The following is a 144,179-nucleotide window of genomic DNA, read 5'->3' as shown; positions in this document are numbered from 1 at the left end:
GATGATGATAAAACAAGGTAAACACAAGCACTAACAACTCTTTTTTTAATTTTTGCTAGTTAACACCTTAAAACTAGTCGTATTACATCCCAAGGTTTATTATTCAGTAGCTACACACTACAATGAAAGTTAGCTTCATATTTAGTTAGTTATGTTTGGATCTGCCAGCAGCTCCTGGACATTTAAGGGATTAATACATTTGTCTGTGTTTATAAATGTAATGTGTCACCAAATTAAAAATTAAGCTGAAGCTACTTCTCAAGGTTGTGCTCCGTTCCATTCTTAAGTTCTTCAGTTAAAGCAGGCTTCATTCATTGTGGTGAAGCTAACCGTTTTGAAACTCAACAGCCAATCCAATAAAGCCTTTCCCTTTAGTATTCCACCCAAAGCCTCAACCCAAAAACACATGCAGCAGCCTAGGCTGCAATGACTGAATGCCAGTTCCAGATTAGTTATTGTGTTTTGCTGGTTTAGATGTGATTTGCAAAACAATTACCTGTCTAGCAGATATAGATCCCTTGTATATAGCAGATCCTTTAACTCTCTCCAGTGCTGGAAAGCCACATGTATGTTCACTTTTTTTCTAGAGGGGTGTTATTTTATTCTTGGTTTTATTGACAGTGTAAAGCATCGTAGGTGTTGACAGAATTGGCAATGTGACCATTTCTTTTCAGAAGAATTAACTAGCTGTTGCAGTGGGTCTTACCAGAACTTAGCTTTGTACTTTGCTGTCTTGCTAGGTTACATTACAGGTCCCTGCTGTGTCCTGTGCAGTGCTAGACAAAAGACAGAACTTCTGTACTGGATCACAAATGGATATTGTAAAATAATATTCATCTATTTGTACTTCTACTTGAGTCTACAATAGTACTTGCTTTTTAGGAAAAAGACCTTCTGTGAGTTATTGTAGCTTTTTATAGTTATTTTTTCAATGTTTCAGTATTTAGAGGAGGGGTTTAGTGTATGGCATCATTATTGGTCTGCTCCAGTTTGAATGAATGAATGAATGAATGAATAAATAAATAAATAAATAAATAAATAAAGGATATTTTTAAAAATCCACTGTTCTCTTACTTCAGAGTAATGGAGAACAACACATTTGTGCCTAAAATAGTGGAGAAAAAGTTGAGATATTTTACTGAAATGTAGTGGAGTGAAAGTAAAAGTATCTTTAATAAAGATACAGATAAGAAGTATTTAATTAAAATTCACCACCGGTGCTGTGGATGGACAACAGGCAGGGAGATATGCATCCTTGTGTGGCATATCTGATTGGTTGACATGCCCTCTTTGCTGATTGTTTAGATGTTGGGTGGTCCACTTCTTTAGTTTTTTTTTTCCAGTTTACAAAGGCACCACAGAGACTGGATGTTTTCATATGAGCAAATATTCTATTGATCTCCAACAATCATAAGTGTCATGGGCTAACCATTCCCCCTGTTACATGGTTTAACAATGACAGAACAAATAAATTAGCAGAACTCTATCCCAAAAGCATCATCATGGCACAAGAATGACCAAAAAAGCTATGTCATGGTATATGAATATCTATTGTGTAACCCGCATTCTCACCAGCTCAGATATTGCTTCAGCGTGCTTCAATAAACATAGAACTATGGTTTCTTTTAAATAACAATAAAAAGTCTCTAGTGTGCACAGAATTTAACACATAAAAACTCAAAGGACTAGAATCAAGGGTCAAATCTGTATGGGATCATGCACCTGTTTCAAAGACTAATCATTCTTAAATGCATTCCTCATGTGACCAATATCATTGTTTAATTGTGTGTTTACCCAGAGCTTGAGGTCATGCAGCGGCGTTTGTCTGGCCAGGACACTGCTCAATGTACTCTGAGGTAAATACTGAATGAGTGTGTGTTGCTCTGATTGGTCTCAGCTGTGGAGTGTCGACCCTTGAAAACTCTGAGTGCTGGACGATCTGGATGGGATCCATCATTTATTTGAGAGATCACAGCTTGAGAGCAGCATGCTAAAGCATTAAATAGACTACTTTTAAAGCAAAAGTGAAAACAGCTGGCAAGCATGGATGTCAACAGATGTATTGTTGATGAAAGGTCTGCCTGAGGCACTGCCTTTTATGCAAGAGGAAAAAGTTTCTCATAGTTAGAGAGCTGGTCATTTCACTTCTTCCGTATATAAAATCTTTCCTGCAGAACTGATTACTTGGCTGATTTTTCAACTCTACCTTAGCAGTCTTTTCTGCTTCTGGGTTAAATGTCCATCATCATCCCTATCACCCTGTCTTTGAATATACAAATGACATTTTGACATACACTATATGGACAAAAGTATGTGGACACCTGACCATCATGCCTAAATGAGCTTGTGAGACATCCCATTCTAAAACATTACTATGGAGTTGTGCCCATTCAGTCAAATGAGCATTTGTGAGGCCAGATACTGATGTTGGATGAGAGGACCTGGTTCACAACTGATGTTCCATATCATCTCAAAGGTCTTCAGTGGGGTTGAGGTCAGGGCTCTCTGCCGACCACAGGAGTTCTTCATCAAACTGTGTCTTCATGGATCTCGATTTGTGCACAGAGGCACAGTCATGCTTTAAGCCTTTATTACAAAAAAGGAGGCATTAATTGTCTAAAGTGTTTTTGTATGTTGCAGCATTAACATTACCCTTTGCTGGAACTAAGGGGCCGAGCCCAAACCCTGAAAAACAGCCCCAGACCATTATCCCTCCTCCACCAAACTTACTGTTGGCACTATGCATTCCAGTAAGTAGCGTTTTCCTGACATCCGCCAAACCTAGATTCGTTCATCAGACTGCCAGACAGTAAAGCATGATTCATTACTCCAGAGAACACATTTCCACTGCTCCCAGAGTCCAGCAGTGACGTGATTTTCACCACTCCAGCTGATGCTTGGCATTGTGCATGGTGATCTTAGGCTTGTGTGTAGCTGCTCGACCACGGAGACTTATTTCATGATGTTGCTTCCAGACGTAGTTTGGAAGTCTGTAGTGAGTGATGCAACTGAAGACAGGCTATTTTTACACACTGCGTGTTTTATTATCCAGCAGCATTGCTCTCTGCATGGTCTGCAGTTTCGTGGCTGAGCTGTTTTTGCTTCTAGATGCTTCCATTTCACAATAATAGTTAATCACTTACAGTTGACCGTAGCAGATGCAGCAGGGCAGAAATTTTATGATGTGACTTGTGGCAAAGGTGGCGTTCTATGACAGTGTCATGTTTAAAGTCACTGAGCACTATACTATGAGCCACTCTACTGCCAGTGTTTGTTTATGAAGATTGCATGGCTATCTGCTAGATTTTATACACCTGTTTGCAAAGACCTTAATAGGTAGGATGGGTGTCCATACTTTTGGCGTTAGTGTGTACATACAAAAAGATTACATTATGTTGATTCAGTGACTATTTATATTGTACATTCAATGACATTAAAGGGCTCATATCCATGTATTTCCTCCACTTTATTATTTTTTTCCCTTGAGGTCCTCTTTTGACATTTGTGTGGGTTTATATAGCCAAACAGATCTAATTCATTTATACATGACTATTTCCCAGCCTCTCTTTATCCCGTAGAATTAAACAGGCTATTTTGTGACTGTGTCTTTCAGATTGATGTCTGATGGCTGTCCTGCATTGTGCTTCATTCAAAAAGCAGTATGGACTGAAACACTCCTTATAATGTCAACATGAATGGGCAGGGCTAAACTGCAATAGGCTGCATAGGTGGATACGTGTAAGTGCATCCGTGTTTGTGACATCACAAAAACAATTCATTGAAAACGGTCATTTTACAACTTAGTTTCTGTTGTGGACTGTACGGACTTGGCAGTGAGTGGTACAGTTTGAAAGTTTAACAGTGTTTACATACTTCATCAATCTTCTTCATTTAAAAAATGTTAGGAAATTCTGATTTTCCATGATATAGTTCCTTTATGTTGTTGCGGTTGACATTAAACAATGAGCAATCTGTTTGAGCTAGCTGTTTAGAGCTTACTACCTCAGATATTTAAGAGGGTATTTTGCCTGTTTCCATGCCAGAACACTTTTCACAGCTCTCAAACACAAGACCACCCTTATGAACAGGTGTTTGCTCTTACCTTTTAAACTGCTCTTGGTTCTTTCTCACTGCTTTTGGCTCCGGTGAAAGCAGGGGCCACACGTGAGGCCTGTATTATTTCTTTGTTGCCCAAAATATGTCAGTCACAGCAGACAGAATGGAACACTGTTTTGACAGGGTTTGACAGCGGCAGAGACACTGTGGCTGTGGGTCATGCTCCATCTATTAATAATAGCACAGTGAGGTCTGAAATGACGTGAAAAACAATGTGGGCATGTTTTGCTACCCAAGAAATTGCACTCAAGACCAAAATATCTTTCTATAACAACAGCACTAATGTGTATGCATGGGAGCGAGAAATTTATTTTGCATGATTCTTTTCGGAACAGTGTACACACTTCCTTTTTCGTGAGGTTGTCAACAACAGGTTTCTTTTTTTCTTAGACTGTACGAAGCAGATCCCTTCTTTTGTATTACATATTTTGAACAGGTACTAAGGAGCCTTTATCATTGGTCAAATTACTGAAATACTGAATATTTTGAAAATATTAACTGGGAATTGTTCATCAACAGCATGCTTTTAAGATGAAGTATTGTAATGCACAAAAAGTAAAAGGTCTGCTGCATCAAATATTTGTTCCACATAGTCTCACTTATTCCTTAAGCAATATCCGCATGTGGCATTCACCTGTGAAGGAATTTGAAAGCCTACAGTAACAGATCAAGGCAAGAAAACGATCAGGTTTAGTAAAGTTATTGCTCCTGCGCCCTGCCAGTCTGACACCTGCATTAAGCTCTAATGTTACAGCATTTATGCGCAAACACATCTGCCTCTCACTGAACTCAGCAGTCTATCTCACATGCAGGGCAGATGTGAGCTGGAGTAATGGTTTTACAGGAGATATAGAATGTTTGGATTAAAGCTGAGGGTTTTTATGAGACAGAGCACTGGATCTCTGGCCCGTCCTGGTGTAAACTTGTCCTCTGCTCTCTCAGACACCTGTGGAAAGAAGGAAGTGAGTGCAGGTGAGACTTCAAAGCGAGACTGTGTGGAACCTGCATGCTCTGAGGCAGTAGCCTCTGCACCACTCAGGAGAGCTCTTTTTCTATTTTTTATGTATGTTTAAAATGTGAGTCTGAAACAATGAACACATGCCATATTTTAACATACATATGAAAAGGTGTAAGGCATAAGTGTGCAAATTTTCCTTAGGCTCAGCTGAAACTTAGACCATTATAAAAACGTGCTCTTGTGGTAGCCTGTTCACAGGACTCACAGTGGAACCCAGCATCTTTAATCTCTTTAAAACAACACATTTTGCAATAATACTTAACCTAAAAGGACAGATTTACTAATGTTTTGCAGCACCACAAATTCCAATTTGGCATTAAAAATCACTGTTACAATTACTAAATAGGCACAAAATAGCCACAATGGTCGTTTAGCATCCATAATAAAATCAAATGTGTGGTCACTTGCCCTTTTGCGTGTGCATTTATTGAAGCTTCCCTTTCAAAGCACAAAATAAGAGGAGATTACTATAATGAAGCACCTACTTCAATTTAACAAGGCTGATAGTAGACTGCTCTATTTAACTCTTATTATAATTTTGTCACGGACGTGGTGTGCTTTGAGACAGAGAGAGTTCTTTAACACATTTATTTATTTTTGGTAGAAAAAAAAACATTTTTAGGAACACATAATAGGGATTAATGAAGCACTTGTTCATCACTTGGTAACTCCCAAAATTAGATATATCTAAAGGGTTTTTTACAGTGCATTACATTTTATTCACAACTCCAATTCCAAAAAAATTGGGACGCTGTGCAAAATGTAAATAAATGTAAATAAAAACAGAATGCAATGATTTCCAGATCTCACAGACCCATATTGTATTCACAATAGAACATAGAACACATATCAGATGTTGAAAGTGAGACATTTTACCATTTCATGAAAAATATTAACTCATTTAGAACTTGATGGCAGCAACGCATCTCAAAAAAGTTGGGACAGGGCCACGTCTACCATTTTGTAGCATCCCCTCTTCTTTTAACAATAGTCTGTAAACATCTCGGAAGTGAGGAGACCAATTGCTGGAATGTTGGAATGTCTGATGTAGGATTCTAGCTGCTCAACAGTCCTGGGTCTTCTTTGCCAGATTTTTTGTTGAGGATGTGCCAAATGTTTTCTATTGGTGAAAGGTCTGGACTGCAGGCAGGCCAGTTCAACACCCGGACTCTTCTTATGCGAAGCCATGCTGTTGTGATGGATGCAGTATGTGGTTTAGCAGTGAATATTAGCATGAAATATGCATGGCCTTCCCTGAAAGAGACGTTGTCTGGATGGGAGCATATGTTGCTCTAAAACCTCTATATACTGTTCAGCTGTGATTTTGTCTTTCCAGATGTGTAAGCTGCCCATGTCATAGGCACTGATGCAACCCCATACCATCAGAGATGCAGGCTTTTGAACTGTGCACTGATAATAAGCTGGATGGTCCCTCTCCTCTTGAGTCCGCAGGATAAGGTGTCCGTGGTTTCCAAAAAGAATTTCAAATTTTGATTCATCTGACAGAACAGTTTTCCATTTTGCCTCAGTCCATTTTAAATGAGCTTTGGCCCAGAGAAGATGGTGGCATTTCTGGATCGTGTTGACATATGGCTTCTTCTTTGCATGATACAGCTTTAACTTGCATTTGTGGATTGCACAGCAAACTGTGTTCACAGACAATGATTTCTGGAAGTGTTCTTGAGCCCATGCAATGATTTCCAGTAAAGAATCATGCCTGTTTTTTTAATGCAGTGCCACCTGAGGGCCTGAAGATCATGAGCATCCAATATTGACTGTCGGCCTTGTCCCTTGCATACAGGGGTTTCTCCAGATTCTCTGAATCTTTTGATGAATTATGTACTGTAGATAGTGGTATATTGAAAGTCTTGACAATTTTATGTTGAGGAACATTTTTCTGTAATTGTTCCCCAATTTTTAGACTCAGTTTTTCGCAGATTGGTGAACCTCTGCCTATCTTTGCTTCGGAGAGACTCTGCCTCTCTAAAATGCTCTTTTTATACCCAATCGTGTGAGTTAGTTGCAAATTGCTCCTCCAGCTGTTTTCTATTAGTACCACTTACTTTTTGAGCCTTTTGTTGCCCCGTCCCAACTTTCTTGAGATGCGTTGCTGCCATCAAGTTCTAAATAAGTTAATATTTTTCATGAAATGGTAAAATGTCTCACTTTCAACATCTGATATGTGTTCTATGTTCTATTGTGAATACAATATGGGTCTATGAGATTTGCAAATCATTGCATTCTGTTTTTATTTACATTTATTTTTCTTTTACACAGTGTCCCAACTTTTTTGGAATTGGGGTTGTATTATGACCTATATTAGTATGTCAGCAAGTGCTTATTTTTTGTTAGTCTTCATTCTGAGAGTCAAAATCCTGAGAAAATAAGTAATTATTTAATGAAAAGTGATTATTATTGTAATGAGTCACAATTTTAAGGTTAAGAAAACCTACCTGGCAGAAACAGGCTTTCATATAAAAAGCATGTGAGAATGTGATCATACTGCACTGATCATATGAAATTGCACCTGAGATTATGTGTATAGAAGTTCCTAGTAGATAATCCATTAAACTGTCTACCCCCAGCAGCGCAAACTGCTGGCAGACTGTCATAATTAGTGCCTCTTTTAATAAATTTGCTTCAGTGTCTCTCCTGATAAAATTTGCCATTTAAAGAGGTAGGAGAGATCACAAATGAACATCAGTAATTAAGAAAAATTATGGCGGTTGGGTTCAATAAATAGACCTGTATAGCCTATGTTATTTTTTGCTTAGTCCTATATTTGTATGAAATGTCAGTGCATCTGGTTTTGGTTGGTTGTATAAATCTTATAGGAAAAGTCAGCTGTAAATCTTTAATTTTCCTCCTACTAAAGCCTCTGTTAGAATAGACTAAGCCATTTTTGAAACATTTTTGTACACACCGATGAGGTTCTGAACTGTAAGCACTGGATGTAATTTAATTAGTGCATTATTTAAGTACAATTTAACTATAGATTTGTATTAATTTCAGACATTTCACAGTTTCACAAGATTTTTGTTTTTTTCTTAGACTGTCAGTCAAATGTCAGTCTCACTACTCTGGGAAAATTAAGGCCCCAAAAAGTTCTCTCTGATGCATTAGGTTACATCACATCTCTTTCAGCTATTGGCCATTGATTATTTTTGGGTTCCGTGTTCTGCTACACAGTCCAGCAGATATCTAACTGACCTGTGTATTGTTAAATGGAGATGAGGAGATGGACACTGCCATCATATCTCTCAGGAACAAAGCAGCACATTGCTTTCCAAAGACCCCACAAGAGAAAAGTGGGACTTCTGCAATGTATGTTATTTAGCAGCCCAAAACAGCATTTTTTTCTATTTTAATATAAACTGAATTGAATTAAAGTAAAACAACCCATAACAAATTTACCAGAGCTAAACTGAACGAATCTAAATTAAGTCTAACTTGAAAACTTGTCTTTTGCCTCGTCAGGCACAACTGCAAAATTGCAATTATGATGACAACTATTACAGTTTATGAATCTGATTTAGTGTATTATTAAGAAAACAATTGGAGGACTTAAGGAACATTCAAACAAGTTCAGACAGAAGCGTTTTTTCCTGAAAGCCAATCACAGCCCTACAGCAGGACTAGAACACAGCAAGAAGATGCAGGAAATCTGCTTGAATTTCAAAAAGAAGAGCCTGAGTCTTCTATCATTCCTCTGCTGTAACAAAGAAAAATGTTACAGCATGTGCAATTCATTTTTCATTTTAAAGGAGCAAATGGGTGGTATATGATGGATGAAAGCCTTAACAATGAATCAATGGACTCTATATGTAAGAACTGTTGTAGCCTATTTTGACGTGCCTGCCTTAACTGAAATGAAATCAATCATGCTAAAGAACTGTGATTTAGCATTAGCATCCATTTGAAAATAGACTTCCTTTGTCCGTCATGGCAGATTTTCATACTCAGTAGTGATTTGACTTGACCGTGATGATTTTGTGTCAACGTCTTAAGCACAACAGAGCCCTCAGCCATTAATCACCTGTGCTCTAAGGCAATAAAGCTAAGTAAATAGTCTTGTTCTAGAGTGAAGGGCAAGGAGGATGAAGGCCCTCAAAATTTCTCACAGCACTAAATCTCACAGTCCTAAGGCAGACCCTGGGGCAGCGTGGATTACCAGTCGACCTCCACACCAACGTGGATGTTCAGCAACCAGCCTGTAGGTGATTTATGGCAGGTAGCTCAAAACCCACCCACCCCCTTCTTACCTGCTGACGTTTGTTATTACAATATGATTTATTTTCTCTCGACTAGCAGAGCCTGATGGCTTTAGCAGCCACCCTGGTGCTCCAGCCCAGTATGAGGTGGGCTACTGTGGGAAGAGACACACAAGGGTGGAGATCAAGGATGGAGATTAGGGGGAAAGCGGGAACTCATTAAAAAGAGTCCTGTACTGGTGGTGAAGTGAGTCAACAGGACGAGAACTCCCTACTGTAAGCACTTCATGGCCCGCTGTGCACTAACATGAAGTAAGACATCGGATCTTTTAAACAAAAATGGTCCACATGATTCCTTTCCAGTGCTTGCTTAGTCAAATGGCAACATAATGAAAAAAGTGGTGGACTATATATTCCTGATGGATACTTTCAACTTACTTTCACTAGTTCATTTGCAAATCAAAAAGCTTTACCTACAACTCTGTGAAAAGCTTCGAAAATCTGGTGCTTATGTAGCTTTGCAACTACTGTGAGCGGCTCACTCATCGTTCCATAAAAGCTTTGTCTGCTCACTGAAGGGTCTCAGCACAAATCAGGAAACACTTGTCCAGAACGTAGACAGACAACACAAACATCCTTTTCCAAAGGGAGTGAACAACTACCCCTTTGGAGTGCTAAAACCTTGCAATTGATAGTTCCCAGGCATATAGGAATACTAAGCCTATAGCTGAACCAAGCCCTAAAGATAGACATGGGCCCACTTTTATGCCATTCACATTTACTTGCAGCCACGGTGTCAGGAAAAACTCCTCTCTGGTGAAACCATTATTGGACCTGGATAAGCAATGAGTTTCACGCACAAATAGTGTCCTTTTCATCTGACGTGCTTTTGATCTGACATGTATTCCAGCTAAAATACCAAATTAACACTGTCCGGACTGGATTGTGTCTATTAGTTTTCTTTTCTATTTTTAGCCTCATATACCAACTACATGATAACATTTATATAATATTATGTTTACGTATACACTTATATTTATGGCATTAGTCTGACGATCTTATTCAGAGTGACTTATAATTTTGTTATAGAGGTGGGAGAATGTAGCATTAAGAGTCTTGCCCAAGGAATAGTATTGGCATAGGTGTGATTTCCTGAGGAGGCTGGGCAAGTTACAATTATTCATTTTAACAATACTTATTTGGCATTAAAACATAATAAAATGCATTGGTTTAACTGATAAAACAAATGTTCCTGTAAATATATTTACTACTAACACTGAAATAATAAATTTCTATTAAATCATTTTTGTTGCCCCCTCCCAGTTCTAAAAAACTTAGTTGCACCCAGAGTTCTCCTTTACCCTTGTTTCACTGCAGTTATACAGTGTTCAAAAGTCACATACATAGCAAGTTCCATAACTTTTCAGTAAATGTGATATTCAGAAAAAGAAAACATCATGAGCTTCTATGCTGTTCTGAGTTGTAAAAACATCTAAAAATCAAGATTTCTTTTAGTAATTTATGCATTATATCACTGTCAAACCCATTAAACATAATTGGCCATGGTTACACTTACCAATGCAGGATAATATACCTTGTTATATCAGCCAGACCAACCAGTAAAACTAAAAAAAAAGATAAAGACAAAGAAAAAAAGAAAAAGAAAGTAAGATTATAACAGGAGTTAAATAGAGCAGTCTATGTTTACTATCAGCCTCGTTAGACTGGAGTAGGTGCTTCATTATAATACTCTCCTCTTATTTTGTGCTTTGAAAGGGAAGCTTCAATAAATGCACATGCAATCTCTTTACATTAACATACAGTAGGAGTAAATCTTATCTTGAACCACTCCTTCCTGGTATTTTTGGACAGCAATGATACTTCGGTAGAAAATCCTGTGGCAAGATTATATTGTTATGTTTTTGTATATTTCCAAAAGGTTTTTAATAGCTTTTGCTATTTCTGTATGCCCCCAAATCAACCATGAAGGTTCTGTACAACCCCTCTAAAATTTAGGCCAAAGTTGCACTCTTGAAAATTGGTATAGCATTTCACAATTACCTAGATGGGGAACTGAACTCAGGTCTGCCACATGAAGGGCAGCACTATGTTATATGAATGGTGTGGGCTGTGCTATGAACGTTTTCCCTTGTACTTCGGCATAAGAAAACTCAATCTTTTACTATTTCTATGGGTCTGTACAGATCTGACATCCTGACTTCTGCTGTTATTACAAAGGCGTTTGTGGGCATGAGGCACTGCCCAGGGACACCAGATAATCTTAATCTGTTCCTGACTATTTCCTGTTTTTTTCCATCTGCCAATTACCTTGCATTACAAATAATTCATACATGTTCATACAATAACATGAATTTATACAAAACAAGATTAAAAATGAGGTCAAATTCATGGCACACTTAGCTCAGCTGCTCTCAGTCACTATTCTAAATGGACCATTTCAGGGAGAAAAAGCCAAGATGAAATTTTACAAACTGATTATGTTAAAATAAGACTTTTTAAGGAGAATATGATTATCCCGTTTTAGAAAGAAAGCTTATCTTCTGGTCTTCACTGACTCAAACTCACTGACCGTGTCTTTGGCTTACCTGCCGAGAAACCATTACAACACATCTGCCACAGTACTTATGATCCATATTTTCCACTATTTCCCCCCATTACCCAACTTCAAATGAACCAGCCAAATTCAGCTAATGAACTTTCATTGCTCTCTGAGTGAAAAACATGAAGAGAGGCCCAAACCTTTTTCAAAAGCCACAGAATTCTCGGTGGGGTTAATTTGACACGAACAGAAGTTAATCATGAGTATGTGCTATAAACGTTATAAATATTTTTAGGTCAAGGATGTGGAATCTGATTCCGGGGGGCTTAGTCGTCACTTTCATGAGTGTGTAGCTGTAAAACTTGCAGTGGAGCATTCCTGTAGAAGCATTCAGGTTCTCTCAAATATGCCACTGTAAGACAATCATGATCACTAAATCTAAACTGGATAGGTTTCACATTTGCTTGCTCATCAAGATCACTGTAAGCAAATGCATAACTTTTATTTATTTATGTATATTAAACTTTGACTTAGTTTCAGAGGCCAAATAAGCAGCACTATTTTCATATGTTTACATTTTATTTAAGTCACAATTTGAAGCCTATATTCTTTAGTGCTTTCCTCCCTTGGTTCAAACAAATGTATGGTGCCAACATGTCAGAACACTCCACCAGATCCATTTCAAATATGTGGCAAGGGATTATGGTGCATGTAGGTTTGAGAACAGTTACATAAACAGGAAGTGGACCACTGCACCCCCCCTGTACAGGTTATTGTGATTGCAGTTTTGTGGGCTAAAGTCTATATGAATTGAATGAGCTTGATGAGTCAAACATGTATTTCCAATCTCTTCATCGGTAGAGCTATTCACACCTTCTGCAACGACTTGTCTCCAATGTTCGGCATGTGAGATACGAGGAGTCTTCAAAGTGCTGGGCCCCAGAGCTACATGTTCCGCCGGCGTCCAATAGAGGGTCATCAGCCAAGCAAGCTCTCCATACCATTGATCAGTCCATGCAGGTTTTAACTTACACACTCATTGCTACAGGACGATTCTACATTATTTAAAACCTGCACACAGCGTCTTCTTTGTTGATGTTTATCTGTTTCGCATAGCTTTCTGTAGCACATCTTAAAATTCTGTCTGGGATTCTCATTTCTTTATTTAACACATGTTCAGTCTGAAGTCACCTGATACTATCAAGTTTTAAAACATTCCGAACAGTTTGGTCTTAAAGCAGGTATCACGCTCCTTGTAACAGATTAGCATCAATATTAGTGCAGTGAAATCTATTTTCTGTTATTTTACACCATTTGAAGACACCATATCATAGCAAACTGAACGTTTTGTGGTATGTGGTATGTAAACACAGTTAAAGTTTCAAAACTTCCATTCATTCCACAGTCCAATATAAAAACTAATCTGCAAAAGCAGCTCCTTTTTGAATTCATTGTTTTTGTGATGTCACAAAACCCAACACATTTACACCAATCAGCCATAATATTAAAACCAACTCCTTGTATCTACACTCTTTGTCCATTTTATCAGCTCCACTTACTATATAGGTGCACTTTGTAGTTCTACAATTTCAGACTGTAGTCCATCTGTTTCTCTGCATTCTTTGTTAGCCCCATTTACCCTGCTCTTCAATGGTGAGGACCCCTGCAGGACCACCACAGAGCAGGTATTATTTGGGTGGTGGATAATTCTCAGCACTGCAGTGACACTGATGTGGTGGTGGCATGGTAGTGTGTGTTGCGCTGGTACAAGTGGATCAGATACAGCAGTGCTGCTAGAGTTTTTAAACACCTCAGTGTCACTGCTGGACTGAGAATAGTCCACCAACCAAAAATATCCAGCCAACAGCATCCTGTGGGCAGCATCCTGTGACCACTGATGAAGGACTAGAGGATGACTAATCCAAACTGTGCAACCACAGAAGAACTATCATCTCTGACTTGACATCTTCATGGTTTTATATTTGACATCTTCATGGTGTTTAATAGAGTGGACAGTGAGTGGGCACAGTGCTAAAAAACTCCAGCAGCACTGCTGTGTCTGATCCACTCGTACCAGCACCACAGTCAGTGTCACTGCAGTGCTGAGAATGATCCACCACCAGAATAATACCTGCTCAGTGGTGGTCTTGTGGGGGTCCTGACCACTGAACGACAGGGTAAATGGGGGCTAACAAAGTATGCAGAGCAACAGAAGGACTACAGAACTGCAAAGTGCACCTATACGATAAGTGGAGCTGATAAAATGGACAAAGAGTGTAGAAACAAGAGGTGGTTTTAATGTTATGGCTGATCAGTGTACATATATCTGCTTACAGCAACTTAGCCCTACCCGTTCATGCTGAAGGAGTGTTCCATAAGAAGTGTGCTGGTTTTCGAATGAGGTTCATTTGTATAAATGCCAACACTTTCTATACAGTTATTAGCACCATAGCACACAAGCAAACATGATGCTGTTTGCTCTGTCCCTGATTTAGATAGATAAAGTCTTGTTAACTCGCATCTTGGTCAAGCTCTAGTGACGTCACACTCTCTCTGTGGTCAGGATGCATCTCTGACAGAGAGCCTTTCTTGGCACGGACCTTTCATCTCCCTCTTAGTTCTGAGGGCCACAGGACAGGCAGTATATCATTTCAAAAAGAAACAGAAAAGCTTTCAAGTGAGCACGTCCCTTGAAACGTTACCCAGGCCGTAATTATAGCGCAGGGGAGCTGGGAGGCTTTGAGCTTTACAGCAGAGCACTGCGGTGGCCGGGTACTCTAGAGACCGAATGAAGAGACTGGGGAAAAGCACAGAGGAACATAAGGAAAAGGCACTGACGTCGCCACAGATGAGCCTGCTGTGAAAACTATATACACAGAGCATGTGAATATAATGGACTGAATGCACATCATCTGTGAATGAAATGAGTATAATGCAGGTTGGGTAGAGATCCATGCAGCTCAAATGCTATGACAGGCAGGTAGAAGAGAGACTGAATAGACAGAATGTGCTCCAGAAACTGAACACATACATAAGGATTGGAAATGTGCTATTAACTGCTACGTGTAGCCAAACATTATCACAAACATAAATACATTTGCTAGTTTCAGATCTGTACAGTAGTCAAAGTAAGGCTTGAAAATTCCACCCTTATTTGTGAGCAGTGGGTTAAATTAGTCATGCACAACTTCCATCCAAAAACCGTTTTAACATCTGTGTGTGGCCACCATACTGTTTTTCAGAGGATATACCTCTTCCAGATTCCACGTGTCTGTCTTAGTCATTTTGGAGGAGGAGGAACACCAAAGTGAAACAAATAAATGTGATGTAGACCAGACAGACAGATGGACAGGGCAATCAGGTCAGATCTTTAAGCCATAACTATGAACTCACTCCTCTCTGTTTTTTGACAACTTCTCAAATTAAATTAGTTCAGTAATTTTGCTGCATATGCAGTAATTTGACCACACTAGAATGCAGTTATAGATTAAGGAATACCTACAGCTACAGCTGCTGTTGCATCTGACATTGAACTACAGAGCATTCGTTTCCTTTTTATGGTAAATAAAACCACAGGATGTGCTCCAGATGGGTAGGCCGAGGATTATATGTAACAAAAACAAAGGTCCTGGCAAAGAAATCCAACTGGCTGAGTACAATATATCTTCACAACATTTAATAAATGTGCTGGGACTGGAACAGTGGACCTAACTGATCTTACTATACACAGGATGCTTTTGCTGTGGTTATGGCTTGAGCTTAGAGGAACTAAACAGAATTAGACAGGTTCCGTGACGTTCATAACTTAGCAAGTGAATGCAGGAGCTTTAACCCTTCCAAGTCGAGACATATTGCTTTTGTTTAGTCATGCTAAACAACTTACTTACACAATCAATTTACATTCAATTTACATTCTGAAACAAGACTAAATACCTTTTAAAAAAAATTAAAATATTAAAATATTTCCTCTTCAACAACACATGTGGAATCAGTTGGAAGTTTAGAACCTGCACTTTCAGTATAATCTCTCCACTTGTTTAAATGAGTTGCACATGAGAAATAGTTAACATAGGATTACATAATGCTTTTGCTATCACCCTGTAAAAAATTGTAAAGGTTAAAGCATTTGCATGCTTTCATACATTCATCTACATGGTTTTCATGCATCAAGTCACCAGAGCAAAGTGTAGTTTTTCAAAATGAAGCATTTCTAGTCATAAAGAGTGCTATTCGGTGTATGAAGGCTGGAACAAATGATAAAAAATGTCTTTTGAGCCCAGAAAATGGATCATGTGTTGAGGTAGAGTCGCTTCTGCTGTCAGATCTATAACCTAGATGTGTGAAGACTGCAGAGGCACTCTGGGACTTATCATTTATGCAGTATTGCTGTTTGCTTAAAGATAGAAATGCTACAGAAAGTAATGTATTAGAACAACGCATTAAACAACCACTAATGCCAAACTGGTTTATTAGACAAAGCATAGCCAAGACTCTTAATAAGTAAAAACCAAACTGTTAGCGTGTGTCACTCTTTCATTGAGTACAGCACAGAGGTTCAGAATAGACCAGACTGAAGAACTGACGGGGCCTGTCCATAAGGCACATACCTTTTGACCTCAGCAAGGCCTGTGGGGTGAAATTCCTGCCCAGGTTAGCATGGGGTCTCTCAGTGTGGGAATGGTTGCTGATGGAGGACAGCACAGGTGTCTCTGCCACTAATGCACAGCTGTATTCATAAATCAATGCTTGCAAGGCTTTACAGTGGCCAGAAGCTTCACTGCTTCTCTGCTGTAGATGTTTAGCTGCAAGGATCATCTGATGTAAAGTGTTACACAACAATATGCAAAACACAGGTTTTTTCTCTCTGTCTCCCCCTAGCTAAAATTACCTTCAGCAGCAGACAGCACTGCAAGACCCAAACTGTGATACCTCTTGTTATACATAAACTCATACCACTTTCATAAGAAAACATCTGAAAAGTGGCAGCTTTATATGAGAAGGAAAAATGTTTTTAAATTTCATGTACTTTGATGAAACAACACTTTCCAAATGGACACACAATGGAAAGTGATGCCTTCAAAAAAAGAAGATTATGACATATGACAGCGATGATAAGCAGTGCATAGAAAATGATACACACTATATGAAAAGATTTAATAAAAATACAGACAGTACTGTGTCAACGTCAATGTTCATTAAATTAATTCTCACTCAAAACATTATTACAAGTTTGTTTTTTTTTCGGCATCAGGAAAATGTAAAAAACATGTATTTAACGGAATGTTACACAGAAGCTTTAACAACTATTTATACATGTATTTTTTCAGTTTTTTAGAGAAATCTGCCAGGTTATTTTTCCAGAACTCTGAAGTTCAGTCTTTGAGGTTGGTTGCATTTTCTGTTTCTCGCAATCCAAGTAATCCCAAACACATTCAGTGACGTTGAGGTCTGGACTCTGGAGTGGTCAGTCCATTGTTCTGAGAACACCAGCAGCTTCTTTGTTTGGCAAATGTTCTGGAAAGAAATTGCACAGGATGGACAGAAACACTTGTGGGTTCTTTTTAGATCTGAAGCAAGAGTGGAGCTTAATTTTCTCCTCTTTCTCAAAGGTGAAAGCTTTAAGTACTGTTTACCTGATGGCAGCAGTGTTGTTGGTCTACCAGGCCTTGCACGGTTATTCGGAGTCCCATTTTCTCTGTATTTGTAAACTCTAGTTTTGGAATTTCCCATTTTTTTTACTTATTGTCCCTCAAACCTTCCCTTTCTTATACAAGTGAATTATCTTATATCTAATCATCACAGAAGTAGCTCCTGACAAACAAGTAACTTGTATTAAATATGTGCTTTGCCTGGAAATTAAATAAACGAAGGGTGGTATCTGACTTCTGCACAGGTCTGTGTGTATTTTAAGTATAACACATAACTATGTATCATGACCTTATCTGTTTAAAGACTATCCAAATAATCTAATGATCGAAATCAATCAGAGTGTATATGACATTGTAATTTTTCTGTCTGTTTCTTAATTTTGTTATATGGTAATGAAACATCATTGTGTCCCACTTTGAGAAAGCTCTGTATTTACTTGGCAAGCACAACAAAGCTGTGGTGAGGGCAGTTTCTCTGAAAAATGCCCATCAGAGGAGGCATTGCACCCTACACTGAAGAGAAGTTTATGTAACAAACCCTTTTTGGGGTAGCTGAGCGACAGGTGCATCATTTCCAGGTTTTTTCTCCTCCTCAGGCTGAATTAAAATGCCACAGCAGGCCTGCTTTGCACTCGTTCAGAGCCTTTAAAGGAATTGGGGTGATGCATACCTGATGGCCACAGCGGGGACTGCTGGAACCATCTTCCTGGAGCCCAGGTCAGTGCATATATAAACACTTCCTCCCCTGGGGGTCAAGGACTTCTCTTGGATTACACGGCCAGCGAGTCACCCCCTCCATTCTCGGTGTGGCTCCCGAGGTCACTGAGACTGGTTTGAATGTGGCGTGGGGGTGGCCATGTCTAAAAAAAGGGGTAGAAACAGTAAGTGGAGCTTATGTCCCTGTCTTTTTGTGTGTGTGGGTAGGCCTTGGGGCCAGTGCTCTCATATTAGAATGTCCCCTGCTGGGTCAGGAACAATGACATCAGTGTTTATGGTGATATACGCAGAACTGGCTAAGCTACCGCTCAGCTTGAAACGTCCACACATTGTGCTAAAAGAAGAGGTGGCAGAATCTAGGTAATAATAAACAAGGAACACATGGTAAGTGGCAGGTTACTGAATAATATATCATCACTATTGGAACAAACCCATATATCTCAAAAATGGTAACTTTACAAGAAAAGGAAAAAAAAAACAACCTTGTGATGTAAGTTAACATAATCATAATTTTATACCAGTCCAATTAAATCATTTCCATGGGTCCACTCATCATTGAATTTTCATATAATGTAAAAGGCAACTGGCCTTTTCAAATCATATTTTTAAAAGTCCTGCTGAAAGGTTTTCATATGACAGCTTCCAATATAAGGAATAAAGTCATTAATAACAAAAAAATGTCAAAAGTTTTTTTTATTTTTTTTTACAAATTTTTTAGTTTTTCTCTTCAACCTCTAACCATGTGACCTCTCTTTTTTCTGGACTTCTTGTTGAGGATTGTTCAGGCTGCTGAACAGTCTCCACCCTTTAATGTGGAGAGACATAAAACCTGCTCTGAGGTTATGCGTAATACCTGATGCTAAAGCCTCTATATTTACCAAGTATTGTTTGGATCGGATACTAGACATGAGCTTCAAAGGGATGCACACATGAGAAGCCAGCGTGCCGCCATGCCTTTGAAATCTAACACTGTTATGTGATGTTGTTGGGGTGACTGTCCATCAAAAGTGCTCAGCCAATAAATAAAAGACCTAAATACCAGCAAACGAACGTGTCGAGAGACTTGTTAGTAAACCTGACATTATTTGTCTTATACAGTCTCGCAATGTGAAACAAAATAAAATGGCAGCTGATTATGTTTGAGGTAAACAGTTATTAATGCAGGGCCTATTTGTTTTAATGGATGTGTTGTAAAAGACTATTCCAATGCTTGCTTTGTCCAGACATCACAAGTCAAAGATACCCCATTTCTTATGTTAGAACCTTCATCAATTTTTATCTTATATCTGTTTCATTGCTGTACTATGCTCAAAGTCATATTGCTGGGGTAGGTAGAAAAGGTAAGCGTTAAAACAGATGCCATTGCTGGGAAAGGAGCTCCACTTCCAGAAACATCTGCATTTGTGAGGGCAATTCTATATGTCACTGCTCAATAACTTTTCACTTTTTTTCACCATGAACCCCCGTTTCTGCGGCAAAAGTTCCTTTGCCAGCCAATGGTAGTGTATCTCGCTGGATCCTCTGATTTATGGGTTAGAATCCTTTTCCAGATGCATGCAGCGCTGCGGCAGGAAGCGAGCCAGCTCCACAACCCAAAATCCTGCTCCGACACACGCCGAGTGACACACGTTCCTCCAGGCTCAGAGCAAGCTCTAGGCCAAAGAGTCCAACTTTTCATGTTCTGCAACAGAGGTCCTAAATGAGCACTGGCAGGCTGAACTCTGTGATAATTTAGATGGATTATGAGTGTTAGAGCGCGTTTTCATGTCAAAGGCAGATGTGTCTACAAACATAAACACAGGTGGAACTGAATGAAAGATCTGTGGTAGGCCTGCAAGAATTTCGTTGCAAAACAATTCACTCTGTTGATCACAGACCAGCTGTATTTGTGTTTTCTTAATTAATAAACATAAACCCCTGATGTATGAATTGCAACACATTTAGTGCTAAAGTTTAATAATATGACTTGGTTGTAATTGTGAGGCAATGGAAAAGACATCCGTACAAATCTGAATGCGAATGACGTATTTATGTCTAAGGAGTCAAGTTGTGATTTAACATGCTGTTTTTATTGAAGGGGGGAGGAACATTCCATGACTTTGTCCCAAGGTTATAAAATCGGAAACCCTTTTCCATGTTCGCCCTTTCATTGCTAATTAGACTTTGTCATAGAGGACTCTATATTTCAGAATTGTGCTGTCAACACAATTTCAGGCGTGTTAAAGCATCAGTATAAACAGTTTCAGGATCACTAGCCTTGTTAACAGGGAATGTGTCTTATGCATTTCACACTCTGCCAGTGATGTATCTCCCTGTAGTATAGATAGCATGGAAAGATACAGGAGTATTCTTCTAATGCAGAACAGCCATTAGATGAAAGCCATTAGATGAAATTGACAAGCTACCAGTGGATAGATATGGAATGGAAATAGATCATATCCAGTCTCCCTCAGAATAGCAGGTTAGTCCTGCACAGGTCAGTGTGTCTCTACAACACCATAGAGGGGACTGTTTTGACTTTATGGGTTGTTTTAGTCTGTATGTTATGTAGACTTCATGAAGTAATACAGTACTAACATGAAGTAATAAAGTACTATCTAATCTCTACTAGAATTCTGGATACAAATTAGACACAGAAGTTGAGTAGAGTTTTCATCAGAGCCTGAAGAAATCCATAATATGCACTCTGTAACTTTAATATAGGTCTAAGTAGTTTAGACGTCTTTTAATATTCCACCTGTTTAGCTCATATTTGCCCCAAACTGGCAGTTTTGCATGGACAGAATTGAAGGATGCTGTCAGACAAAGCTAAATTTATGATTTTTGGCTCAAGAGTTCTCTGTGTGAACCACGGGTGAGTGAATCAGAAAAACTCTGCCTGAAATTGTTGGAGAGCTGGGTAAACTTTATACAGCTTTAAAAATAAAGAAATGCTTTCATGTTGATTTTCCTATGCAGATAGCCAGCAAAACCTCTGTGTACTCATATTGGGGACTCATATAACATTCAGTATGGGCTTTTCAAGTCAGAGCATGACTGGTGCATTCTTTTGGGAAATAAATATAAATATGAATTTTCTTGCAAGTTACATGCTTGCTGCTTGTTCTACTCATTAGAGGAACTTGACTTTATGACATGACTTTTTCTTCATAATTCAGGTGTTGTAGCTGTTGAGTGGTTTGATATGAATGTTCCATTCTATAGAAGCTTACAGGGTCAGAATTGTTCACAGTGGTGGTGATAGAGACTAAGCGTCTGTTTAATGCCGCTAGAAGTTACCTCATAGAAAGTAATTACATGCAATGGTTACAAATATGCTGCCTGATGCCTGAGACATTGTTTTATCATAGTTGTGAGAAACAATACAAGAGATACAAGAAAGACATTATAAGGAATAGAAAACATCCCCCAAAGAATACATATAAAACTCATCAGACACATGTAGGAGCACTGGTTGTTTTCGATAGTGAATAAAATGACTACATTTGTGTTGTAGACATCATGACCCCTGATTTTTTATCACCACTGTTGTAAAGAAATCAGAGAAGTTTCTCTACAATGAACCATTTCACTTCAAACCACTCTTTATGACCGTATTTACATCTCATCTCTTGAATTATGCGGGAAATTTGAAAAAATCCACTTTAATTTCCACTTTAATCATTATAGGAGTTTATGTTTGTGGGTGTGTGCATTAAACGTGTGTCAGTGCTCTTCCATCTTGTGTATTACTTGTCCCTCTAAGTTTAAAGAGCAGGATCAGATCACAAGCATGCTATAGTGAGTCCTAGAGTCTAGTTTGAATGCAACATGGTTGAAAAGCAGTTGATCATCGAAGTATTTAGCCTTCCATTTTGAAGTGAAGTTGGTGTTGAACCGGGTTTCAGAAAGAGAACACAGAGTAAAATAAAAAGCAGTTGAGAACTCTTTATTTTTAGCAAGGCTGTGTTCTCTGTGGGTGTTTGTGTCCCAGACCACCATCTTCAACAGGAACAGGAAATACTGCAGAAGTCTAGAAGTTGATGCACTGCCAACTTTAAATGCCATCTCTAAAAATACCCGCCAGGAATTCAGGGCTTGGCAAAGGGGCAAGGTCGGTGGCCTGGGCCTTGTCGCCACTATGAGGGCCTATTTTGACACTGTCTGAGTGTAATCCAACCCCGTCTCTCTCTCGGCCTCTTTCGCTACCTCTGCATAATCCCCTCTGCTGCTCTCCGACTCTCTTGAGTTGCCTTTTGCTCAGCCAGGGGGGAGGTTTTGAATAGAGGGGGGCTCTCTGCGCACAGTCCTCTGGGATAGTCACTTGCTTGTTGGTCTTGGAGAACATGAAAATATGTCACCCACCCGTCTGCCGCTTGAAGCCTAAAAATACCTGGCCAAGGTGACCACGCTGAGGCTGCATGATGGGGCTGGTTTTGCAATGATGTTTTACCATGACTCTGGCAGAACAGTATGTAGCCCAAAGATGACCCCTCCAAAACAACATTCATATTGAATTAGGTGACTGAGGCTTAAATATTCATACCCTTATCGGTTTCTTTAGTAAAGCTATTTGAAGGCTCAAATGGTTCTTTTTATAGTCAAATGGTTCTTCTCTATGGTGGAAAACCAGTTGTTTATGGTTCTTTAAAGAAACATTTTAAAAATTATTCTATACAGCACCAAAAAGGATTTCAAAGAACTCTTTTTCAAAACTTTATAGAACCCTTTTTGCTGAGAGTGTAGGTCTAAAATATTTAGCTTTACAGTCCTTGCCAACAATTCTGGAATATCTTCATTCAGAATAATGCATGAATAATTATTACTTTAGTAACTGAGCAATATACTATTATTTTGATAATTAATTGAGTAACAAGAGTTTTAAAAAAGGCCAAGCAATAGAAATTGACTTAACAATAACAAACTTAACAGTAACAAACCATGTAGGCTTTACCGGAAAAAGACAAACGAGAAAAGTTCAAATTAACTTGAAAACACTGTATGGGAAAAAAGCATACAAACTGGTGTGTAAATCAGTCTCTGTTTCTTCTCTGAGACCAAAAGAAGAATTTAAAATATACAATACTACTATGCAAACTGTCATATAATCATTGCCATTTCACTGAGTAAATAAATTATATTTTCATTCTATGTTATGTATTTTGTCTGAGTAATTTGGTTTAATTGTCTAATTATAACAGCCCTAACATAAATGTGTTCAGAACATGAACACAAAGCTCTGTCACTATGATGGATGGTTCAAAAAACAGTACGTCTGTGGTACAACACATTTCCAGGGACCTCGGATTAGATTCACCAGTCGCTCCTTTACATCATTTTGATATAATATATTGATGGACTGTCTCAGAGCCACAGTATCTATATTACTGCATGTATTTATGTGAAACAAAATATAAAAACCTAAAACACCAACAAAAGAAAAAACAAAACTCCTTAAATACTCTGCAGAAAGAAAATAGATGCAGGAGATTTAACACAAACAAACAGTAATGACCTCCAGCTGCCTTTCCACCATGCCAGCTGAGTGCGGTTTTGGGGCTCTTGCAAAGAACTTGAGCCCAGTGCATGTGCTGCAGGGCTGAATCGCCTGAAACTGAAGAGTAAAACGGGATCGCAGCTTAGTCTTAATCATAGTACTATAACCACACATAATGCACTTTTTTTACTCAGCAAAAACATTTTATTGCTAGGTTTGCGAGCTTTTCTCTTAGCGTGATGAATGCAGTGAACTAATATGTATGTGACTCTTACAATATCAGAAGAGGAAATGCAAGATAAGAAAAACAGCAAGATGTGCAAGTAACATTTCTGCATCCTCATGGTCCCACTAAGACACACAGCTGGCATAGAAACAAGAATATCTGTTAAGTCTTTTTAATGCATTTCAGGAACATCGTTGAAGGCTTATATCAACTGGCAGACAGTATATACTTCTGTCTGGTGTGCAAAAACAAATGACAGAATTATTCCAACTCTCAAAACATTGTTTCCCTATTGTCAGGCTTTTTTTCAGTTGTGGTTTTTGAATAGTACAACTGGGCATAACATCACTTCACAGAATATTGATTAATTAATTATTTACATAATATATATAAGCTACCAATATAGTTTTGTAATACCAATCTGAGATGCTCAGATATTTTTTGTTAAATTTTTTCTGAAATCTGGTGATTTGAGATGGTTTAACCCTGTTAAAATTGTCTCTGAATGAATGAAGTTCTAAACGTTTATCATTCGATTACAGTTTTTAAAAGATTTGAAAAAGACTGGACAAAAACATAAACAATAGTTTTACTGTTCATGCTAGGCATTGGTGCAAATCAGCACTGAGGGGACATGTTCTCCCCACTTTTTGAAATTGTGCAAGCTAATTTTTGTCAAAGGGGAGGATGGTTGTTGAAAAGTACATAGCTTATGTTACTAATAATATTTTCTTTGAAAGCTCCCACAACAATTACAACCCTACTGCCAAAAAAGTTGACTAAAAATAGAATGCAATGATATGCAAATCATATAAACCATATTTCAAAGGAAAATACTACAAAGACAACATATCAAATGTTGAAACTGAGAAATTGTATTGTTTTTGTTTTTTTTTTAAATATATACCCATTTTGAATTTGATGCCAACAACATGTTCCAAAAAAGCTGGGATTGGGGCATGTTTTACCACTGTGTTTCACCACCTCTTCTTTTAACAACACTCTGAAAGTGTTTGGGAACTGAGGAGACCAACTGCTGTAGTTTTGAAAGTGAAATGTTTTCCATTCTTGTTTGATATAGGATTTTAGCTGCTCATCAGTTCGGGGTCTCCTTTCTCATATTTTTCATTTCATAATATGCCAAATGTAATCAGTCGGTGACAGGTCTGGACTGCAGGCAGGTCAATTTAGCACCCAGACTCTTTTAATAAGGAGCAATGCTGTTGTAATACATGCAGAATGTGGTTTGGCATTGTCTTGCTGAAATATGCAAGGCCTTCCCTGAAAAAGACGTTGTCTGGGTGGCAGCATATGTTGCCAAAAAATGTATATATGATTCATCATTAATGCCATGTGCATTAATGCACCCCTATACAATCATGAATACTGGTTTTTGAACTGTGCACTGATAACAAGCTGAGTGGTCTTTAGCCCAGAAGACACAGTGTCCATGTTTTCCAAAAAGAACTTCAAATTTTGATTTGATGGACCACAGAACACTTTTCCACTTCCCCTCAGTCCATTTTAAATGAGCTCGGGCCCAGAGAAAGCAGCAGCATTTCCTCTTTGAGTTTCAGAGTTTTAACTTGCATTTGTGGATGCACCAATGAACTGTTCTCACTGAAACTGGTTTTCATAAGTGTTTCTGAGCCCATGCAGTGATTTCCACTAGAGAATCATGTCTGTTTTTAATGCAGTGGTGCCTGAGGGCCCAAAGATCATGGCCAGCGAATACTGGTTTTTGTCCTTGTCCCTTGCATACAGAGATTTCTCCAGATTCTCTAAATCTTTCAATGTTATTATGTACTATAGATGATGAAAAGCAGAAGTTCTTTGCTATTTTATGTTGATAAACATTATTTTTGAATTGTTGCATTATTTGATCGTGCAATCATTCACAAAGTGGTGAGCCCCTCCTCATCTTTACTTCTGAAAGACTCTCTGGGGTGCTTTTTTTTGTTTAACTTTGTCAGCTTTTTGTCGCCCTTTTCCCAACTTTTTTGGAATGTGTTGTTGGCATGAAATTCAAAATGGGTATACAATTTTCCAAAAATAATAAAATTTGTCAGTTTCAACATATCATCTGATATGTTGTCTTTAACCTATTTTCAATTAAATATAGGGTTTAAATGATTTGCACATCATTGCATGTAGTTTTTACTTACATTTTGTCCAGCGTCCCACCTTTTTTGGAAATGGGGTTGTATATTGAGTTGTCAGTACAAGCTAAAACAGATGGTGAAAGTAATTGAAAATGCAGGATGTGCACAATGACCTGTGTCAAAAAAGATTCACTGTGCAGCAACATTTAGTGAAGCAGGTAGTCTTAACAACTAACTTCACTACATTGTATTTACATCAACATCATATTATCTAATTTACAAACCACTGACATACGTAAATCTGGTTAATAACTTTGTTTTTCTGTATTAATATTGACATATACATAATTAGATATAATGAGAATACAGTAACTTGCTGTATTTTGTTTAGTTAGTTTTATGTATGAAATCTGCAGTTTTATGTGGTGCTAGTAGAGATGGCATATCAGTATTGATGGATATGAGTATCAGGCCAATATCAGCAGAAAATATAATAAACTATAGACTTCAACATTGCTATCCGAAAAAAAGGGGTACGGTGTTATGTCTTCATGCTAGCATTGGCTATGTCTTCTCGATATTGGTCTCCCCCAGTTGTCAAACCAAATTTGCATGAAACGAAAAGGATATGAGACACACTAATGCATTGTTAAAATAGTGTTTGCTCAACAGAAATGCGGTAATGTTTTTTGGCAAGAGTAATACCAGAGTGAACTTAAAAGAATAACATTCATACTTCTGCACATTAAGTGTTGGCTGTGCACTGCCTTTGTTGTCTTTTCTAACCCTGGAAGACCACCATAAATAAACCCTGAAAAGCCTTCCAGCACTCACTTCCTGAATCTTTTCGGTTATATGAAGCAGTATTAAGCAGCGTGGGTGAACAGGATCTATGCCCAGCCCTGTGTGATGGATGTGTGTAAACACACAGCGGAGGAAACACAGTGCTTCCTTTAGTTCAGTTATTCTCATAGGGAGGGAAATCCCACCCAGAGGAGCAGAGGTTAATTCCCCTTAGGACATGCTGTATCACAGATATGCATACCCTTATAAGCATTATACAAACAAGAGAATATCTAACCTTCAACAACATGAGGGGCTACAGTAAGCTATACCTAATGGCAAACAAGACAAACTAAGTTGATTTACATTTTGATGCCAACTCACATGCCTGCAACTGTGTAAAGTGGATTATCACAAATAAGCACAAAACCTACACCTAGTGCAGCTGGACAGTACACTTTACAGTCAAACATCTCAAAATAAAAACAGATAAAACATCAGAAACGTGGTAGCAGCTTGTTTGAATAGCCTCAGCTCAATGAGACTGAGGTTAGTGCTCTGTGCAATCCACTGTAGTGTCTCAACATCACATCACATCACATCAATTTACCAAATCATGTCTTTATGAACCTCACTTCATACAAAGGCCCTTCCCGAAACTGTTGCCACAAAACTGGAAGCATGCAATTGTCTAAAATGTCTTTGTATGCTGTAGCATTAACATTAATCTTCACTGGAACTAAGGGGCCTATCCCACCCCTGAAAAACAGCCCCAGACCACTATAGCTCCTCCTCCAAACTTTACTGTGGGCAATCTGCATGCTGGTAGGTAGAGTTCTCCTGGCATCTGCCAAACCCTGATTCATCAGATGAAAAGATTTTGATGCACAGTTCTTGTACCGCTGTTGTTTTCAGAGGCTGTTTGAAACCCTGTAGTGGGGGATGTGACAAAAGATAGGCAACTTGTATGCACCACATTTTTAGCGCTCAACTGCCTCAGCAGTTTTTGTGGTCTACTCCTTTGTGAGCTGTTGAGCTGTTGTTGCTCCTAGACACTTCCAGGAGCAACAATAGCACTTACGGTTGACCAGGGCAGATCTAGCATGGCAGAAGTTTCATGAAATGACTGGTGGCACAAGTGGCAGCCTTTGACAGTGCCATGTTTAAAGTCACTAAGCTCTCCACTATGACCCTTCCAGTGTTTGTCCATGGTGTTTGCATGGCTGTGTGCTTTATACACTTGTTATCACTGAGTGTGGCTGAAACACCTGACCGCAATAATTAAGAGGGGTGTCCACATCCTTTTGGCCATAAAGTGTCTATAACAGCATGGAATGTGCACGAGTCAGAGAAACAGTACAACACCAATGCTTATCATTCATGAACATGTCCACTGCTGAAGAAAATGCACTCCAAAAGATCAACTGTTGAATGAATTCAATCATGCCAGACATTTCCATTCAATCAAATTGAGTAGAGGCAGTATACACGGATTTTGTTACCTCAACACAATGATTAATCTAAATTAACACATTTCAGTGCAATTTATTTGGGTTTCATTGGAATGAAATTCTCTTTGCATCAATGTAAACATTCATTGCAATGTACTTTCAATATTTTTGTCCATTTTACATTAACCAGTTACTTGTTAAAGACAACACTTTTCATTTATTTCATGTTGACATATTTTCAGTTTGTAAGACAAACAACCCCACTGGTTCTTTTGAGTGTGTTCAGTTTGATCATCCCTCAAAAGTGCTTAGCATCACAAAGACAAATAACTGGATAATCACATTGATTTATCAGTCTTCGTACTTTAGCAGGAGCTTCATCATTTGCAAAGAAACCGTTTGGTGAGTTCCTTTTTGAGTGTGTTTGCTATGTGCTACGCACTGATCAGAGGTGGGCAGTAACGTGCTACTGCCTTCATTATCAACAACATTCACATTTAACCAAATCATAGCCATGAAGTTATTTGTGGCAATATACTTCAGAGAAGAATCATGAGGGGTTTGGTCTGTGTACACTCCATAACGTGTTGTATTGCTTAATTAGTTCCCTTTATATCAAGCTTCCAAAAGATCTTAACGTCAGACTTCTAAATGCTGTTAACTCTTAGAACCCTAGGGTAGTTTGGGGTAATTGTTTGGTATTTGGGTCAATTACAAATACAATTATAAAGCATCTAAATGAGACATTATCCGTATTTAGCTGTAAATTTCTGTCTGAGTTAATCAGAGGATTGTTCGAGGCATGAGCAGAAGTTCCAGATTCAACATGTGCAGTTGGGGATTTAAATTGGGCATATAAATGGACATAATTGTCTGACTGAATCTTCGCTGATCCCCCATAAAGTCACTCCAGACACACAGGGTAAGTGCAGTTTCGCACATGTGTAGTCCAAATCGTGTTTCCGGTTCAAATCAGGTTGTGACAGGCTTAAAAAGCAAGCTGAAAGCTCTTTTTATCAAAGGGAGGGACTTTCCCCGCAAACAGATGCCATGTTGAGCTTTACAAACCTTCCTATTCATTTTCCAACCAGTGGCTGGTCTCCTCCTTTATAATGTCTCTGACCATATTCTGCTCTAATTAAAGAAGGTTGACCAGTTCAGTGGAGAGCAAACAACAAATAATCAATGCTGAACTAGAACAGAAATGACTAGCTTGCAGTCTTTGTTCCTCTGAAGGCACAACTCCTCATCAAGTCACTTGTGACAGAACATTATTTTATGAGTAAGGAAGGAAAAAAATATATTTGAACATATTATATTTTACTTAAAATTAATAGATTTATTTTAAATTGATATATGTAGTGTTGCCATGAAAACAGACCAGATTTGAGCATGGTAAAGATCTAATGCTGATACAAGGTTTTAGTAATAAATTAATGAAAATACTAAATGTTGTGGACCCAAATGTATGGAGTCAAAAAAGGTCAAAAAGATTTTGAGCTGGTAAAACAGTATTCACAAATGTACTAAATTTGCAGTTGTGTTCAACTCCATACAAGTAAATCAAATTCACAAATGTGTAAAAATATTTTGAATATATAGAAAGGATTTTTGAATGTGTAAAAAAGATTTTTGTAAATGAAAAAAGGCATTTGTAAATGAAATGTTGTGAATGTGTGAATCAGTACTACATTGTTCCAGACCATGAAATCATATGAAAAGTTGGACGTTCCAAGTGTGACAGCGGGAGTTTTTCAGTGTGACAGTACAAATCCACGAACACGTCTCCCTTTCTGTTTGTGTGAACTTCTTTTTACAACTACGGATTTTTGACCCTGTTTTGGCAGCAAACTGATGGACCAATTGGAAAGCTTGAACTGGTCCAATCAGAAAGCAAGTTTTACTTATCCAATCACAACCCTGACTGGTTTCTGTCAGTCAAAGCTTTGGTAGGCTGTTGGTACCCGCCTCTAATGGCGTTTCAACCGAGGGCATATGTGCACATATTGGTATCTGAATCTAGCAGTATGTATATGTTAGGTAATAGAACAAAAAACTATGGGCATTTGACTTTGCAGTCGGGTCCCGCAGTGAAGCCACTTTAATTTGCCTCTCGTTCGACCCGGGCGGCCAAGCTCAGGAGTTGCTTCCCACCTCTTGTGGCCGTCATCATCATCCTCCCCTCTCTGGCGGCTGATGTCCTCCTCCCACCATCACTCGCGTCCCTTAACGGTGTTCGGGGTTTGTACGTTGTGATTTTATGTTCTGGTACAATGTAAATCATTTGAGTAGTACTGATTCACACATTCACAACATTTCGTTTACAAATGCCAATCTTTTTTACATATTCAGAAATCCGCATTTGTGAATTTGATTTAGGTGTATGTAGTTGCTCAAACACAATTGCAAACTTCAGTACGTGTGAATATCGTTTTACAAGCTCAGAATCCTTTTGACCCTTTTTTGACTCCATCCAAATGCCTCTCATGAAATGACTCAGAAAGTTGATTAAAAAGTTTTTTGTACTGAACATTTCTGTGTAATGGAATTCATGACCGGTAACAAAAACTGCATCTTAAACATAGCAAGCATCAGCAGTACTATTGTAATACTATTATGCATATACAATCAATGTGCAACTAGAACACAAAAAAACATTAAAAAATTAAAATGCTAAGAAAAAATCATGCACCACTATACATATTGCTGTTGTCAGAAGAAAACCTTGTATCTCCATTTTTGATGTTTTTCGGTTTTTGACATTATTTGAAAATACCTGTTGTCCTTTACATTGTGTGTGAATTTCATGATGAGCAGACCAAAAGAAATGACCCAAAATGACTTGGAAAAAAGTCTGGTTCCATTGACTTACATTAAAAGTAAAGTAGGTTTTTTCCCCTCTCCTGTAAAGTTACCATTTTGGAGATGCAAGGTTTTTTTCTGACAACCGTGAAATATATAGTATGTGGGAAGCCAAAAAAACTATACAATATATATTTATATACAGACAGCTGTGATATAAGCACTTTCATCCAACGATCAGATCAAACTGGTGTTTATGTACGTAAATTGAGTGTTTGTATTGTAAGTACTTCACTGCAGTGCTAATTACACTGATTTGTATGTGCCATTACGTAAAACATATATGAATATGAAATTTGTATTAAATGTTTCATCAAAAAATGTTGATGAGCACAGATGATGGACATCTATAGGTAGTGCTATCTTTGCACTGCACCAAATGAAAGCTGGTTCAGGGGCCCCTGTTGACCAAGTCCAATCATCACCAGACTTCTTTGTTTAGACTGCTTGAACCAGGTGTTTAGATAATTCAGTCTGTGGCTGCTGACTAAGAGCGTGCATGCCCCTCTTCCCAACATCCCCCTGGGCCCTTTCTTAGACAAGATGCACATTACCCCTGAAAACTGCCCCAGAAGAGCACTGGAGGGCTGGGGAAGTCATTTACAGACAATTTTTTTGTGGTAGCATTAAAAAACTGCCACACAATGCATACTGCAGATTTTACCATCTACTGCACTTGGACGTAGTATGACATTCAATTACTAAACAGGATCCAGAGTCTTCCTCTATGACTAAGGCTAATTTTAGGCCCAGGACTGTCTTTTCTTTTAAGTTGGGTCTTACAGCAGACATCTGGTCTGCTGGGACGGGTCTTCATTTTGCTGACTGATGACCTTCTGTTGTTTAGAGATCCTAACAACCCCCTCCTTTACTTTCTAGGCCTTACGAATATTCTCACCAACAGCCACCATATTTCTCTGTCTGACAAAGCATAGTGTTTTTTGGCTTCCCACATACTTGCTTCTCTTTTGGCATGTTCTTGCAATAACAGTGAACTATATTTAAAAGTTGAAATCATTTTCCTACATATTTTCTTTGCATATTCACTGTAACTGTGCTGAAGGCAACTCATTAATCTTTTCATATGCATGGGTTCCAAAGGAGAAGTAAACTGAATTCTCCATTAAAGCTCTGAACCAGGAATCACTGCAAGTAGTGTAACAAATGAGAGCTTCATATAACAGCAATACACTGTTACACTGTCTACTTTTGATCAGTATTCTCATAGCTAAACTCTTACTACTAAAACATGCTATCCACTTATACCAATGTTCTCCATTAGTAAACTCAGTGTTAGCTGTGGGATGTCCTTGACATGGCAGGGTATACTGTTTCTGACTCATTTACAAGCTTTAGTAGAGAAATTTACAATATGGATTCTTTTCTTTGGTCTACAGAGGAAGGATTATGTGTGTATTTGGTTTTTAATTATGGTGTAATTTGTACTTAGTTTTTAATTAGCAGCTCTTTTATGCTAAAATTCTACACTTGTCTATACAAATTCTATGCAATTTCCATATTTAAAGTGAACATGAATCAGAAATTATAACTTATTTGTCTTCAGTACTGTGACATATGTCAGAGTCAAACCTGTGCTGGTGGACGGCGATGTAGCCAAGAAGAACATGACGAAGGGCATGGACTAGCAAAGTAAAAAAAAATGGTCTGTTTTGATTTAAGGCTGACTTTAACCAACCCACTCCATCCTTTCCTTCTATTGTACTTAAAGCCAGTCACTGCAGCTGAAAACTCAGGGAAGAGGTTCACTAATCTCAGACCCAACAGTAGTCTTCTAGTGCCCTCTGTAGAAATGCCTAAGCTTTGCATCAAAGAACTACTTGGCCCCAATGAAAAAACATGTAGGCAACTGTGCTACAGCAAGTCAGCAATCAGTCTGACATACTGAGTGTGAAGATGTCTTAGATGTCCAAAAGCAGAAGAGAAGAATAAAGATTTAATGAATGACTGAACAAATACATAAATAAATATACATTTTAAAGTTTGATGTAACTTGAAATAAAGGGTTACTACTGCTACTACTACTTCTACCACCACCACCTCTACTATTACTATTACTACTGTGACTATTATTCCAATAAAAAAAATAAAAAAAAAAAATAATAATAATAATAATTACTATTATTATAATAATACATTATTCTGGCTTGTCTAGAATATAGGCTAAGTAAGATACATTAGATTCCAAAAATTGTCAAAAAGAGCAATAGCTAGATTCATGTTGGCATATTGTGGCAGCTACTACTTTCTCTGTTGTAGAAGGGGCTTTGGAGACATGGTATGCAGAGCTCTCCCCCACTGAAAAGCATAGCTATTGTTGTTATTGTTATTGTCCTTGTTGTTGTGTGTTAGTTTGAAATGTGTGTATGTGTTTACTGCGTTTTATTGAGTTGGCCCAAATCCAGTTTTGGCATATTCAGATTGTATCCAGATTTTTGACAGTCTGGACAGCAAAAAAACACATGAAATCTGATTTTTGCACATCGGATCCAAACCACATTTGGATCTGGCCACTCAAATCGGATTTCAAAGTGTCTTTGAATGCAAATTGACAAAAAAAAACACCGTGATGGAAGTGCTGCGATTCAAAAACAGCAAAATCATAGTTTATAAACACTTAAACATTTAATATGAGAATGTTATATTTTTAAGCGCTTTTAAAGTCAAGTTATAGGAGTTTAAAACAGCACCTCATGTATATTCATGAAGTCAGTGAGCGAATGAGCTGCTCTCCTAGCCAACCAATCACCGCTCAGCAGCAGTAATGCTAGTGTCCTTCTGCCCAAAACCAGTTAACTGTAGAAAAAAAATAGAGGTTACTTTTCTTTGTTTTTTTAGTGATGTACATCCTTCTACTTTTCAGAATTAAAGGAAGGTCCAGGACAAGTGATTAGAAACTATCTGTAACTGTAAAGAGCACTCTACGCTAAGTGTACCTGATGAAATGGACAGTGAGTGTATGCATGTAACACAGATGTTCCTATCTATAAAAGTAGCTAAATGAATGAATTATACAGATACGCATAAAACAATGCATAGGTTGCATAACGTACAACCTAAAATTATTTTTCTGTAAATGTATTAATTATCATTTACTTACAAACATAATGCCAGCACTTTTATGCACTTGCAATGCAGTAACAGATAATCTCATTTTGCGCGTATGTAATTCATGTACTGTACAGTCTCATTTTGAAATCCATGCACTGTACTGCAAAAGACTATTTGATGAGGAAGGTTAGAACTTTTAGCATGGATAAGAGTGCCTGACTTATTTTACACAGTTCAAGTGAGTCCTTTTTAACATTTCTGATGATTGCCTGGTTGTTCAGTCTAAATGTGTACTGCTACGTAATATTGTGAAACTGGGTTCTGAAATTGCAGAAGTGCACCAGTCAAGTCTTAGACTTCTGTGTGAGATGTTCTGTGTAAAGTCTTATCTATATTGGATGAGCCTTTGTCTATATTGAAGGATTTATTTTATGCACAGTATTCTTCTATTTTGTCAGCAGAACAGGGTACCCTGTTTTAAAACTGTAAGAGGGTATAATATTTATTCTAAGGACTACTGCTGCTACCAGTATTAAATTGAAAGAAAGTATTATGAATTTATGAGACCATTGTGTGCTCAATGTTTTGTTGTATGATACATATTTTGTAATGGATATTTTTTTTTGTTTACTACATGTAAGTATCTAATGTTGTTTCTGTATTGTTCACAAACTGGTATAGTGTATAAGACAACAAGTGACTATGGAATAATTTAAAAAATTTAACTTAAATTATTTGCATTTCTTTAAAACTCCAGTGGTGGGAGAAAGCCCTTATACTACCTGTCAGGAAACCCCTCTCTGATACAGGTGACAGCACATCAGGGGATTATTACCATAACTTGTTGCCCCAGGTAGCCCAGCACAAGTGAACAAAGTTCCTGCAACCCAGGTGTCTGTAACATCTCTGAGAGAGTGCTTGTTTAGAGCTTTGGTGAGCAAGTCAACACAATTTGTTTTAAGCTAAAATGTCAAACAATCCTTTTGACAAGTGTCTCATGTAATTCTTCATAAATTTGTAAGTATGTGCCATACACAGCCTGCAGCACATAAGAAAGAGGACCAAACGGTATAAGTAAAAATACACTAAATAAATTAAGTTTTTTAATGTATTTGAGTGTAATTGTCAAATTAATGGAAAAAGTCTTGGACAGCCAGCAGTATAAGAAACAATGAAAATAAAAATCACAACATGTTAATGTTTTGACATTTGTAGTTAAGATAGCTAATAATTTTGGTGAGGGTAAAGGATTATGAACGGTTTGTTACAACAAATATGCAGCAAATGGATTTCTTGAGTCGGCATGAACAGAAGGAAAAGGATGGGTTAGGAAACTGCCTTGCCCAGACAAGTAAAGGAGTTGTCTGTGTAATCACCTTGGGGTCCTCGCAACCTAGCAATTGTCCTTAAATGAGACACACCGAATAAGTTGTTAGGCCTGTTGACCATTTCTAGGTAGAGCGTGTCCTTAGCAGCAACGGTCTGCAGAGGGGCCTCCACTGCTTGTATAGCGCCAAATGGTATGACCTACCAAGAATTCAGAACTGCAGCAGCGTCATAACTCCTGACTGCCGATCAGCTGTGAGGCTGAGTTTGAGGTGTGTGAACAGTTAGTGAGAGGTGAGGAAGGCAGTTATCGAGGTAAAAGACTGTATAATCAAAGTAAATTAAAAAGAGAGAGGATTAGAAAAAAACAAACACCCGCTGAAATTAAACAAATGAAAAGAGACATTTCCTTTTCCACAGCCTTTTTTTTCTTAGCTCCTAACAACAAAATCACAACTGAGGTTGAACTATCACCACACAGATTAATTAACGTTAGTGACTTTCCCTTCTGCTGCCACCTCACACTCAGCTGTGTGACTTCAAGTTCAGATTTAGCTTTGGCCAGTAACGTTAGCCTTTAGCTAGTAACTTTACATATTTAAATTAATGCGAGTGAAGCTGACAACTTTACACATCAATGCTAAAAATACAGCTGGTCGTCCAAATAAAGGCAGAACACTAACATCCCTTATAGCCATGTGGTAAACTGGTACTAATTTTCACAAACAAATGGGGCAACATACATTTAAAAACAACTTTTTCTGAACTGGCTCTGCTGTTTTATCGTAGTAGCGTACAATGCAATGGCTCAGGAGAACTCAGGGCTATGAGTGCCTACACACTAGACACCGCAAGGACGGAGTGGTAGACGCATGCAGATCTTGTCTGTCTAGAAGGCGTGCATTCGGCTGTAGCAGAGTTTGTACAGTTCGAAATCCAGCTGGAAACAAAACATTTAGACCAGAAACAAAAAAATATGGGCCATCAAAAGATCACTTAGGCGGTGGCCCCATACAGAGCCAAGCAGAGAACAGCCACGAAGGCAAAGAAGTCATATTGAACAGGAAAAGAGTGCATAGCGTCGCTAGCGTCCTCCATCTTGGATTTTCATCTGTCTTCTGCCTGCACGTTTCTATTGGTTGACGCGTCTCCATGTCAGAATACACTGCAGCAAAGGTTGAAATGGTTCGATGCTCGACGATGCGTCTTTTCACTGCATACAGGTGCGTTTCTAACCCGACAGAGCTGATGCAGCATCCTGACTGAAATACATAGGAGGACTGCGTTTCTGATGCTGCGTCAGCTTCTAGTGTGTAGGCACCCTAAGAAGGATACCCTGGCGCATCTCAGAATTCAGCCAAAAGTTTACCGCGTTTCTCGGTCATATTTTAAGAATCCTCCACATTCTTCTGAAATGGGACAGTTCTTATAACATATGCAACCAAGAAGTGAGATCTTCGAAGATCACAGCTGCCAAAAATGAGACACAGTGGTTGTGTGTTGGGTGGCGCTGGGCCTTCTTTTAGCCTTTGCTAAGACTTGTTCTGGATCCTCGGTAGGCCGTATCATTTGACGCTATAAAAGCAGATGAGGCTCCTCCACAGGACGCTGCTGCTAAGGACACGCTTTTCCTAGCAACGGTTCTTTAAATGAGACACCTGTTGTGTATTGGTCGGCGCTGGGCCTTCTTTTAGCCTTCTTCTTTAAAAGCTTGTGTTGAGGTGCCTTTTCAAAAATAAAGAGCTTTTGCCTAAAAAGCCATGCTATGTTTGAATATTCTCCAATAAACAGCTTCACTGGCCTCAGCTTTCGCCTTGTTGGAGCATCTGGTTGGTAGGTGGAACAGAAAAATATGAACAAAAGAAACTGGCGAATAAGAAGCTGACTTGACAGCTCAGAGGTGGTACGTACAAGTACTTTGTTACTGTACTTAAGTAATTTTGTAGGTATCTTGAGTATTTCTGTCACTTAACACTTTTGACTTATTCACTACATTTCAAAAGAAAAATCTACTCTTTACTCACTGCATTATTAAAACAAGCTCGTTATTTTAGTTTTAACAATCTATTTATCTCTCTATCTACTTATTTATGTATTTAATAAAAAAAGTCAAACTCACTCCTATGCCCAGATTACTATTCACTGACTATGACCCTCTCTTGGCTCTCCATATCTACAGAGGTAGTAGCATTAGCAGCAGGCTGAACTGCATGTGGGGGTGCAGCTCATTATCATCGGAGGGGGAGTTTTCTGGTGGAGAACAGTCTTCAACTTTAAATGACCTGTCTGTGGCAAAACCCCACTGAGATTCATCACTAACGTTAGTTGCTTGATCAATGTCTTATTAACTTGAGGCTAATAAGTACAATGGCTAATAGTGATGTCCTGCCTTTATCTCCCGGTCTCTCCTCCTCCATTTCTCCCTGACACTGCCTGCCTCCAGACAAACGCTTGCGATCAAACCCCTAATGCGTATTTTTCAAAAATACAGGAAGGGCGGAGACTATGGCACATGGAAAGCCTGTTGTAGCCTAAAATGACCCCAGCGATGCAAGTTGTATTTCAGTTTTTACTAGTAAAAAACATATTCCAACTAGTCAAAATACATTTCTGACTAGTAAGAATATAAATGATACATATCTGTAATTTAATTTTAACTAGTTAAATTTGTATTTTCTCTAGTAAAAATGATATTTTTACTAGTCAAAATTTAATGACAGATCTATTTAATGTAATCACAGATATCATCATACATCTTTACATGAGTAACAATAAATATTACAGATCTCCATTATGAAAATGTTGCTTGTTGATAGATAATTACAACCAGTCAAACTGGTGTTCTGACAAATTATAAATTCAATTTTAGATATCTACAACTGGCTTACTAGTCAGAACTCATATTCAACATATGCTAATTTGTAGAAGACAACACTCCTCTTTTCTTTGTCACATCAATTCTCTCACCAACATTTACCTGCATTTGGCAGGAGGTGGGAGATAATTTGGCTTTCACGATGATCTATTAATTGATATAATAATGTATTTTTCACAGCTTGCAAAATTGTACACCTGCTAATGTATTTCAAGCTTATTTGGTTTAAATGATTGAGTTAACATTTCACTTTTTAATTCATTGGCTGCACAAGATATAGATTTTAGCCTGAACTAGGCCAGAAAAAAGCACTTTGAATAGGCCTAATTTTCACTTTAACTGGAAGAAGGAAAGCAAGCGATCTGCAATAACTGGTCTCAAAAATAACATGCTGTTTATCTACGCTGCACATTTATCAGAAACACTTAATAACAGGTCAGATTACAAGTTAACCTACTTTTAAACTATATGGTGCAGTATAACTAGATCTAAAATAAAATCTAGACAAGCAAATCACAAATTAAACTCTGATTTATTTCAAACTTTAGGGTCCAATCCACCATTAAAATGTCATGGCCAGTAAAGCTACTTCACACACCTGTTAGCTAGATAAACTATTGATAATGTTTGATAATTTAACTAATCTTCTGGTTGCTGAAATATTGTTGATGTTCCTGAAGCCCTTCAGTCTCTCCCTCACTAATGTGACCACCTTTAATACTCTGTTAAATGAGTCAGATTCTTCCTATACCTTACATTCCTCTCCTTCTCGACTGCCTTCCATCTTGTGCCTTCCACTGACCTGCTACACACATACCACACTTTTCCCGCCTAATGTTGCTCTCGTAAATATGCATGAAATGCAAATGTCATAGTTGTTTATGACAATGTCTGAAATTTAATTTGTATATATGTTTCATACATATACAGAGTAGTTATTATTAGTCAAAACTGAATCATGACTCGTTATAATTCTACATTTAAGATATCAATAATATTATTCTTACTAGTCAAAAGAGAATTCTAGACATCTACAGCTGTATTTTAGAGATACACATCTCTAATACGTGTTATAACTAGTCATAACTAAATTAAAGATATTTTTAATTAGTAATTCTATTACACACACACACACACACACACACACACACACACACACATTTTCTAAGCCGTTTATCCTTCTGGGTCACAGGGGGAGCTGGAATCTATCCCAACAGTCATGGGGCGGAAGGCAGGAAACACCCTGGACAGGTCGCCAGTCCATTGCAGGGCTAATATTTCTAATAGTCAAAATTAAAGTGTACATATCTATAATTTCTATTAGTACAAATGTACAATTACATTTGTATAAATCTATAATTTTATTTTTTATTAGTAAAAATGCAATTATAGATAAGACCGAAATGGAATTCCATGTAACTCAGTGGTAACGTATGACTAGTCAGAATGACATCACTGATGTCATCCCGGCAATATGACTAGTCAAAAAAGTCAAAATTTCATGATGAACGGACCAACAGAAATGGTCCAAAATTACCTGGAAAAAATATTTCTCCATTTACTTCCATTAAAAGTTAAGAGCGTCTTTCCTTGTCCTGTAAAGTTACCTTTTTGGAGATACAAGGTTTTGTTCCGACAGCAGCGATATATACTTGATATTTTGCATAGCAGATATCTGGAATTACAGTTTTGACTAGCAGAAACTGCATTACAGATCTCTCAAATTTGAGTTTATACTAGTAAAAACAGACTTACGACTAGTATCGCTGGTGTCATGTTAGGCTAACACGGCTCGCCGTAGGAGACCACCTCAAATCGAGGGCGAATATACTCGTTTTTAGCCGTTAAGCTCCATTCACGCCCATTAGTTTAGGACTCGCTCTCGGGCGCCCTCTGCCGTTTTCCAGTCATGTTGTTGATATAAAGGGGAAGTGGGAATTGGCCAGGCTCCCCTTAAAACGGCTCTGGTTGTAGTCTTTCTTTTTTTTCTTTTTTTAAGGAAGAAGAGGGACTCCAGCATAAGGACGTAGAATACGGACAAATAAGAGTAAGAATTCTGCGTCGTCAACATAAATATGTTCCTTTTATATGTGGCGGTAGTATGTGACAACAGGTAATGTCCACAAAAATACAACTACGATAAAACGTTTGCAGCGGAGCGGCTAGTTGCACCTCTCCATTCCCGCTCGCTCGGCTCGGATAAGCTGTATCCTAGTGTACACAGCCGAGTGGAAACAAAATGGCGGTTACTACATGGGTGGAGTGGCTTTAAACCATAGGTTACAGCCTGTCGTTCGACCTGGCGCTTTGATAAAACGGCAGCACGCCGCGTTCGTGGCCATGTAAAGCGGCGAAGTTCCAGACGAGGCCCCTTCGTGTGCTCGTCTTCTCCTCCACGTCGCCCACGTAGCCGCTGCAGCTCGGCGGTAGGCACAGCAGCAGCAGCAGCTCTCGGTGTAGAAGCGCGGAGGAGGCGGGTCTGTGTTTTCACATTTCTGTCGTGGGAGACTGCATCACTGTCCGTTTATATTTGCTTGTGGTTTGTATTTTTTAAGGATGCACGATGCCTTTAAGCGTTGCTTGGTGTGCGGGGTCGCTGCGGTGTGAAATGCTCGTAAATGCCCGTTTCTCACTCGCTGGAACCTCAGAGCCATAAGCCTCCATTCGCTTGTTGTTCCCTCAGCGACATAATGTTTGAAATTTCGAGGAGCAGCGCTGATCGTGTTACGTCAAATGCAGAAATAACGGTTAAGCGTCATGGTTCGACGATTGCAGACTCCTATGCTTTGCATGGTGTTATGAGCAGCGTGAAGTCTGAATTATGGATCGGCCGACATACATGATAGCTGATAGCGAAAGGAGTGTGTTCGTGGAAGACTAGACCCAGTCCTGTTATATGAGACATTTAGTGCACAAAGATGAATGTCATGTAGAGAGAGATCAGTTCCTGACATGCATGTCTTTTTTGATGGCTCGTTTTTTTATTCTTTCGTGTTTAAAATCATTGTGGCGTTAGGGATGGCGATATTGCAGGAATACATCACGATACTTCAAGGCACGATACTTGGACAAGTTGTAACAGACAACAAAAAGAAGCAATAATGGCATGTTAAATAAATATGAAGACACTGCTTTTATTCAGTGTTGTACACAACTACTACACTAAGTTAAATTCAGTTAAAAGGGCTAATTATGCTCTTTTTAATGAAACGGGCCGTAAGTCAGTGTTTTTAAGTGCTGAGAGTATCCAAGGTATGTTCAGAAAAAGAAACTTGTGACGTAAATTATTGTCATAATTTGTCAGTGAATATGTTCTTATTGCCCTACCTCTAGTGACGTTTATTTGTCATGGTTTGTGTTGACAAAGAGGCTTGATTTTTCTTCCCATTAAAAATATTGCAGTCATATTCTGACCAATAAAACTTGTTTAACTGTGTTTGTGTTATACTGTAGGTAATTCATCCAGTCACACTGTGAGCCAAGAGAAGGTGAGGACACCGCATTGCTATTGTATTTGCTTTGCTATTGAGTCTGCCTTTATCAAAATGTTTTATTATATATATTTTTTTACTTATGTATGCTGTTTGTATCATTAGTGCATCTGAAGCAGGATGTCGGCCAGAGGAGGGAAGAAGAAGACCACCAAACTGTCCCGCTCAGCTCGGGCGGGGGTCATTTTTCCTGTTGGGAGAATGAAGAGGTACTTGCGTACGGGCACCCATAAGTACCGCATTGGCATGGGCGCTCCTGTATACATGGCAGCTGTCATCGAATACCTGGCAGGTGAGGCAGCAAAGCATCATTTCTTTGGTTACCACATCTTTAATAGCTGTAAACACAGTAGCTGACCCAGCCCTGGATGTTCTCATATATATGAGAATTCAATATAGAGTGAGAAATTTGGTATGATATGAAGAACCTCTTATGGTTATTACATAACTACCATATTTATTTATTTATTTTTTGTGTTTTTTTTCCCAGCTGAAATTTTGGAGTTGGCTGGTAATGCAGCACGAGACAACAAGAAAGGCAGAATTACTCCTCGGCACATCAAACTAGCAGTGGCTAATGATGAGGAGCTCAACCAGGTATGATAGCGCTCTACCACTCTCTTCTGTATTGCACAGAAGTGGAAGAATTGCCATAGCATAGCATTTCAGTCACCTGGAAAAACTGCAACACAAAACTCTCCTCATCCTTTTTCATTGGGAAGGTGAAAACAAGGAGAGGTCATTTTAGTTATTTCAAAGTTTTTTAAACGTTTCACTCCAGGGGTGTGAGCCAAAGTGATAGACTGTCTTTGGATTGAAGGTTTGAAATATTCATTTAACACTTAATTTGGACATGACCAATTGAATTCCACTCTATTCAGTTATAGACTGAGATTGTGTAGTCACGTAGTAGTTAAGATAGGCTTATGTGTAGCTTGTGATGGAGAACTTGCGATGTAAGTGAGTAACTACACAGCAAAAAGTTAAAATTCAGGGTTAAACATTTCAGGTTGATTTCCACTACCCAAGGTGCAATTTTAACACATTCAGATTTAAATGGCATTCAGTGTTGGAGTTATTTGACAGAGTTGATCGGATCAGTGTTAACCCATCGCTGCAGAGATGCAATTAAACTCCAGCCACGCATTTCACTTCTTCGGTTGGAGACAAGGAGACACATCAGCAGCATTTTCCTCCTCTTCTGCAGTTTATGCGGTAAGTGTAATACATTCAGTCTTACTGAGACACTTATAAATTGATGCTGTGAAATGCTGTTCGTACAATGAAATACCTACAGAGAATATAAGCTTTACAAAGCCTTGTCTGTTGCCAGGACTGAACAGCAAATGTGTGGAGGTGATTAGCTAGCTAACTAACTATTAGTTACCGTTTTCAGCTTTATCAGTGATGATTTACCAACTCACATGCAAGCTCTAAGTGATGAAAATAAAGCTTTGTTTTCTACTAGTGTTGGGTGGTGTCCCCTTTTTGTAAAACCTTAAAAACCATCTCAAAAAATGACTGCGGTTTATGATATTGCCATCTATTGATGCGGTCTGTAGATATCATCTATTGAACAACTGTGATAAATGTTAAACAGTGCTGCTAACTACGAGAGTGGAGCTGGTTAGTGTTAGCTTTGCAAGCATGCTAACAGCTCTGACCATTACAGAACATGTTCTATTAAGGCCAGCTAAAGCACTGACACAAGTTTAGATGATCAAAAAAAAAGATTAAAATCTGAGAGAGTGAAATCGAGCAACAGCTGAAGGGACAAAAAGGCAAAATTAAACCTGTTCTTGGTGTTTGGATCTGTAGCCTGTAGCTACCTTAACGTTAGCTTTGTGGGCAGGCTACAGACCCAAATAGTACAGGCTTGATTTTGGAAATTGGTGCTATGTTGACACAAATTTAGATGATAAAAATGTTTGAGACTAAAGCAATCAAAGAAAAGTATGCTCTTGGGGTAGTGACGCTGTTCCCTTCCCTCAAGGGTTCATATTCCAAGAGAGGCTGTGTAATAATCATTATTGTTTGCATGATGCCTTAATGTCATACTTTATGCATGTTGCAACACGAAGCCGTGTGCATGACACTGAGACTTGAATTCTCTGAGATTTGTTGTGAGCTGAAGATGACAATATATTTTTTTTCCATTTCAGGAACATTTCAATGGTGCTGCAAGCAACACAGGATACATTGCCTAGCATCTGAAAACAGTCCAAGGAAGATTCATCGAGGATCTGCACTGCCACCAAATAGCCGTATTGGCTTTTCTCCAGGAGGCCCAAATTTCCAAAGGACTGTTAATGTTGAAAGGCAGCTTGAAGGGGTTGCCTGCCATGTCTTTGCTCAACCATACCACAGACAATTCCCTGATTTTTCAGAAGATGAGAGAGACCTTTCAGCTCCATCAAAAGCTAGTTAATGACCCAGGTAGAAGTTCTGGTGTCCTCTCCACTTTCCCAAGATTTCTGGGTACAAAAGGATTGGTAAGTTTGGATTGAGATGTTTAGAATGGCCTGAAATTTCAAAGTATTGCCTGTGGTAGTAGTTTAATATATTTTTTTTTAAGGTGGATAAAGACTTGATTCTCCTATTTGATGACACGTCCTTCAGGGTGCTTCAGAAATGGGACGTGTTCTTCAAGCCAAATGACGTAAAAGAGTCTTAAGTGGCTCACTTTAACACTGCGTCACTTGTAAGTCAGCAGAAAGTCCACCAGGAAGTAATCTTGATGAGGCAACAAGTGAGTTGTATTTGTTTTGTTTGTTTTAAAGCATTTGCTATAATTTCAGCTACGGTTGCCTTAACTTGTTGATGCATTTGAATTGATTACCATGGGCTTCTAAAGAACACAATACATCTTCTACAACTCGTACAAAATGTAGCAGCACAGATCCTAACAGCAATAAAACAGAGAGCTCGTGTCACTCTCATTTTGAAAGAATTGCACTGGCTACCTGTATCATTTAGGATAGATTTTAAAGTTCTGCTGCTAGTGTTTAAGGGCCTGAATGACCTAGCTCTCTCTTACATCACAGAATGTCTGTCTGTCTGTGTTCCAGCACGTGATGTTAGATCTGCAGATACTGGCCTTCTGCATATACCTTCAGTAAAATACAGAAAAATTGGAATGACTCTTTTTGTTATTCTGCTTCTAAACTGTGGAACTCAGTTCCATCCTTATATTAGACAGTCATCACATCATTCTTGTATCTAATTTTCAGTGTCCTTATCTTGACGCTAGTCATGCGGCAGTTTGGAAGAGCATCTGCGCAACCAGCATGGTCAGCAGCTGTACCTTCTTGCTGTTGGGCTTCAGAAGAGCAAGATTGACAGCTTCTGTATCACCATGGATAAGCATCTCATCCCATGCCAGGCAGACCGCTCCCTTGGGGCATTCGATGAACTTTTCAAAGCATGTTTTGTGCTTAATTTGTCTTGCGATGGTGCACTAGTGAACAGAAGAAGACATACCTGTTTTTTGTCAAATTTGTGATATACTTTTGGTTGAAGATCATGTTTTTGAATTTTGATTACCATCATCACACATTCAGAGTATCACAAAGTGAGGAAAGGGGTGTTAATAAAATATCTGAGCTCAAATTTCATAAACCGTTTTATAATCGAAGTTCATATGATGTTGAAAAATGAAAGTTTATACATAATACCTTCATTCACAATGTTTTAGTTCAACTGTATGAATGACTGCAAGGGAGAAAAGGCAAAAATAAACGTTATTTTTGAAAATTATTGTTTCTTGGAATTCATTCTTCTGTTTAATTTGAACATGTTTCAGTGTAGGTATCTTGATCATGAATACTATAGAGCAAATAGTAAGAAATGTATTGCAGAGTAGTGTTTGTATTTTACTTTAGCGTTACTTTAACTCTGATTTACAAGTTAAAAAAGCAGCCCTGACAGTCTTAAATGTTTAACTATTTTTAAAGTGTTAATTTAACTTTGGAGAGGGGAGCTATATAAACCCTGAAAAAATGTTGAAATCAACTGTGCGAGTTAATTCAACACTGGACTTTTTGCTGTGTAATGTGTAACATATGGCTGGAGACAAGACCTTTGTATTCTCAGAATTCTTTATTCTCACTTAGAGACACAAATGCAAGCAGAGCATACAAGTATGTTGACTAAGACCTAAGTGTTCCAGCCTTAGAGATTGTATTAATAATGAATTATTTCTTTGTTACATGGTACAAGGAATATCAGGTGGCCGCTGATATTTTGCTAAGGTCACTCTAATATCAGGTATCAATCCAGATACGTTGTATTTTGTCGCTGTTGGAACAATACCTCGATACTAACAAACTGCAACTTTTCAGACATTTTTTAAGATATTCTTAGTTTGTTTATAATAGTAGTTATCGTAATGTAGGTATTGTACTGTAGGTATTGTACTGTTTATAATAGTATATTGTAAAAATAATTTTTGACTATTTCTGTAGGGCCATTCATTATGAAATTTCTACATAACGTAAAAGGCTGATGGCATTTCTAAATTGTGGAAAAACACACATTAAAAAAAAACTACCAAAAAATGGAGATACAAGGTTCAGTCCCGACAGCAAAGACATGCTGGATTGTAGAAAACTCCATAAGGCATTCAGTATTGTATTGACTACACAGACAGATAATAGGTGCATGAGTAAGTGCTGTCCAACAGCTAAAGCACAGCTACCATGTATGTATTCTTTTACACAAGATGTTTTCTGTTTTTTTATGTTAATTTTTTTGTGCAGCTGCTTAGAGGGGTGACTATTTCAAATGGTGGTGTCCTGCCTCGTATCCATCCTGAGCTGCTCTCTAAGAAGAGAGGAGGGAGGGTGAAGGTTGACACACAGGTCTCGGTCCCAGAGAAGACGGAGAAACAGGTCAAGAGCAACAAGAGATCTGGCAAAAAGGGCAGAGGAAAACCAGGTCGCAAACCCAGGGTCAGTCCACTGCTGTCTTCTTCTGTGCCAAACTGATCGTGTATGCATGTTTACTAATATATGCAGTCACACTGTTGATTTTGTGATTGTTTTAATCCTATTTTTGTATGGAATTTATGAGACTGTTGTATCTTGGTTAGAACACATTTCTCTTTTTTTAATGTTGGCTTTGTGTATGTAGAAGAATACAGAGAATGACAAAGAGGCATCCAACTCGACAGTGGATGATGGACCAGGAGAGGGATTTACTGTTCTCTCAGCAAAGAGTTTGTTCCTCGGACAAAAGGTGTACATTAGATAGTGCCCCTCTTATTCACAGTGCATTTCATTTATGTTTATGGGTGGCCAGATGGGACTAATGTCTCTTATTATTTGTACCAGTTGTCTCTTGCAGAGAGTGAACTCAGCAAAATTGGATCCATCAAAGTGGAGGGAATTATTAATCCCACAAATGCAGACATTGATCTGAAAGATGGAGTTGGTAAGTGGACTACAGCAGGGGGATTTTTATGACATTTGTGAGGACTTTATAAAATGTAATGAATATTGGCTACAAAACATAGCTGTTCCTATGCATTGCTATTATTGACTGATGAAACTAATTATTGTAGCTAACTAATAGTAATAACCATTTATAAAACACTTTTTGTACCATTGGCAGCTTAAAGTGCTTTACGGACATGTGATAAAGCTTATCATCAATAAAGGAAAATTTGAGTATTAGTCATATAAGGCAATGATGTAGATAAAATTAGTGTTTCTTAAAAAGTGTGCACTGAGCTTGACTGTCTAATAAAAGGTGGAATTGAGTTCCATAGTTTAGATGTGGCTTTTTTTAGGAAGCCCAGTAAAAAGAGCATTTTAGTAATCACCTTTGCTTGTAACAAATACATGAACAAGACATGAGACAAATACATGAAAAAGGCTGTGAGACAAAAAAGTCTGAACTTTAGCAATATTCCTTAAGTGATAAAAAGGTACTTTCATGACAGCATTTACATGCAGGATAAAAACCGAGCTCAGAGTCTTAAAATAACGCTCAGGTTTCATTCTTTAGGTTTGGAAAATGAAGCAAAACAGCCTAGCTTCTCACAAAGCATCTTTTTCTGAATTTTAGTACCAGTGATCAGTATTTCAAGTTTTTCTCAATTTAGTTGTAGAAAATTTTGTGATATCCACAGAGGAATATGTGCCACACAACTAGTAAGCCTGTCAACATTCTTGATTTTCAGAAGGAGTGGAAATGTATAATCTTGTGTAAACATAGTTATAAAAATCGATCATGTTTCCTGATGATGTTACATGGAGGCAGTGTGTACAAAGAGAAAAGTTAAGGCCCTAAAACTGAACCTTGTGGGACACTAGAAATGTTACATGTTTTATATATATATATAATCCGTGTTGACATGCTCTTCATTATCAGTGTTATCACTGCTTACCTACTGTGTGGTACAGGTAATGCCCTGGAGAAAGCTGGGGGGAAGGATTTCTTGGATGCTGTGAAAGAACTGCGGAAAACACAAGGCCCTTTGGATGTTGCGTCAGGTACAGTTTTGTGCATCCTGTAATACTTTTACAGTGAGAGTGGGAGTGTACTGTGTATGTATTTCCCATTGGGTTGAGGTCAGACACTGTAATTCAAGGTATCCAGTTATTGTTTTCTCACTTCAACCTGTTATGCCCTTTTCTCCTTCAATCGCAGTCGCGGTTAGCCAGGCCAGTGGGATGGCAGCGCGTTTCATCATCCACTGCAACATCCCGCAGTGGGGCTCAGAGAGGTGTGAGGATCAGCTGGAGAAGACGGTAAAGAACTGCCTCTCTGCTGCAGAGGAGAAGAAGCTTAAATCCGTGGCCTTCCCATCTCTGCCAAGTGGAAGGTGAGTTTTTGGTGATTTCTAACACATACAGACAAGGTTTTTAAACCTTTTTATTACCAGGTAAGTAACACTGAAGATTTTTAATGCACATCTAGACAGAGATGACTAGGATCACTGGGGTTGCATCTGTAGAGTAGTCTTGAGCACTGGGTGATGCAGTATCGCCTGGACACACAATCAGCCCTGTCTTGTTTTTCTAGCTAATAATAGCCGCATAACGTGATCAGACGGTGAACTGTGGATTCTAACAATGAGTAATGTACATTGTGAACGGCTACCCAGTTCATAATAGGTTGCTTGTAAAACGATCAACAACTCTAGCTGCTAGTACGAAGCTCTAACTACTGAGCGACCAGGTTGTTCTCTACCTTCATTCATGAGGGCAAACACCACTGTTTCCTGTGGTAAAGTGGTAAAGTATTTATTGCATTGCAACATTCTTAGCTAAACATCATCTTTTATTTATCTTTCACTCTCTTTCAGAAATGGTTTCCCAAAGCAAACTGCAGCCCAAGTGATACTGAAGGCCATTTCAAACCATTTTGTTTCAGCAACCACCTCCTCATTGAAGAACATTTACTTTGTGCTGTTTGACAGTGAGACCATTGGGATATATCTGCAGGAAATGGCCAAGATGGATAGCAAGTGATGACCATCCAGCAGTTGTGTTGTTCGCAAGTTTCATAGTCCGGATGCTAGACTGTCAGTTTTTATCAGATAAATTATCTGTACCAAATCATGAAAATAAAGTAAACTGACGGGCATTAGCATCCAGGCTATCAGCAGCAGTTGGTTTTCTTGTGGGTATAATTGGACTGAAGGTACTGTAGGTATAGTCAGAAAAGAAAGTGTATAAACAAGGGTGTTTGTGAGTGAAGTACTGTACGCGTTTATGTTACACTGTTCTCCTTTATGACACTCATTTAAAGTAGAAATTAATTTTTGCTGTTTCTGTTTTTAGACTGATCTTGTTTTTACATTCCATGTTGTACAACAACTTTTGACCATTGTTTTTAGCTAGATTTCCTGTGTAGTTTCTGATACAGTTAGTTTACTAAGAAAAAAAGTGTTTCTCATTCTGATTTGAAATAAAACCAGATGTTTTACACCGTATTTCAGGTGTAGCAATTGTGTCCTTCATAACTGAAGAAGTTGTCTTTCTAACTAAATCTGTTAAGTGCTGTGCAGAAAACTGATTTAGAGGTGTCAACCCACAGTCCCTTGTGAGTTCTCAACAGTAATGCAAGGGATTGAGAAACACCAACACTCAAAATGGAAACCCATGCACATCTGGCCAGCACCTGGTACAGTTCAAACTATTTAAATGAGGTTTTAATACAGGCAATTTGAAAAGATTGTCACGTTACAGTAAATCAGGCAGGAAGCATGCAGACATAGATCAGTCATGAAAGAAAGAAGCGGTATATATGCTGTTTCTAATGACGAACAGAAGGAACTAAAGTAAAATTCATTACAGATGTAATAATTTGAGAGGACCTCTGGTGTTTTTCAGTCTAAGCCCTACCTACTGTATCTGTCGATTACCACAGCCATTTTTCAATGTATGAAACAGAAAACCTGTTCACTCTAAACACTCCAGCACCTGACAATAGGCTTTTGTTATAAAAGAAACTTCTAAAAGTATGTTTCTTGTTCTTTTATTGCATCTATAATAAAGGTAGTACTACTGCGGAAACAACTGCTTCGTGACATGAAGGCGAAGTTATAATGCATAGCAAATCACTATTGTCAGAACAAAACCTGTAACTTTACAGAAGGAAAAAACCTACTTTACTTCTAATGTAAGTCAATGGAACCAGACTTTTTTCTAGTAATATTGGGCCGTTTCTTTTGGTCCATCATAAAATTACACATAATGTAAAGGGCAACAGGCATTTTCAAATTATATCAAAAACTGAAAAATGACTAAAACTGAGACGCAAGTTTTTGTTCCGACAGCAGCGAAATGTATTGCTAATATTGTTAAATGTGTTGCAACAGTGTTTGAATGCAACGGTGGTATCAGTGGAGAACAGAAGTACTCTGGCTCAATATAGCTGTGTAGTGTATGTTAGCTTTGTTACACACATCACCACACAAACTGTTTACCATATATTTATTACACTGTAAAAAGTACATTTTATTCATATATACAGATTTCATGTAATTCACTGTTGACTATGGAATTAGTGCCTGATTTTTCTAAAATGCAGTACAATAAAAGCACATTTAACTTTACAGGGGGAGGAAAAAAAAAGATTCCTGAATGATTCAGAACTTTAGCTGCTTGAGAGATTTTGTCTTGGTTATTCCAATTCAGTACCCATGTACCGTAAGAGGACGCAACCAAGCAAACTGTTGTAACTGTTGAAGTATTTCTCACTCATAATGGAAGGCTCAGCTTTGAACAGGCCCTGGTTAGCCTATCCCATAATGAAGCTAAAGACTTTGGCTGTTTAGGTTCTTACAAAAAAAAGAGCATTTAGCTGTACGGTGATTGGAAGTTCTGCGTCCTTCTGTTCTGATATTCAGACGCCACACACTGTGTTCAGGACTTGAATTAAAGATCAATCCAGCCTGTAAATGTCCAGGAAAGTCCAGAGTGAAGACAGCTCTCCCATCCATCTTTATCTTTGGAATAAGGGGTACAATAATGAGGAGTCCCTCCATGTAAGAACTTATTTCATAAAACCTTGAGTGTGTTCTGCACTCCCGCCTCCTCATTTATATGCAGTGAACCATTTTTTGTTCTTATGTTTTCTTTTTAAAGATTCCTAGTGGTCTTTAAAACCGAAATGGTTAAACTTTGAATTACACCAATATGAGAAATATAAACTAATGCACAACGTGACCTCAATACTGTACTTAATTCACATAATCTCTTTAAGACCTATCAGGAGTAAAAAACAATGTGATAAAACCCGACATGCAGATTTCTGCTGAAAGCACATTCAGTCATTTAAGCCAACTTAGACTCAACATAGGAACAACTCTGGAATGTTCTAGATGTGCGAGTTCATCGAGTACATTTTTCATGAAGACCAAAAAAAATAAAAAAATAAAAAAAAACCCAGATCATCTTTGCCACTGGGATCAATCAGAGGAGAAAATATTAAATCACTAGTTAATCCTCAAAACGACAACTTCTTTTGGGGAAACCATTTTGATTGTAGATGTTTTCCAAATGAAACGCGTGGTTTGCATTTCTGAAGTTACAATGCCATGGTCTATGCAGAGCACAGTATAGTTATGTCAAAGCCTAAGAAATCAAATATTTGAAAAAAATATAAATTATGTTGTTTAAATTCTTACTATACAGTTAAAGTGATCTTGAGTGGTGTGATGGAAAGTTAGTGCTAGGCCATTTCTAAGGTATTCCTCACACAGTGCAGTCTGTATACCCCAGAAATGAACATATTTCTATCTGTAAATCCTATTTAGTACACATTATGCTGAACCTAAAGCAAATAAATTATTTTATATGATTTCTGTCAAAGTAAATTTCAGGAGTAATCTGAAGCACTGTAGTAATAATATATTAAATCTGCCCAAAAGGGTAGAAATACTCTAAGTTAATCCTGAATCAGTGGTGGTCTGGTCTCATCACTGTAGATCAGTCCTTCATATTCCAGTTGTGCATGCCTAGTCTGAATAAATATTATCTGTGCAAACTGGATCAATAAAGGACATTAACTTCAACAGCACTGGTGTAATATACCTTTGTGTGGGCATGTTTTTAGGGAGGAAATGAGGGGCATGCGAATCTCTCTTTCTCTCTCTCTCTCTCTCTCTCTTTCTCTTTAGCTCTCCATTTCTCTTCCCAAGTCTTGGCTCGATGTATTTTATTTAGTTTGGGCTGGTCATGAGGCAAGCAGGAGAATGTTAATGCAAAGAGAGCGCAATGGTGTGGTACGCTCTCAAGTCCTCCGGTATCCTCCTCCTCTAGAGGCAAAAGGCCAAGCTGGAGTGTTCTATTTGACCTCTGAAGTGTCAGCAGGTTCGGTTGACCGAGGTGGCAGCAGGGGGACGGGTGATGTGGCCTCAATGAGGGCAGGATTTAGAATGATTGGCAAGGACATGGGGGGCACACCCACTTGCAGTGGAGAGGCTAAGGGCTGGAGTATTAGAGGAGACTGGCTAAGTGGAGGCGGGGACTCAGAGGAACTCTTTACTGAAGAGGGCGCAGGTGGAGTGGAGGGGGGCACTGGAGATGATCTATCAGTTCCTGTAAGAATTTGAAAGAAAAGCCAAGTAAGCAGTAGGCATGTGGTACAAGGACTCGTGCTCACATATTTAGCAACTCATGTAAAGCTGACCAACCACAAACACATGCATAATGGTCCAGTAAGTATACAGAACACATCACAACATTCTGTCTAGCACTGTTCCTCTAAGTATGCCATAGGATACATCGGGACAGCACTGCTCCAAGCTCACCGTTGGCACTGGGTGTTGGCATGTCCTGGGGTGATGCAGGTCTGCTGGGGGTCTTTGGCTCTGTAGGGGCTGCTGGCACTGGTGCAGGAGCTGGCACAGGGGAGGATGCAGGAGAAACGGGAGCGAGAGGTGGAGTAGGTTCTACAGAAACACTAGGGACAGGCTCTGTATACATTCAAGGCACAAAAGAATAGAGTACATCAGGCGGAAGGTCCCAATAACCATAAACATACAATTGTACACTTGAGGTCAAAAGCATAGCGAAGGGACAGAATGTTACAGATTCTGAAGTGAATTCTGTGAAATACGTGTACTGTTACCTGGCATGACTGCCTGTTTAAAGAGTTCCTCTCGGAGGTGGGGCAGGAAGCAGTCAATCCTTTCCCAGGTGATCTCCCACAGGTCAGAGTAGCCTGTACGAGAGTCTGCACTGTGAAAGATGCCTGCAGTGTCCATCACCAGCAGCATGTTCTTCAGAGACTCAGGAATTGCCTCCAGCTGCACAGACCAGTCAAGCAATTAGTTTTTTAAAAAACAAAAGTACTACAAATACGCAATATATATATACAAATAAATACTCAATATACACAAGTATGGCTGCACACATACCTGAATTCTGTATTAATGCACCAAGACAGTAAAGACCATTGTGCTCATGGGACAATCTTTGACTACTGTGTTGCTTGGCAAGTACAGCCTATGGTTAACAAACTATACTAATTTATAAAAGCAATAAGCCATGAGAGGCTCTTGCACACTAGATGCTTTACATCCACCAACACATCCTACCTGTGGTAAAATGACTGCAAGGCATGAGGCTTATTACTATACACAGGTGTTTATTTACACAGCAGTCAGTCAGGAATATCCTACTTTTTGGCCCAGGAAAACTACAACCATCACTTCACTAATTTCCTGTTATTGGCCATCTCTTCTTCTCTTCCCAACATGTTTCACAGATGAAGTGACAAGTTTTGGTTCAGAATCAGTTCTTTTTCTCTAGACTTTCCTCATTGCATCACTCTGGAACAGGTTCATTTTTTATCTCATCTGTCCCCAAGACCTCTCTTTACCTCCCCTTTACACCCACCCACCCACCCACCCACCCACCCCCACACACACACACACACACACACACACACACACACACACACACACACACACGTATACCTACAGTTGAGTTGTGTGAAAAAACACTCTCCGAGCTGAATTATGTTTTGATTTTCTAAGTGAAAAAAGTTAACACAGCAAACAAATATGCTCCATAACTTTTTTTACAGCCCACAATTTATGATTTATTTTGTTCCAATAAGTTAAATTCAGCAAATATACTGCAACTGTATATTTAAAAAGTGCACAGGTGTTCTCTATCGAGGATGTGTACCTATTTTCACATCGAAAAGCAACGAAACATAATTTGACTGGGGTGCAATTTGGCATACAAGTGCACATAGTTCTATGTATAAAAGGGTTGTAATTCCTATACAGTTCACCCAATGCAGATACATTCAATTAAAGCTGACAATCTGTACTTTAACTTCAGTGAGTGTTTCACTTCAAACCAAATCTGAATTAATGCTGACATTCTGCACTTTAACCACAAAGTCACAGATTTATTTCAAATCCAATTGGCACTGTCTATTTACTTACATACTGTATGTGGTACAACACTAAGAAGAGCTGACAGTGTGACTTAATAAATTTCTCACCAAGAGGTCACTGGAGCCAGCATGCATGTACTTGTCCATGAAGTCTAGGATAGTGAGCCAGAGAGCAGCAAACGTGGGCAGAGAGAGCAGGGGTGAAAGATGCTGGAGGAACACCTGAGAAGGCCAGCACATCAAACATCCAGAGGTTTCAGTCTTTACAAAAAAGAACTCAAGCAGCAGCCCTTGGTTAACGAGGTTAACAGAAATATTCAACAAAACATGACAATGTGCATTTGATCTCTAAACGCTCAGACTGTACGTGCATCATTGATAAGATGCTTTGGGGAAAAGACAAATAAATGAATGAAAATGCTTATAAATAAGATCAGACCTTGGAAAGCAGTGTGCAAGCCCTCATTCTGGTCTCCTCCATGCCCCCAACGTCTGCTGGGCTGATGTTGTCTAGGAGTTTAGTCAGCAGCGGAAACAGGACCTGTGACAGAAGGGTTTTAGTTTTTGAGGCTGCACAAATTCCTGTGTAGTTAACCTACATGTAATTATCATGTCACACGGGATTGGCTGACCTTGTTGAAGCAGGATTCCCACTCTACAGCGTCCAATGTTTGCAGATCGTGTACAAGTAGCGCCCTCTGGAGGTAGGTGAGAGCCTGCATGCGGACTTGTCTTCTAGCATCACAGCACAGCCAGGCCATACCTGCAGGAGTCACGTCAGTCATTTATTCTGCTTGTCTGTAATCTGTAATGTGTGTGAATCTTTTTGTGTATTATTGATGCTGTGAAGTATTATACATTTTCTGTGCACAAATCTCAGATTTTGCTTATTCTGGGATGCCTAGCTTTGTTTCTGAAAATACTCCAGGACCAAAGTTACACATCCTGGTTCTGATGCCTTGTTCTGAAAAGATATCTTGAAAATAACAAATATCTAGTCATATATTTTATGTTTAGATTCACATTTATAAAGTGCCCTTGTTACTGGCCATGTAAGAGTGTTGTATGTTTGACCTTGGAGCAAAGGACACCAGCAGCTGGACCAGAGCGTCTGAGAGTCGGCCTCAATCTTTCTGCCGCCAGCCTCCAGATGGCGCTGTTCTTCTGCCCAGGAGCTGTAGATACTGGCTGCTCGTGTGTGCAGCGTGTGCATCAAATCTAACAGCTACAGAAGAAATGCACATGGCATTAACCACAAATCACTAGTTCTTCCATTATCACTGCATGGCCTAAAATAAATAAATAAATAAATAAATAAATAAATAAAATACAACACCATGCACATAGGAATGAATGGAATACATCTACTGTTTTGAACCAGTGGGTAAAGGGGGATGGAACTGAAATTGGAACATGACCATGAAACACATCATGAAACAAAAATCTAATGCGTGAAATACTACACTGATTAAACTGCACTATAATGGTGCCCCTTCATATTTACAGTTTGTGTTCCTACCGTCTTAAGAATCTAACAGCCCTTTCAAGAATATTAGGTTTTAGAGACAGAGGCAGAAATAAGTATGTTTATCATTGAGCAGGAAAACCTAGTGGTCCAGAGTACTGAATCATTTGAATAAAGAGCATATCCTTTTAATCATTAAAACAGGCATTTTAAGTAACGGTTCAGACAAAAATCTAATTTATACAATTTTCCACTTATCCGAGGTACAGTCAATCAAGTGTCCAAAATTGCTTCTTTAGTTTTAAACCAGAACTACAAGGCTAACAAAACTAGAAGTCAATAGTCACCCAAATCTTTTTAATAAATACATCCCCAAAACTTCTCAACACGCTCAAGTCACATCCAGGTCTTCACTAAAGTCTCACAGACTTGTTAATGTGGTTAGGGAGACAGTATGACTATCTGTGCAAAATAAACTATAAAATTGAACAAAACTTCATAGTGTGTCTACATGCTATGGACTGCTATTTTAGACAACAAGTGTGTTGTGCCAAATCTCACCTCTCCTCTGGATGCAAGACATCAAGCAGGCATATGGACGCTATAGATTATGTTCATGATTCCTGTTGTTTCTTTTTATAAACAACAGTAACGCTTGAATTTTAATACTTGAAACAAAAATGTAAAAATCAGAAACAGAAATCTCGATTTAGTGTCCATGTGCATGCACAAATGCATGCATGTGAGGGGGAGTCATTCTGCTAAAACAGCTGCTCACAGTGTTTAGCTACAATTTTGTTCCTTTGTATAGTTCACAGTCATAATGTCTTTTAAACCATTTAAACAAGTCTGCATGTCCTTAATGAAGACCTGGGTGCACACTGAGCAGGTTGGAGAAATTTTGGGGATGCATTAACAAAACAAGATTTGGGTCACTACTGGCTTTTAGTGTCTGCCTCACAGGTCCAGCTCTAAACTAAAGATGCAAAATTTGGACACCAAATGTGTCTTGGCTTATCTATTACATCTGAGGTAAGTGGAAAATTGTGTAAATGTGATTCCTTAAAAAAATACAAGAGAATGTTTAGAGCAGATCATTAGCACTGACGTCACTCTTTCTGAATTTGAGTGGCTACTGAAGGAGGAAAAACGACAAGCGACACCCTCATAACCCAAAGGCCCATTGCCACCCTGCAACTCAAAAAGCCCAGCAGCAGGCATGATGACAGACAGGTAGAGGTAGTAGGGAAAGGGCTGCGGTACTTACGTCCTGACTAACCTGTAAAGACACCGTGTGGTAGCTAGCTGGCACACCCTCATCTTCCTCGTCGTCACTGTGTGAACGCGAAGGCCGCTGACTGGTGGGTTTAGTTCGCCGGGAAACTCCCTCTTTCTCTCGAGGCTTTTTCCGTAGCCGACTAGATTTAGAGTCATATTTGTGGCTCTTCTTTTTCTCATGGGTACGATAACCTATGAGAGCAACACGTCAAGTGTGAGAGAAAAGAGTAAATTCAAACAAACCTTTTTAGCACTTTGTCACCTTGTCTGGTAGTATTTCCTGCCTTTTCAATAATTTGAGGCAGGGGAACATCTCCTTCTTTTATCTTTCATCAGCAATACATTTCATTAATAGCAGGGCTGTCTTGGAAGTACATCAAAATATTTTTTTTTCTGCTTCCTGTGGGCAGAGGACAAAGAGTACCTCTACTGCCTGCTCGCAGTAGTGTTTCCATTAGCTGCACCACAGATTAAAACTATGTGCTTTGATCAAGCCGCCTTCACAGTGAGCTTGTAAAGACCTGTTGACAGCAGGTATCTACAAAAGTGCATGGATCCCTCTGACCAATGAAAAGGCCATGTCTAATGGCACAGGCAAAAAGTGCTGAATGAGTCTTAACTAAGCCTGCTGAAGATAGCTGGATTGAGAGACTGAGGAATAAATGGACTGGGGGCATACAAGTCAGGCAGTTAGATTGCCCCGAGTTAAATGACTCACCCTTAGAGCACAGCTTAAGGTACCCCATCAAAGAGTTTCCAGACACTGACACATCCAATTACAGTGCTACAGAACTGAACCACACTAAGACTCCCTAATCCCACAGGAGTCAATCTGCACATATGAGGCTTGAAAAAAAGGCCATGTTGAAGGTTGGTTTGAAATGAAACCAGAGGAAATAGAATTATGATGTCAGGCCAGAGTAAGACAGCACAAGTTTTTAATTATCTATTCCCACTGAGACCCTTTTTAAGGAAGGGTGCTGAACTCCCTGAGGCAACACCTGTTTGAGTGGGATCCAAAGCCACGCTGTCCGGGTTAAACAGCAGGCATCAGGAAGTGTATTTTTTTCATGGTATAAAATTAATATTTTTATTGTCTGTATCTACGAATGCAATATGCATGCGCTGTACTGAATAAAATGATTTAACCATAGACACACTGACCACCTTATCTTTTAGGTGTATTTTGAGTGTGACATAACACCGATGCCGATGTGTAGCTACAAGTCAGAAGACATACTAACCTCCATTAAGACTGGCCTCCACAAACACTCGAATGGCTTTAACACAGAGCTCAAAGTTCTCAGGGGTGACATGTGCAGCGTCGCGTACAATGAAAGAGAGAGACTCCACACACTTGATGAGGGACTTAGTGTCATGCAGGCCCATATCCTGACCCAGGGTTAAACTATACTGGTTAATCGGAGGGGGAGTTTGGGGCTTGGAGCCTGGAGCAACTAGCGCCTTATTGCCGTCCAAGTCATCTTTACCCACCTACAAACACAAACAGACACATGAGATGTAAATAAATCTTTGTTAGTTCTTTTATGAACTGCCTTGTCCATTCTCAGAAAAACTACAGTACAAAAGGATGCCTAAACAATGATGCATGCTACAACATTAGATAGTAAGATAAATAAATTAGAGAGATTTGGAATAGAGTTTTTCAGGCATTCAAAGATGTATGAGCGTGCTATACGATTAAGAACTAAAAATTAGAGGTGGGCAGTGTGTGTTCACTCACCACCAGCCATCCCACGTCGACATCTGTAGCAGATCGGGGTATTCTGGACTTGCCATGCTCAGTGTACACCTCAGAGTCTGAAGTATAACCCCTGTCCAGAGTGACTTCACTCTGGTGGTACGAGCTAATTTCACTGTCAGATTGAGCACCTGGAGAACATATGCTTTATCAGTTCAGTTACCACTACACTGTATTAGCTTTGATCGAACTGAAAGACTCAGTGCTCTGAGCTGCAGTATCTATATATTAATCCAACAGAGCAATGTTTTTTTAGTCTTCACCTGTGTCACTGTCTGGATTGGTGCTGGTGACTTGCAGGGCAGCTGGAGGTTTGACCCCAGCTCCAATGCACTCCAGCAGGGAGAAAAGTGTATACCAGTCATCAGTGCAGTGAATGTTGGCAGCATTGGTTTTAAGCAGCTCATGGAGACCGTAGGCCACCTCTCGACTGACCCTGGACAACACGTGAGGCTTCATCATTAACAGCAGGCGTAGAGATAACAGGACCTGTAAGCACCGAAGTAAGCAGGCATATTACAAGAGCATAAGAATGATTACTAGCCTATGCAATAGAGATATTACACAGAGCTGCAATATCCAAACGAGCCCCCTAATGCATTATAATTTTCACTGTGTGCTGTGATCCTGACCAACCACAGCTCCACATGAGTGTTTCTGTGCATGTTGTGGAGAATCAAGGTATTCAAGTAGCCCAATAAGAGTAAATTATTTGGTATGCAGACCTATCTTTGATTCAATAATGCGAATGCATATGTATCAGCATAATTGTAAGACATGCATGTTGTTTATATTGTGCAGCCCCTGGGTATACCTGTGAGCTGATGTCCTCTCGGCGCAGCAAGCGTATAGCGAGTCTCAGCAGTCCAACTACAGCTCTCTCCACCAGGAAGCAGCTCTCATTAGCATGAACACAGAGGTGATACAGATGGTCGCGTACAGTCTGCCACACACATGATACTCTGTCCCTGTAAGCACACAGACGCTGTTAGACACAAGACAAGTCCTAAAACAATACTCTCTTTTCCTCACCTCAGATTTTCCAATAGTGCTACTGTACCTGTTTTCCAGAACGATGCGGAGCAGCATTTCCAGACAGAAAGCAGCATCTTCTTCATCATATGTCTCTTCATCCGGAGTCACTGAGATCAGAGCCTGGCACAAAGGGGTGAATTGGTAAATGCATGAGTAAATCAACATCTCGGACAAAAGCTGTAACTTTACAGATTGAAGAATTTAATCCAAATCAACAATATCAGAAACAATGGCTAGTAATGGAGAAATAGGGATAAATATGTCTCACTTTCATGAGCTCCTGTAGAGATTCCAGTTGTAGGAACTTGCTCTCTGTGATCAGTTTCTCTGGGTCACATTGCTGTCAGAAAAAAAGAGCGTAAAAGAAATCTAAATGTTTACCTTGCAACAGCATTACAGAACACTATGTTTTTCATTATATATCTACAGCATACTGCTAAAGTGAGGTGCATGGTTTATAGACCTTAATACACAGCAGGGCAGCCTGTTTAGCCTCCTGATTCTCAGTTGAGGGGCCCCGCAGTCCTGACTGTTCTGCTCCACCACTCAGTGTCAACCAGTTAACAAAACTCAACACTGCTGACTCTCCCCTAAAAAAAGGTTGGAATGGAAGAATGAAATTCAGTAGGCTTACAGAGCCTTGGTCGTAGTTAAATGTAATACAAGGGTATGAAATATTTTACCTGTTTGATGGCGTCTCCTCACGCTGTAGAGAAATCTTTCCATTAGGTTCCACAAAGTCCTCAACCTTTGAATTAAAGAGGAGATTTTTGTCCTTTGGCAACTTTAAACATATCTATTCATTTCTACAGCAGGTGGCAGTGTAACACATTTTTACAAAATCCACACATGTAAAAAAAACATAACTCCTTCAGTGCTCTTCGGAACATTACACCTACGCAGTTACAGCAGTGTGGGTCTCCTTATGTATAAAGAATCTATGATAAGTGTTCTTCTCTCACCTCTACCATGGGCTTGGGTAAGAGCTCAGCCCTGAAGAGCTGAAGCATAGCATCCATGATGTTCTTCCAGCCCTCTCGCAGTATATCACCATGACGATGGGCAAGGTTAAAGACCGTCTTTGCTGCTACTTGAGCCTTGCCGTTGCTGCCAAACACTGTGGGCAGGTTCTCTACAGACTAGACACACAAAACAACATGTGTCTCAAACACAGTAGGGATGATTTTACATGTGGAGATGAGCTCAGCTCACTCTAAAGGTGCCAGATCTCACCACTTAAGACACCTGTCACTCATATGACACTGGTCTTACCTCACTGCTGAGCGTGGTAAACTTGCAGAGTGAGATGATTAAATTATCAAACACATCGCTGAAGCCGTAGTGCGCTGAAATCATGGCACATTTCCTGGAATGGGTAAAAATCACAATATTACTGTTGTGTAAACATTGGAACTAGGCATAATGTTTAACTGCAAATGCACTTTGTGTGGAAAAACACCTGGTGTGAGATAAGCCATTTGATAATCATGTACTCTTTAGTTTGGCAGTTCATTTATGATTAACGATTCTTCAGTGCTTCAACTTGAACTCAAAAGCAAGCCTCTACCTGAAGCCTGCAATGGCTTTTTGAATGATTGTGTCCTCCAGGCTCTTGTCAAATACATAAGAGAGGGCAGCGATGGTTGGGCCCCAGGTCATGGTGAACAGATCGTGATCATAGCTGCCCGCGGGCACGTGGAGGAAGATGCCTTCAGAAGTGGCCCCTCTGTGCAGCAGCACACTCCACACATAGTTCTCCTTTACCAGCCCTGTCTGCTCATCAGGCATGACAATCTCTTCATTCCTGCAGGACAGCCACGCACAAAAGTTTTATGAGGTAATAAAAAAGATTTGAAGTCAATTTGAAGTCAATAACTAAAGAAATGCAAAAGTGCAACAATACCCAGTAATCAAATAAACAGTATTTGATTGCCTTACTTGATAGCATTGTAGATATCTTCCAGCATGTCCTGATCAAAGTCTTCACCGCCATTCACACCTTTCAGATTCTTCTTGAATTGCTAGACAAACCAAAAAAAATTTTAAAAAGGAAGAAATAGATTAAAATTCCTTCATTCCCACTAATTACAGGAACATCAACCTCCTATCGCCTTTCAAATCCAATAATGGGTCTTGGGTTTACTGCTGTAGGGGTCCCTTAAGTGTTGGTGTTGGGCAGACTGGTCTAAGGCCAAACTCAGCTCAAATAAACACACACATATCCGCTGCTGAGTGATGGCATTAGGCCACTGTTTTACTGCATGCCTTCTTAATGGCAGGTAAAGCAAGATCCCTTGGGAGAGGGATGAACAGAAAGAGAAATAAACAAAAGAGTAAACAGAGGGAATGAGGGGGAAGGGCCAGCTGGGGCTGAGGTTTTCATATCGGAGCCCTGGTCCAGACATTCACTATAGCTGCTTTAGAGACGAGACAGCTGGACTCACACTGTCAGCCAAACAGCACCGTGACCTCTCAGCTTCAAGAGCTCCACTTTCACTCTGAACTCTCTCCTTCCACTTATCCCTAAAGTATGCAGCATGAATATCTGAGGATTGGGTTCCAAGTGGTCTTGGTGCACCTCTACAACCTTTGTGGATTTTCAGAATGACTGTGGTGCGAAAATATTCTGTAAACACATCTGACTGCAGTGCTAACGTCTTCACAATATATGTTCTGTAAATGTACCATACAGATCTAAAAAAGAAAAAATGTGTATGTGCGTCTGTGTATACACTAACCCCTTCTTCTCAACTGCTGACAGCCCTGATAAATCGGTTATGCAGAATGACCTCATGCAACACTTACTGTAGCTACCAGTTGTTTATGTAGAGACAAGGATGCATAGCATAAATTTATCTTCAACATTAAACCCATGAGGGATAGATATATTATTGTGCCCTTCTATAATAGCCTATGCTTAAGTGTTATGTGATTGTTGACAGTGCCTGCTGTGCAAATCTCTAAGGCGTGTATGAGAAGGCTGACTCAGTCATGTGTACGTGCTGCATGTGTACATCCTCACCTCTATAGTCATGGGGATGTTTTGCTTGCGAACGTTGTGGTTGTGTTGATCCGTATTCAACATAATGACAGCATAGGCCAAGGCAAAGCCAGCATCATTTGTCAAGAAGGGATTGCCGTTCACTTTCTGGACACAGAAAATAAAGAAATACTATGGACACAGTAAAATATAAATATGTAACATCTACACTAAGAGTAAAAATAAACATGCGTAAAGATGTGCTCACTCTGTAAATGTCAGACAGAGAATCCATTCTCGCTACAATAAAGTATGGGACCAGGGAAGGACACAACCTTGTTCAACTACTGTGTGTGATGATATGAGCTCATTTGCAGTGACTGAGGACTGAGACTAAGAAAAGACATTACTACAAATACTTTCCAGGTCACATAGACAGTGGCCTCCCTTATTTAAGAAGTGCATTCTAAAAGCTCTCTTCAGTGGTTCAGCCTTGTCTCTCACTGCACTATGGTTATGTCATACTTCCCAATGCAACATTTTCCTCTTCCCCGATTACCTGCATGACTAATGGGCCTGTCCCTAATCCCTGCTGGGTTGCTGTTCCATAGCCACTAATTACCTGATGATGGGGCCAGTTGGTCAGGACTGCCTTAGCGTGTGGTAATGGAAGAAGTGTGTGAGCGTGTTCCAATAATTGTGAATGTGAGCGAGATAGCAGCTAACCTACGACCTATTTACAGTATGCATGTGTGTGTAGTGTGTGGGTCTGCTCAAGTGTACCCGTGTGTCCCTGCCAAAGCGAATGTGTGCGTGGCAGCTGACTCACATGCCAGTTGTCAGTGAAGGTTTCCAAAAGCCTCTGAATGACAGGCGCTTCGCCAGGAAGGCGGAAAGCCTCCAGATACAGACGCAGCGCCTCATCTATGCGCAGCCCCTGAAAGGTGAATGTGCTAGGAGAGAAAAAAGACAGATGGCATAATTACACACATGCTTACATTGCAACTGCCAGAACTTAATTCATTTTTTTTTTCAATTCACATCGTCTTAACCACAGCAGAAGTCAGACGATGATGCTGATACTACAAATCAGTGATTTCAGACGAGTGATTTCTTCTCACAGTTTTTGTATATAGTGATGATATACAATGTTGATCAAATTAATTTCTGATCCTAATACCTCTATCAGGATACATCATCTTAAATATTTATCGATGACACAGGATAGCTCCAAACTAATGGTGGGTGATATGGCAAAAATATTGCATTATAATACTTCAAGAATTTTTCATGATACTCATTATGTCTCAATATTTATTTTTTCACACATCTAATAAGTTGGAACAGACATGGTGCCAAAAAAAACATACAATCAAAAAATAAGTACAAATGATTTTACTAAACATTCTACAAATTGCTCTGCACCAATTCTAATTAAACGAGCAATTATGCTCTCGCTGTAGCAAAATATGCAGTTGGTAGATGTTCTAGAAGTACTGATGATATCCTTGATGCACTCAGAAATGCACATTTTGACAAAACTTTTCACAATAACAAAAAAATAAAGTCATAATGCCCAGCCCAACTCCAAATTCAATGCAATATATTTACACATTTAAAACATCAGATGGCAGCACACTGCTTTCATTAAGTATTGAGAAGCAGTTACTGAAAAGCTCCTTAAAGGCAAAGAGCTTGCAGATAATTATCACAATTCCTGAACTTCAATATGCATTATAGTGCAAAGCAGACACCCAAAAGTAAACTGCAATCAGCAGAAACAAATGAGCTCATGATTATTAAAGCTAAAGTCTCTTAACATAATTCTCACTTGACAAAACCGTCGAGCAGCTCCATGTTCTTCCGGTCACTGATAAATTCTCCAATCATCTTTTTGTCCAGGCGGGGGTTTTCTCTAAGCCATTGAGCCACCTCATTGTTGTTCATTGGGCTGCTGAGAAGACCCTTTTCCTGTAGAAACTGGATGCCTTTCTTAGGTTTCTGATTGAATTGCTCAGTGCCTGTGATCAGAAGCTACAAATACAAAAAGAAAACACAAAATCACAAAAAGCTAAACTCCACTGCTTTCATGCTAAAAACACCTTCAAATAAGCAGCTGCTGATAGTGTTGACTTAATTGAGCAAAAAATGTATACATCATTAAGCTGTTTATTCTGTCAAGTAAACAGTTTATCCAATGCGGTTACAGATATATTCCTCTCTACGTGCAAAATTCTGAAACCTTTTTCTTGTTTTTGATGTCCATCAGTTCCTGACAGTCTGGAAGACAGCTGGAAAAACGCTGAGGCTTTTTAGTACTTTTCTTCTCAGCTGAAACATTTGAGGAAAAAAGAGTTACTTTGTGACAAGCAATACAACTGTTATGAGACAAATATTTATCCTCAAATGACTACAGTATACATTATGCTGTACAATAATGACAGTACCGGATTCTGTTTCCTCCTGATCTTGCCTACCCAGTCTCATCTTTTCTGCCATCAGATGCCCACTGGTTGGGGGGCATATTGGTGACACATCAGACTCCACTGTAGTCTGCCCATTTGAACTAGGTACAGCCTTGACAGACTCTAAAGATAAGAGGTTTAGCAAAAACAATTCAGAATCACTTTAATACACCAAGTATGTTACACATACAAGGAATTTGTTTTGATGAGTTCACATATGTATAACGTAACACATTAAACAGTCCAGACAAGCAAACAGACCGTTAACACGTATTTAACTAAGGGAAAAATAAATAAAAATACAACAAATAGAATAAAAAATAAAGAACAATAAAAAGCCATGGAGAGGAGCTAAAGAGATGTATGAATTAATACTAAACTACAACATATTAAAAAGATATTGGTGAATGTGGCACATTGTTTCGAATAAGTTTTTTCTTAAATGTGTTCTTGAGAAAAGTCCTAAAGAAAAGTCTACGTTAGATTCATGATGTGTTCTTAAACTGCACAACTGTTCGCACCTTTGTGCTCTTGAGGTCGTGAGTGCGTGTGGATTCTGTTCTTACCTAACAACAAATCTCAAATAAGAAAACACTGGTAAATGTCACAACCTTCATGAAAACTGTGTAAGTGGATTTCAAAAGGAAATTTCTTCTTAAGAACACTTGGTGAATGAGGCCCAATGATTCTGAAAAACACCACACTGATTGTTGGTCTATATACCTGTTGCTGCATTTGTGTTATTGACAGTGGCCTCCCCTTCAACTGTTAATGTTTCTGACTGGTCCTGCTCAGCAGCACTGTTCATCACTTTAGCCTGACAGTGGGCCTCTGTGCTGTCAATGACAGTTAACAACGCTTCAAGTGAGAGAAGATGGGTTGTATAGAGCTGCCCGGACACTGGAAAGGCATTCTGCAAAGAGAGAACAACAGTCTGGTAACCAACAGTCTCGGCAGTCTTGCTAAATTTATCCAGTAAGGGGGCATGTATGCTTAGTGCTGATCAGTTGCCTGAAGGTTGGATCACCTTGGAGAGCAGTTTGGTAAGGTCTTCAAAAAGGTTGGAACAGTAAAAGTCACAATCATAATTAATGTAAAGCTCAGTGACAAAGCTAGGGATTCTCCAGAGTTGCACAATTGCCTCAAGGGCCATTTCCTTCATCTCATAGGGCATCTTTGGGTTCTCTGAGGTAATGATGTCCATTAGCCTCTTCAAGTACATCTGCAGGGGATGGAAAAATAATTGCCTATTTCACATATGTTGTTTTACAACAGCCATGAGCAAAAAGAAATTAAGATTATATTTGTAAAAACTCATTGCATAAGCAGTTTACGTACTTCAAGCTGAAACTTGAGATGTCCACGCATGCTCTCAAAGAGCAGAAAGCAGACTCGTATAGAAGCAGCATACAAATTCATTCGGTCCACACTCAATAACTATAACAAAAAGAGCAAAATATGGTTGAGCATCTTTTTATGAGGTGTAAATACATACACAGATTTACAAAAGAAAACTCTAGAGAAAAGCCAAACCTGAATGAGATGTCTGCAGAGCTCATCTTTGACTAGACCCAGCAGTGACTGATAGGGAGCAATGTGTGCGGCCTCCAGGGCCACGTTCAGCAGTTGCAGGCCCATGTGCATCATCACATCTGAATTGTGACGGTCATGAGGGTTAGTGAGTGAGATGAGAAAGCGGAAGAGCTCTCTCAAACAGGGCAGTCCGTAAGGGATCAGAGCAGCTCCTGATGGAAATAAAACTATGTAAGTACATTTTTTTTAAAACGCATTTGCTAATCAAACTAAATCACAAAAGAATAGAGCTGACAACAAGTTGAGCAGATAGTGTACCCTCTTTCTGAGTAGACTGTGTGAAGCGCACTCCTCTGGGATTAACATAGTCCATGTCATGCACCGATGCAGAGTCAGACTGTTCTGCCAGCGAGTCTCTGTCCTCCAGCACCTCAGGAATAGACTCCACTGAGGCAGACTGAGTACGTTCCACCTGCCTACCCTCACACTGTCAACAACAAACCACAGCACCGACCTTCAGTAACTCTCATATAGGAAAGATTTTAGGATTGCAATGATTACTTGATAAACTTGATTATTACTCAACGATGTCAATTAAAAAAAAGTGTACCAATATATTATCTTATAGCTGATAAGCTGCTTATTTATAAACTCTGTAATGTTGATATGAGACACATGGTCATTCCATCAAATTATAAAAAAAAACTACAAGTGCTGGGAACAATATGGTTTCCACTGCTACACCATAAAAGAGGACATCACTTGTCACATAGAGGAGGTTTTGAATGATGGCAGTGACAAAGAAAAGGGACAAAAAAGATATAATACTTAAATGAGTTGTAACCTTAAAACATTTAACAAGTTTGTATCATATCGCTGTTGTTGGAAGAAAACCTTGTATCTCCAAAATGATAGCTTTACAGTAGAAGGAAAAAACCTACTTCACTTCTAACGTAAGTCAATTGAACCAGACTTTTTTCCAAGTAATTTTGGGTCGTTTCTTTTGGTCCATTCTTCGTGAAATTTACACACAATGTAAAGGGTAACAAGCATTTTCAGATTATGTCAAAAACTGAAAAACGACAGAAATGGAGATACGAGAATTCCTTTCGACAGCATTGATACATTAATATTAATCATTTTGTGCAGATAAGGCCGATTCAGCGCAGGAGCAGTTTTGTTAAAAGAGAAATCTACTGATTTTTTACGCAAACTTTCTGTGTAGTTCAGTCATTAAGATGGAAACAAAGTTATTCATAGTGGTTTGACATGAAATGGCGCACTACAGAGAAATCCACAGGCTTGAATTTCTCTATGTTGGTGGTGACAGGGACCAAAGATCGCAATATGTTTTAGGCCAAAACCTGTAAAACAATGTCACAGACATCATGCAGCATACTTCATAACCATTTTATGTAATATCTTTCTGTGAGGTAGCCTTTAGAGGCATTTAACTCTTTAGACATCTGGTTCACCACCACTGTGAACAATTTTCACTCTAATTTCTCTAAAATGAACCGTTTCACGTCAATCCTCTCTGAACTCTCCTTTTGTTTACAATTATTTATGTACAAATTTAAATAAAACGGTGGAATTCCCTTTTAAGAGTCACTGGTTGGAGTTTTACCTGTGAGTCCAGCTGGCCTGGCTCAGTGTTGGGTGCTGTGCCTGGAGTGGTGGCTGTGGAGCTGATCTGCTCCAGGTCTGTGAGGTCTTCTTTAGAGGTGGTCTTTGAGCAGTTATACAGGCCACTGTCTGTAGTAGGGCTGGAGATGGAGGAAGCTACGCTGTCAGACGCAGGCAGACCTGCAGAGCCACTACTCTGTTGCTCAATGAAGGGCACTCCACCTAGAGGCATACACAGGTGCAAATTTAATTCTCAGGTTCTTTTTCTTAACTAAGAATCAAGTTAATGGTTTAAAATGGTGTTTCTGGAGGTCTACAGCACTGCACAGTTTAGTGCTTTCTCTGCTCTCAGACACTCACTCACTTACTGACAATGGCTTTCATTAAAAACAATTTAGCCAGGCTGAACTATGAGCCATGAACAGGGCTTGGTATTGTTAAAAAAAAATTCAGATACTGATGACAATACCTTGATTTGGAAACCAATTCCTGAACAATATTTTTTTGCCCTTTAACTTTCTTTTAAATATTAAAGATAAGAGTAATAATAATAAAAATCTTGTATCTCTACATCTATAGTAAAAATCCAGTTTTTAAAAAGAAAATTACTTCCCGTTTTGTACACATCTTCATATGATTTTTTTTGCATTAATTCATTTATTAAAAAACATTTCAGTCACAGCATCTACCCAGCGGTGCTGGATTTTAAACAGTACTTGGGGTGCTGGTATTTGTTGAGTGCTGGAGTAAAGGTATAATGAGATTAAATTTCTGCATGAAATAAAAAGTACATTAAGTGTTAGATAATAAGTATTCCTTCTTCTCCTCTCATAGACACTGACTGACCCAGAGGTTTACCTGAGAGGTTGTTGCTAAGAGTGGTAAGCTGAGCTTGGTCCATCTGTCCTGAGGGGCTGCGGACCATGTGACGAGAAGGCCGAGGAGAACGCTTCTGCTTCTTCCACTTGGACGATTCACTCATTCCACCAGCGCGCATCTTCAACTGGAAAACACAGCAAATCATTTAAGGTAAAACACATCATGCCAGACTGCTGAACACCACACAATGCCAGTACTTTCATTTGAAAAACACTCCACATGCACTCAAATAAGCATCATCTGGGAGCAGTTCTGAGATGACAGCATAACTTAACTAATAAGATAAGAACAGGCACCCATGCAGACATGTGCAGCACCTCAGGCTTATGAAACATTATCTGTGGTATACCTAGTTGAAGGGAACTATTGCATAATAATTAATTCTACAAAATTACATTACATAAATTCATTTTAGAAAAATTGCACTTTATAATCACCTGCTGCAAGGCCAGTGGCAGTAAGAGTAGTAGCCTACTACTCTTGTGCTTAAATAAAGGAGAACTCTACCTATTTTTCCATTTTTTGCATAATTTAGTTGTTGAGATGTACACAAAGTCATTCAGGGTGGTTTGATATGATATGGTTCACTGTAGAGAAATTAACGATTTGGATTTGTTTACAGCAGTGGTGATAGCAACCAGCAGCCGTGATGTCTACAACGCAAATATATATCCATCTTATTTACTGAACCATTATGACTCTGTAAGGTCCTCTAGAACAGAGCATTTAATTTAAGACCATTATGAATGAAGTTGTTCACATCTTAATGATTTAATTATGCAAAAACTTGTGAAAAATGAGTGGAATTTCCCTTTAAATAATCACCATCTAGCCAGCATCCAACTCAAAACAAATTTATAAACCCCACTTCAATAACATCTGCTTTGTAAAGCCTCTTTTGCATGGTCTTAACATCCTTCAGCATATAAGACTGTGTCTAAGAAAAATGACATTCCCAAATAAATTAATAATTAAAGCAGTCAAAAGTTTAGACACCTACACTTAAAGGCTTCTCCTTATTTTTACTATTTTACACTTTTTAGAATAATCATTTACACAAAACAACAAAATATTCAACAAAGAAGGAACACAGTGACCTTTGTATTTCAGATTCTTCAAAAAATCTAGAAAATGTATAAAGCTGCTTGAGAGAATCCCAAGAGTGTGCAAAGCTTTGCACACCCATGGCATTCCCTCAAGAAGCTTCATGAGTAAATTAATAACCTCATAAAGCTTCACGATAATGAAAAATACTTGGTCAAACTTTTGACTGGTACTGTACAAAAATAAAATTAGAAATCACATTTGCATCTTCAATATACAACAGAGGAGAGATGTGCAGATTCCTCTGAAGTAACATGTACTAAAGCGGTTCGGATGGGAGAGAGCAGGAAGGTTAGAGGAAAGTACAGTTACTGTTACTGCAATCTCTTCTCCTTACCTGCACTCGCTTGTTTTTCCATAAGATATTGTAAGCCTCGGGAGAGAAGGGGCAGGCCCCAGGATTAGTGGTGAACACACAAGCGCAGAGAGCACAGATGCATGACAGGAGAGTGCATACACAACTACACCATGCATCGGGCAAACGCGCACACACACATCATAATGAATATGACCAGACTGTGGCATTCCACATACATACCCAGACAACACACATGCAACTCCTATGAAGACACATACATACATACAAACACACCCACATCACACATACATATAACAACAACCTCAAACTCTCAAATACACCCTGAAAAAAAACACACACACACACACACACACACACACAAAGGAGAACCCGGTGCATCCTTCAGAGAGAGAAAAAGATCATATTCTACAGTACATACTGTAGACACACATACATTCAGGGTGGGGCACTAACTAAATAACGAAGACAATCAATGCACAGGTTAAACCAAATCACACAGGACAGGAAAAAATGACTGCCAAATAGACAGTACACTTCTATTAGAAAGCTCACTGAAAGAGATGAGAACCTTAAAATAAGAATATAAGATGTATATTTATATTTAAGACATATATTTAGTGTCATACAATTCTCCATAGTATTCAAACTGCAAGAACCCACATTAAATTATTATAGGACTTCAGATGATGCTGCAAAGCTTTAACTAAGCCATAAATATACAGTAAGATATGGCTATAGGCTATAAGATATGAATGGTTCAATAGGTGAAGAGAACAGCTATTAGAAATATCTCTGTTCAAATACACTGTAATCCAAATGTTAAAAATGAGATTCATTCACAGAGGGGGAAAAAGTATGAACAGCGTTATGCTATTAATGCCTCTGCAACTTGTTCAGAGACACACTGCGTAATTTTACAGCAAAGCACTGACCTATATTATGTGCTTTCATTCATATTTAAATGTCACTGTAGAACAATGCTGCTGAATCATGTCTTGTAAATGCAAAATTACCAAACATCACAGACACATGAAAGTTGCACCAGATGAGAGTTTTAATGTTGATGCAACCCTTGATGTATTTCTTGATGTTTTCTGACAAATACTTTCATGTATTTAGCCCAAGTAACAAGTAAGAAACAACCCATTAAGGGCAAGTGTAACTGCATTTACTATAAATTAAACGCAGTACAGTTCTAACACTTAATATGCTGCTACATTTCTGGTTCCCAATCCCGGTGTTGAAGCTCCACTGCCCACTCATTTTAAATCTTCCCTGCTCCTAACACACCCGATACAACTAATGAACTAATCAACAAGCCCTTCCTGAGCCAAACTGGGTGTATTTGACCAGGGAGCACTACAAACATGCAGGGTAGTGCTACTCCAGAACCAGGACTGAGAACCACTGTGCTGCACAATTTGTTGCTTGGAATTTACCTCAGAGTACACCCCCATGCAATTACTGCTTTAAGCCATGCTTCCCAGTGTATTTAAATGCACTAGCTGAGGCCCAATCATTATGGCTGCTTTATATAAATAAAAAGTACCCTCTCTAAACCCCTCTGATTGGTGTTTCTAGGCTGATCTGCATAAATAAGATCTTGTGTGTCCAGGATACAGCCTGGGATCTGTAGAGAAGAACCAGCACAGCAAGGTGTTGAAGGGAAAACAGACGCACTACAGCACAGTAAAGAAAACACAGGTCTCTCTTAAAAATAAAAAAATAAAAAAATTAAAAAAAAATTACACCAAAAGGAGTGCAGTAAAAGGTGGGTACACCCACTTAATAACAGCATGCAAGGAAAAATAAATTGTCAAATATTGTAAAGTTCTCAAATATCATACTAACATAGTATAGTTAGTATAGTATGGAATAAATCAATCAAAGACCTTAGTGATTCACAGAAAAAAACAGCTCAATGATATAGACCTGATGAATAAGACAAATCATGTTTTAACTCAGAGTTGAATAAGCACAACAGATTTAAAAGGTCCAGATGAGAAACTGGTCTGAGAATGATTCACAGGGGAAGAAAACAGGCAGACAGGACAAAGCCAACAGGGTGTGAGTCACTCAAAACAGCATTCATATTTACCTTCTTCATGTTGGTGCCCACAAAACTTTTGGCCTCTTCTTTAAACTGTGGTAGCCTGTAAAGAGAACAAGCAGAGACATGACTTACAGTGGCACAGTATGACACATATCAAAACAGACTAACATACATACAACATTCAGGATTCAAGATGGCTAATTACAAACTGTGACATACTTTTGACCACTTTTTTGGATAACAGTGCATCATGCAGTGTCAAAAACTGCTTAAACAACTCTATTTTATATTACTTAATTTCATGTGGCTTGGAAGTAAATGGGTGATGATTTAGGCATACAGTTAATATGATGTAAACTGGTGGCTATAAGCTTTTATTATTTGCAAGTTACATCATGAGCCAAAACATGTCTGATCAATTCTGGACACCAAACATGTTTGGCTGATCAACATTTGGGTTAAGTAGAAAATTGTGTAAATTTAATTTAATTTTCAAACTTTCAAACTTTAACCATGATGCACATTTCCATAAGGAAAAAAAAGGGGGGGGGGCATCTATAACAGTTATGTGACTGCCTACAAATACAACAGGACTCTAAAGTAGTTTTGATCAAGGTAAGAACTCTGATGATGTGGTTCTTGTCCAGCTGGACCAAATTAAAAGTCCTGCACTGGTCATTCTAAAAGGACCTCTCAGGCCAGTCCAGAGTCAACATGTCAGAGGAGCTGAGATCTTTGTTCACAAGTCGTGACTTTTTGACCTGCAGTGCTGCTTCATTAGATGAATTAGATTAGAAGATGTTCTCTTGATGCGTTGTGTGGACACTGCAGCTTTGCTTCGAATAAACCGTCACCTCTCACACACTGGGAGACACAGGACCTGATGTTAACGCTGCTCTGCGTTAATAGAGTGTTGTCTTGCTGGCTCGATTATTGGATGATCTGTGAGTCCAACAGATTAACATCCCTAATGCTTTCAGTAGGCTGCTTAAGCCTCCTCCTGAGCACTCAATAAGATCCGCTGTTCATTACTCCATCTCTCTCCGTCACACACACTCACGTACGCGCACGCACCCCTCATCCACTGCTTATTACTCTCTTGTGAATGTGTGCGCACACACACAGAGTAATACACACTTATTGTTAAGGCCCATCACCCTTCATTATGAAGGCAACATGGACCAGAGGGTCTGAGAAAGAAATAATGCAGTGCACAGTGGAGGCAGGGATGTGTGTGTGCATACCAAAGGGACCCTAAGGTGTTTAATTACAAACCCTCATTTAAACAATACACTGATGGTCAGCTAAAGGACATCAGAATTATATCGAAGCATTAGTCACAAGCATTCATAAAAAGGGACAAATGAGAAAAAATGCTATCACTGAAATTTTGATTTTGTTTTGCAAAAGAGACAAAGTGTGTGTGTGTGTGTGCGCGCGTGTGTGTGTGTGTGTGTGTACAGTCCTCATCTATATGCAGATGGTAGACCGAGTTGCTTCGCGGGCTCATTCCCTTGTCTGTGTGGGATGTGACTGGAAGTCTAATACAAGTGCTGTCTCCACGGATACGCACCTCTGATAAATGCCATCCCATAATCATGTTATTGCATTAGAGAAGCAGTGCACTATGACCTGCATGGCAGGAGTTAGGGGTACTGCATACAATTAGGTGACATTTATAGCAGCGTAATAGTGTACTAGATAAAGACGTCAGACTTCAATCTACATTAAGCATATTTTTCCTTATAGCCTGTGGCCAGTTAAAAGTATCATAGTGATGGCCAAAATAATTGTCTTTACTTGTATTGGTATCACACAAGAATATTGATTTTTAATTTTAATGGAACTGATGGATAGCAAAAGTTAGTTGGCTGAAATGTTTGTCGTTTACTGGGTGCTTTAGAAAGTTTTAAAAGAACTGCTCAAAATACATGAAAAGCTAAACAGATAATTTTCTTTCTGTAAGCATGGCTGCTGTCTGGTTAATAATATAAAATTCCCTTTTGCGTCATTTTAAAGGTCCCAATTCATAGAAGAACAACATTTTCCTGAAGGTTCAAAACATTCACTCTCTACTTCATATGGTCTAAGCTGCAAAAACAGCTCATTTTGAATTAAATGTTTTTAGAATGTCATGAAAAATCAACAAATTTACATATATCTGCCTACAGCAGTTTAGCCCCACCAATTCACATTGACATTACATGCAATGTTTCAGCTGGACTGCTTTTTAAAAAGGCACATTACAGGACAGCCAATCTAAACAGTGCTTTTTTACATATATGACTAGTAAATGCACTTTAAAAGGTAGGGAGTGAGGGTAGGAATCCTGAACAGAATAAACCAGGTAAATCAAAGCAAGCTATGGCAGGTTTTTAAGACATTGTTTCATTATACAGTGCCAGTATTCGAGAAGGCTGAGTTTACTAATTGTTTCAGATAAAATGTAAATATCATCTTACACTGTATTGCGTTTTAGTAACACTGCCCAAAACTAGTATGTAGGTAAGGAAAGCAGTTTGAAAGCTGTACAACTTTCTCATTAGCCTCAGGCTGTCTAACAGCCTTGCATGTCGGAAGTATAAAATCTGGGGAAGCATTGGAGAGTGAAATTGGAACCCATTAAGGACACAAAGCAAGTTTCTGCTGTGTTTGGTCTCAGGTTCAGCCTGATTATGTTTACACCCAGCAGACAACTCTGCTCTTAATCTCCATCCCACATTCCCTCCCTTATTCTCTGGCTTTTTCTCTCTCGCTCTCTCTGGTTACCTGGAAAAGAGCAGCTGCACCATGTCCACCAGTGTGTGTTCGGCTGATTTCCTCAGCAGCTCTGTGGAGGGCAGAGAGAGCACAGACAGAATGAGAGTGTGAGTGTCAGGTTAGTTTAGAAGAGACAAGGCAGAAGCAACTCAGGGCCCAAGAGTCCAGTTCTGTTTGGCCAGGATTAGACCCAGGCTTTATTACTGCCCTGCTCAGGGACTAGGGGGCAGGGAGCTAGCTTGCACTGGGTCAGCATTTGAAGTTTTAACTGTGCCAATATAACAGCTGAAAATGTCAATGTAATATGAAACTGAAAATGGTAAATATACTTTGTTTTCATTTCCACTTAGAGATAGAAAGTTAGTTATAACGTCCCAAAGGCAGAATCGTGCCCTCAGGTTCCCAGCCTCACCGCTTAGTCTCATCTCAAAGCAGATGCGGAAGCAGGACTGCATGATCTCACACACAGACTCGTTTGTCAGATGGGCTCCCACTGGGGTCAGCAGTAGAGTCCTCAGAACCTGAAAATCACACACGGTCAAACTCAGTATTAAATCCCTTCCCTGAGCTACAAATAGTTGAGATGTGTTTTTTGTGATGAAACTTCCAACACTTTCTTGTGAGTGACAACTGGAGACATTGGCTATTACCTGGAGGATTTTCATAAGTACCACTTCATCACTAGCAGGATCTGTCCCCACAAATCTGGCATGAGTGACTGCGTCGGCCATGTTCTCAATCCCTTCGGCTGCTCCTTCATGACTGGCATCTGCAAAAATGGAGATAAAGAAAGTCGACGAATGTTAAAGGACCTAGGAATATTTCCGAAAGCATATTAAGCAATCTTACTGAGCTGGATTTGCAACATACAGGATTCAGAATTAGATGAGTGCTGACGTGTCAAAATTACATGACCGTCATACTATAAAGCTTACACAATTAGCCTGGTTCAATCCACAACCCCCCCTCTATTCAGAGTGTTCCACGTGGAGGGTCCCTTGCAGCCATCTGACATCTAATCACCAGATGTGTTCTTTGTGGGCAGGTGGGTAAATTGGCTGTCTAGGCAACGGGAGCCAGTGTTTTGAAACCTAAGCTGAGCCAGATAGCAAGCTGGAGCCAGGCTGCTTTTCTTTCCCATCGCCTTTAAAGAGCATTTCATTAACTAATAAGCACAGGCTGCCTGGAATGGAAACCAGGACCATGGCTGCAGGTAGATCACTGACACCAAAGCACATTTTACTTATTACCAGTGAAACAAAAAGATACTTCAAATGACAGTTATTTTCCTTAAACTTATTAAATAAGCCTGAAAAACGGACTCAAAATGTTACTTCTATGGGGTGCTAGGTGGATAATACCACTTCTACTTGTAAATACAAAATAAAAAAATTAAAGCACACAAAAATAGTTCCCATCAGGTTATATTAGGAAAATTTACCCATTCTTAATTCACACACCTTTAACACTTTTATCGAGACCATGTGGTAAAATAGGGTTATGAGTGCTAGTGAACTAAGCACTCATAAAGAAGCAAGGCCCACAATAAACATGAGACCCTCTTCCAAACACCCAATCTCCACGGAAACCGGAGCCATGGGCTATTCAGCACAACATCAGAAGTCATCTAAAATACTAATCCTCACTTGGCACATGCTACACAGACAGGCGGCAGAGTCATTGTTGAAATAACAGAAGTGTGGGTGCGGCCGGGGGACTTTGTGCATGTGTGTGTGAGAGTATGTGTGTGTGGGGTTCCAACAGCTGTCGCACAGTAAAAGGGTACGTAAAAGCACATTCGGACAATATATCATAGAGAAAGCTGTTCGTCAAGGGAAGTTATGTATGATGCATGCATGTTCCCAACATAAGCCCATGCATCAGTACTGATAGCACTCTAGAGAAAAGTAAAAAAAGAAAAAAGAGAGGAAAAAAAAAGGTTTTCCTTTTGTCTCAGAAAGGCCACTTAAGCTTACCTGTAGCTGAACTGTGCTAGTTAGCAAAATAATTATACTTCAGCCGATAAACCTATTCTGCTTTATTTTGAACGTCTATTGGCATTTTCGCCATAAGTATTTAAACAAATATTGCGTAAGTCAGATCACTACACATTTATTTAATTTCCAGTCAAAATGACCATTAAGGTTTTCAGTGCCAAGAAAAAAAGAAGTAGAAAACAAACTTAGAAAATTACACAGAAGACTCAACAACTAAATATAAGATCACAAGTTCAGTATTTAGTGTTTCCTCCCCTTTATTACAGCTTCCATTATTTTTAGGAGACTTCTGCAGGGATATTTTTTCACACCTCTAAAGTTCAGTCTTAGAAGTCCATTGTTCTGAGAACACCAGCAGCTTCTTTGTTTGATTTGCAAATTGTGTTCTTTTTTGTTTATTTCCTTTTCCCAGTAATAGGTTCTTGGCAGCTACACATCCTTTCAAACCCATAGTGTTTAGTTGTCTTCTCACAGTGGAAGTATGGACAGAAACACCTGTAGATTTTTTTTTAGATCTGGAGCAAGAGTGGAGCTTGATTTTCTCCTCTCTCTTAAAGATGAAAGTTTTAAGTACTGTTTATCTGATAGGGACAGCTTTGGTGATCTACCAGCTCTTGCACAGCTGTTAGGAGTCTTATTTTATCTTTTAGTTGTCTTCTATCTCTTAATTTTTTTCCAGTTGTTTTTCTTTGACTTTCAATTTTCTTATGCAAGTAGTCTACTTTATAAATAATCTAAAAATGCATGAAAAATCCTCAGAAATGAGAGCAATTTGATAGGAAATTAAATAAATGAAGAGTGGTCTCTCTTGCACAGTACTGTAGATACACTGTGTGCTTTTCTATGAATGAATGAATGAATAAATAAATAAATAAATAGAATGCTTCATAAAAAAGTCAGATTTCTGTAGAGAGCCTTTAAAGGACACCCACCAACTGCAAAGTATCTGACTGGGTGTCAGTCTATTCTGCATTTAATTATTTATATATTTACTTACTTACCTACCTTTTGGTTTATTAAACCCATTTTTTCTTCTTAAACTGTTTATTTTTGCAAACATTGTAAAAAAAACAAAATAGATAACTGTACCTGTTTTTTGCACAGCCTTATTTTAATGTGGCACTGCTATTTTGATGGTGCATCTCCCTTGTTCGAACTTTACAAACCTCAGAAATATTGTGATACATAATTGTGCAACACTAAAATATCTTCAAGCATGTCATGTTATATTTTTGTCATAGTTTTGTCTCAACCTTGCGTGGCAGGCCTGCTTCACGTCATGCATAGTAAAAAGACTTGTGTGTGTTCCTTTGGCTAGCCACCACAGTTCAGCAGCACTAGTACGAAGTCTTACTGTGGGAGCTGCTCTGAGAAAAAGAGAAGAGGGAAATATAGAGTGGGAAAAGCGGGATGCGGATATCTTTCAATGCGGCCGTCCCCCAGAGCCAGCCGACCTCAGGCCTGAGATTGTGGGGAATTAACCCTCACCAAACGAACTCTCACACACACAGAGACCCCCCAGTGTGCTAGAAGGGCTCAGGTCTCACTGTACACACATTGGGAGAAAGAGAGACAGACAATGAGACAGCATGGTGGGCATGTCAGGGCTGATAAAAAGCACATGCTGCAAAGTCTCAGGAGACAAGTGCTGGCTAGAATACTCTAGAACAGTGTGCAGTAACTTTTGCAATCAAGCTCAGCTAAACAATCTCTGGTTCAGAAGTCTGAAAGCCAGAATGTTAATACTTATGAAAGCACAGGTTCATGCAGTAAAACTAAACCAGTTCAGCTCTAGAATGTGCAGCGTAAATAAAACATATTGTAAAGTACCAGAGTGCAGACAAGAACGTTGAACATGACTGAGTTTCTGTCTTTGACCAATAGATGGCAGTGTTCTTCATACAGTGAATGGCTGTTCCTGAATAGATAAAAAAAAAATGACTTCAAGCCTCTTAACTCCCTCCCACGGACAATTAATAACAGTATCCACATTCGTTTTTCGAGTCTGACAAGCTGAATTAGTGAGACCACAAGTTATCCTAGAATCTAGCCTGCCAGGATTTGCTAATACTGAAATTAAACTGAGTTGTGAGTCTAGTAGAGCTATAAAAGGGTGATCTATAGAGTGCGGTGTGTGTTTCGTCTGTGGAATGCTAATTTAGAGTAATGATAATGTCACTCTTCATGGCAGATTAGAGGAGACTGAATGAGCAAAACCCGTCAGTCAGCATACAATCTCTCACATGCCGAAAGGTCATTTAATCACACACTCATACAAGTGCATTAATATGTCATGCTTGTCAAGAGTGTTCACCTGGGATTAACGCTGCTCTGTGTGTATATGTGTACAGTGTGTAAGGAAGAGTGAAAGAGTGTGGAGGGTAGAAAGAAAAGACAGAAAGCTACAATGGCAAGCAGAAAAGATAGAAAGCACACAAGAAAAAAACAAGCTAGCATGCAAGCAAGAAAAAATGTGTTCAAAAGTGAGCCAGTGAGCTTGTAATCCTGCAAGCCAAGTGAAAAGTTCTTACTGCTCACAGACCTGGGGTTTTATTTTATATCGCTGTTGTTGGAAGAAAACCTTGTATCTCCGAAATTAAAAACTTTACAGGAGAAGGAAAAAACCTACTTTACTTTCAATGTAAGTCAAAAGAACCAAAATTTTTTCCAAGTCATTTTGTGCTGTTTCTTTTGGTCCATTCATCATGAAATTTACAAACAATGTAAAGGGCAACAGACATTTTCAAATCATGTCAAAAACTGAAAAACGACAAAAATGGAGATGCAAGGTTTTCTTCCGACAGCAGCGATATTCGTTTACATATATCTAGTATAGATGGTTGGAGAGAACTGTACGTCAGGCTCTAGATGAGGTTGACCGAAGACGCTTTAAAACACTGTGTCAGCATGTGTGTGATCCCTTCTATGGCAGCAAGGGCCATCATTTGGAGAGCCACTGGGTTGGTTGCTATAGAAACCTATCCCTGTGAACCTCCTGATGAGATGCTGGAAGTGGGAGGGATTAGGAAGCAGTGCTGGATTTGGAATGAATATGTCTTATGGCTATTGTTCACTTCCTGCCTTGCATTTAATTTGTTGTCATGGATTCAAAATCCATTAATATTACTGCAAATTATATATTTTACCCCAGCACAGCTAAGATAAAACTTATGATTGAGAAGAAATGAGGTTTGTACAATTTTCTCCTTTAATACTTGGACCTATAAAACTTCACTCCTGTACTTGTATCATTTCAGGTCACACCAGAACTATCCATTTGTGTGTTTTGTTGTGCAAGCCATACAGCTGCTTGACAAGCATTGTGATAGTATTTATTCAACAACTCCAGCTATTTATGAGAAATTGAAGAAAAATTATGGAAGGCTAACATCTGGAGCTGTGTGCTAATTTCACATTTGACAGTCACTGGCAGCCACGCATCATATTTCTCTGGTGAGGCTGAGGACAGACTGTGCTAATCACTCTTCTAGCACAAAGAGCACTACTTACTGTTCAGTGGAGGAAAAAAAAATGACTTGCCTATTATTTAGCAAAATCCCCCAATGGACCATCTACCTAGGCTTCAGCTCTTTTCATAAAAAATCAGAAATTCACATTCTGAGATCTGTTCAGTAGCTTCCTGTAACTTTGCATTACTTTTGAAATGTTTACTCAGACAGTTCTCAGAAATTTGAATTGAGGTAATTATTTTGTATATTATATTTTATATTTTATCATACACTCTGCAAAAGTATTCAGCATATGATAATATATGTATAGTTATTTATTTGGGCAGCAAACGTTTATTTATTCCAAAAAAATACACTAACATTAGAATGAATCCAAATAAATAAATTAACAATATATTGTGGTGTAATGGGTGTGTGAGAGTGTTATATTATCAATTTTCAAATCTCTCCTTGAAGAAGTCAAGTATTTACAGTTACCATACAGCATCAATCCTCGATCAAATTAAATCAGGTTTGCCGCTGACAGACATTAAACAAATCCATGCAATGGCTGCAGTGCACTGAGTAGTCAAGGACCAAACAACAAGACAAACTGTTTTAAGCAATGTTCCTCTCTGCTTAAGACCTTTGCACAGAATTGTATATACTTCATCATACGACAAATGTACATATGACCAGTTTCCCAGGTCAACATTAAGCCTAAGCCTAGACTCAATCAGATTTTTTTTAAGGCATAGAAGAAAAAACAGGTTTAATAAATGTCCAACCCACAAAGCTGCTGGCATAAAAAATAAATGGATAGTAAATATATTAAGTTTACTTATAAGGCCGTAAGACAGGAACTTGTTGACAGAGGTGAGGGCGAGGCCTGTGATTGGTCCAGTGGTGTCCTCAGAACGAACCACCTCCAAGAAGGGTCGCAGGAACACATTAGGCTCCACATCAGAAAGGTCTGAAAAACACGGATGAAACATGAATGCATGGTAAAAGACTTGGATTGTTACATCATTTATGCTTTAAATTACCTACAGTTACCTTTTTTACATAACATACCTGACTACAACAAAGCAACCTATGGTCACAACAGTGCACATATACATTTATGTGAATACACTGTTAAATGTCTAATTCATTGCAGGAGTAGGGGGGTTAAGACAAAGAGTACATGCACGAGCTACAGTGAGTGAGTTCAAGAGAGAGCGAGAAAGATTTTCTGGGGCAGTTTTAATTCACCTTAGCAGCACAGGATCTCTTATTACAGCTCAATTTCCAAGAACTTTTTTTTAAGGCAGTGGAAAAGGACATAGGATTTACCATTAATAAAAATGAGTGAATTGACGGCTGAGTGCATGGCAATGTCACAGCTGTCCAGGAAAACATAATCTTTACTCATGATACATAGGGATTTCACTCCCATAAATAAGCAAAAAATGACACAGTGAGCAAAATGCAGGCTTTTATGAAATTTAAATAACAATCAGTTTTATTTCAGAAAACTGTTCTTCGTCAGTCATACACAACTGTTTTGCATGATGCACGCTGAAATTTCTAGCTACTCATAAAAAGACAGTACAAACAAAGAGTAAGTCTATATGCAAAATGCAACGTAAGCCTATAACCATGAAGTTTGCTGAAGTCTGTTTGATAGGCTTCTATGAAAAATAACAGAGGCCCCCACACATAAAGCCCTAAGCTCAGAGAGCCAGCAAAACACAGCTGCAGCAGAGGGTACTACACAATTCATCTCCAGAGTCCGACTTAGCGCTGCAATTGTGGATGGGAAAGCACCTCGGGCCAATCCATTGAGGCTTGGGGAGCTGCCCCTCTAAAAGCAACGGCAAGAGGGGGGTGAGAGGTTACAAAACACAAACCAGGTAAAACAACAATGAGAAAATTAGACGAGTCACGAAAGGCGCTGAAAATGCAGGGCTGGAGCTGTGCTTGCCATAGCAATACCGCCTGGATTAGGGCTCTCCAGAACAGTTTCTTCAACGCAAAAAAACAACTCGCAACTTCAAAGCCCAAGACGAGCCTCAACCAATTTTATAAAGTGCACATGTGACCACCGAGTATTAGCTCGTGATATCTAATATCCCTCAGGCTTGTTTGGAAATCAAATATGAAACAATGTGAAAATTTCCACACTTTGTTTTATCCTCGGCCAGGTTGCTTTTAGACTAGCTTCCAAAAGCAAATCTTCAGTTGCAAACCTTTTCTTTTTTACGGACGTAATGTTTTCTTAGTATTCTCTAGAGAAAATGCTCGGCACTGTGCTGTAAATGGAATCATGCAGTGAAAATTTTATGCCAGTGTTGCGGTATCTGAGAACAGCCGTTTTGAGTACCTTCCACTTAAATCCGTGAAAAAGCAGACCATACAAGAATAACAAAAGTAACTTTGAAAAGCAGCCAAAGAAACATTCGGTAAGCTTTCAAAACAAGGGGCAAAATAACTCTATTGTGTTAAATCATATCATGAGGGCCTGAAACTTTTAAGGGTGGGCTTAGAGTCTATTACTTTACAGTGAGAGAGGGGGTCTGGAGAGAAGAGGGCAGACGAGGGGGAGAGGGCTAAAATGAATCCATCAATAGAGCCTAATAAAGACTTCATCAGAGGCGATCACCCCATAAGTGCCACCATAGCGCTGCTAGTCTCTCAGACTGGAGAACTCAATTGTGTTGTATTGATCTGGGAGGCCATCAGCAAGCAGAGGCATTCCATCATCTGCCCCTCTCTTGCTCTGTCTCTCGCCTGTGCAGGCCAATCTTCTTAAATAAAGGATAAATATGACTCTGTACTTCAGAGCGTTCTCCAGGGCCACACAGGTAAATAAATAAAGAAATCAAGGTGTTGGAGCATGATGGTGAGACAATCCCACAATAACCAGCGTGACCTCTGGGTGACATCGCCTAAAATAAAATGGGGATTAAAGTCATTCACCCATCCATGTATATTGCGTCTAAGGGCTGCTAGTCCACCTGAATGAGTGGATGTGTGCAAGTGTGCCGGAGAGTGTCCTTGGAGAACATGCTCCTTGGGATGGGCAATGGCGTGATACTCCCCCTAACAATCTCCCAAAAGACTCCATCTTGTTTCATTGTAACTAGCAGAGGTACTGCTCATGAAAACACCAAAAAAAGCCTCCAAATAATAGAGTCCTATCTGCTACTGCTCCATGGCAAATATGTGGACCTGTTAACATCAGTTAGTCAATGACTGCTGCTGGATTCAAACAACAGAGACCGGTTTGGACCCCATTTGAAACCCGGGCTGTGCATCCATGTGTGGCTTGTACCTCGGCAAATAACCCTCCGAGCACAGCAGTCCCTCTGCCTCACGGGAGCACCTATGGGAAAAGGTGCCGACAGCACACATTACAAATGCACATCCATTGGCACTGAAGCAGAACAGGCTTAATGTTAAAACAAAGAGTGTTTTAGTAGCCAAGCATAGCTCAGCTAGCTTTTGTACGAGGCTTCAGGGCACCCTTTATATACCAAGTCTGAACCAGTAAAATGTAAAATATGACTTAGTTTGTGGTACAAATCAACGCACCTTGATTATATACAAGAAAGAAGTTATATACAAGAAAAAAGAGTCGGGACATGCTGGCACCCAAATGACAAATAGCCAGTCCTACACTCCCCAAAAAAAATTTGAATGAAAGGGTTAGTTTGACCTAAAAATGGAAATTAAATCAATAATGTGTTGTCTTTTAATAACTGATTTAGGTCAAATCAATGACAGTACATTTCAATGAGTGAAAACAATTTTTTTTGTTCCCAAGATAATTTTATTCTAATGAAATCCCAAATAAATTGCACTAAAATGGTTCAATTTTGTTCCATCAGCAATTGAAATTTATGTTGAGTTAACCAGGTCTGTGTAAACGGACTCCATTTGTCTGGAAAAGGAAATGTGTGGCATAAGCGAATTAGGTTCAGAAAACGATTTATGCTTGAGTGTAGTATAAGTACACTGGACTGTGATAACATACAAATTTATTATAATGTTTATGCACATTTTTGAAAACAATTCTAGGCCCTCAAAAAGCTGGTGGGATATAAACTGAACAGCAGTGGTGAGGTGGGAGAGCAGATGTGAAATTCTGAAATTCATTTGCCATAAACAGAATGACTAGCAGATTCAAGAATGATTCGTGAGTGATTAGTGAATTCAACTACTTCAAAAGGGCCCATATTCTACATTTTTGGTATATTTTATCGAGATCCACTTACAATATTTGTTTTTATATATCAAAATCAGTCCTAATTCATTTTACATTACCAGTTTCCAACTTCTCTTTATCCTTTTCAATTAAACAGGCATCACAAAAACAGTGAATTCAAAACAGGCTGTTTTTGCAGCTTAGTTTTCATTTATGGACTGAGCAAAGTGAATTGTACATTTTGAAACTCAAAATTGTTCAAATATTACATCAATGTCATTTCAAAAAAGTGAGAAAAAAACAAAAACAGAATAAGATACTCTGGAGCAGCTGCACATGAGCCTAAGGTCACCATATCTAATGCCAACTGTCAGCTAGATAGGTTTAAAGGCACCCAGCAATGGACTGGAGAGCAGTGGAAGAATCTCTGGGGTGACTGAGCTTCCTCCAATACCTTTAAGATAGAGAGTATCATTTGTGATCCAAAACTGATCACCCAATATCAGTACCCGACCTCACCAATGCTCTTGTGGCTGAATGCAATCAAATCCTCACAGCATCAAATGCTAACACAGTCTGTTACTGCAGCAAAATGGGGAAAAAATCCTATTATAACCCTTGATTTCAATTGGATGAGCAGGTCTACAAACGTTTGGACATTCAGTTTAAAATCAACCGTCATGGACACTTTAGAACTCCACAACACTATCACATTATACATTTTGCACTAGAGATGGAAAAATCAATTGGCTATGTATCAGTATCAGCTGATTTTCAGCCCAAATATGTCACCAGCGATCCTGAGAGCTGATCAGCCTTTTGTGCTGAAAGGCAATCGGTATTAGCCCCAAAACACTGATTGGTCCATCTCTGTTTTGCACTATGCCAAATAAAGAACAAGGCTTTCAGAGACAAAGAGAGAATAAATAAGAATAACACATCAGACAGAGAAAGAGAGAAATCTGAGAAATGAGTATGTGTGAGAGAAAAGATATAGATGTGTGTGTGTGTGTGTGCGCGCATGTGCGCGTGTGTGACAAAGCTATTCAGAGCAGCACATGATTAGGCTACACCACCAGAAATACAAATAGTGCCTGACTGTGAGTACTGGAGCTGGCAGTGCTTTGTATTTGCTTAATTTAATCACAAAAGAATGAATAACTTAATTTGTCAGTCTGCTGTGTCACATATTTTAGCCAATCCTATGCGCCAAGCGACTTTAGCCAGCTTAAAAACAGTTCAGGCTCTTTAAGACCAAGAACATTTTCAAAGTAAATGAAAGCTTCACATTGTGAGTGGCAACTTAAGCAGTATTCAGACAGGATTAGTTTTATGAGAGGAAATTGAATAAAGTCATTTTTAAGGTAATCTGTAACGTTTATGACTGATGCACATGTGATAAGAAATCTCAGCATGAATTACAGAGATGGGAGCAGCTACTTGATTTATGCTTTGCTGTCCCACCACAGAAGTTCCATACACAATAGGTTCAGCTGCTCACATACAGAAAGCATGTAAAAACAATTTAATCATAATTTTGTTTACCCTAACCATCTACCTAACTGTCTTAAGTCAATGCTGCATAATCCACTGTTATTAGCCTGGGAATATACAACCAACAGTCAACATCATCGCATAAAATCAAATCTTTTTTTGTCATTTTACATGCTTTAATGTTATAAGACATACATTTGAGGTGGGACAATACAAATCGAAATATTTACAAACATGGCAATTTGAACGGGACTAATATAGCTTGGGGTAATTTCTACAGTTTGTGTCTTCAGTAGGTAAAAGCCATTGGAATCTTTACATGTTAAGTGTGCGTTTCATAAAAATACTGAAATGGCTGATTTGGATGGGATGAAAATCACTGAGAAAATCTGCTAACTGCTTCTTTCCTTAACAATTTAGTTCAATGAAGTACAATGACAGGATCATAATGCTTATTTTTAAAATTACACTAAGTTTAGTTCAGGTTAATTCATACAGTCATTCAGAAATTACTCCTCCCCCCCACCCCCTGTGCTGTGCGGTAAAGCAAGCATTACAGTGCGTGAAATCACGAGAAATGTACAGTGCAGAGAAATAACGCAGGCAATTTCTTCAAAAACCTCTTTCTCTCTCTGTGAAGCTGACAACTGGTGCACAAGCCCGTACGCTTCAACGTGAACCCCAGTTTCCCAACATATTTTTTGAGCTGTTTAACAATAAATTAGTCCTCTCTAATTCTCTCTTGGTTCTGTTTTTTTATCAAAACGGTGATCATTGCCTTTTACACATCGTCATCAGGTTACTTGTCCATTATCGATGATATCAGATTACAATGCCCTATTGACCAGTCCTATTACAAACATTCTGTTACTAAATCCTGCCTTTAACACTTTAAAACTTTTGGCTCCAAGACTGTAAACACTCACTTTACCCTTACCCTAAACATTGTGTTGATTTAAACAGTATGTGAAAAAAATTGTACATGAATCATTTCAGTGTCTCTCAAAGTGTAAGCTTCTGAGCACTAGTGGTTCCTCAGTTGAGGGACAGTTCACAAACAGTGAAAATTCACAAGCCAAAATGCTGCCCTGGCTATTACCACAAGCGGGGGGGTGGAGGCGGTGGGGCGGGAGAGAATGGGGGGGGTACTCACCCCGTGACCGACCCAGCAGCCCAAAACCAAACACTGATGGTTATTGATCTGCTGCTGGAATTAAGAGCCGGGGCCTTTCCAGTAGTCTGCTTTAATACTGGGGGAGAGGGGACGCTCTAACAAGGCCAGCAAGACTAAAACAAACCCAGAGAGACCTCTCATCTCTGCCTGCAGCGGCCCCAACCACTGTCTGATCCATCTGTGGGGAGGAGTTTGACGCATGTCAACGCGGCACTCCCTCCCCCCCCCAAGCTCCTTCACCTCTCTCCTCCGTCTCTTGAAGGAAATTGGCACTTGTCGAAGAGGGCAATTAGGATGTAACAATGTTATGGAACTCCATATGGTCGTCCCGTACAACCCGCAGCGGTATTTTATGAATGCTTTGAACAATGCTCCGCACAACCTAAACAGGCAATTTGAAAGCCCCAGAGAAATTAAAACTTTTCCAGGAGCTTTCAAAAGTAACTCAGTGCAGCTTTTCTTACATAGTGAGATCGCAACAGTGTTTTTCTATCTAGGGATGAAATATAGTTTACATTTATACAGACAGTGAAAGGTTTCTCTAGGCGTTTTGGCCTCCAGTCAGCAAGGACGAAAGTCAATTTGCATTTTTCTGCTCAAGTCAAACAAATACTGTCCTTGAACAAAATTGAACATGTTCACAAAAACACACATATAAACCAAAAGAAAATGGGTTAAATGCAAAAATACAGCACATTTTTAACAACTTTAAATGACTGACAACCCAACCGGAAAAGGAATAGGTTCTTTAAAAAACTGGCCACAGGAAAGAACATGATTTTCAGTATGTGTAATAGGAAAATGACACCAGAGCACTAAGTTTCATTCACACAGACGAACAACTGGTATGTCTGGTGAAACCTTTTGCTCTAATCCAAACTATTTTCTATCTCTCCCCTCTAGTTCATCAGACCGTTGTACTCTCTAAATGAGCGCCTTAGTGCCGAGCCATTGTTTGCCACACCTTGAGGCCAATATTAAAAAAGCGCTGAGCGAGAGCGCAAACAAACAGCGGCACTGTGCCTCACCTCCGACCTGAGGGGCTTTGTTCAAACTGCCCTCTGGTCTCATATTGACCAGAGACTCGATTGCTGCAGGATTTGACTGGGCTTAAACACTGCAGCTGGGAGAATGAACTGGGAGAATAAACAGTTTACGCTGGGAATGTGCAGCATGTTAATCCATAGACTTCAGTTATTTAATTGCATTCACTGCAAAAATGACAGTGAAAGTAGTTAGCCATTATAGATGAAATAACGTAATACCCCACATTCAACAAACTCAGACTTAAATATACAAGCAGTCTGTATAAGTATGACCTTTCAATGTCACAAACTAGCTCATTCAGATTATAATGCACAAATGACAGAGTTAGAACAGTATCAACTCTTATTTAAAGCTTTCATTTTAGAAACCGATGTGATGCAGCGTAGTAGGGATTATGCATGTATTATGCAATGTTAAACATGAGCTCCTTATAGTACTTTCTGGTAATTGCTTCTCATTTCAGTGTGATCAGTTCATCTAGGAAGTAGCATTTACAGACAATGTATTTATATAGCATGCTTCAAAGCCACATCTCCATTAACACATTTTACTAAGGTAAGCAATTCAGCTCATTCTTTTACAAAACATTTGTAAGAAAAAAAATTCATATGATAAATTATTTCAATTCACGTCTGAGTAACATAACCAGTTCAAGTCAAGCGACTTGAAATTAAATAGCAACAAGTATTCCAAAACACGACGCATTCACAAACCATGACTTCATTAGTGTCCAACCCCTGTAAGCTTTGCACCTGTTATCCTGCAAACAAAATGTATTTTTTATGCCGCATACTTTGCACAGAAGCCACATTATTCTGGCATGGCAGAACGGGCCTGGACGTACAGTAATGTGTTTCACAGTCTGCTGACTGCTCATGATGGATGGACTTCTGCTCCAAAATACGTTACGCTCAATCGACTTATAAATAACGGATGTTTTATCATGCTGAATTAAAACATTTGAGAGAATGGCAGGCATACTCAGTTCAGTTCCGCTGTGTCCATGTGTATCTTCTTAGTATGCTTCCCGAAGAATGTGTTCATGAAGCTGGAGAGAACTCTTCAACATGGATGCATAAAAGCTTTTGCCTGATTTATTACATGACATATAGGGGTGTGCGATATACCAGCAGCCAAAATATCATACAGTGATAATTGGGGAAAATTAAATATTTTACGCGTGACATTGAAATTACAACTGTTAATTACAACCAATAATTTAAGACCTTATTTTTAACTTTTGCTTGCACTGATACATGTGTGTTTACTGGTGCTGGGCATGTCTATTCTTTTTAACTTACCTGAAATGTGCAGAATAGACAGAACAGTGGATAACACTGCCTGCCAGAGTGAAGTGTCCCTGTTCAGACAGGAATGGGACTGCTACAGCAATAAGAGTGGAAAAGACTTCACATTTTACATTCACCTATCGCTGTAAATGGCAATCTGCTAAATAAAGTAAAATATTCACAGAAAATAATACAAATGTTTACAATAATTGTCATGTCTGATTTAACTATGTCATGGCTATATAATTAAAATTAACCTTAGATCTATTCTTAGAGTGTTCATTAAATTTTATATACGACTTATAGTGTGAGCTTGTCTAGCTTTAATGTAGCATAAATGTTCCTATATTTAATTATTTATTAATTACTAACATATTGATTGACTGAAGAATTATTGAACCTAACTTTAAAAAAACATCTCAACAAAGAATGATCTTATGAATTGCTATTTAAATCATTCCTTTCCCTGATTTTCTACAGTTTTTTAATCCTTTCCCCTGGAACCAACATAGCAAAGGAACTGAAACCTGTTTTTCAAATCGAGCCATTCACTGGTCAAGCAGATTTAGTAGCAGACTTTCACTAGTGCACCCTTTTATTCAACTGGACAAAGGGAAGCATGAGGCAGGTCTTGAGATTATCTCTGAGATAAATTTACTCTTCAAATGGTCGTATGAAAATAGTTAGCTTACTGGGAGAAGTTCTGTGTAAACCACTCCCCTCCTGCTGCACAGTCCATTCCTCTCAGAAAAAAGCGCACCATGATCTAATCCAATTCAATCCATTTTATTTCGATACATGGTGCATATGCCAAAGCGGTATGTCCTTCATCAGAGGTGGTTCTGCATTAGCACTTCTATTTAGAGGAAAAACTAACAGTGACAGTGAGACCCATACTTTCCGTCCCATCCTTTGAACCCGCAACCTCAGTGAGCCTTGATGTGTCTTGAGCAGTACAAGGGGACAGAGGATGGACGGGTGGTTTGTGTGGGTTACTGTAAGGGGTTAAGCCTGCGAGAGTGGACAACGCTGCGGGATAAATCGCCACACATGCTCTGGCTCTGAGCACATTTCACACCCGTCCTGATGACTACTACCATCCACAACTTAACGGAAAGAATGAGCAGAGAGAGAGAGAGAGAGAGAGAGAGAGAGAGAGAGAGAGAGAGAGAGAGAGAGAGACTGACAGAGAAGGAAGAAGAAATAAAGCAAGCCGACAAGACAGAAAGAAAATTCTGGGCCTTATTTGTTTCACCTGCTGCGTTCCTTCAACTCTCCACTAATGGCATTCCCATGGGGTGTGAGAGAATCCTGCAACCATGCACTATAGATTTGGACAACAGGCCTCAGCTACTGTGTTAGCAAGACACAATAGCCACAGACACTGAGGCGCATACTAAAACAAGCCCTGCCTAGAATTACACTGCTGTTTGAGCCTGGAAAGCACAAAGAGAGAGCATGGAGACAAAGAGGAAGAGAGCAAAAGAGAGAGCAAGACAGAGAGAGCACGAGAGCATTAGAAATCATTTCAAAAAGTTGATTCAATCTTCAAAACAGATCATATAAACAGATTATGCGGAAGTCTACATTATGATTATGGCCATACATGCATTAATGTTTAACGTTAATGTATCATTAATGACACAACGTGATTTAGTTTTTTGTTTCATGGAACATTTTCTACTTTCTACAAACAGCATCGAAGACACTACAAAAAGGTTCTCTTCAAAAAAAAAAGGCAAACTCAAGTTTCCTAGTTCTTACAGTAAAACAGAGAACCCCGCATACAGGCCAGCCATGATCATGAAATATTAGCTGACAATTAATTGCCATAAAAATAACTGCATTTACAATTTAACTGAAAGGCAATTAAATTGTATTAAAGTACAAGCCTAAAATGGCCAAACTAGCTGCTTCCTATGTGACAATACTTAGGGGCATTAGGGGATTAGGGGAATTACACCAATTTTTCTAAATTTCTGCATAATACAAATCAGTGAGATATAAACAAAGTAATTCAGAATGTTTTGATGCGAAATGGTGTATAGTAGAGAAAACTTACCAACCCTGATTTATTCATAATGCGGATGATAGGACCCCATGGATAAATTCTCCCCAATGTGTTATTGAGTCTCCAAAGTCCCCTCGCAATGAGATGAGATAACCACTACCGTCTGTCACTGCTTGTTTATGAAGTACAAGGATCAAAGAGCGCCAATACCTATTATTTCCATTTTAGGCAAAACTTTCTTCCCCAAAACATCTCACCATGTGACCTATGACTGAGAACATCACATTATACACATCATGTATAAACTGTATTTAATAAAGACTAAGTTGTATTTTAAAAGTCGCATTTTCTGTAAATGCCTCCTCCAACACCATTCAACACTGCTTTAACTAGTATTAATAGTCTGGCTGGCCTGCATTTATACACAATGCTGAGTTTTTAGTCTCCCAGCATTGGCAGCAAATCCTGTGTGTATGTTTTATAAAGCACAGCAGTTAGGTGGGCTGGATTAGGCTCAAGTCACCTAATGACTGTGTTATGAGCCGGCGCATTAAGGAGGATTAATCTTAATCTGAGCTGTTTCAGTTTGCTGTGGCCGTATGATAGGGCAGAAGGCTGGAAGGCTTGTAGAGAAACAGCCCAAACATAGCAAAAGAGCATTAATGAAGAAGTCCACAGGGCTTTCAGTGATCAGCGCTCTGTGAATTCTATTGTCAGGTGAAATACTGAAGACAAAAAAAAGGAACTGTTTAAAAAGTTTATTAGGAATTTCAAATCTATTGTAAACTCTAAAGCAATAAATCATAAACTACTACAATGGGCATTAATCACAACAGATCCTGGTCATGTCATATTTATGAAAAAATGACAAACATGCTTGTGCTCGCCAACTCCTGGGAATCCTCATTTTTACACCTGTAACCTATATTTGGCTATAAGAATATACAGAACATGTTTATTTGAATTTGACCAAATTAATTACTTTACATGCATGACAGCAGAGGCCCTGTGTCTTCTATATGAACAATGGCTCATAAATCACAATTTTGCCGATCAAGGAACAGCTACACTGTACTGGTGGGATGGGGGACAAAAAAAAATCTGCTTAAAAAATGAATCTGAAGGCCAATACTGAGCACTGGAAAAGCTCAAGCATGTTTCTCTGTAAGTTTCCCAGGGTAACACTGTGTCCAGGCCAAAAGTGTTGTGCTTTTAAGTGTCAGTCACTCTCTCCATGGCAACAGCTGATGACTTTGGACAACATAGGCTCAGGGACAACATTTCTCTGCACTGATGCCACAGGGTCTCCGTAGTGGGCAAACACTAAAGCCTATCAGGTTTACCCTCAGCGGGGCACTGAAATGCTACTCTGAGAGTGGCGGGCGATGCCCTATGCGGCTTAGCAGACCAAGGCGACAACTGTCATAAATTACTCCCCTGAGGGCCAGCATGTCTGCAATACTGTAACTAGCCCAGCATGAAGGGGAGGAGTCCTGAGAGAGCGAGAGAGAGATAGAGACAGAAAGAGAACTACACAGAGAACCCTCCACAAGTCTACCTCTAGCCTTGTTCAACTTCTCCACTAAAATAGAGTTCTTGTAGGGAAAATAAATAAATAAGCAAATGAAGCCCCTGACCAACTTCAACACAACTGGCCTCAACTGCCCCTAAGAGTCTGAAGAGGAAAAGCTGAGGTACTCCAGCCGAATTCACATCCCATCCCAGTTCTTTCGAGTGATGTCTAAAGTGCACTTCCCTGGGGCTTGCTGTTTGTCATAAAACATCTCTCAGCACATAATTTACCCCAAACCGGAGAGGCAAAAAAGAAATACAAACACAATTTACAGAAGTGGCGGAGGAGTAGAATACTAGAGCCGTTTGCCAGCAGTGCGGTAATTTTAAACCGTGCAGCGTTAAGTGGCTCTTCCACCGTACTGTGTGGTAATGTGGGACAGCTGAGCACATGGGCCCCGAGCCAGGGAGTGCATTATCTTTATGAATTCATGACAAAATTCTTCTTAGTTAGCAATTGCCAGATAGGTGTTTGTAAACATTCATGCTCCACTTTCACATGAGAATGTCTTGTACAAATGGAGCTCTAACACAGTGTTACTTGTTTTGAAGAAATATTTTTTTGCACTCCTACTATTCTGCCAATAGACACACTTTTACCAAGTGCCAGTACTCACTAAAAGTACAGTGTTTATGTAATTCTTTGCACTCAGCAGACCAACACTGACTTGACAGTCTGAAAACTCAGAATAATCCATTTTAGGTCCAACTACATTATCTTAGTTTAGATATAGACTAATAACACAAATATGAATTAGGCCAAAAGACAATGTTCCTTTGCTAGCCCCTGTATTTTAAAACTACTTGGTTCTACTTTCTAGAATGACAACAAATGTATTCACCTCCCCACCACACAGTCAAAGATGTTGTAATAACTGGGCTCATGAGTGCAGCTGCCACCACTCCGAACACACAATTTATGCACAATGGGAGGGCTTTGATTTGGGTTAATTCAATGTCAATGAGGAGCATCTGAATTTAAAAAGTTCATGTACATAACCTTAATGATAAATGGAAAGGTGGGCTCCCTACATTTGACACAGTTACTGGAGAAGCCGAGTAACAGCTGATTAACAACATAAAAGAAAAGACTTGAAAAAGTGTAGAACACTGCCTTCAAAACCCATTTTTTTGCAACAAAGCTATTCATACAAAACCTATCACTGTATTTCATGTACCAAGTCAAAGACTTTGGCATATGAAACCTTGAAAGCTCTGAGCACCCAAATCAATGCCCTCAAGAGCTCTTTATGCTTTATAGCTAATCAAAAAACTCTGTGAGGACGGCTTAACTAAAAGAACACAAATGCGTATACCAAAATATATAGGGATTTAAAATTTCAAATTCATGTTCTTATAAAAATTTTGGACTTGTGAACCTTTTTTTCCATAACACATTGTTTATCATTTATTTTTGTTGCTTTTGTTTCCTCTGACAGAATACTTTCCCATAAATCAGGTTTTTGCAGTCTGTTGCGTCTCCATCTCTCCCCGTTCGTTCTGCACACGCAAGGCTGCGCCTATCCAATCCGACTGGCATCACTGCCATGGAATGCTGAAGTCCACATTTTTCCCATTCAGCAAGGAAAAACGGCCTTTCAGAACCAATCAGCTAGAAATGTTGCTTTGTTTTTATTTTCGACTGAACTTCCTGGAACCCATTATGAAGCTGTCAGGGATGTATATTTAGCTATGGCAACAACGGGCCTCCTCACCCACTTGCGCCACTGGTCATGTCACCTCTGATAAACAGAAAAACAATTGGCTATCCCCTTTGTCACCTTAAAAGAAAATGGTCAAACGTGTACGAGAAAGACACAGACAATAACAGGCGAGTGAACACTGCTGAGAATAGATGAGCAGAGGGTGTTTCCTAATTCACCAACAACCTAAAAGCCTATGACTGCTAGAACCGCCACATGTGGCCTGGTTGACAAAAATGTACGATAAATAAAGCAGCATCAAATTCTTTTTTGAAGGCAAATAACCTAAAAAACAACCCAGAAACCTTAATGTTTTTACTTTGACCCTAATCTTGTCTTTCTTCAATGAGATAGTGTTACTGCTCAGTAAATTGTTAAATTGAATTTTTCAATCCAATTTTATTTGTGTAGCACTTTTCACAATTGACCCCTTTACTTCAGCTTTACAGAGATTATATTTATCTCCCTCAAGAATTAGGAACCTGCCTCATGAACTCTTAACCTTCCATGGACTCACTGTCAACGTCAATGACTAAGTGCAGAAAAAAAGCAAAAAAGATCTCCCCAGAGATAACACAAGGAAAGGGCCCCAAGTCTCAAAAGAAGACCCCTCTGTGAAGTTGCAGGCAAAAGAGAACTAGTCAAATTTTACATTTTCACGACTGAAAAACAGAAGCATCTGCATTACCTACAACCAATGTTAAATATAGCACGTTAAAGAAGACGTCTCAATAATTATACGGCAGGCTAGGAGTTTATTGGGCAGGTTTTGTAGTTCTTAAGAGAGGTCATGTATTAAATTACAGGTAGTCTATGGAGCATCAATGTGTGATTATGTGAAGCTAGTTGGGGTCACGGTTAGGACTTAAAGGGCCAGCAGGTTACATCTGACCCCTGACAAATTAGTGCAGCCACAATGTGCAGCTAAATGCATCCCTAAAAGCTAAAAGGGTTAACATTCAGACATAATCACTGAGACTTTGGCTAATAAGCACAAGACCAAAATGCATGACTCAAATTCCCAATAAGTACAAGAACTTGAAGACCATGCAAAATCAAATCAACATAACCCTTATATTAAAATTCATTATGACTAAACACAGGGTGGTTTGCTCTGCTCTTCAATAATTTTTTTCTCTGGAGGTAACAATTGTGTGTTGCATCACTATTTTAAGAACAGACATATACATCTCTGCTGTTGAGTATGGATGAATCTGTGCTCTGAGCTCTGGATTAGTCTGACCTATACTGGACTAAACAGTAACAGTGCAGTCTACTGGTTCAAAGATCCAGCTTGCTGTGACCTCATCCCCCACCCCTTAAAGAGCAAGACACACTGTCACGCAGTAAGTGTTCCCAGGTCATAAATTCAGGGTCAGGATTTCATCACTTAGCCACTGCCACCACTGCCAGTTTAACAGGAATTTTTACAGTTTAAAACCAACATGGGCTTATGTGCATAACTGAGATGGCTAGAGTTTGCACAGAGCATACTGGAGTTGCTCAAAGGGGAAGGTGAGGCATGCCAGTACACAACACATCATAACAACATCAAACACCAGAACAGAAAAACACTCATAAAAACTTAATCAATTAATACAGACTACTACATTCCATTAAGAAGAACTCTAAAATTTGTCATGCTCAAAAGTGAAAAACAGTAATGTAATTATTTTGTAAAATAAACCTAATTAATCAATCAAGATCTCTTAAGAGATCCGTCAAAATATGATATATGACGAACAACTTCAAAACTCAGCCAAGATCTTTAAACAACAGGAAAGAATTAAAACCCCTTTGTGTTGGCTGGCATGACACCACACGAGGCAATAAAAAAGTACGAGCAACCGTTGAGGGAGGGGGTTGGCGCGGCAGCATATCGGCAGGTCTATTTTGCTTTCAGAGCAGTCATCGCCTCCTTGTTGTCCTGGGTTGTTAGCATGTCCCCTCGTCAGCTGTGGGGGCCACCTCCCAGCCAGTCTCGCTCCCCTGTCAGCATACCGGCTTTTGTCAAAATTTGTAATCGGCGGCGCTGATCCCATTCTATTTAAGAAAGGCTCGTCAACAGGTTTAAAAGACTGGCCTCGCGTCACCTCTCTCGATTGAATATTTATGCGCTCCCTGAATGGCTGGCAGTTGTTTAATCATCTGAGAGCGCCTGTTCCTCCTCCATACCCCTGACGCCAACAAGAAAGTTCTGACCCATGTCACCTTTACAATGGCGCTCTGCTTCAAACCCAGCTGTTGCCCAAAAATAGGAGCTGCTTTTTTAATGCCAGGCCACCACTTGAATGTTATTGCCTTTGCCAGAGTTCTGTTCTATGCCGACTGTGGGGGTTTACAGGGAGGCGGAGGCTTGAAGGCTTTTGAGTGTACAGGCCAATTTACTGAAGTGTAATTAGGAGTGAACTGGACATGTTCAATGAAATGATGAGCACAGAGCCAATAGTGCTTAAGCTCTTGAAACACTGGTGCTAAAAGAATATCTTGCCTTCTTACAAAAAGTTTGCCAACTGTCAGTTCTTTGATTGTGAAATGTCAAGTTACTTTTATTTAATTTTCATCAAATATCTTGCATGTCAATTCTCCCTTGACTATCAGGACAACAACAAAACGAAGAACGAAAAGACCCATCATTCGTCTCTCCACAAACAGAATGACTTTAGAAGAAATGTTGGTAGCACATTTTAGATTCGTAATCAGCGGATAATGAAAAGGTAACATTATGTTAAGTTTTATTTACGTAAAAACTACATGCTAATTTTCTATTTGTCACTAAAAAATAAGTTAGTAATTGCAGTGGTGTTGGGCCAGTGATAAAAAGGTAAAATTGTGGTAACATATTGTACCAATCTAAGAATTTCTTTTTTTTATTATTTTAATTAAACAAACAATAAGATAAAAATGATAAACATGTGTAAAGATATAGATGATGTGGTTTGAGTTCTGAACTAATTTCTGAGCCTTCTGCCAGAGCTTTATAACAGAGTAACAGTGTGTTAACAGATAACACAAAACGAAAGTAAAGTTGCATTCACCAGGCCTAATTCTGTGTAATTTCAGTATATTTACCTCATCTGTTCCCAAGTAATTACACTTGTCTGTAGGTAGGTCTACATGTAAAAGTCATACAACAACCATGCATGATTATAATAATGAAAAATCATATCACTATGCCTGTATCAAAAAAAAAAAATTATTGCAGCATTTTAAAGAAACTGTTCATCATCAGGTTACACTAGTGACACATTCTGAAGTAACTGGCACTCTAGAATATCTTATCTAAGCTGGTTTGTTTTTTTATAATGAAGTGCTTGAAATCGCAATCTGCAGCTGTATTATCCACAAAAAAAATAAGTGTTCATTATTGACAGATGTTCAGTATTAACAGGATTGGATCTGTGAACAAAAAAATAGATTGGGACATCTTAACTACTGAATTAAAGCAGACAGTGCACTTTGAAATCAAATGATCAATACAACTATGAAAACTCATTTGTATGTGAACATTACAGTTCTGTCATCCAAAACAGAGAAGCTAAAAATAGTGGTGGATAAACTACAACAAATGTACCACATTGAAAGCAAAAATCCACAAGTGATAAGACAGACAACTGTTTTGTCCATCTTCTCTAAGAGAAAATGTGATGCACAGCAATGTGAGAAAATCAAATATACATGTGCAAAATCATAGAGATCAACATAGTGGACAACAATGGCTTTCCAGAGCTACTGAGAAACACTAAGCCAAAGCTAGCTAAGGTCATGACATTTCTGTTTGTTTTAACTTGGGCCAGTAATGAGTGGTAAACAGAATGTGTTTAATATGGTTTTGGGCCGTTTACTTCAAATACACTCTGATGCCTGGCACATCTATCAGTACAATGTCCCACAGTCCGTTCAACAAACACCTTTTATCGCCTTGATGCATTAATATAGAATTCAGTTGGTGCGTTGACTCATGTGTGTGCATACATCAAGTATTTTGCAATGGCACAGAATGTAGGTCATCCACTTAGCATTTTGATTTGGATGTTTGTTTTATAAGTCACATTTTGATGAGTTGTGTCCTTGGTTTTAAGCTGGCCAGCAAATGGTTAATTACAGATTAAATCACAAGTGGTTATCAGTGAAAAGAACGTCAAAATTTGCAGGCTGAGTGAAGCCCAAACAGGCTACATGACACACTTTCTAAATAAAATATCCCCTAAGAATACTGATATTTCATTTGCGACCCATACAAAAACAGTGAAGAAGAACTTTCCTTAGTTTTGACATGATAACAGCATTGTTTGAATTTTACGTGCCAATAAGACTGTCAGTCTGTGTGTATATGTACGTGTGTGTACAAAAGAGAGTGTAAGAGTGGTGAACCAAGACTAACAGTTGGACTTGAATGCACACAACAATGCCTATCTAATTGGATATGTGTATTAGAATGTTCGTGGTCACAGGGCCCTTATGGGGCATGAAATAACAAGCAGCTGTGTGCAGGGTGTGTGCGCGTGTGTGTAGAGAGAGGTTTATTAGCTCTGTCCATAAAGGCAGTCTGGGATTCACACTAGGACGCCCTAGGCTTAAGAACTGAACGCCACACAAGCAAGGCACTGCCTCTGCAATACTAATATTAGCCCTTATTTCTGCAAACCCCCAACTCGTCTCCATTCCCCATCTGTCCAGGCTTAGCCTACGATTGGTCTCTGGATTCTCAACACAACCTTTGTGCACTATAGAGCTCCTTACTGTGTGTAGAAATGCATGGAATTGCTGATGTAACTTTACATCAAGGATTTGTCCATAAAAAAAGAATTATCATTACATCTTTCCTCTCACAGGACTCCTCAGCTGTTCTTTTCACTTTCTTGACTAGATGCAGCACACAACATTTGATTTCCACCTTGTGTAGGTACAGGTTGACTACCACCTGACCAAAGTTTCACAGATGCTACTGCTATAATTACGCTCCTTGTATTTTACGTATCCTGATAGTCTTTTGTAGCATTCATGTGAGCACATAATCAGCAGAGAAGACCAGAAGTGTTCCTGAAATGACCAAGTGACAATGTATCGCTTATTGCAAATTGAAAACATGAGACAAATATTTCAATAATATTATAATAATATAATATAATACAAATATTGTAATCTTACATTTAGCAAACAAAAGGAAGAAAATAGAAGACATAAGAAAGGTATACAAGAAATAATAAACATAATATTTTAAAATAAATAGAATACACTACTTGTAATGCCTCACCCAACTGTAACCCATCAAAGACATTAGACTTGACAGTCTCACCAGAAAGAAGTATGGAAAACAACATTTCTAGGTATGGTATGACTATTATAAGTGGTCCTCTCAAAGTAATACTTTTACATTAAATACAGAAAAAGATGGGAGGAGCGAGAGAGAAACAAACTAGAGACAAAAAAGCTGACCCAAGTATCTTAACTTGGCACCTGACTGATTTACTGGGATTAGGTTCTACAGAAGACACTGCATATCATGACAGACATACACACATTATCATGATGATTAATTAAATAGAAGATTGGGCCAAGAGGTGCCAAAACGTACATCAACATACTGCTACTATATATAATGATTGTATAAAGATTAGGAGCCCCAAAACCCCTTCTCTAAATTTATTGCAGCTCTGGTTAAACATAGCAAACTGCTCCTTTGTGCATTGAAAGCCAACATTTGGCACATCCAAAAAATGCCAGTACCTGGTCATCTTGAAAATCTCTCGAAATCTCAAAAATGTTAGCTGTCCCGTCAAAGTGTCACCATGCAGCATTTGGAGGCTTTCTTTTTTTTTTTAAGAGTGGAGCCCCAGAGGGATGGATGGGAGAAGACCGAGGTGTTGAAATGGCTAAAAACCAACCTTAATACCCATGCTTTACGAACGTCCTCAGTTCTCAGAGTGGCATTAGAAACAATGGCCTCTTCTCCAGCAAGAGTAAAAAGAGCAAGGACCTTTCACAAGTCAGACTGTTCCGAGTACTGATTCAATTACCGCCTCATAAGAATTAGCTTAACAGAACATTACAGAGTGACCTTACTCCATAACAAAACACTAAATCCTCCTGTAAGTTTATGGGGGACATACCTCATTATGCAGTTAGACCCACTGCAAAATAGGCTGCAATATAGAAAAGATAGTGTGGTCCTATTTACTGCTGCACATTTAATTGAACTTGACTGGAGAATATTTATTTACATGAGACTGATATTAATTCAGAAAGCAGAAAGTAATTAAGCAGCTCTGTTTGCTTAAAATCATTTGCTGTGTTGATGAGGGATTACAACAGACCTCACAACAAAAGCTGAGGGTAACTTGAGGAAATCTGCATATCTCAGCTGCTCTCTACATGAGAAGCTTGACTATTTTGAGAGCAAGGTAAACTGCAACACACAAATCAATTTTTCCTGCATTCAATTACTCCTGTATGGTAAGACTAATAAAATAAAATAGGGTAATGCATTAACATGTTATCAATAGATATACCACAATAGAAAAATGTGTGAGAAATTCATACATACATGCATGCATACATAAATAAATAAATAGTGCTGGAAAGTATTTTGGGGGTCTATTTCTGAAGACTTGTATTCAAGCATTTTCTCTTACCAGCCTCTGTAAGATTAACATTCTTCTTTCACAATATTTCTTTGCTTCCACAATAAGCTTGCAATATTAACACATTCTTTGTCTGACAGTACATCATAGACAATTCAACCCCTCGTGAAAAGTGTTTCTGGCTTAATACTATAGCAGGAATATGGATGCTCCAATAAAATCTGCAACACAAGTGCTTTGGGACTGTTTAGGGACCCTATGAGTGGAGCGTGCAAGAGTTTTAACCTTGCAGCAAGCACACGTCTCTCTACCTTCTCCGTTCTTGCCCTCTGTTCCCATCAGCACATCCGGACCTCCCACCATCTCCCAAAACTCCTCACACTCTCACACTCTCCTCTCCTGCTAGCCTTCCCCAGACCCAATCCATGATTAATGGTTGTGCTGGGCCTCTCTATGCACTCAGCACATTGTCGAGAGGCTCTGAAACAGGACAACAGTTGCATCCCCTCCTCACACCAGGCCTAAGCCCCGCCTGTCAGTCCCCGGTTAGTGCACTGTTAACTGGCCAGATTTACAGCTACTAACCAGGGCTGGGTGGCTGCCTGGCACAGAGGGGACAAACATTCATCATTACGAATGACAGAGTGTTTTACTATCGCAGCACAGAGACCACGGTGAGCTAGTCTCTAGAGTGACACTAACACACTCTGCATGGGTGATAAACTTACAAGAGGGACCGACCACTCAGATAGTCCTCTGGCTTAACAGAGGAGAGTATACAAAGTCATGAATGGCTCATGGAACAACGTGCCTACTTAAGAAACATTACACTCGTAGAATTACTCACAGGACTGATTTTAGCAACTTGTGTATACTTAGGAACATCGATATAGGAATTCTGAGGCGATATCAATATTATTATAGAATTTTCATGTACATATATGCATATGAATGAACATTTATAAAATGTAGAAATTGGGACCGCATCTAACTGGATCAGCATTAGAGAAAAATGTAACATTTATTTCTGTAGGATTTCAAATGCAGAAAAATGAATAAAATGCACATATTGTAGCACAGTAATCCAATGTCTCAAACATTCTGCTCTTACATAGTATAATAAATACATCTACAACACCCGTCAGATTTAACAATTATCTGCAAGTACAGATACGATTCTGTTATTATAGTGCATCCCTACTTACGATGTATTTTAGTTATAAATAACCACTACAACTTGTTAATTCTAATTAATGTTTATTTCCAAATCACTATCCTTACATGAAAGATCTCATAGTAAATCACTATTAGCCTATCAGACACTTTTACAGCATAATTACTCATTCCCTATCTATATGGATGCTTTACCATACTATACTACATTACACTATACTAACCTTTTACCCAAGAGCATCAATGGAGTGCAACTGCTTTCAAGCTTGCCTTCACTTCCATACATAAGTACAGATGAAAGGGCTGGAGAGTAGCATGGAACAGTTGAGAATCACACTGTAATGGAAACCCTGGACTCCAATTTTGTATCAATGGAAAGGAGGCCTCTCTCCTCAGGGGACAGCAGTTGTAAATTCTTTCTAATCAAACTCTTGCTAGTTAATAGGTCAAGGCCTCAATCTCATCTGTATAGTATTTATAGTACTAGAGTCCTTAGTTAAAAAAAAAAAAAATCTTAAACCCTCATCTTAACATAGTGGATAATGATAATTCTCAGGGTTTTACATGCTTGTCAGTGTAACTGCCACAAGAGACACGTTGATTGTGGGTAAATATAAAGTACAGGATTAGTTCGGATGTGAATCAGTATGTTAAATCAACAAGAAAGTTTTTCATTAAAAACCTCACCTCACATAGCCCTCTGAAGTGTCAGTTAGAAGTTGGAGTTATGTTCCTATGCTCAATTTTTAATCAATAAAGTAAAATATAACTGCTCCAGTGTTCAGAAGCATATATGTTTAAAATGGTTTGTTTTAAAGTTACACACACATGCACACAAATCTGTCAGGTAATGTCAGTGGTAATATTTTGATTTCAAGTCAGTTAGGAGTGCAAACTGATCAATAAAACTGAAAGAAGATTTTTTTTTTAAAACCAATATTGATGACTCAAATGAACACTGATAACGAGCTAATAATTAGAGACGTTTTGGGTTACAGCGTCAAATTCTAAGTAACTCAACAATAGGGAAAAAAATTTAGATGGTTTCTCCATCAGGGAACTCAATATGAGTCACCCTTCGTTAAATATATCGCAGCATTACAGACTGAAACTATCATATGATGGTTGCATGTAAATGCATATTAAATGTGCCGTGCTTGAACAAATTACCTTTGAATGAATAGAACTAATGAACAAAAGGTAACTACCCGAATCCAAAAGCACGAACAACTATGATGCTTTAGTGCTACAATGTTTAAATTTATTAAGAGTGAGAGTTTCTGCTGTTTATTTGAGTTCAAGAAGGGTGATCACTGAAAACTGAAAGTCACAGATGTCAATAAATCACATTTTAACTAAAACTATTGGAGTATAAAATTAAAATCTAAAACATAGACTATAAAAACTATAAAACTATTGACAGATGTTATCAGTTAACAGAATTTTCAGGACCTTAAAAGCGATATCCGTAACAGCCACAAAGTGTTCACATCTGTTGCACCCAAGTCTGAACCCACAAGTCTTGTCTCGTTTTAAATAATATCAATATTTGATTTTCTAAAAAAAAGTAGTTCCACAGAAAACTGATACATTTAGTTTTTGTTTATACTCTTAGAAAAAATAAAGAAACAATGTTATTTAGAAAGTGAGCGGATTAAAAAAAATGAATAAAAAGAAATTATGACCTTACATTTCAAAGTTAGACTGAATTGAAATTATTTTTAATCGTTACAACCCATAAGCTAAGTAAGTACTGAGCACTAAAAGGCGTAAAAAGATACATTAATTATTCACTACTTTTGCAAAAATAAAAGACATACCATGTGATTTCATTAGGCTTCATTGTAGGCAACAGTTAAGTGACATACAGGAGGACATTTCCCACAAAGATGATTTATCATGAAAATAGAAACCATTTACTTGCTAAGCTCTGTTTCCTACTGACTAAAGAAGTAAACTGATACCATGCAGTCACTTTACAGTTCCTTATGGTTACATAAACTCAACTGACCTCTTCAAAGGATTCACCCAAGGGCATTTCTCCCCAGCAAATGCCACCATGAGTAAACATATTTGCATACGTGTCTGACTGATCTGAGTTACGGGTCTTCGTCTTACTCTGTGTTTGCCAAAGCGCGTTCTTGTCATTCATTTGGGTCAGATATGTGCGCAGATATCAAATAGCAAAGGAGCAGAAGAGAGCAGAAGGCCTCCAGAGTGCAGGGTATACCCACATACTGAGTGAAGCCCTCACTCAGGCACAGCTGTGAGCCTAAGACAGCTCACACTTGACCTTGAGCTCCACTAAAGAGTGAGAGACAGAACAAGTCTGCCAAGAGCAACTTCAGATCACAAACTACAACATGGTATGTCCCACCCTGGGAAAGGACACTAGGACAGAGATTGGGAATATGACAGAATAGGTTCTGATCTTGTTTTATTCCCATAAGCATTTAAAATGCTTTAATTTGAATTAACACCAGTTGAAATCTGTAATAATGCTTTCTTGACCATCAAAAGGACAAGGGCTGACTTTCATGTATGGAAAACAGAGACGGTATTGCATACACTCTGAGGTTGAAAGTAGTCAGCTGTTCACTGGCGCCCAAGGGCACATGCAGCGCTTTGAATATGAAAAGCACAGATAAAAGGAGAGCCGACTAATTTGATCAATCAAGAGGACCTTACTAAGTGATCTCTGCGCTGTCCTTTGTTCAGGGGACAAGGAGATAATTATTATGAAAGGTCAAACGGTCAGTGATGAAAAGTATCACCATGATGTGCACTCTACAGTGCAATTACAATGCTATCAGTCATGAGGTCCAGGCGATTCTAGTCAATTAGGGGTGTGCTTGTGAATTTTGTTAGTGTTAAAAAAACAGGTAAGGAAATGAAGGTGGGGTAAAAGGTTAAAAGAAAGCTGTCAATCAGACGAAGCTCTCAGGTAGTCTTCAAACCTGTATTTGTATGAATAAAAATGAGGGGATTTAGCCCTTCAGCTTCCTCTGCAGACTTGTCAAAAATCTGACCTTCAATGTAGCAGAGGGGGAGGAGGAGACACCAGAAAGATTTAAAGATTTAACAGGCTAAGGCTGAGGCTGGCTGCTGAATAAAAAGAGGAGAACGAAATAATGTGAGCCAAGAACAGACTTACATCTTTGTGTCAATCAATATACCACTTTCAACCCCCCAACCCTCTTCAGCGGTGTACTATTCAGGCATAGAACAAAAAAAAAAATCAACTTGACACCGAATCTGAATCGACTGTTTGTCCATGTCTCAAATCCTGAATTTCCTTGCAAATGCATGGGATCTTCAGAGCAGTCCTACTCTGGCCTGGACATCTGACACAAGTATCACAAAATAAATATATAAATAGATAATAATAAAAAATGTTTTCAGAAACAAATCCGTTCCCAAATTAATTCAGAAGTTGCTAATAGTCATTATGGCTAACATCTACCTGGGTAAAGAACACGTACGCCCTTTGGCCAAACAAGTAAAAACATGTCAAAACACGTAAATTCTTGAAGCAGTTTAAAAAAGTTGATAACTGCCTTTTTTATTAATGAGAGAAGCTCAAATTCTAAATTCAAGTAAAGCAGACTTTTAACACAACTGATATTCTAGGAAAGTGAGCTGCTGTTCAGCATCTCGCAATTAACAGGACCAAGTTTGGATGAACTATTGGCTCCGCCAATAGGATGGAAGGTAGGATGGAAAGAGTGGCGACAAACACACAAGCAACGTTCAAGATCCATTACTGTATAGGCTACTCTTTGTTTCAGAAATGCAGTTCCTGTTCCAGAAGTGGAAGAAGAGACAACACTTCCTTTCCCAGAACAATCCATCTCCCAACCTGACAAGTCCCTCTGCTATATTTACCCAACCAAAGCTGCAGATGATATACTTACAGCTGCATACTGCCGCCGCATGGCACATGCTCCTGCCAATCATAAGGCTAGCACAGAGGAAGGAGAACAGAACCTTTACCAATGCGGAGAAAGTGGTCAGAAAACCACTGGGACTAATCCACGTTTCCTTTGGCAGAGACTTTTGTTGTTGGAGGAGGTAAAAAAGCCACTGTGTGAATGGAATTAATGGACTTTCAGCAGACAGCTGGGCCACTATGACCTACCTGATACCAGTCACAAGACTCAAACAACTGACTACAATTGACAGAGAACATACTAATAAGATTAGCTTAGCATAGTCATCTTCATTTCATTTTAAAAAGCAAAGACAAGTTCAGTCCACCCAGAGAATGGCTGGTTTAACAGCGAAAGGGTAGTATCCTGCCCAGACACACAACCAAAAGAGTTAAAATAGCTAGCTCAACAGACATTCAGCAGCAGTCTTTACAACAAAAACATATAATTAGAAGGTAAGATAGGCACTCTCTGGGGTTTAGGCTTGTTACATGATATGCATTTTTTCAGGTTCTCCTCCCAAAAAATGCTCTCAGATAAAACTACACATGCAGAATCAAACAGACATGTGAAGTCCTTAGGGAAACCACTACAACTTTCCTACCTCGAGGGAAACTATGAACCAGCAAATGTAACTTGGTGTATGAGCGCTAACTTGGCAGTGGAAGGGGGTTGGGGGATTCAGGGAGAAAAACCATGGCAGATTCCTCCCAGGCCCCAGACACAGCCGCTGCTGTCCATCTAACGCTACTCCCGAGAGAGAGCAAGAGAGCGAGAGAGCGAGTGAACTTTCTATGCACACACTCAACATCCCACAGAGTCATTCCATCTCTTTAACTCTCTCATTACTTCTTTCTTACAGTTACTTGGGATGGAGACATTATGACCAGTAATCAAGATGGGCCAGGGATGTCCCATTAACCATCAACTATCATACACTTTCAAGAGTAATTCCAGAAAATTGATCAGCATGGGCAAACTGTAAAGTTTGTTACACAGCATGTTAAATCAGAAACTGTAGATGGCACTGTATTGACATGGCAAACTTATTCAAATTAAACATACAGTATAGAGGCCACCACTAACTACAGCTTGAGGTCACTGAACCCTCAGGACCAGCACTGAAATTCAGTCCAGGAGGACCAGAGCTCAACTTTAAACAAACTAACCTCTATAGAACTGACTTTCCTCCGTAACAGATTTCAGATAGCAGGTGTCTAGTTGAGAGGTTATGGGAACTCAATCAGAGCACTCAGACAAGAAAGCAAAGCTGACCATCGAATAAATTCTCTTTGACAAAAAAAAATATTGGATTTGGCTGTGGAATCTGGTGGATTACGTTCACATCGTAAGCATCATCCTTTATAGCAGGGCGTTACTGGGTAACCAATGAAGAACCATTCCATTAACTTTAGGCTTCTTATAAACTGCATTTCTTTTCATAAGAGCCTTAACAAACTCCTTTGGTGTCCAGCCCATGTACCTCAGATTTTTAGTGGAGTTCCGAATCAATCCATCCACAGATATTTTCTAATGACATTGCTACATTGGGTTGCACCCGAAACGTTGAGAAAGACTTATACAAAGCCTTGATGAGGAGGACCAAGCCCACTCTGTCTCCAGTCACTACTGACAGAGAGAATGTAAAAGTGGTGAGGACTTAGGACCTTGGGGTACATTTGGACAACAGACTTCAAAGGGCTACCAGTACAGAGGCAGTGTGTACAGGCTACTCCAACAGGTCTTACTGTTGTTGCTAGTGCAACAGTTTATGTGATAGCACTTTGGGACAACAGCGGTAACAATGGTGATGCCGATAGACTCAATAAAATGATTAAGAAGACTGTGGTAGAAAGGACACAAACATGTTGCTGTCATGGACAAGAACACCCATCTTCTGCATGTCATTCTGGCTAAAGAGAAGAACATCGCCAGTAAGACAGATAAAACAGCTCTGTATCAAGGAGCACTGTATAGGGGTTGCTCCCCCAGAGCTTGAAAACAAACAAACAAACCCAATATTTTAATGTAAACTCTAACACAACGTTTCAAAACCAGTAGGAACAAAACTGAAAACCAGTTAATTCTGTTCCTTTTACATAGACTGGAAGGAATTAAAACTGTAAGAAAGTTAATGGCATAAATATAACTATATATGTATGAGGAATTACCAGATTCATCCAAGTATGATCAGTTGCTCTACAATTCTGTGTAAATGACAGCACAGAAAGACATGATCAGTAGCAATCTGCATGTAAAGAAAGTATAAAGTAGTTTTTTTTTGTCAAAATAGCTGTAGTACTTATTATTATTATTATTATTATTATTAAACAAATTTAAATATAGGAGATTATTTGTTTAATGATCACAGAAATTATTTTTAATTATTTAGGATTTTTTTTAAACTAACAAAGCCTGCACAAAACATTTGCCCAAATGCAGGTGGCAACAAAAACAAGCTACAACACAAATATAAGGCTTATATGTAAATGTTTACCAAGATGTTCAACAAGATTACAGCAGCCCCCTACAACTACAAGGAAAGTCAGGTCAATTTGCTCTATAGTTAATAAGCCTAAAGTTTACTAGAAGATTCTTTTCAGATATGAGCATCTGTGCATATTTTTAAAATGCAAATGCAGACACTTTCTGTCCTTATTCATACAAGAAGGACAAGGGTAGACCCAAACTGCTTCTGTCAACTACTGCTTCTGCCTTAGCTTTAATCGAAAAGACTGAGACAGATAGAAAATTTGAGGCTTTGCACTTCTTGGACAGAGAGGCTAACATAGGCAGAGCTGCTGCTCAGTCACTCCTGTCACAACCGTCACTTTATTTTCATTTAGAATTTTCTAATAAATAGTTTGCAAAGATCCTGACTGTAGTATCATCATGAGGTCTCAGTTTCACTCAGTCAGCTTTAGTCTGCTGCATTACATCTTTCCTGTTTTTACAAAATAAGATCCTGAAATCAGCCAATTCAAATACAACCTATTGATTTGATTTGTTTGGAATCAAAATTAGCCAATTTCAAATGGAACCTCCATATTAAGAGAGATTGGGGAGAGTCTACCTACTGACAAAATCTAAAACTGAGAAAAATAAAGCTAAAAATAAAGCAAAAATGAGAAAAAAAAAAACTGTGTCTATCTTTAAATGGCAAGTCAAGCACTACAAATAAACAGAACACAGCATATTCTCATAACTGCTTAAATCAACCTGCACATATTTACAGAAAAGCTTTCATTCATGCGTAAACTGTCAACATAATGTATTTTGATTTTCCTCTTTAAAAATTGTTTGGGCAGGATTTCTACCTCCAGCGGATTCATACATTTATAAATATGTATCTGTGAATGCCAAATCAGTGATTTACTATGATATTTTGATTTGTTCGCACTAGTAGTAGAAAATATGTTATGTTCATCAGCCACCTTCCTGAATCCATATGCTCTGACAGGTCTAAGTTTTAATAAAAACTATATGCTTATTACATACCACATTTAAAAAAATAGAGTGCAAACTGGATGTAGTCAGAGGACAATTAGGGACCATTTCACAAAACTATAATTTGAGAACCCTTCCAGTCAAATTCCCTTTCAAACCCCAGAGTACTGCCCCTTCTCACCAATGAATTTATAGTAAGAGAGATTTTTCATTATATTAAATAGAAGAACACTTGCACAAGACTGCATAACATTTGCTTTGGCAGTCCTGTTCATTATGAGGCATTTAGATAACCAAATGAACAAACACTGACATAGTTTCTATGGGACCTACTAAAATCATGAGGTGGAGTAAAAAGTCCAACAATAAGACACTGAGAAGATAATATTGACTAACTTGAAAATGCCATCCCTTTTCTCAATGGATATTTTGCACAGCTGATTAAATACGCTTTTAACACTGGTGTAGAGGGGAGTTGAAGTGGGTAATTTGGCAAAAATATAATGTCATGATACTTCAAGACAGTTACCTGATATGCGATATGCACTGCAATATTTAGTTTTTCAGAGGTTTGATAAGTTGGTACAGAACAAAAAGCCCCAGCGGTGACACATTTAAAAATTACTGTCAAAAACTACGAGGACAGTGATATTTATTCAGTGTTTCACATACTGCACTGCACTATACCACTTAAACAGTACTAATCATATTCTCTTCGTAAGAGAACACACAGTTGTTTACATACCATGACGACATCCATTATATGCTCAGAAAACCATATTGTCACATAATGTGACAAAATTTATCAGGAAAATTATATATATATATTTTATTGCCCACCACTAGATGGGAAGCAGATGTCTGCATGCTAAATAGGTAGGTGTATGCTTAACTCAGTCCTACCTGAGAAAAGCACCATCAGTACTGGCCTTTCCCCAACAGTGACTCAAATTGCTTAGACACAAAGGCACTACTTTCAGCACATACAACAACATAGTATACCTAGTACACTGACATTACGTGGCCAGGGGACTACATTTCATATAAATGTTCTGTAGCATGACAAAAAAAAATTAAATTTCAATTGAAAATCTTGTATGCGAGTGTGCTTACCTTTGATATTATTGAGGACATCCTTCAGTTGACTGAAGCTATTGAGAAGAGGATCTTGTTCTTCATCCTGGGGGGAAAAAGAGCATAATCAGTCTTTTTTTTGTAATACATTAAACAATGACTGCCAATCCTACAATGTATAGTAAAAAATGATAAAAACTGATAAAAAGTGCTCAGGATTTTTTTTTGTGGTTAATTAGCTCAAATCTCATACTGATAACATGAGAGAATTCTAACTTTTTTAGAAGCAAATTCAGTATAACAAAACAAAAAGCCAATAAACAAATCCATGTGCTTCACAATTACTGACATCCCTAAAGATTATTATGAACAAAAGGTAACCGAAGCATATTTCACTTTAAGTCCACCTGAGTGTTCAGGTACTCTTATGCAGTATTGCATGACTTCTTGCTGTACTGGGGTATAAATTATGGGGGAAACAGTGATCACATTCTCTTAGTCATTCATAAAACATGGGAAAGATCAGGAAATTCCTAAAGGAAACGAGACAAAAGCATGATGACCTTTATAAATCAGGCAATAGCTATAAAAAAAATAAATAAATAGTTACATGCCTGAAAATGTCTGTATTCACTAACAGGACAATGCTTAAGATGATCTGAGGTTGAACTCCCTGGAAGAGGAGTTTTCCTTGAAACACAGTGTGCATCTTTTGCCCAGACGCACAGTAATGTGGATGGTTAGAGAGGCAAAAATTTCTCCAAGGATCACAGGGGGATAGGTTTCAATGTCTCCAAAACTACGAACAAGTGACACATTCATGCCATGAGGGCTGTTGTTCCTCCAAAGGCTCTACAAACCTTGTTAGGATGCATGGCATCTCAGACTCCAAGAAGTACCAGGAGATTTTAAATGGAAATTTGTCTGCCACTGCCAAAAAGCTAAAACTGGGTCATGGTTGAAACTTCCACAAGGACAATGATCCAAAACATACATCCAAACCCACACACAAATGTGAAAAATTCAAAAACAGTGTAAAAATATATAAAAATCCAAATCCACTCAAAAGTGGTACAGTGGCCACAGAACCAATCTTTTAACAAAGCCATCCCAGTCCCTTGACCTAAAATCCACTGAAAACATGCAGGTTGACCTGAGATCAAAAGAGGGAACCTAGGAACATGGAGGAGCTGGAAAGATTGTGTTGAGGAGTGGTATCAGATTATTTGCTCTTTACTCTCCAGTCTTATCAAGCCTTACAGGAGAATACTCATTGCTTTTATGCTGGCAAAGAGAGGATGCATAAAGTACTAGATACAGGGAGCTAATATTATGACAAATATTGTTTTGTTAAACATTTAAAAAGGGTTTATTTTACAATGGTTAATTTGCTAATACTAAGGCCCAGTCCCATTTCCCATTTAGCCCTACTCCTTGTTTTCAAGCGTTACCTTGCCCCTTGGAACTGAGTTACAAGGGGTAGTGGCCGACATTTCACCCTACGTGATGGGACAACCCTCAAATAAAAATGAACACTACTTCATTAACACACTACTAGCGGTGCTCTGTAGGCAACCCTGCCAGTCTGCAGTGATAGCAGAGGTGCGGTAAAGTTCAGCAACCTCGCTGTTGGTCTTTAGTTAATTTTAGGGAATCACAGGCCTTCAAAGTCGGGGGATGCAACAATTATTTATTATCTGAAAAACCTCTGTTTGGAGGGCCATGCAGGCCTAACACTTCGCCCTTGGCCAAGTTAATGCTAGGGGGCCGGGGTTTGTGCTAACAGAACAACGTAATTGAGCCCAAAGTCAATTCACTTGAATATATAACCCCTCGCCATGCAAAAATGGTCTAATCCATTTTTGCATATCCAGTCAAGACAAGCCAATGGAATTATTTGCTGACAATGACGTCAGAGTGAGGCAGGCAGGAAAACATCAACAAATCACTACAATCTTTTATTAGCATTATGGCTGATGCCTCTACTGATGTCAGCACAAGAGACCTTGAAGGGGTAATGGTGAGGTTCTTAAAGGATGGAGAGCCAATAAACATATTTTTGGCTGTGGAGGAGCTGTAGCACAGTACTGTTGTTATGAAGGCTCCTTATTTACAGCAAAAAGAAAATAAGTGAAAGTATACTGTGATAACATACACCCATTTCAAGTAAAAAAAATCTTAACTAAATAGCTTAGCTCATGTGGGCTTATTTATATTTGAATAACAGCTTAAAATACAAAGATTTGTTCGGGACAGTGAACTTTCAGGTCACTTGGCCGACTGGGCAAAAAAAAGTTAATGTTGAACCCACTAATGAAGCCACTAATTATGCAGCTGATTGTAGAATCTGTGTGCAACAACTAATTTTATGTATATAGTCTGAATCACGTCAGGAAATACACTCACCAAACACTTTATTAAGAACGTTATACTAACACTGGGTAGGGCCTCTCTTTGCTCTCAAAACAGCCTCAATGCTTTGAGACATGGATTCCACAAGACAGGGGAAATATTCCTTCAAGATTCTAGTCCATACTGACATGATGAAATGAAAACATTTTCCACACCATTACACCACCTCCATCAGCCTGGATTTCTGACAGAAGACAGGCTGGATCCATTGATTCATATTGTTTGCACCTAATTTTGACTCTACCATCTGTGTGTCTCAATCCAGGTTCTGGTTTTCAGTTGTCCAATTTGGTGAGTCTGTACTCGTAGCAGCCTCAGCTTTCTGCTCTTGGCTGACAGAAGCAGAACCCGACATGTTCTTCTGCTGTTGTAGCCCATCCTCCTCAAGGTTCAACGTGTTTGCATTCTGAGATGCTTTTCTGCTCACCACAGCTGTACAGAGTGGTTATCTGAGTTACCGCAGCCTTTCTGTCAGCTCTAATCGGTCTGGCCCTTTTCCATTGACCTCTCATCAACAAGGTGTTTCTGTCCGCAGAACTGCTGCTCACTAGATGTTTTTCTTGCATCATTCTAAAGAAACTATTGAGGATGTTGTGCATGAAAAGCCCAGGGGATCAGCAATTATGGAAATACTCAAACTAGCCTGGCGGCAACAACAATTATGCCACGATCAAAATCAATGAGATCACATTTTTCCCCATTCTGATGGTTGATGTGAACAATACCTGAAGCTGTTGGCCCATAGCTGCATGACCTTATACACTGGCAATGGGTTAATTAGATAACTACGTGAAAAAGTGGGTGTACAGGTGTTCCTAATAAAGTGTTCAGTGAGCGTAAATTAAACCTAATGTTTAATCATTTTACAATGTCACTGGGAATTTTTCCTTTCAAGAAATTTCAAAAAAAGAATCACAACAGACAGGATAATGTAGTCCACGACTAACCTTTTGTGACTTTCCCTTATTTTGACCATACTCGCTAAAAATATAAATGCTTTCGTACCTTTCAGTCACAGCTTCTGTTTAAAATGCTGTAAAGTGAGCAGGCTGACCTGAATAAGTGCTAAATGATACATTAGCATAGCTAAGAGATAGCATAGTAGGATCAAAGTGAATCTCTTTGCTTATCTTTTTCTAAAAACTGACCAGGAATATTGCATAATTTGCATAAACAGAGTTTCTTCGATCAAAGTTTTCAACAATACAAAACAACTTACCAGCGGTGTATGGGTACTCCATCTGGAGTTTCTCTTGATAGCACCAACTACAGTTGAAATCTCTCCTTGAACAATGTATATATTTTTGTCCACCATAATGAACCTAGAGATAAAAAATAATAATATAGTTAAGAATGAAGCTATACATAAATGCAAGATATATAAATCTAAATTTCATACTCGTACACCTTTATGTCACATTGCAACACAGCATCAGCTGAGAAACCTGCCATTTTCACATCACAACAAGATGAGGGATTTTGGGTCAAGGTCTAACTTTCACGATATGGTTGTATGTCAAACCAAACCACACCAGTGGATCATTTTAACCTAAAGGAAGCACACATTTGCATAATCCCTCCATAAGAGGATAACAAAACAATGGAAACACACTGTGGATGGGAAACTGCACAAGTCTACGTACTGTACAAGATGAAACAGATGTGGCTCACTAAAAAAGTATTTGCTTTAAAGATTCATTCATGTCTACAGACATTTTCATGTATACACCCATCAGATATAACATTATGACAACCTCCTCGTTTCTACGCTCATTGTCCATTTTTTTTTAGCTCCACTTAATATATAGGTGAACTTTGTAGTTCTACAATTACAGCCTGTAGTCCATCTGTTTCTCTGCATACTTTGTTAGCCCCCTTTTACCCGGTTCTTCAGTGGTCAGGACCCCCATGGACCCTCACAGAGCAGGTTTTTGGGTGGTGGATCATTCTCAGCACTGCAGTAACACTGATGTGGTGGTGGTGTGTTAGTGTGTGTTGCGCTGGTCTGAGTGGATCAGATACAGCAGTGCTACTGTGTCTGATCCACCAAACCACACCAGTACTACTACAATCACTAAGGCACATGAAGAGGTTATAGAAAGGTATTCATTCCCATTAAAGTCTACACCATAGCCTAGAGGTATGTCAATAAATCCTGCTGTTTAAGAGAACATCGTCTACTTCAGCATCTCCTTATCTGAAATCAGCGTTATATAAGACAACGTTTTAGCAGTGTTCCTGGAAAGCTGGCTGTGTTTTTCTCTAAGTAGAAGGCAGATGACATGAGTGTACTGAGAACGTAGCAACGTAAGCATAATCACCCATCAAGCTATCAATGCATCTCTTCTGATGAGCAATACAAGAAAATGTAAAGACCGTAAACGACAAGAGAACAAATATCACAATCTCATGAAGACAAATTATGCAAGAAAACAGTCGGGAGCACTTAAACGGACTGCTTTTACATAGACTGGCACATTGCCGGCTGGCGAGGTATGTTAGCTTGAACTCTTGCAAATGAAGTTCAGCTAGCTAGCTAGCTAACTAGCTCAGCAGGCCTACTTTGACAGCTGACAAATGTAAGGAGAACCAAGTCTAGTCAGCTTTCCTGGACCTTGTACCAGTTGTTCTCACGTTTAATAAGGCGAAGGGTGAATTCACCATGCTCATTAGAACAGTTTATTTGCTGTAACAGCGCTGTTACAGCTTCAGAGACTTCATTCTAGCTTGCTAGCTAAGTATAGCCAGCTGGCTAGCTAGTCGGCATCAGAAGCCATGCAGCAGAGTAACGTGAAGTTGCTGCGGTTTTTCCAGTAAAAACTCCTACGACTGAATCTGTACACCAAACAAGTAGTTGTATAACTACACGAAGCTGTCAGTTTGGACACAAAACCCCATACCTGTACGGAGGCGAATCCAAAATGGCGTTCAGGACGTTTTCCACTGATGTGGCTGGCTAGCTAAACAGCTAGCAGGCTACCAAACTGATAGAGACTGAATGTAAATGTTTTCTTGCCACAATGCACATGAAAGAAATGACACCAGATTATCCCAATAAATAAAGTCTCACACTTCAAGTAATTTCACGTCATGCCCGGCTTTCTTAGCCCTGTTGCTGGTTGTAAATAATCTCACTCTGTTTAGCGAGAGGCAGTAACAGTAAACTTACTGACGTGGAAAAGCCCGGAGCGCGAACTAACCTGATGAGTTCATCTGAAATGACACACAGTCCAGCCAATCGTGTGCACGGATTTCTCCCCTTCAGCCGAGAACATCATTATTTAAAACGCAATATTCGAGCAATTACGTTTTCTGAGAACGAATATGTGTGGCTTTAAGAGTCAAGCCGAGAAAGTTTAATACATGACTTTACTGGAAACTGTGCTGCATTTATGCATTTGTTGGTGCAAATGTAAGGGCGGGCCGACTACAAAATCCCAGGGAACCTAGCCAAGGTTGGTTGAACGACATTTATGACGAAATGCGCTACAGTAGTGCGTCATCATTGTTTTCCTTTCACATGTGACATAAGTGGCTAGTGAATTGGTCAGTTCACTGCCCCTTAGATTGCTGATTAAAGCGATAGTGGCATGATTAGAGGTAAAGGAGTTCTAAAATCCTGCGTGCTCTGCGCTGAGAGTTCTTCTCTGTTCTCAACGCACAACGCAAATTCGGCGCACTTGGTGTGATGCAGCAGCGAGGACTCTTCACGCTAATGTTGTCCACTCAGGGCCATTTCTGAACGTTTGAGGGCCCTAAGTGACACCCAGCAACATATTCTTTTGTATGCAAGAATAAAGAAAGTTGATCTTATTGATTAAGAAACAGCCTAAGAAAATATCTGGGCTCATTGTGCTTTTTGACAAATAACATAAAATATTAAAAAAATAATAATAATAAAAATAAAAACATACATACTACAGGCCAATCCCATTTCTTATCTTTACCCCTACCCCTTGTTTTTGAGTGTCACTTTACCTTAGTGGTTGAAATCTTCCCCTACAAAATTGGGACAACCCTCAAATAAAGAAGAACATTCATTCATTAACAGGCTACTAGCGGTGCTCTGTAGGCAACCCTGCCAGTCTGCAGTGGTAGCAGAGGAGGGTAAAGTTCAGCAACCTCGCTGGGCTTTAGTTAAATTTAAGGAATCATAGGCCTTCAATATTAATCATTGCCTACCTCTGATTCTTTGGTGATATGAAGCTAAAGTCAGCTATTTGCCAGCTTCTTGTTCAAATTTTCCCGTCCCACCTTAAACAGTGCAACAGTTCTGATGCCTGAGGAGCCAGAATGGAACTGCTGAACCATTTAAGGTGGAACGGGAAATTTAGCTAGCTAATTACTGAGACATAAGCATACCATTAGCAAAAGGACCGCAACACAATGAAACAACATTAAAATAAAATAATACACTGGTTATCATAATTTTTTAATGAAGAAAACACAATTCCTGGTTTCTTTGGTCGCTCACACAGCCATCTTGCCACTTTTTTTTTCTCATAACACTCCATTTGGAGCGTGCCTCTGAAAAACCTCCCTTTACAAGGCCATGTAGCCCTAAGACTTCACCCAACCCCTCTACCTCAACAAAAATCGGGACACCCTACCCCTAAGCGTGATCCCGCAAAACAGAGGGGTAAGAGCTAAGTGGTAGGGGCAAGGGCTGAAATAGTATGGGGCCTAAGCAATTGCTTATACCGCATATAGAAAAACCATGTATACACTAGTATATACAATTCAGACAAGTGACTAAATGAAATGATACACCTGAATAAAATAGTGGAGAAACATAACAACTGCCAATCCTTTCTAAGCATTTTTAAGATTGTACAAGCAATTAACATCCTGTCTTGCCCTGTGGAGTGTATAAAAATGCTGACCTCTGTTTTGGAATAAGATGGCAAGAGGAACAGATCTAAAGGACTTTGAAAGAGATTTGTGGTTTGAGTTTTGCTTAAGTATGCACTTTTGTGATGTATTTCCAAATGAAATAGAAAGAAACTTCACATCACTTTATGACCATAGGATTTTCTCTGTTACTTATAAGATCAGTATCACAGACTGTCATATTTTTCTGGAACTGGTAATTGTGGATCTCCTCAAGATGTTAAGGCTCTTTCCAGTTACATCTGTTATGTTTAATGCATCGAACTGTGGGGCATACAGTCATGTGCAAAGTATGAACACCCTGCTCAAATGACGTTTTGTTGATTTTCTAAGTGAAAAGTTAACACATCCTGTACAAAGAATGCACTTAAATATGGCATTGTTCTGCATTTTTGTGCACAATTTGCTGAGTTTAACAATTTATGTTAGATTTTTCCCCAACATATTAAATCCAGCAAATAAACATTAATTGTTCATGTACAGAAGTGTGTTCTCTGTAGAAGGTGTGTTAACTTATCTTCACTTAGAAAATGAACAAAACCTGTCATTTGCCCAGGAGCATTCTGCATACAACTGTACACATAGCCCAATACCGCTACGATGCAGTATTCTGGATAAGGTACACTCTCGTCCCAAATTGCAGTGTAAAGCAGGAGTAGCTACTCACACCTGAAAAAGAAAACACAGTGGGTGCTAATGTTGCTGGAACTATCTAGCCACTGGAAAAAGTAGTTGAATTTACATGTGTACATCAGTTCCACAGATATGAAATATGTTACAGCTCAAATTATTTAAGTTAATTAAGCACTTACACATGATTCTGTTGATGTAACATATTGTGTTCATGTAGAGCCAATGTATACATTTGAATGAAGTAAAGTTAAAGCAATTTTTCCAGTATCCAAACTGAATTAAGAGCTACACATTTAATTGCAAACTTGTTTTAAAACTGTTTTTTATTTGTGAGATCAGCATCACAGAAGGTCACTGATGGCTTTAGAACTGAGAAGATTGTCTTTATTCTCCAGCTTCTCACAGAGAGGTTTAACCACATTCCAATGGGGCCATTATTAAGCCTTCAAAAACCCAGATAAATCTCCTTTTTGAAAACAGGAAACTCAAAGCATATCTTTGAGTATTTTATGTTTATTCAGAACATTTTGAATAACAGTAATATGAATAACCACTTAATAACTTGCCTTTAAATGTCTTAACTAAAAACATCATAAGCTTGCATTTTACTGAGTATTTCTTCAATTTTTTCTCTTGGTTACATCTGCACTGGAAGCAGAAAGTGTGCAAAAAATTAAATATCACAGGATATATGAAGACTTTTATATGACAATATATTTGAAGACATTTGTATGCTACATGATATGTATCATAGTAGTTTTTCTAAACTTTTGCAAAGCAGTTAAAATGGCAAAATACACCAGCAGAATAGTGGTGCCACATTTAAAAATAGTTATGAGTACAAAACATTCTGGTGCTTGTGGAACAAAATCTCATCTCTCCAAAATGTTAATTTTAGAGGAGAAAGAAAAACATTCTTAATTTTATTGCATGTCAATGTAAAACACATTTTTTTCCAAGTAAAGGAATGAAGAATTCATCATGAAAACTCTGTGTGATGTTGTTACTCAAAACATGTTGGCATGCAAATATACTGTGGGTTTTGTGATTTTGAAAAGAAGGTTAATTGTGTTTTTGAAGATCAATATGGTTTTCAGTGCAGTGAGAAGCGACTAAAGCATTAAAGCTATCTGTAAGATATTGTTATGCATAGTTACAAATGATCTCAAACAACAGTTTCAAGATCTGTGTTCAATAACAAGGTAATTATTCTTTATGTATGTAGTGGCATTGCCGTCTCTATAACAAAAGGACGGAAAAGCAGAGGTCTTTAAAGAACCCATGGTGCATTTGGTTATTAATTTAATATCTCTCAGTATCCTGCAGTGGTTTTATAATCTATTAGTTCTGAACACACAGTTCTAGCCTGTCAAATGTCATCAAATCCTAATAGTTTACACACTTCCGCCCTGCAACTTGTGGAAAATAAAATTACTAAGCAATAACTTTGCAAGGTAAGTCAATGGCAATACAAGACATGAAAATTCATGTTAAAAAAGGCTACCTGATATTATCTATACGTTGTGCAGAATGCTAACATAACATTCACTATACTTCACCTTGATATAACTATAGTTTATTTGGGAGAATAGAGCTCTGTGCTGAAAGACATCTGCTTGTAACAACGTTTCATTGAAAACGGGTGTCACACAAATGGACATTTAGCATAATTTAAAATGATTTTACTTAAAAGTAATTAACATTGAAGATAGCAGCTTTTCAGTTGATATAAGCTAATGGGAATGACTGAACGCCTAAATCTAGGTGACCCTATGCTTTAAATAGTTCAGATCTGAGCTATATACAATATGCAGTCCAAAGCTGGGAGTCTGGGACCCCAGTCCAAAGACAATATGAGATTTAATATGCATAAGTTCATTGAAGGTCCCACATAGTATATTTTACTTGTATTTTACTTTCTACCTTGAGGAGCATTTATGTTTGTGTGGACATATTTACCAAAAAACAATCACACTTAATTTTTGCATAATCATAGTCCAGGTCCTCTTTGTCTCATACAGTTAAACTGGCTGTTACAGTCACTGTGCTTTTAAGACCTCTGATCTGACTGGCAGCCCTATATTGGACATTATTCAAAAACCATAATTCTGTATAAATTCCTAGTGTTTAAACAGTTGTAAGCTGAAAAGGCAGATATGTGTATACAATTCATTACAAAAACAATGTATTCAGAATGGGCTGGTAGTGCAGGTCATGGATTCTATGAACTGTGGAGTGAACTGTAGAAACTTTGACAGTGTCTACACACTATGTCAAATGCTTTTACAGCAAAAAAATCAAGAAAATTAGTTTTTTTCATGATAAGAACCATTTATAGAAGAGACCTAAGGATTTAGAACTGACTGGGACTGATTAAATATGGTAAAAAAGTAAAAATGCATAATGTACTGTGAAAAAGTTAGACACTACCCTTCATTTATTAAATTTCCAGTTAAAACAGGCATTAAAATTATTCATTTTCAGGAAATGAAATTATATATAGATGATTCTGAGATTATATATGAGATGATAAGTTAAAGGAATATACATTTAAAAAACAGCCATTTCCAAAAGTGGAGTTGGAACTATGATTAAAAGATACAGAAAAAAATGGGACACCTGACAACCATGCAGGACCTGATAGACCACCAAAACACTTACCATTAATCAAACTGGTTAAAGCTTTTATTTTTGAGAGACACAAGAAAATCAAGCTCCACTCTTTCTTCAGATCTGAAAAAAATCCACCAGCATTTCTGTCCATCCTTCCACTGCGAGAAGACAACTCAACTCTTTGGGTCTGCAAGGGTGTCTAGCTGTCAGGAAGCCATTACTGAGAAAAGGAAATAGAAAAAAGGAGAAAATTTGCAAATCAAGTGAAGCTGTTTGTGTTCTCAGAACAATGGACTGACCACCCCAGAGTCCAGACCTCAACATCATTGAATGTTTTTGGGATTCCTTAGATTGGGAGAAGCAGAAAATGCAACCAGCTTCTGAGACTGAACTTTGGAGGTGCGGAAAAATATCCCTGCAGATTTCTCTGACATGGATTTTATATTGATTTGTTTTGACTTTTGTGTAATTTTCTGTCAAATTTATATATTTTCTGCTTGATTTCATGACATTGAAAACTTGAAACTCTCCTCAAAAATATCTCCTGAAAAATAAATGAAAGAATAATACATTTTGGAGAGTACTCTAAATGTTTTGTTTTAAGACAGTTTCATTTAAGGACTCCTCTTTATCTTAGCAAGATGATTTTTTTACATCATCAAAAACAAAGTAGAAGTCCAACAGCACTTTATAAATCTGAACTACACACAGCATCCAGTTTGTTTTACTCATCATGTAGGCTTTTTCAGGGAGCATTACTTCTTCATTATTACTCATGTCTGTTTTCATTGGTGAATCATGCCTTCCTTGAAAAATAAGCCTAGAATTGTTGAAAACATGTCCACGTGGGAATCAGAATGAACAGTGCATGAAGATTTACTAGGAAGACTTACAGACATTCTCCACATGAGAGAACCACTGAGACTTCGAGTGACTTTGATGGAATATGCATAAAAAATAAAAGCCTGTTGGGCTCTGGATGCTTTAAAAAAAAAGATTTTTGTCTCTTGTGATTCAACAAGAGTTTGTGGTCATTTGAAAAACTAAAATTAAAACTTAAAGCTTTGGTAAAAGGTTGCAGCAGCACTGTGATAAAGTCTTTGACATCCTCTAACAAGGCTGTAGGTCAAGTCCCACATGTGCTGTAAAAGCAGCTCTGCCATTACTCTTCAGAGCCAGACATGAAGAGTCCTTCGTGTTTAAGCTCAGAAGGTCCATGTAGAGACCTTTTTACTCAAGTAGTTCAGTCCGTCTCATCCAAAGTGAGAGAAAATAAAGCGAACAAAGCTGAAAAATTAGAAATAAAAGCCGTGCATAAAATGTTTCTGCGCGTGATAGGCGTGATTGTAAGGGCTACCTGAGAGTGATGGCAGGCATTTGTTGAGAGTAGAAAAAGCCGGTCTACGATCAGGCGGTCTTGCTTCTGAGAGCCCCCTTTGTAAGAGCGCGCGCGAGAGGGGAGAGAGAGAGAGAGAGAGAGGGAGAGAGAGAGAGGTGGGCAGTCCTTCTTTTCTGCCGTGGACCTGTCGCACAAGATATTTAGCATAAAGTCAGTCCCCCTCTGCATGGGGATCACGCCTTCACTTTTCCAGCAGCCCTTATGACAGACAAACACGAGAGAACGAAACGGGAGCTTTTGGCATTTTTGCAGTCCAGGGAACTTTCTACATGACGGCTGAGGGCTACATCAGTTCAGGACAGCAGTTCACCCACGACGAAGTTGCGTTTTGCGGGGATTACTTGCACCAAAGCGGGATCTGATGTGAGTAAAAAGCCACATTCTGCGTAGAGAACAGTGTGATGATGCTCCCTTACAGCAGGGTGAGGCGCAGTGGGGGGACAGACTGCGCTCATAGCCCCGCTGTACTGTAGCATGTAGGCTACTAAACGTGAATGGAGCTGTATGAGTGCACCGCCGGAGTAGCAGCGCATCCAGCCCAGCCCAGCTCAGCTCCCGGCCTGCTGGCGAGCGAGCTAAAAGCCCAGGACAGGCACCACGGTGGTGACGGATGTAGATTAAATGATCCATCAGATTCAGTGCACCCTGTATTTCACGTGTTTAAAAAGTCACTGAAACAAAGTTCCCGTATATGAGTTCCTACAGTTAGCTTAAAACAGAGCAGGCTGTGGCTAAACTTCTCCGCATCCGGTCAGACAGCTCACTGTTCAGCTAACGCTCCGTTAAAAACGCGCTTAATTCCTGTATGAATCTCCAGGTCCAACATGTCGCGCAAATTTTACTCTCAAGACTTTATAACGCCATAAATGTTCGCTTATGTCAGTAAAAATAACGTGCACCGGGTTGCTGTGCATATACTTTGTGAAATTGCCAGTTGAGATGAGTTGAACTGGCTTTGAGTTCAGCTCACAGCATCAGCTCACACAGCGCAGTCAGTCAGTACAGGCGGTTCAGCTTATCACGTTCAAACGAAGTTCTAGATGTTAGGAGCATTTTTATCGTTGACTACCGTCTAAAATGCATCATTAGCGCACAATCTGCCGTTAAACTTTCACATTTGCGTAAATTTACTCCGGTCAGAAACGTGTCCACTCTGTGGTAGTCATATGAAAATGTTCTTCTCTCATAATAACTGGCGCAGAACTCTCTGTTGTTAGAAGTGCGGATATTTCAGAGGTCAGAAATATTTGCGGGATCTGCTCAAATTGATAGGTGGCAGGTGCTCGAGCCGCAAGAGACAGTGAGGAAAAACTGGCCCCCTCATACTGTCTGTTCTCCACAGCAGCTGCTGCGGAATTGTTCATTTAGGACGATGATTTCTTTTTGTGTTTTCTCAAAAAATTTACAAAATAAATACAGGAAAAAATTAGTTACTGATAAAATAAAATGGTGCTTGAAGTTGACATGATTAAACAATGTGTTAAACAGCTCATTAATAAAATGTATTACGTGAACACAATAATTGTAAAAAAACAAGTAAACTAATAGAAAGCAAGTGTGTTGAAAACGTATTTTATACAAGCACGAAACACAATAAAATCACCTTTGCCGCTTTGCCGTTCATTAAATAATAATGGCTATTTATGTCAAGGCCATATATATATATATATATATATATATATATATATATATATATATATATATATATATATATATATTATTTTGAATTTATTTAAAATTTAAAATATAACTGTAAGCAGCCGGATATTTATGAATGTGGACTTTCACGCTCACATAGTTTAAACGTATTAAGCAATAAATAAATACCTTTATGGCACGTTTGACTATAGAAAGCTGATGTGATCGCCGTTTCACCTGCAGGCTATTTTTCGTGTGTCCAGTGGTTAATATGATCTGTTGTGGGCTTTTCCGTATTTGCGAGGTCACACTGATTTTGTTTAGACCATATTATTGTAAAAGTTCGGTCGCTTTGGTATGCGCGCGAGAAAATTATGAACAAAACGGCGCGGTCATGCAGATTATGAAAGGTGTGTGTTTAGAAAGGGAAACTGACCAATTAGTATGATTTATTACGTCTCACTAGGACTGAACTTTCAGCTGTCTTGGGTGCAAATGTAGGCAAACAGAGGGACATGATCTTGTGTGGGCTTTACCAGTGGGATTAGACCACCTCCATCGGGCCGTCAGTAATTCGTCACCTCTGGCTCGGTTTGGGTCTCCTCACTCTACTCCTCTACTACAGAGCGCGGATTCACTGCACAGCCGCGTGCGGAGCGGGTCCTGAATAAGTTCAGCACACGTCTGTGTGGAGAGAGTTAAATGCTGCATCATCACATAAACTAGTGCATTAAGTCTGGAAAAGTTTACATAGTTAAACCAGAGAGAAGGTTCGAGTAGCGCCCTGTGTGAAAAAGGAGCAGCTCACTGGAGGCCATCTCTCACCACATTTCTATTCCCTCTTCTGGCTTTATGTGAATAGTGTAGTGTTGAAGATGCGCTGCTCGTGCAATATTCCATCAGCAAAAAAGAGACAGAAAACATTTGTATCTCGGTCCAAAGATTAATAGCGCGTGTATAAACATGAGCAGTGTTATTTTGAGAGGAGCGCTCCGAGTGTGTGTGTGTGCTGCCTCACGGATATGCAGAGGTATAAAAAAGAGAAGAAGGAGAAGAAGAAAAAAAGGCGCGCTTTAACACACACGGGCAAATGCAAATGGATGTTAGGAGGGTAGAAATTAACATCTACAAACATTGGGTGGAAATTCCATCTGCCGCCAGCTCGAGTGGGCCCTTAATAAGTTCTCAGACAGCAAAGTGACACACATCTTAATCAACTCTTAATCCGAGGAATTAATTCTGGACGCGTTTATGAATAATTCCCAGCCTAATGCCGCAGCCCATGGAAATGCGTTTAGTCTGCCTCTGCCCAGCCAACAGATGGACCGGCCAATCTCCCGAAAAATGAGAGGATTTTCCTCGGCGTTATCTGTCCTCTTATTAGATATATATTTTAATGAGATCGATAGCTCATATGCAAACCGCTGCATTAACGGAGGGCGCGCGCTCGCCTGTCGATACTGAACCGTGTTTAAGAGCTTTCTTCTTCTTTCTTCTTCTTTAATGTCGTGTAAATATGACGGTCTCTTTAGTTTGTGCGTGAATCTATATCTGCGTCTCAAACCGTAGACTGTCCTGCCTAACAGCACGTCAGAACAGCACACCGCCATTAGCACTTTCATTAGTAATGTATGGTTTACTAGTCCGTGATTTGAGACGCGGCCGATGAAACAGTCAGTAGCTGTGTGGTTAGCAGGCTGGACAGAAGAGCAAACGGCGAAGTGGCCCGTGATTGAGGCTGGAACACAGACGAAACTTCCAAACCTTCTGGTTTCCAAACAGGGTGTTTGTACGCCTGTTAAATTAGCTATAAAATGGCCATAAACAGAATCAATGTCTCTATAGTATTATAACAACAACACGATTATTATTATTATTATTATTATTATTATTATTATTATTATTATTATTGTCGTTGCTCTTGTCATCTTCTTCTTCTTCTTCTTCTTCTTATTATTATTATATATTAAAATATTATTATTTTTCTTATTATTATTATTGTTATTTTTTATTATCATTCTATATGTTTTTGAAAATGCCATTGCTGGCCGTTTAAGTGCTCTTTTTACTTTTCGATACATTCGAAATTGGTAGCTGATCAATTATTATTAATATTTTTTTGCCTGTATTCAGCACCGTTGTTTGCCTTCAGTTTATGCGTAAAAGACTTCAGTTTAACCCATAGACATCTGAGGTGAACTCAGGTCAAGAAGATGCCTCTCTCTCTCTCTCTCTCTCTCTCTCTCTCTCTCTGTCTCTCTCTGTCTCTCTCTCTGTGTCAGACTTTTATAAGATTGTGTAAAATCTCAGACTGTGTTTAATACTAGCTGTGCTGATTTAAGGTGTTTTTCCTCATCGTTAGCCTGATAGCCTGTTACTGAGTAGAATAGATTCATAAGTCTCTCTCTCTCTCTCTCTTTCTCTCTCTGTGTGGAGTTAATGTGGATGTAATGTATATGTTGTACCTCCCGAGGGGAGCAGTCGAGCAGTCACACCTTGTTCCGGACTCAATCACTAGCCCACGTCACCTACTAATTCCAGCCTGAACAAAAGCAGGAGTGAACTTTAGTCTATGTGAGTGTGTTCAGGATGTGGCAGTGTCCCCTCCTGAGCTGAGCATTCCTCCTGAGACCCTCGCCAGTCTCTCTGAATGATCTGTGTCCAGAGCTCTGAGGCTTTAATGCGCTACACTATTAAAAATAAAGATCCGGAAAAAGACCATTGCCGTATAAGAACCGCTCTTCTCTCCCTAAGGAATCTTTCACTGTGTAGTTCTTTGAAGAACCATTTTTCGAGACATGTGAGTTCTTTTAATTAGAGTTTTTATATTAAAGCCAAGAACCTTAGGAACCTTAATTTTGCTAAGTCGAAGTATCTGAAATGGTTGTGCATGTGCTCTGTTGAACCTGCACGGTGCCAAATGCATTCCTCTTAGATGTTTCACTCATCAGAGATAATAGGTGGCTCTTATTTCATGATCTTTTTTTCTGATCCCTCTCATCAATCAATGCTCATCAGCAGCAGAACATATTCTCTTACAGTGATCAGATAATGAGATCAGGACAGGCTGTCCATGACAACTGAAGAGAATGACTCATGAATACAATTTAACAGAGAAAATGTCAAGCACGAGATCTATTAAAAATAACCTGACTGTGGTGGAGCATCTGTACAGTGTGTGAGGGCATGATTGATGTCAGCGTTAGTGTTAGTACCAGATTTCCCCCAAATTTAAGATCCTAACATTTATGTGATATATTGTGTTGGGATTAAGCCTAGTCTGGGATTAAATTGCAGTGCCAGTGATAATTTCCCAAGTCGAAGTTATTTTAGTCTACATTTAAACTGGAAACAAGCCCTGGATGTTAATAGACACCAATGTCTACCATATTTTTTCATTATTAAAGGCATGGACTTCATGTTTCTGAATAAAAACAGGTAAAACGAGGTCTTATGTTTTGTTCGGTCTGGTTTTATTTTCTGACTGAGTAAACATCCCGCTCTGTCAGGTCTCATCACTGCTAATCTCCACCCTGAGGGTCCACCTTGTGAATACTGATCACTACATGATTTCTCGTTCAAATAAACACGGTTATGTTCAGATCATCTTAACCCCATGCATAGCAATAAGATTTTTTTTTCTTTGCCAGAATGGATGAAGTCATGTCATTCAGCTTACATCCACATAATTCAACATGTTTCGCGTTTACTGATGGTTGCCTAACAACAAGGATGCATTCGATGGGGGCATGTTTTGCATTTTTATTGGTATTTGTACACAGGAATGCTGACTTTCTGGCTGTTAGTCCTGCATCATACTCTATTAAAATGCGAGTTCAGTTATCTCCAGACAACTGTTAGTGAATTTATTTATTGTATTTATTTGAATAGTGAATTCTACTTTTCAGAGATTCTGAGACCCAAATCTAGACTAAAAATCACTGTTAACTGGGGGATCATTACTGCAATGCAATAAAGACTAGGTTTAATCCAAATGTATTAACAAATAGTGTAATTATAGTGATAAAATATAACATTCACGGTAAAGACACAGTTTGAATATTTTAACCTGACAGCTATGGTCCCAGCAACAAAAAGAAATTCCTCTTCATTTTTATATTTTACATAATTTGATTTTTTTTTTAAGAAGAAGAAGAGCTGCTCTCACTCTCAGGAACACCACAAAGAAGAACAAGTCTGAGGTCTAACTTTATGAAGTGAAGATGCTGAAATGATTTCTACCATTAAGATCCATGATTAATGATAGTAATGACTGTAAAAAGGAGCTTTAAGTAACGTGACCTTCGTGGTCAGTGAATTTAGAGCATTTCTAACAACAGTCTGTTGTTGTAATTGGTATAAATATTTGTAGCCTCCCCTGGACTGAATAACAGCAGCTACAAAATTAGCGTCAACATTATTAGTAAATTGCAGAAATGGGAAAAAGGAGAGAATTAATCAGTATCTTAATTTGCTTTAAACTGTCAAAACGCCGAGTCCAAGGTCATCTGGATCCTTGCGCTGAAATCGTTCTTCGCTGAGGTGAGGGGGTTCTGAGCAGGTGGGCTCAGTGGTTTTACTGCGCTGAGGAACTGAAGCAGTATTTTACAGCCTGTTTAATTCAGTTCTCGCCGCGAGTCCTGAGCCGCGCTGAGGGACTGATTCTGCCCCGTATGAGAGGTGCTAACTGCTGTTGTATAAATACACGAGTTGTTATTTTAGCTTCTATTACGGAGCATCGTTCCTCGCGAAACTGCTATTTAGAGATGGAGAGTCATGTGTTTGCGCTGAGATCCAAAGAAATGGTTTAAAATTAAACTTAAAATAAAAAACAATAATGAAATAATCCGTGTCGGTTAGATATTACACTTTTCCACAGATCGTTATGATGCATTGTGAGGGGTTATAAACAGTTTATTACATAATAATAATATATAATAGAGTAATTTCGTATACCGTTTGTTATACAGTTAAATGTTGTTATACAGTTAGATTTTCACATCACTTTTCAGACAGCTTTTTATTATTTATTTATTCTTTTTTTTTACTTTTTATTTTATTTATTTATTTATTTATTTATTTTTGTCAGATGTAGTTCTCTTTTATTGAGCTTTAGTGTGCAGAAGACTCTGATCACTCTTTACCCACCGGCTGATGTTCCACTGCGCTGACAGCTCTGGGACTGATCTCATTTCTAACGGCTCATTTCTCAGTTCATTTCTAAGTTCATCGCAGCTCTGACAGTTTTACACAGTTTTACACTAAACTACCTTGCCGTAAACTAAACTACCGTGCACTGCGAGTGCGTTCGCCTAAAGCAGGCTACTGTTTTCGTGTGAAAATGCGAACAAACAAGTAGAAAAGGCAGAAACACCTCAGTTTTAAACTACACTGAGCGACAAACAAGTCATCACGGAATCCTCTGAGATGAAGGTGGAACGCGGAGAAAATCGAAATTTGGAGCGTGTCATTAAATTAGAGCACCAAATGAAACGAGCTGGGTTCGTTTTAGTGTTTTGGCGTCTCTCATTGTGAGGAAAGTGAACGAAATCTGTGCTGTAGGCTACAAATTTATTACAGTTTGATTGTGAGATCGTGCTACGTGTTGTTTTGGTGATTTTACACATTTTGTGTTAAAAAGCAACCCAAAATGTGTCATCCATAACCGGATAAAGAAATATTTCAACACATTTTGTGCTAAAAGTAACAAAACTGTATCGTCTCCAGCTGAACACACTGATGTGTCTAGTTAGAGACAGAATGTGTTGTGTTTTTTAACTCGTATGTGCTGCTTCATCTGCGCTGATGGAGCGTATTGCGCTCAGGAATGTTGCTCTCTTCTTGTTTTTTATTCTTCCGTGTGCATCTATTCTGCTTGTGTTCTAAAGCTGTGAGTGTGTGTGTGTGTGTGTGTGTGCAGAGGCTGGAGGGGGTTATGGATTTTAACCTGCTGACGGAGGCCGAAGCCCGCAGCCCCGCGCTGTCGCTCTCCGACTCCGGGACTCCTCAGCATGAGCAGAGCTGTAAAGGCCAGGACACCAGCGGTCAGTCCTCACTGAGAATCCAACGCAAACACAAACACGCTGAAAATCAAAGCAGATTTAACCATAAAAGTCAAAACGTGGGAAGATCACAAATAATTACGCAATCCAGTCTCACATTATTCCGCATTCATGTTCTCAGTAACACTAAGGCAGTGCTGCACGCGCTGGACGACCATCGTTCCCTTCAAACGCGAATATGAATGTGTTTGGGCGCTCGTGATATCCCCGCAGCTGATAAACGCATCACAGCTTTTTCAGGGGGAATTCAGCGCCCAGCTGATGGCGGTCGCGCCAGTAACTGAACGCAGATGCTGGTTTAGAGAAGAGCTACAGGCTGTTTAAGACATCAGCCCAACTGGAAGTCCACGCACATTTTAATATTAGCTCTGTCAAATGATTCATTTGCCTCCGGCCTAAAGGCCGGTTAGAGGGGACTCGGGGATTTGTACCCCGCGCACTGATGCTCTGACTTTGGATCCAAAGGGTTTAAACGCTGATTCACACTGAGAATGAGTGGAGCATTCATATAATCCAAAAGTAGTAATTTTCTACATCGCTGTCTTTGAAATGTAAGGTTTTCAGCTGAGAGATAAGAAAACTGCCCTCTCAGACAAAAGGTACTAAACTGTCATTGGGGTGGTCCAACGTAATTGTACCATTGCAATTCTATTTTCTAAGCTGTATTGGCTCCACACACTCTGATTTGTTTCGGGACTTTTTATTTTATCATGCTGTGTTAAAGCATCAGGTTATTAAAATGTACAAATATGTACCTTGTCCCTTGAAAAAACTCATTTAGTTTTTTTTTTTTAATTTGGACCTTAAAACCACAGTTGTACCTTTGAGGGCAATTTTACATTATTTGTACCTTGTTGAATGAAAAGTACATTGTTAGAAAGAGACTGTGCAGGGTATAAATAATGTAAATGGTCCCTCAAAGGTACAGCAGTGTTTTTTTAGGTCAAGTTGTGTACCTCAAATACGTTTTTTTTCCAGGTGAAAAGTATATATTTGTACCTTTTCATAACCTACTGTTTTAAAACAGAACAATAAAATAAAAAGACTGGAGACGAGACAGGGTGTGTGGAGTTAATACAACTTAGACAATATCATTTCAATGGATTATGATACTATTATGTTCCCTGACTAAATGTATGTACCCTTGAGGGTAGCACCCCAGTGACAAGAGGGGTATTGCCCCAGTGACAGTTTAGTACCTTATTTTTTTGAGAGTGTAAACCTGCACTTTTTTCTGATCATGTGGAGCAGCTCATCGCTGAACCTGAAGCACTTTGCTCATCAGATTACTAAAAAGGGGCTTCAGTTATGCTATATAACTTCATTCATTTTATGGTAAATAAATACGTAACTACACTATTCTTATTACTATTATATCACAAATAAAATGAGACAGCTGTGATTATTTGTGTTAACATCTCTTACAGTTTGGGGGAGGGTTGTACTCCATATGTTCATTCTCATGTTTTCGAGATAGATAAACTAGAGCTCAATAAAAGGTCACTTTTCTAAACTGGGGAAGACACACTTTGGATCTTACGCTTATATAATATATAATATTATACTATTTGTGGAGAACATTGAGACATGGACAAGCAAATGTGGGAAAGGTGTAGTAGTACAAAACCCTGCTATGAAAGACCAAGAGAAACTTAAAGGAAAGGAATCTGTGCTGGAAAACTTCATTTCTGAAATACTGTCAGTTTTAGAGCTTCAAAACAAATATATCACAGGCAGTGATAAGAGGTTGACATGAAAGGTGGGTGCATCTGAGTTTATGGAGCCCAATGGAGATGAGCTTCTCTGTTTTTAAGTGAGCTCTCCATCTTTAAAGTGGAGCCTGTTAACAACAAATGAACTGGGAAAAATCTAACATATATGAGATTGCAGTTTAATAAAAGGTCAAGATGTTCAACAGAAGGTCAGACTGTACTGAAACGCTTATGTTTTTTGAACGGAACCAAATTTTTACAATGAGAATTACATTCACACCAGGAAAACAGAATAGTTGAAGTTGATTTTAGTGCTATTACTGCGCTCCAGAGGAGCCATATAGCTTGGATTATTTACTTGGTGTGTATTTTTATAAACTGAAATCCCATAGTGGGGGACACGTGGGATACATTCATAAGATATTACACTGCTTGTCATGAAATAATAAATACTCACGTTGAATAAACACTGCGACCAAATCCCACTGAGAAAAAAAGTCGTACAGCATATAGTCGTTTTGTAAAACACTTTCATAAGACATTTAACTGAAAAAAAGTTAAAGCAAGTCTTTATGAGGTAACATTTTTCTCATAATACTGCAAACTGAAGGAAAGTGAAGGGGCTGCAGATGAATTCACATTTAATTGGAGCCAAATGTGCAGAGGGATGTGGTGGCCACTCATAAATCTTCTTATAACAAGCCTGCAGGCATCAAAGCACGCCAACAGGCTTTCATCATAACGGCCAAACAGATAATCTCTTTCCATCAGAGCGAACAGAAATCAGTGCACTGTAAAGGGTACAGACTAATCATTTGGAACTGATCGTACAAATCTGATCAGTACTTGTCATCTTGAATTGTCTTGTTCCAAAATGTATTGTAGACCACTTTCGAGAACTTTCTTTTTTTATGATATACAGTCGTACGTAAAAGTTTGAACACCCCCTGTCAAATGACATGGTGAAAATAAGTTACACGTCCTCCACAGAGAATACACTTAAATATGACTATGACTATTTTCTGCAAATTTTGCCTTTGGTAGAGGAATAAAAATGTGTTTCATTACATGTCAGCTGTTATTAGTTGTTATTTGAAATGGTTACAAATGGATATACAGCATTTTGGAATGAAACTCTTTAAATTACATCTAAATATATTTTCTTGTTCAGAAGGACATTAAAATATAACCTCAACACTAACAAAAAGATGTATGTTTATCATGTTATTGTGTAATTATTTGGTAATTACTTATCAAAAAATGTCGAAGTATACATGTGTGATACTTCATGATCCTAATGTCTGGACATTTTTTAGTATTTTCCAGATATATCAGTTTATTACATTCGCTGTTGTCCTAAGAAGAAAGGTATATCCTCATATATCACTGCTGTGGGAACAAAACGGTAACATTAAAGGAGAAGGAAAAAACCTACTTTACTTTTAATGTAAGTCAACCAGACTTTTTTCCAAGTCATTTCAGGCCATTTCTTTTGGTTCATTCATCATGAAATTTACACACAGGGCAACAGGCATTTTCAGATTATGTCAAAAACTGAAAAATGAGGGTAAAAATGGAGATACAAGGTTTTGTTCTGACAGCAGTGATATCCTCATATTGCACATCTTGGATTCTTATATTTCTAAGAGTTCCATATTAAATATTGGTATGGGTAATTTGAAGGGAACTAAGTTCTGAAAATGTGTTTGTCCTCTGGCATAATAACAATGTGCTGTCGTGTTGGTTTATAGTGGCACTGTGGAGTGCTGGAAAGCCTGCTGATCATTTAGAAATGCTCCTACAGTTAAGCCCTTGCCAAACAGCTCCAAACCTGCCCTGTCACTAATGCCTGATCCAGGGATTATGTGGCCAGCTAATTTAGCCCCTTCTGTGAGGTCTTCAGTTTGCAGAAATCTGGTCCACTGAGAGAGGATTTTCCCCCAGACATAACAAAAGGGTGTTCGGGCCTGCTTTTCACCTTACTTTTGTGTCAGTCATTATTTCTTTGTCTTTGGTAGGCTGTTGTTCGAAGACTTTTTCCATTTGTAGAAGCTACAAAATATGTACACTGGTTCCACATGAACATTCGTATTTTAGAGGTGTGTTTAGAGAAATAAGATATCATTTCAATGCAACTGTATGATGGTACATAAACAGTCAGAATCTATATAGTCCTTTTTTTCATCCTGCTTCTGTGTAGATACAGAGAAATCCCATCAGAATCAGACGGATGAGTCCAATCCAGAGGACGGCTCTTTGAAGAAGAAGCAGCGCAGGCAGAGGACACATTTTACCAGCCAGCAACTCCAGGAACTGGAGGCCACTTTCCAGAGGAACCGCTACCCAGATATGAGCACGCGAGAGGAGATAGCTGTGTGGACAAATCTCACAGAAGCACGAGTGCGGGTATGTGTGCTGTGAAACACCGAATGAGCTATAGAACAGCTCATTAAATGTTCATATAATGATGATTAGCGATGTAATAATGATATATAATAAGAAAGACTTGACTGTACTTTGTTGGTGCTGTAAATAGAATAGAATAGAATAGAATAGAATAGAATACCTTTATTCTTAATGTAGAGGTACAAGATTCAGTCTGTGATGACAGCTGTACTCAATGTGTACATCAAAAGTGATGCATTGAATTAATTCATTCATTCATTCAAATGTGTACCTAATTCAAATATTATTTCTGCACAAAAAAAATAATTATTGACAAAAGTGAGTAGACAAACAGAGACAATTGTACTTATGCAGCACTGGGACCTTTTATTTTATGTGGAAAATAAGTACACTTTTGAATCAAGTAAATTCAATGGACTTTATCGGTGTACTCTCTTTACTCAGCCATTCAATGAGATAAGGGCTGTATGTCTGTACTGTAGATCTTTGTTCTCATGTGATCTTTCAGATGGACATAGATACATTGCCTATTAATAACATCTCTAAACTATGGAACACACACTTTAAATCCTATTTTTATAGAATATACAATTATACAAATATGCTGGATTAATGGAAAATGCAATGTCAGCTTAAGCAGGTGACATTACACCATTATTCCAGTTTACCTGAACTTGCTTTAGCAATTCCATTTATATCACAGTATGTGATGTAATACAGCTGTGTTCATGTAAAAACACATGCAAGTCATGTGCAAATTCAGTGCTATTCGTCTCAAATCACAGCCAGCATTTCTGGTTATTGAAGCACGGTGGAGTATAAGGCAGGTGGGCTCCTGGCCTGATGGATGACAGTACAGTCACTGCTTTCCTGCCTGCCTGACATCTAATGGATCAAATTCATGTTGGACAGAGGAAAGGTCACATAGCATGCAGTCTTGGTTGTTATTTTGAAAGAACAACAGGGCTGGAGCTGCCCCTGTCCTAATGTCTATCAGTGGCCTTCTGAACCATGCATGTATGCCACTAATCCTAGCTGGACACTCACTCCCGCCACATAGCCCAAATGCTTCTTCTGTCATGTTGATTTATGCAATTGAATGAGTATGCGTTCCTAATACACTCTCAAAGCCTAAATCATGGCCCTGACCTAAAGCCAAGCTGACCCACACTGCCTTTAAAGGCCTAGCCGTTGGACCACACAGGGTTGAGAGGGATTTTCTTAAAGAAAACTTGTAGCACTCGTGCTGCTACTATTGGTCATTATGTACCTTGTGGAAGTGTTTATTGTCATGTATGAAAATAGTTTGAATGAAATGAAGGGTTTTCATTTTTTATAACCTTGATAAACATGACCAAAGTGTTTTCATTGTTGTAGTCATCATTTTTATGTTTTGTTTTGTTTTTAATAAGTAAGGACTTGAAAATAGAGAAAATCCTGAAATTCAGTTCAGTAAGTGAATGACTTGCCATAGGCATAAGACTGCACTATTAGATGAGGGAGTGAATCTGTCATGATATAGTTGAGAATCTAAATTAAGACCAGAGTCACCCTGACAATCCAGCTAACATTTGACATTCAGTTATTTCTGTGAGGCCTTAAACACCATTGCCAAACACAAACGTCACTGGAAAAGTAGGAGAATGCTTCAAAGAGGAGGGGATTCCCTATCACTTAAAATAAGCTTGTATTATGTGTGTTGAAAATACACACAACCATAATACAGCCATGTGATGTACTAAACTCGAGCTTCGTGTCCATTTGAGCTCCTCACAGCTGTAGGGAAAAGTGGTCTGCTGAGATGAACTAGTCCTACTTTCAGTATTATTCTGCATTTTAGTGCATGATTAGTTTAAAATATTGAGAAGAATAAAATATAAAACATACAATGTGCTATAACGTTTGCCCAGGCCACATTTTATGTTTTACTTTTTTCAGTATGTTAAATTTAGCACATAAACAGTGATCGTGCATCAAATGTGTTCTCTGTAGTGGATGTGCACTTAGAAAGTCAGTAAAACATAATTTGACCAAAGTGCACAAACTTTTGCATGTGACTGTACATGGATTAAACTTTTCTGTTTGCCCTTTTTGGTATCTGACAGCCATCATATCATCAAACGTCTACCTATTAGTGAGCGTTAGATGGATTTCTAAATATTCTGTTTTATTATGAATAACAATTGGATTTCACTCTTTAATTTTATTCTACAATTCGGCTGGCTGTATGCTTAAGAAAACAGATTTTTGAGGAGCTAAATTCAATATTTTCTTTTGAAATTTGCAATTAAAACTTTAATCCACCTATATCCTCTAAAAATAGGATCTTAAATTTGACTAATGTGAGCGAAGCTCTCTCCTGACATTTCTCATAGAAGCGGCTCATAATAAGTGAATAATTTAGTTTAATAAATCAAAGCTAATATGGTTTGATAATTCATAGTTCTCCTATTAGTAGAAGTGTTCTTTTTTTTACTTTAGTCATTTCCCCCTGAAGTATTATTTTAAAAAGTTGGACACAAGTACACCCTGTTGCAGTGTGGAAAAAAAGACATTTATACTATTATTTTATTATAACATCATTTCAGTGTTAACATTACAACTTTTAAAGTATGTTTCTTTCTGTATTTGGATGAATAAATGAAAATTCTAGAAGAAATCTCATAATAATTGATATAAAGGGCCCATAGCATACATATTTGCTGTATTTTACTTTTTCCCTCTGAGGGGTTGTGAGGATTAATTTACCAAAAACAGCCATGATTCATTTTTAATTGACCATTTTCAAACATCTCTTTATCCCTCAGAGTTAAACAGCTGTTAAAAACTGTTTTTGTTACTGATATATGTATATGATATATGTATGTTCTGTAGAGTGTCTTTTTCAAAAAGCAGGCCAGGCTGTAAAATGCCATATAACTTAAGCTTGACTGGGCTGTAGGCCGAATAGATGAATATGTTGGTTTTCCTGACATCACAAAAACAATATATTTGAAAGGGGCTTATTTTTCATATATGGACTGTAGAGATGGGGGAGTGACTGATAAATTTTGAAACTTTAACAATGCTGCTCTATTTGTTTTCCCATGCTGTGGGCCCTTTAAAACTTAAAACTAATGATAGCATTATATTATGTAGTTTTGACTTGTTCCTATTTGCCCTTTAATCCAGGTATGGTTTAAGAACCGACGTGCCAAGTGGCGAAAGCGAGAGAGGAACCAGCAGGCTGAGTTGTGTAAGAATGGCTTCGGCGCTCAGTTCAACGGACTCATGCAGCCATACGACGACATGTATTCTGGCTACTCCTACAACAACTGGGCTACCAAGAGTTTGGCCAGCAGCCCCCTATCAGCCAAAAGCTTTCCCTTCTTCAACTCCATGAATGTCAGCCCCCTGTCCTCCCAGCCCATGTTCTCCCCACCAAGCTCCATCCCCTCCATGAACATGGCCTCCTCCATGGTGCCCTCGGCAGTGACAGGGGTGCCAGGATCAGGCCTGAATAACCTGGGGAACCTGAACAACCTGAACAGCCCCACGCTGAACACAGCGGCGGTGTCGGCGGCCGCATGCCCATATGCCACCACGGCCAGCCCGTACATGTACAGAGACACCTGTAACTCAAGTCTGGCCAGCCTCCGGCTCAAAGCCAAACAACACGCCAACTTTGCATATCCAGCTGTGCAGAACCCTGTGTCCAACTTAAGCCCCTGCCAGTATGCCGTGGACCGGCCCGTATGAACCTCTTCTGCCTGACCCATCTGAGTCCCCCTCCTGCCCACAAACCCAATCCCACTCCAACCCACCGTTTAATTGTGAGGCCTCACCCAGCAGTATGGACTATTTAAGAACATGTGTTTTTTTGAACAAGACTGAGTGCCATAGGAATAAGCTTCACGAGGAACTAAGAGAGAAACAAACTCGAAAATGGACCATGTTTCAAAGGACTCCTCCAGAATATGCAGAGACTTTGACGCTGAACCGACCAACTGTTAAAAAACAGGATCTCTACCATTTCTCCACTGCATGACTAGAGTGCAGTACAAAGAAGAGGACTCCACGGCCCTCTTTACTGCACTGGTAGGAAAAGGCCAATTTAAAATGTCCAAATTGCTCTGACCACCACCACGTGTACAAGGCACATGTGTTTGCAATACAGGCAAAAGGATGTACATAATAGACTTTCTGTTTTTGTATGTGACAAAAAAAATCTATGAAAAGTAGTACTTCAAAGATGAGATGAGCATGTTCCTCAAGAGCAGAACCTGGATCGATGTGCCACGAGTACCTCCTTAGGAATTTTAATCTTTGTTGTGAATTCCTTTCACCTAGGTTAAGAGGTCGAGGTCAGAGGTTGCTGTCAAATGGAAGATGAAAAGTAGCAAAGAGTAGTTTGAGAGAAAAACAAATAAGTACACGAGTAAAAATATGTTCCAGCTCTGTTGGAACCCAGAAAATTAGGACTTTTTCAAAAAAAAAAAAAGAAAAAGAAAAAAAGAAAGCCATTGAATATATAGTTTTGTGTGGTGTTCTAAAAAAGGGAGTCTATGACTGTAAAATAATGTATGTAAGAGTGCAGTTGTTATAAAACAAGTTTTTTTTTTGGTGTAGCCTGCTTGTCTCATTAAAAAGGAAAATAAAGAGTTATTTGTTTTATGAGTAACTAACACACTGAAAGAATCTATGATTCAGAGAATGTCAGAATGTATTTTGCCACACATCACTCGCCACATCGTCCAGGTCAAAAGTACACGGAATGTCAAAGTCCCAAAGTCCTTGTGACCCCATAGCAACATTACCTAAGCACCATGGCAACACCATGCAGCCAGACTGCTGTGGAGAGGGAGAGCGGCAGATGAAGAGAGATATAGATGTTCCTGTTGACTCGTCACTGATCTGTTTGACCTACAGGCTTGGAGGGGTCTTCAGCGCGGGCGGCACTTTCTGCTGAACGTCCTGCGATGGGGGTGTGGAGAGGGGGGAGATTCTTGGTGCCATGCCTCCTCTGCTCTGAGGGAACATGGCCAACATTACATAAGCACATAAGAGGCATCCCTCCAGAGTGTCACAACAGCGGGGACTGCCCAGTCTCTCAGCCACAGCCAAACTAAACCTGAGTTCCTTCAGCTGTTCACAGAAACGCCCGCTGCTTCAGACCTTTCAGCTCAGCGCAGCCACTGATTTATAGATCATAGTGTTTGGCAGCAGAGGGCAACTGGAGCTGAAATAATTATTTCAATAAAAAAAGTATTGTAAATTGAAAAAAAAGGCAATTTCTTGTACTACCATTCAAAAGTTCAGAATCACTTGCCATATTAACACGTTTTGTTATTTTATATACATTATATTAATTTACACAATTTGAATTTAAACCTTATAAACTATTTGCCAAAAGTTATTTTGAGATGCTTTAAAGAATTCAGTGTAAAAATATAGTACTTATTCAAAAATAATGAACTGTAATTACTGTTGTCTTCAAAAGTTTGGGCGTCCCTGGTCAAATTACATGTTTTGTTGATTTTCCAAGTGAGAATAAGTTTACACATCCTCTACAGAGAACACTTCTGCACATTTTAATACACAATTATTGTTTATTAGCTGAACCATAAAATGTGGCCTATGTAAAAATTATAATTGTGTTATAACATGTTAAACATAGCAAATAAGTAGAAACAGTGCACTAACATTGTCAGAAAAAAATGCCATAGTTAAGTTTGTTCTCTGTAGATGTATAAACCATAATTAGAAACTTTGCATGAACACTTACAGAAAAACATCATATTTAAGTTCTCTGTTAACTTATTTTCACTTAGAAAATCAGCAAAACATCAACTGTCGTTTGACTGGGGATGCTAAACTCTTACATGACTCCATTCATTCGCAATATTTTTTTGGGAAGTTATCCGCCTCGAGATTTGATCTCCACTTCTTAAATATGATGAATTCTGGATATTATTTTTAATCAGTTAATTCTCACTGCTTTTCAGCTCTGTTATTGTGGAATGTTCACTCTTTCAAAACCGGTGCCACAAAGGGATCTTTGCGCGATGCCATAGAAGAACTACTTTTGATTCCCTGAAGAACCGTGTTTGAAAAAGAGATTTAGGAGAGTGAAGAAACTTTCGAAGGCTTCACATAATATAAAGGTTCTTTGTCACTTTCACAGGGTTCTTCCTGGAACCATTACATTGTGCAGAGGTTCGTTAAACTTTTTTTTTTTTTCTTTAGGGAACCAAAAGTGTTTCTTCTATGGTAAGATTTTTAAGGGTGTTCTACAGTTCTGTCCATCATTCTGGACACATTCTGGATCTCTTTATGTTTATTTACAGCCTCCTTGTGTTCTACAAAATATTTGAAAGTGGCGGAGTTTCACAAGACTTGCATGTATCTGTTGAAAACAGTAAATCTAAACTTTTGAATGGTAGCGAATGCACTAACAGATACTACTACATCAGACCTGCTGAGTTTCCACAGCACAGTCAAACTGTAATTGATATAGACTCCAAAAATGACCACAAACAAGTTCTCTCAAAGGTGATACATCACTGAACACAACTTAGTTGGTGTGATTTCTTCGTATTTGACGTGTTATTGCTACCCTTTGTTTACATCACTATTTGCAAAATAATACATAACACAACACACACACACACCCCAAAGTATGCTATGCATCAGCATTATTACTATTTTTTCAACATATTCATATATTCCATATATTTCCCATTCATTATGTACACCACAAATTCATTACACTAGGATTTCAACTTGATACTTGATACAAAAATCAGAAAACAGTATCATTATTTGTGTAACAACAAATAGAGCATATAATCCATAGCGTGCAATATAAAGGGACAAAATATACAGTATTGTGCAAAAGTGGCCATATATATATATATATATATATACATATATAGCTGTTGTCGTAAGAAAATAAGAAAACCTTGTATCTCCAAAATGACTTTACAGGAGAGAGAAAAAACCTACTTTATTTTTAATGTAAGTCAATGGAACCAGACTCTTTTCCAAGTCATTTTTGCTGTCCAAAGAAAAACATGTCTCCAAAATAGTAATTTTACAGAAGAGGGACAAAACATTCTTTACTTTTACTCATCATGAAATTTGAAATTTTCACACAATGTAAAGAATTGGCTGCCGTGCTCAAATGATGTAGAAAAGTAGAAATGGAGATAAATTAACCTTAGACACTAACATTAGAACAAATACAAAATATTTATTTTCATTTATTCATTGATTTATTTATTATGTAAAAAATACACAGTGATTTTATGTGTGTTAGTGTGCTAACCATTTCCAAAGCTCTCCTCAAGGAAGCCCAGTGTTTACAGTTACCATCTAATCAGTCCCATAAATTAAATCCAAACCTGGAACCAAACCTGTGTTCTTCTAACTTCTTTTAACCAAGATATTAATAGTGTCTTAAAAACAACAAAATCATGTTATGTTTTCTCTGTATTTATGCTTATGTGTATTTATTTTACCATTGTATCATTTTTTACAGGCACTAGCTGCTGAGGTAAATAGTTGTAAACTATTTTTGTTGTAAAGTGCCTAAGACTTACGCACAGTACTGTAGCTCTTTGAGGCTCTATGAGATTATGAACTCCAAATTGTTTGTAGATAAAATGTCTCTTTCATATGAGTGATCACAGACAACAGCCTCTATTGTTCCTGCAGAAAAGCCTCTGTATGTGAGCGTAAGAGTTAGTGTGTACGAGCGTGATCCGCAGACAGAGGCGAGGCTCGGTCACACTGATGATCCTCTCTCAGCACTCCGAATCAATATCTCACTGGAGGGTAAATATCCTCTAGTCCCCAATGTTTACTCCATAGACTGTGAACCAGAAAGAAAACGCATTTACAATGGTCATGACCCATGCTCTGAAAAATCCTTCTAACTGGTAAGCGTAGTAACAATCACCTCCGAGATTTCGGTCACCTATAAAGCAAGGTGAAAGCTCAATTTTCAGACTGTGCCATGGAGCAGTACTTGTCCAGGAGCTAAAGCTGCTCATGAGCACACTCACTGATGTGCTTCTGTATGGTTACAGCATGAAGTAAATGTACTAAAACTACAAGGTTACATGCTTAGAAACAACTGATTCTTAACATACTGGAGAGTCTAAACTGACTGAAAAAAGTGATGCACTGAATTTACTTGATTTAAATGTGTACATCATTTCCACTTTACTAAAATATGCAGTCGTATG

The 144,179-nt window shown here is 38.8% G+C and overlaps 3 protein-coding genes and 1 long non-coding RNA gene across 9 annotated transcripts; 3 read left to right on the top strand and 1 right to left on the bottom strand.

Moving 5' to 3' along the window:
* Window positions 1-40,360: 40,360 nt before the first annotated feature.
* LOC118810374 (core histone macro-H2A.2) lies at window positions 40,361-49,870 on the top strand. Its single transcript, XM_036574085.1, has 10 exons — window positions 40,361-40,487; window positions 41,894-41,928; window positions 42,037-42,223; window positions 42,422-42,528; window positions 46,689-46,880; window positions 47,062-47,166; window positions 47,262-47,361; window positions 48,336-48,425; window positions 48,583-48,757; window positions 49,241-49,870. The coding sequence occupies exons 3-10, from the start codon at window positions 42,052-42,054 to the stop codon at window positions 49,404-49,406; spliced, it is 1,107 nt and encodes a 368-aa protein (XP_036429978.1). The 5' UTR covers window positions 40,361-40,487; window positions 41,894-41,928; window positions 42,037-42,051; the 3' UTR covers window positions 49,407-49,870.
* On the top strand, window positions 42,535-45,684 carry LOC118810375. Of its 2 annotated transcripts, XR_005007417.1 has the most exons (4): window positions 42,535-43,146; window positions 44,094-44,423; window positions 44,507-44,680; window positions 45,162-45,684. It is a non-coding gene; the product is annotated as an uncharacterized LOC118810375 (long non-coding RNA). The 2 variants fall into 2 exon arrangements; XR_005007416.1 differs by having other exon boundaries at window positions 42,535-44,423.
* Window positions 49,871-50,856: 986 nt separating the features above from the next.
* Window positions 50,857-117,788, bottom strand: gbf1 (golgi brefeldin A resistant guanine nucleotide exchange factor 1). 5 transcript variants are annotated; one of them, XM_036574080.1, is made up of 41 exons: window positions 117,499-117,788; window positions 115,818-115,920; window positions 112,226-112,292; window positions 82,342-82,473; window positions 76,705-76,823; window positions 76,467-76,575; window positions 76,064-76,124; window positions 73,340-73,394; window positions 72,791-72,871; window positions 69,798-69,942; window positions 68,941-69,161; window positions 67,632-67,800; window positions 67,314-67,525; window positions 67,119-67,217; window positions 66,808-67,002; window positions 66,504-66,693; window positions 65,763-65,903; window positions 65,558-65,646; window positions 65,147-65,349; window positions 64,145-64,268; window positions 63,358-63,483; window positions 62,274-62,356; window positions 61,903-62,139; window positions 61,608-61,701; window positions 61,298-61,474; window positions 61,019-61,083; window positions 60,799-60,925; window positions 60,604-60,675; window positions 60,361-60,455; window positions 60,115-60,268; window positions 59,564-59,789; window positions 59,283-59,431; window positions 58,783-59,032; window positions 57,528-57,730; window positions 55,870-56,020; window positions 55,428-55,558; window positions 55,235-55,336; window positions 54,904-55,017; window positions 53,515-53,692; window positions 53,195-53,359; window positions 50,857-52,982 (listed from the first exon to the last, which is right to left on the bottom strand). In XM_036574080.1, exons 2-41 carry the CDS (start codon window positions 115,911-115,913, stop codon window positions 52,729-52,731), a joined length of 5,661 nt encoding a protein of 1,886 aa, XP_036429973.1. In that variant the 5' UTR covers window positions 115,914-115,920; window positions 117,499-117,788; the 3' UTR covers window positions 50,857-52,728. The 5 variants fall into 5 exon arrangements, with proteins under 5 accessions (XP_036429973.1, XP_036429975.1, XP_036429977.1 ...); XM_036574082.1 differs by having other exon boundaries at window positions 57,540-57,730; XM_036574081.1 differs by having other exon boundaries at window positions 52,729-52,982; window positions 117,768-117,788.
* A 6,508-nt stretch (window positions 117,789-124,296) lies between these two features.
* pitx3 (paired-like homeodomain 3) lies at window positions 124,297-140,595 on the top strand. The gene is made up of 4 exons (XM_036573432.1): window positions 124,297-124,496; window positions 131,692-131,815; window positions 135,746-135,951; window positions 139,123-140,595. Exons 2-4 carry the CDS (start codon window positions 131,707-131,709, stop codon window positions 139,687-139,689), a joined length of 882 nt encoding a protein of 293 aa, XP_036429325.1. The 5' UTR covers window positions 124,297-124,496; window positions 131,692-131,706; the 3' UTR covers window positions 139,690-140,595.
* The last annotated feature ends 3,584 nt before the right edge of the window (window positions 140,596-144,179 follow it).

Source organism: Colossoma macropomum, unplaced genomic scaffold (assembly GCF_904425465.1).
Source record: "Colossoma macropomum unplaced genomic scaffold, Colossoma_macropomum, whole genome shotgun sequence".
In the NCBI taxonomy this organism is placed as follows: domain Eukaryota; kingdom Metazoa; phylum Chordata; class Actinopteri; order Characiformes; family Serrasalmidae; genus Colossoma; species Colossoma macropomum.
This window is presented reverse-complemented; position numbering and strand designations above follow the sequence as displayed.

What these genes read in the sequence shown, in the direction of transcription:
- pitx3 (XM_036573432.1), top strand. Translation starts at nt 131,707, where the DNA reads ATGGATTTTAACCTGCTGACGGAGGCCGAAGCCCGCAGCCCCGCGCTG. An exon ending in TAAAGGCCAGGACACCAGCG is followed by an intron (nt 131,816 to 135,745) that starts GTCAGTCCTCAC and finishes GCTTCTGTGTAG; the next exon opens with ATACAGAGAAATCCCATCAG. An exon ending in TCACAGAAGCACGAGTGCGG is followed by an intron (nt 135,952 to 139,122) that starts GTATGTGTGCTG and finishes CCTTTAATCCAG; the next exon opens with GTATGGTTTAAGAACCGACG.
- LOC118810374 (XM_036574085.1), top strand. Translation starts at nt 42,052, where the DNA reads ATGTCGGCCAGAGGAGGGAAGAAGAAGACCACCAAACTGTCCCGCTCA. An exon ending in AACCAGGTCGCAAACCCAGG is followed by an intron (nt 46,881 to 47,061) that starts GTCAGTCCACTG and finishes TTGTGTATGTAG; the next exon opens with AAGAATACAGAGAATGACAA. An exon ending in TGATCTGAAAGATGGAGTTG is followed by an intron (nt 47,362 to 48,335) that starts GTAAGTGGACTA and finishes TGTGTGGTACAG; the next exon opens with GTAATGCCCTGGAGAAAGCT.
- gbf1 (XM_036574080.1), bottom strand. Translation starts at nt 115,913, where the DNA reads ATGGTGGACAAAAATATATACATTGTTCAAGGAGAGATTTCAACTGTA. An exon ending in ACAGTCTACTCAGAAAGAGG is followed by an intron (nt 67,526 to 67,631) that starts GTACACTATCTG and finishes TATTTCCATCAG; the next exon opens with GAGCTGCTCTGATCCCTTAC. An exon ending in CTCTACAGGAGCTCATGAAA is followed by an intron (nt 60,456 to 60,603) that starts GTGAGACATATT and finishes CCTTTGTGCCAG; the next exon opens with GCTCTGATCTCAGTGACTCC.